Here is a 110,840-nt window from a genome sequence, read left to right as displayed (position 1 = left end):
TCTCCAACCTCGACCTCAACGCCGGCGAAGGGTGGCCCAGCGTGGACGCATATGGCGACACGTTTAGATCCGGTCCTGAAGAAGGCGGAGCCGACTTCACCTCCGCTCCTCCGCCCGTTCGGGTGCCGGCCCCGAACACCGGAGCTACACCTGTGTTCCGCGCGGGTCGCGGCGGGACAACGACAGTTCGAGGGCCCGGACGACGTCGTGTCGGGTCCGTGGAGCCAGAGCGCCCTGTTCCTATGGGTCCTCCAAGCGCCCCGCGTTCCCGAGGTGGAAGACAACGTCGCTTCCGGCAGTCGCCTCCGTCCGACACGTTCGACGACAGCGACGACAACCCAAACCCTAGGATCCCAGTAAGTGTCCTTTATCCCTTTCTAAGCTTCTTTACATTCCTTTGATGCATGTCTACTACACACTATCGCTGCACTTAGCTCTGCTGCAATGTCTTACATGTACTATGTGTTCTTCCTGTGCGAATGTTTTTTACACATGTCCATTTCAGCACGAAACTAGCAGGGCCAACTGGACTTCTGAAAACACACACACTTTCTGTGATATTTATTGCATGCAATTAGATTTAGGCCAGTGTGTTAGGGGTAGCATGAGCAAATGGGGATGGAAGGATGTTGCTGAACGGTACTATGCAGCAACGGGATTAGTTCATGACAATGACCAATTCAGTAGTAGGGTTAGGCAGTTGAGGGCCATGTGGCATTTCATTAACGACCTGCGAACCAAATTCACGGGTCTCGGACGCAGAAACGATGGCTCCATTCTTGCACCAGATTCATGGTGGAAGGACAAGTGTGGGGTAAGTGCCTCTGCTCTTCCATTTACCTACAATCCATGCAGTACCTACAATTGCAACACTTATGCTGATTCGTACAATGCAGAAACATCCTGAGTGGAAGAAGCTCAAGGATGGGTGGCCTACGTACCTCCCACAGCTGGACCGCATGTTCAGTGGCGTAGCAGTCGACGGAACAACATCGTACGCTACAGGACAACGTGGCCGCACAGAGGTTGTCCTCAGCGACGACGATGACGACGAGGAAGAGGAGCAGTTCACCCCTGTCAGCCTGAGTAGCAAGAGGAGCAACAGCTCACGCAGCACAGCCACTAGCCCCAACAAGAAGTCCAAGAAGCAAAGCGCTGTACGGGCTATGCAGCGAGACATTAGCAAGGTGAGCACTATCATGGAGTCTAAACATGAAACTATGAAGGGACTGTTGGCTTCACTTGACAAGGATGAGCAACACCAAAAGGAGAAGATCAAGCTAGTGCAGCAGCTCGCACGAGAAGCTGGCGCATCGGAGGCCAACCCAAGACTGTGGCTTGGTGTCATGAGGATCGTCCTAGTGCCGAACCTCATGGAGCTCTTCATCAACTCCACCCCAGAAGGCAGATTGGCCGTCATCGAGCACTATGCCTCGGTCGGCAACTAGTCCTCCTCATGCATGCATATATGTCGTGCAGCATTAGAGTAGTCATGTGTTGTGTTTTTATTAATGTCTGTTGTGTAGCATTTGTAGTGAGTCCGAGGGATGCAGTATGGTATTGTATCAGGTTTGTTGAACCTTTATTTGATGAATGATATTTGAATCTTATTTTCACTTGGCCTGCCGATTGGTGATTAACAGTTTGAAAGACTTTTTTCGGGTGCGATGCATGAATTCATTTGTATGCCTGAATTTCAACTCATTTGTTTGTTGTTGTTGTTCACATGAACAGACACCAGGAAGGCACGAGGATGTCGGAGAGAATGGCAATTCCCTTGGTAGTCAGGAGTCTCGACGTGCTAAGTTGTTGAAATTTCTGATGTTAGACGACGATGACGATGAAGTTACTGTTCTCATGACCGGTACGTACATGTATGCCACACATTTAGAGAAGTACTGCAATAGGGGTCCTTATAGGGTTCCACCTTTGAGTGGGTTGGAATGGGTACAAAGGAAGCTTGCGAACGCTAATTCTTGCTACGACATGTTTAGGATGACCCCAGATATGTTCTTTAGGCTACATTCCTTACTGACAGATAGATATGGCCTGAAATCGAACCCAAAAACTACCTCTATTGAAGCCCTAGGAATGTTCCTGTGGATGGTAGGTGCACCCCAGTCTGTTAGGCAAGCTGAGGATAGATTTGAGAGATCACTAGCCACTGTTCACAACCTTTTCCATAGAGTGTTGAAGTGTGTCCTTAAGCTTGGTGATGACATCATTGCCCCCCGGGACCCACTATTTAGAACAATGCATGATAGGCTGCAGAACCGTAGGTTTTTTCCATTCTTCAACGGATGTATATGGGCGATAGATGGCACTCACGTTCCTATGGTTGTGCCATCGGACAAGTTCATTCAGCACCTGTGTAGGAAGGGCAAAACAACACAGAATGTGCTGGCTGCATGTGACTTTGACATGGTCTTCACATTTGTCCTGGCTGGGTGGCCAGGATCAGTGCATGACATGCGAGTCTTCGATGATGCTTTGACAACGTACAAGGATGTGTTTCCTCATCCCCCTACAGGTATACAACTAGTACACAGTTCAATTTTTTTGTCTAATTGAAACCATCGACGCTTACAGGAACTTGGTGGTGCTCTAGGGAAATACTATCTGGTGGACTCGGGCTATCCAAACCGACCCGGATACCTTGCACCATACAGGGGAAGCAAGTACCATCTGCAAGACTTTCAAAACGGCGCAGAACCTCGAGGTAGAAAAGAGGTATTCAACTATGCCCACTCGTCTCTAAGAAATGTGATTGAAAGGGCCTTTGGCGTAATGAAGATGAAGTGGCGTATGTTGTTGAGTGTTCCTAGCTATCCACCGGAAACCCAAACACACATTATAGTTGCTTGTTGTGCTCTGTATAATTTCATGAGATTGAGTGGTGCATTTGATAGTGACTTCGATCACCTTGACCGTCATCCAAACTTTGTTCATCCGGAAGCATATATGGATCAGCCGGAGTGTGTCCCTGCACCGACCTCTGCATCATGTGAGCAGATGAATGCATTTCGTGACTCCATCGCAAATGGTTTGTTCAATAGGTCTTGATTTGTATGATTTCTATTTCAAAGTGTTGGACATGTAATTTCTTTGTACTGGATGCTGGCATGTATCAGTTTTTGCCGGTTGTATCTTTACATTTGTTATAGACATTTGTACAATGTATTTGTATTGGGCATGTAATTTTGACAGTTTTGACATGTAATTTTAATTGGACATTTGTAAGTTCATAAATTTGTAATAAGATGCTGCATGTTGTGCATTTTCAGATGCACAGCTGTTGGTACTGCATGTTACTGCAACATTAATGTAGTGTACTATTCATTGTCAGTTTTGTGGATGAACAGTAACCGAAATTTTGGTTGAACAGTATAAAAACTTTTCAGCTGAAAAATTTTTGGAACTAAACAAGGCCTTCATTTCATTTCATTCCGCGAGCATGCATTGCGTGGACCACCACGCCACGCCATGCCTGCGAGCGCCAGCGGCAGGAGTGCGCGGGGTGCCGGGCGCGCCGCGACGGCCGTCGGCGAGGTTGGTCGCGGTCGGCTGTCTCATTTAGTGGCACGGCAGGAGGGATCGGCACAGCGAGGACCCCCACGCGAGGTCACGAGGAGCGACAGCTCAAAAATTGGGTGGGCTGGGCTCACCTTCGGCCTTGGGGCTGGGAAAAGACTACCAAGCCCATTGGGCTACATGTATGAGGCTGAGTAAAAAAAAAAAACAAAGGACCCTTTAAGGCTTTTTACCTTCCTAAATTATTATAGCAGCAAAACCATTTAAATTATCTCTCCTTGCCCTGATTTGAAATGATTTTCAAGGTGATGTCAAGTCGAAAGTGCTCCATGTGACGACAGTCACGAACTCACTACCACCGTGGCAACAATCGGCGCCGGGACTATACATGGCTATCTATGTCCTACTCCTTCCTACATCTTGCGTTGCGATCATATCACCACGCCGTACTAAGACAACCATGCACGTAGGAACTGAAGTACCCGAGAAGACTAACTTGGATCTTGAGTCTGAGTTTGTTGGTGGTTCTGAACATCAGCTCGGTTTAAGAGATATGGAAACCGAGAAAGGTGCAATGGCTGTTTTATTTACTACAATAATTATCAAACATGTTCGTACGTTACAACAGGAGTAAAAAGCTATCACATATTTATGAAAAATGACAACCGGGTATCTTTTTGTTGCTTTACCCTGCCTATAGTATTTCAAAGCTATATTTATTTTATGATGACTATTATATGCATAATATAGATTAGTGTTGATAATAATATAACAATGTCCTATTAAGCCTATATCAAATTTAAATACAGTCTTGATACCTTTCCCTCATTGCAAACACACGAAAAAATTACTCGTGAATATATGTTAAATATTGAGTTACGTGACTTCCTTTATGGACTCCTGAAAATTTGTAGCTTTAATCTTTAACTAAAGTCGGTTAGTAGATAGTTAGTTGTCGACATGTCAAGAACTGATATGAGAGATCTCTCTTGATTTTGCACATTATAGACCTCGTCAATTTTTGCACATGGCAGCCCTCATCTGGATTACACTGAAACATAAATATAGTTTGGAGACACATTTTATTTAGACTGAAGTGAACAATGAACTGTTCAAGATTTTAATTCACAGTTTAATTAGTTATACCTCGACTAAATGATATTATAATAAAATAAGTTTTGTTTCTAATTAAAACTGAATGAGCAACTTGGTGATGAAAGTCGTAAGAAAAAGGACAATTGTTAATGTCTAGGTCCATATAACTTGGTGGTGAAACATGAGTATCTATTTTGATATTTGATATACATGAGAACAAAGTTGAAACCTAGAACGACAAAAGAAACTGAACAGGCCTAAAAAACCATAAAATGATACGATCAAAAACAAAAACAGGATGGAGAGCATCGAGGATGAAAAACCACAAACGGACATGCACACCCTCGCAGGGCCGAATCAAAGTCGGACTAAACAAAAAGATTATTTAGGTTACTCAAAGGATTGGACAAATCTATTTGTAGGATTAGTAGCTATATCTAGGTTACCTTTCATAGGGTGTATATAAAATGTAAGGTCATAGACAAATATAGAATTTTCACATTCATAGAGTTAGTTAGGGGAGGTGGATAAACAAAAAAAATCACATTCATAGAGTTAGCTAGGGGAGGTGGATGAACAAAAAAAAAGGCAAAAAATTACTTCTTTATTATTAGATACAGATACAGATACAAATACAGATACTGATAGTCTGATACAGATATAGATATAGATATAGATATAGATATAGATATAGATATAGATATAGATATAGATATAGATATAGATATAGATATAGATATAGATATAGATATAGATATAGATATAGATAGATCCTATGTTTGTAGTCCATACATGCTTTCGGCATTTTAGAAATATAGGCAATAGCTATGGCCTTTCATCACGGATTCACGGGGCCAACACATAAAGACTAATCGGTCCATATACATTGCATTTGTCCCTAATATCGTCATAACCTTTGTGCCATGAGAAGTGATTAAAGCAGGGTGGCAGCTCGTGCCAAATGTGAGGATGGCTAGTTATTTACTTGTGGATCATAGTTTATATTGTGTTTTATCAAAATATAAATGTGTAATTACTGTTATAAACAAAAATAAAACAAAAGTCGTTAATATATATAACACGGATACGCCGTATAAGTGAATGTGGAGTATGGTTTATGTAAATATATGTTGCCAGAACCAAGCTTATTCCCTAGACACACTAGAGTCCAAACATTTGTAGTGGTTCCAAATTCCAAATGGGTGCATGCTTTGAAGTTTAGCTCGCAAGGCATCGCTGGCTAGCCGCCGAGCACCACCGGCTATTATATATATAGGCACATACAAAGTCCAAACCTCATTCTAGAGTATTCACATATATGCTCGTTAGTCTCTTACATAAATAAATAAAATACTCGCCAAGATCTTGCATATCTTTATAAATTAATGGAAATCTGAACAATCTTTTAAGCTTAGGCCTTGTTTAGTTCTAAAAAAATTTACAAAATTTTTCAGATTCCTCGTCACATCAAATCTTTAGACGCATGCATGGAGTATTAAATATAGACGAAAATAAAAACTAATTGCACAGTTTGGTCGGAATTGACGAGACGAACCTTTTAAGCCTAGTTAATTCATGATTCGACAATATTTGTCAAATACAAACGAAAGTGCTACTAATCCTATTTTGCAAAAAATTTTGGAACTAAACAAGGCCTTATTGCATAATACGTATGCCCGTATAAAAAAAGTAAAAAAACTTCTGTGGTGATATTTGTTACGGTTCTATCGCAACATCATATTTGTTAGAAAAATTTGTCTTGGTGATATGTATTGACGATTGCAAATAAATGATCTTTTCTCACACATATAGTTTGTCTGTGCAAAAATCTCGATCAAATTTAACACCTGCATTTTTTCTCACACACATAGGGCTACACCAAGTTCTCTAAAACCTTAACCATAGTCTTAAGTTTATCAGGTGAGAAAGTGACATTGCTATTTTGTCTAACTAGATATCAGTCGGTGATAGACAATAGTTGGATTTAAGATATACGTGAGATGTTTGGATTGCACTATTTTTCACCTTCTTTTGCAGAAGGATGTTGAAATTTTGTAGATTTTGACCATCACACTTCGAGGTATACCATGTCAAACTTTTGTTTGTAGTCGGAATGTAGGTAGATAGATGATTTTTAAGCTATATATTGAGTATGAGATTCTAGGCCACTTAGAGTATAATGGATTATTTTCCTTTTTGAGGTCTATGTATACCATTTTGTTACAAATGCCAAGTTTTTTTCTTAAATCTTTATTGTATATAAAAATTAATATTACACTTATAAACTTATGATTAAATAAATAATTAGCGGTTATAAAGGGGAAGAATGCGTTCCTTGGTTACAAAGGAAACAAAAATGGAAACATATTTACGTGACACGTTGTGGATGCGTCGAGCAGGCTAGCCCACATGCTTACGCCCGACGATACCTTTGTCCTCGTCGGTGAGGAAGAAGATGGCTAGGGTTTGGTTGCCAGCGATAGGATTTTTGGTGTTAGGGTATCTTCACCAGCGGGCTTAGAAGGAAGTTTTGAGGGTCAATGGCCGCGACACGGAGCCTGCCGAGATGGTAAGAGACGATGGTTTGGTGTGGCTGGCGACAAAGCTGGTTGGTCTGTCGTCGTAGAATTATGATGAGGGCGAGGTCAAGGGGTGAGGTCGCGAGGGTGGGGGCAAAGATGGCGTTGGCGAGGAGGAAGAAGATAAAAGGGAACGTCGCAAAGATGGCGACCCGTGCCGTATTATCTACCTCCAAACAAAAATGCTTAAAGCACAAATCATTAACCATACATCTAAATCATTTTATGTATTTATGAGCTCCTTATACAAGTGATTTTAACATTTAAGTGTTGTACCGTATATTTATCGTGTATAATAAAAAGAAACACCCACATCAAGCGTACAAATTATCGTGTGAAGTACGCATGGTGTGAATGTGAACTGCGAAGCTGGAGTCAGACTTCCCACTCTCCTTCCTCAAATGGACGCAGCAGGGCTTTAAGCCCCCAAAGCCTCGACGCCGAGCACAGCTCCGCCGCCACCGCCCCCCTTCTCATCCGCGGTCTTCTCCGCCTGCTGCTTCTCTATCGATCTAGCGAGGCCGGATCCACCACCATCTAGACGACGGCTGGTTCCTTCTCGCGTTGGTTAGTAACCCTTGCTCGGATGAGTTCCTTCGTTCTAAGGCAGGATTTGGTAGTGTTCTGAATCAAACACAAATCGATGTTTTCTCCATTTCGATCCAGGTAGCCGTCGATTTTTGTGCTGCGTGGTATTACCCTGCTAACGCAATCCAATCCATCCGGCCTTGGTTTGATAGGGTTCGTCTTCGCCAGCGCGCAAGATCGGTACCTGTGAACATATGAGCTGTTCCCGGTGCTAATTCAGGCGAGGGCGGTGTTGGGGTTTCGATAATTTTGGGGGTTCACCTGAACCCTCATGACCCAGGTGAAGCCCGCCCCTGGGGGAAGGATGCTGACCGTGCTGCGGGTGCACCTCCCGTCGGAGATCCCGATCGTCGGCTGTGAGATCACGCCGTACGTGCTCCTGCGGCGCCCCGACGGCGGCGTCTTCACTGACGACGTGTCTGAGGCGGCGCCCGTGGATGGGTACTTCATGCGCTACAAGTGGTGAGCTGCCCACCTCGAACCTCTTTTATCTCGTCTGTTGAAGTGTTCGTTTTGTTTTGCTTGTGTGATACTGAATATTACTGTAATACAGTCTGCTCATAGGATGCTACAGGCTAAGATACATCACTAGTTTGAATACTCAGTTGGGCTCTTGCTAGACAAATATGATATCTGCCAAATTATGAGTTGGAAATTTTTGCATAGTTTTTGATTGGCATAGTAAATTTTCTGATCCAGCATAATCTACACGAACAGGATAGTCATTTGGAGTAGTGCATACTGACTGGTAGATATATGAATAGGTGGATTCTTAAGGCTCACTTTCTAGGTGCAGTTTGGTTGGTTCCTTTTTCGACGTGAATCCATCACAGTGCGATTAGGTCATGTTAGTTTTTGTTTTCCTGGAGTGGAATGGTAACGCATGCCATGGGAGTAGATCCGGGCCTTCAGCAAACTGATCATGCCCGATTATTGGTGGTAGCTGGCGCTCCTGTCCAGCAACTGTTTTCCGTTACCAGCGCTGACCAAACAGAGAGCGTAGTAGCTGATTCCATTTACGTTGCCGCTAGGAAGCCACTTCACGCTGACGTTGCTAGTGCTGGAACCAAACAAAACAACACACTAGTTCCTATGCTTTCCTTATTTATAGGGATGCTTGATGCCTTGAATATTGTCTAGAAATGGATGTACCTGCTGAACATGTTACGAAACAACTGGTATAGGATGTGAATGTCACTTTTGCAGTGCTGAGTCTTCATACTACAAGCAACTTAAAATAATCTTTCATTTGTGATGCTAATTCTTTCTTTTCTCCCCTGCCCCCCCTAATCTACTATAACACAGTTTTGAACTTTTTATTCAAGAATACCCATGAAATCCTGAATATTGATTTTCCTTTCTTGAAGGTACCGCATACAAAGTGATCGCAGAGCTGCTATCTGCAGTGTACACCCAACGGAACAAGCAACGCTTCAGTGCATAGGGTGTCTGAAGTCAAAAATACCTGTTGCTAAGAGCTACCATTGTTCTGCTAAGTGCTTCTCTGATGCTTGGCAACACCACAGGGTTTTGCATGAGCGTGCTATAAGTGCTTTAAATGAAAACGGAACTGAAGATGATGAGTTATTTGGCAGATTTGGTAGTGGCAGTTCGAGCTCAGGAATTATTAGTGCTGCGTTGTCTGGTTCAACATCAAATCTTTCGCAGAGCTCAGGTGTTAATAATGGACCTACACCTGTGTATCCAACAGGCACTGAAAAGAGTTCCGGTGAAACTTGGTTTGAAGTGGGATGCTCACGAACATATACAGCAACTGCTGATGATATCGGGCATGTACTAAGATTTGAATGTATAGTCGTGGATGTGGAAACACAGGGGACTGTGAGAGCTCCTACTTCGGTCATGACATCCCGTGTGATCCCAGCACCGACCCCGACTCCGCGTCGCTTGATCCCTGTGAATGCAGCTGATGCAATGGGCCACTTTGATTTAGATAGCCGGACTTCTTCTTTTGGGACATTTACTGTGCTGTCCTACAATATTCTTGCTGATACATATGCAACAAGTGATACATACAGCTATTGTCCAACTTGGGCACTTACATGGGCTTATAGAAGGCAGAATTTGCTGCGTGAAATTATTGGTTACCATGCTGATATTATCTGCCTTCAGGAGGTATGAGTGCTATTGTTTTTCATGTTTGAAGTTTAAGGCTCTGATCTACTTCTTTAATTGTTAATAAATTGCACTTATTATGTTCAGCATGATGATTAAGAAACTACTGTTGATGTTGTTTTCTTCCTGTCAATCTGTGATATCTTGACATTGCTCCAATGCTTCATAATACCATCCTTTACTCTTCCTTCTATTAATTCTGAGTAACTATATTGTAGTTATAGCAATAATGTCAGCGTGCTTTGTTCATTGACCCCGTGGTAGGATAGTTTGCCAGCATCTTTTTGTTGAATGAGAAGTTCTATCACAACATTTCTGTCTGCCCTCTGGATTGTCTTTAAATTGTTTGATTTTTGTTACTTTTTTTTTGGGAACTTTGATTTTTATTACTTGATTGTGCTGCATCCTCCTTTAAACTCATGAAGCATACAAGTTTATAACATAAGTGGCACATGAAATTATTCCCTTTGTCATATGATCCATGTTTCAGTGAGGAAAGATTTTTTTTGGGTAGCATAAAAGAAAAACCAAGAGCGGAAAGAGTTTTTTTTTGAGTAAGCATAAAAGGGAAAACAAGAGCGGATTTTTTTGTGGGTGGTGTGTGTGTGTGTGTGTAGGGGGGGGGGGGGTGTTAAGAATTAGCATAAAAGAAAAAACATGCCATTTCTATGTTTCTAAAGGTGATCTATATGTTACTATTTGCAGGTACAAAGTAATCACTTTGAAGAATTTTTTTCACCGGAGCTTGATAAACATGGGTATCAAGCTCTTTATAAGAAAAGGACAACAGAGGTGTGCCTGGTTATATACTGCTTATTGTAAAACCTTGGTATGGTGTAGTGCTTAATTTCGAAATATTGCTGTAACAGGTGTACACTGGAAGTCCTCAAGCAATTGATGGTTGCGCTACTTTCTTCCGACGGGACAGATTTTCTCATGTCAAAAAATACGAGGTGGGTGCCTTTATTATTCCTGTAGTGTTTGAGTTGACTTGAGACTATCAGCATCTAATACTTTCTGGACTTTGTTCTATGCAGGTCGAGTTTAATAAGGCCGCACAGTCTTTAACTGATGCAATTATTCCTGCTGCTCAAAAAAAGTTGGCTCTAACTCGTTTGGTTAAGGTACAAGCAATTTGGAAACTACAAACATACCATACGTGCTACATGGTCGGTTATTACCTTACATATAATACTACGATTTTGCTAATCTTTATCTGCCATGCAGGATAATATTGCGCTAATTGCGGTTTTAGAAGCTAAATTTGGTAACCATGGGACTGAAAATCCTAGTAAAAGACAACTTCTTTGTGTGGTAAGTGCTTCCTTACTATCTCATGTTAGCTGTTAGCATCAATAATATAATCTATTTACTGCTTTTTGAGATAATCAAAATCATTTCCATGAGTCTGGTGAGAATAGCTATGCTGAAAACCATGTGGCTAGAAGAAGATATCATGTCACGCAACCTTTTCAGGTCCTGTTAATGAGCACTAGAACACCAATATGTCATCTCATGGTTAGAAAAATAAAATAGAACACCGAATTAGTCAACACTCTTTTTATTTAACGTAGTTTTGGTTCTCTTGTTATGTCAGCGATTTATTTGCTTGTTATCTATGTTCATAATAACCCATGGAAATGCTGATTATTACTAGATACAACTTGTTATTTTGATAATCTTTTAGTTTTGAGTTCTTTAGGTTTTGTTGTTATTTTTGTGTTGTGAGTAGTTGATTGTATCTTTACCAGCGAGAATGCTTTCTTTTTCTCATCAAAGGAGAACCATGCTCTCTCGTGTCCAGTTGTGAAGCTAGGGAGGGACTGGAGGGGGCCCGCCCCCCTAGCTTTGCTGTTTTAGAATGAAGATAAATGTCATGGTGTAGCTAGAACCATACACTGATCAAGCCAGACTGAACTGCTCTGCTAGACATTAGAATAATGGTAACAATTAGGGGAATAAATAAGATATAGGAAGACAGGTAAACTGGTCATCTGGTCGTCTAAGCTTTTTAGTCTGGAAGGTGGTCAACCGTGTTTTTACTTGGCAAAAGTGACAAGAAAACCAAGGTCCTCACTAAACAGTGAGAAAAAGGGAAATGCAAGACTTTCAGTTATAGACCTAGTGTTCAGTTTGGGTGGAGAGCAGAGCACTTTTGACTAGATCATGTCCACTATTCCTCTAATTCTTATTCGTTGGGTTTTATACATATCAATTGATCCTATTTTATTGTGTAGGTCTCTTGTACCACCTTTGTTTCTATCTACTACTTGTATCTGACATAAAGTTTCTATCTACTTGTTTTTGACATAAATACGATTTTTGGTCTAAGTATGTGCTATTGAAATTCAATATTTTTATTACGATAAAGAAGTAGTAACTTTGATGGTGGTCTATTCGTATCCATTTTTACACGATAGCTAAATACTTTTATGGATAATAGTGGTCAAAGTTTCTAAAGTTTGTCTATGCCTGCTGTAGGAGGTATCCATTTTAGACTGGAGATAGTAATAATATATTTTGATATTTTATGCCTTGTGGATCTCATTTGTTCTTGATTTTTTGCAGGCTAATACACATATAAATATCCACCATGACCTTAAAGATGTGAAGCTATGGCAGGTTCAAATCACCCCCCTCCCCCCCTATATAATTTCATAACATTTTATAATTTTTTAACTGATGAATCTCATGGCTTTAAACTCTTGCAGATTCATACCCTCCTAAAAGGGTTGGAGAAAATAGCTGTCAGTGCAGACATTCCAATGTTGGTTTGTGGAGATTTTAATTCAACTCCTGGAAGGTTTGTTAGATATTAGCAGCCCTTCTTTTTTGTTTCTGTTAGAGACTTAGAGTTATTGTCTTTCAGTTTGAATAATTCTACTGAATGGTAAACAATCATGTGGTTCATGTAGTACGTCACATTGGCTTCTTGCAAGGGGCAAAGTTGATCATTTGCATCCAGATTTGGCAATAGATCCTCTTGGAATTTTGCGCCCACTAAGCAAGCTGACACACCAGCTTCCTCTGGTATGTTTCATCTATCATGGATCTTACCTATGGCTTTCCTTTTTTATTCTTGTGGTGGCTCTGAATAAAGGATTTGCTCCTTCATATAGGTCAGTGCATACTCGTCATTCGTGAGTATGGCTGGTGTTGGCTATGATTTGGATCACCAGCGAAGGAGGATGGACCCCGCAACAAATGAGCCATTGTTCACAAATTGCACAAGGGATTTTACTGGTACCATAGATTACATATTTTACACAGGTTAGTGCTTAAATTCTTGAACTGGTTCAATCGCTTGCTCTCTCTTTCTCTCTCCTTTTCTTTTATTATCTCTGTTGACCTGGAATAAGTACATATTGTTAACGTTGTCTTTTACAATGTGCTCTATTATTTCAGCGGATTCATTGACTGTGGAGTCATTATTGGAACTGTTGGATGAGGATAGCTTGAGGAAAGACACGGCTCTTCCTTCTCCTGAATGGTCGTCAGATCATATAGCACTCCTAGCAGAATTCCGGTGCAAGCCTAGAGTTAGACGATAATACTTTAGGTATGGGCAGAATAATACTAATACTCATGCAGTACTCCCTTTGATTTTATTTTTTTTAATTTTTTTGTGTGTCAAACGTCTTTGTAGATAATAGGAAGGTATATGTATATCTCCTATATTCTTAAGTGGCATGCTTGATTTTGGAACTCACTGAATGCATGAGCTGCTAAATATTGTGCTAGTATATGTGGCCATGCCTTGACCCTGCATGATATTCTTGTCATCTGTGTTTTCTTATACCTTTTCTGTAATTCTAGTCTTGATGTGCTGATGTTGCCCATTTCACCATCTCTATCTCATATCATATTCTTCCATTCATGTTCACCAGGAGGAGCTGTAGGGGAGGGATTCTCGACAATCACATGAGAATGTACCCTTGCGGAAGCCAGGAACTAAAAGCCAAAGAGGCTTGTGATGTTCCTCACCCTTTTACATTTCCGCCCTGATGTTTCTTTAGTGGCACTAGTTGGAATGGGACTTCCTATAGAAGATATATCAATGCAAAGAGAAATAATTTAATAGATCTGTATGTCATTTTTAGTTTTCCAGCCTCACATTCTCGCCCCCTCACCTTCAATGTGGGTTTGTTGTCCACATTTTTGTTTCCTGATTTACTCTAGTAGTTCTTACAAACTGGAAATGATCCCTTCCATTGTGTATGTCTCTTGAGCGGGGATCAGCTTTGGCATAGTCTTTAGTTGAAAAGTGATGTTGGGTTATCATGAAGGATATGGAACAAATATCTGGTGAGGCTGTCGCAAAGAAATTGAGCTTCACATTGGGGATGCTATGTTGAATGAACACTGTGAAATTTGATGTCTCTTCTGCAATGGTTTGACTTGGTTTATGAAGCACCCATCTCTCAATCTATCATTACATTTCGATTCTTGAATTTGTTATACTATGTATCTTGTTTCACAAGGCAAGGACATGTTGAAACTGGCCAAGTCTGTTGGCTGATAAGTCTCGGTGTCCCCTCAAGCGAACGAGTCGGAGTCCCCAGTTCATTTGTAAAACCCCCGAGATCTTGTTGGACAATGCTTGTGTTAAAAACGCATGGAAAGACAAGCAATGCAAGTGGCGGCAGTACTCTTTGATGGATGTCACCTGCTGCGCTGGCAGCATCTTGACGACACACCCTGCCTACAGTAATCCACTATGCTGCCTACAATTCATTGCTGCTGCTATCCCTGGTACGTAAAAGTTAAAGCCGCATTAGATGGCTTGCCTCTCTACGTAGGTTGGTCCTGTCCATGTATCGTCGTATCTGAATTCTGAACTACTGTAACAGCTATGAGAAACATGACCACTTCTGATAGGGATCCCATGGTAATCTCACTCTATATTCCCTTTTACTGCTTCCTTCCTGTGAAGGATTGGTGGAAGAGAGGACTGCTTTGTTTGGTTCTTGTTTTTGCCATGCCAATTTGCTCATCAGGAGTCCTGTGAGATGCCAATGGACCTTTGAACGGGCAGGTTCGCGATGGCACATGGAGTTTCAGGCTTTCCACCAGAGCTGCTCGAGTGCTGCCGCCGCCTGCGACAGTCCCCACGGCGAGGCGAGCATGAAATGAATGCCGCCGAGGCCCGATTCGTTTGGTCATAAGCTATGGCTGGCCCCGGATTTTTCGTGGGGGGAAAATCTATACCATCCCCATTCTTAACGGGTGAATTCGAATCTGGAATCGGGACCGGTTGACATCTCTAGGGAGAATTGGCAACGGATACGAGTGGAGTCTCGTGGCGTCGGCGGGCAACGCCATCATCACATGGTTTCGAGTTTTCGACACGGCTCCTCTTCACGTCACGTGTGGAACGTCGTGGCCGGCACTCGCACAACAACACTGTTGTTTGGGTTGGGGGTCCATGAATGAATCCCACTTGAGCAGTGACCACACTCCAGGTCCGGACAGACAGCTGGGCCTCCCCGGCCGCTGACGCTCAGGCGGGCCACGAAACAGTGTGCCACTGCAAACCCGCCTGTCCATGCCACACCATCACGACACGAGCAGTAGCGCGGCCGGGCACGCCACGCCACGTCACGTCACGTCGCGCTCGCCTCCCCCTCTCCTCTGCTCCTCTTGTACGTACGTCGGATGCTATAATAACTGCCCCTCACCAAACCACCCAGCCAGCGCGCGGCCCAGCTCACACACACTTGAACCGCAGCCCGCAGGCAAAGGAAAGGGAAGGAGTAGAGCTAGCAAGACACACACACACACACGGTCGTCGTCGTCGATGGCGCGGTGGTCGGCGGCGGTGCTGGTGCTGGTGCTGGCGGCGGGCATCATGGGCATGGCGTCGGTGGCGGTCGGCGACATGAACGCGGACAAGACGGAGTGCGCGGACCAGCTGGTGGGGCTGGCGCCGTGCCTGCAGTACGTGCAGGGGCAGGCCCGCGCGCCGCCGCCCGACTGCTGCGGCGGCCTGCGGCAGGTGCTCGGGAAGAGCCCCAAGTGCCTGTGCGTGCTCGTCAAGGACAAGGACGACCCCAACCTGGGCATCAAGATCAACGCCACCCTCGCGCTCGCGCTCCCCAACGCCTGCGGCGCCACCCGCGCCAACGTCTCCCACTGCGCTCGTACGCTCTCTTCATCCTTCACCCACTGCTGCTAGGGCGGTTTTAGCTTGCCGGCCCATGCATGGAACTGCACCAACTGCATTTTTCAGTTTTCGTTGTATTTTTCAGTTTTCGTTGTGGAAATGAATGACATAATAATGTCAGTAGCAGAAACGCAACTTTGACCGGCCTTTTTCTCCCAACGAACTTGGGTGGTAAATAAATTCTAAAATGTAGTATGTGTATGTTTTTGCTGCAGAGCTGCTGCATATTCCTCCGGGCTCCAAAGACGCCGCCGTCTTCAGCCCCGGCGGCGACAAGGGCTCCACCGCCGCACCAGGTCAGCTTGTGCCTATCCTCTCCATTTCCACTATATATGCGTTCATGTTCATTCATTTGACATTTTCTTTTCGACAAAGTAAAAAGAAACAGATCATTTTGAGCATGTTTATATTTATAAAACACTTCGGTAAGTGACCACTATAAATGATACTCCTATATAGAAAATGTAGTGATTTTGTCAGGCGAATTAAGAAGACAACTCTGTCCAATTTACACCCCCACCAAAATTTTTGGTGATGGAAGACACTACGCTACACTCGATATTGAGAGATCTGAGACCATTCTCTGGTTCGTCTTTGCAGCCAAGGACAACTCGACGGCGACGACCGACTCCCGCGCGCTGCAGGCGACCAACGGAGGCGGCGTCTCCTCCTCGGCGGCGACCGCCGGTGCTGCACTGACGGCGGTGCTGCTCGCCGGCTACCTTCTCCTGCTCGTGCCTGAGCTGTCGCCTAGCTCATTCTAGACCTCTGTCAAGTTGTGCCACCAAAAAAAATTACCAGAAGAATGTGATGTGTTGTTGTTCTAGTACGTGACGTGACAGACAATTTACTGCTGCTGTTGGAGTTGTTGTAGTAGTGTAGTTGTGCTGTGTTTCCTGTTCTGTTATGTGTACGAGATGTTACTGCATGTGTTAAGCTAGGCTAAGGCGATGGGGTTAGGGTATTGCTAATGTAGTACACTGTACCAGACTACCAGTACTTTACCTGTCATCTGGTTGCCAATCCTTCTTGTTCTTGGCATTGTTTTCTGTGAACATTTGACGCATTTGATCTGTCAAGTAATAACTTTTTCACTCCTGGTTTGTCAAATCAGCTCAAGGCTGATCTGTGAGTAATGGTGGATATCGAATTGTTTCGATAGGTCAAAACACACATGCGACCGGCACTGGCATTGCATTGCGTTTGCACGCACACGAGCAGTCGCCGTGGGCTGTAACGGGCCGGGCTTTGGTGCCCAGAAACTGCCATAATGGCCCTGAAACTCAGCTCGGCCCACCCTGAATCCAGCACACGAGTTTGGCTTTCGATGAGGCCCACCGTGACGCGGTCTAGCCCAATGCCAGCCAGCGCGTTCCGTTCCGGTCCACGGCGGCGGCCTCAGCTCAATAACAAGCCAGCGCAGGCCTAGGGTTTCCTTCCTCCTCCAGTGCTCTCCTCGCGCCGCCGCCGCCCCAGTTTCCTTCGTGTGCCCGTGCGCTCGTCGGCCTCCGTCCGCGACTCCGCTCGAGAAGCGAGAGGTGAGCCTCTTCTATCTCCCCTCCATGCTCCATCCATCCTTGCGATATGCCGTAGCTGCAGGTTTAGTGACGCGTCGCGTGTTTATTTATTTGTTATTTGAGTACCAATTTCCTGTTTGGGGGACTTGATTGTTGCATAGGTGTTCTGAATCCTCTGGTGTTAAGGTGTTTTCTCTTGTGCCATGGCTATACTACGTGATGGATGAGTAGCAGTAGCTCTGATTTTGTTCATTTTAAATGTTGGATGCTGTACTGTGTGACCAGGAATCTGTTGCGGGTGTGGCCGTGTGGGTTCTTGCTTATTGATGGATCTGCAGAGACTTTGTGATCGAACTTTGAAGGGTCTCCTAGGTCTAGATGTGCTTCGTGAATGAAGCTGATCTGTAGGTTTGTCTAGTTAAGCATTGAGCATCGTGAAGGACACATATTTCTTAGCGCAGTACCCTCAATAATCATGGATTTTTCAGTATTTGTTGTCGAAATAAACATGATAAAACCTGATTTCTGCAATGGGCCGAAGCCTATTGAATGAAAGGTGGTATTGATAATTTGGAATCTTGCCACAACAGGCAAGCATTCTTGGAGAACCTACCAGATGCAAGGTGATGGCAATAATTTGGACTATGTCATACTGAGAATCTGTGAACTTCTTCTCTTTCATACTGCAAAGGCAATCTGCTGGATACCAACAGAGCGTGTTCTGTCCCTAGTTTGTTTTTTTTTGTTTGTGTAATCTTGTTAATTTGTTTGCCAGTTTCTACTATAAAACTGTGATTTTTGAGCAAACCATGTTGTGGTTTATCTTTACCTAACTGCAATTTGAATGAACTCTGTGACCAAAGGATCTGATTTACCTTGGTAACTGACAAATGCTTTCTACAAGTGCAGCATGGACACCCAGGTGAAGCTTGCTGTTGTGGTGAAGGTGATGGGCAGGACCGGCTCCAGAGGTCAGGTGACCCAGGTCAGAGTGAAGTTCTTGGATGACCAGAACCGGCTCATCATGAGGAACGTCAAGGGCCCAGTTCGCGAGGGTGACATCCTCACCCTGCTCGAGTCTGAGAGGGAGGCCAGGAGGCTGCGCTGAGGTGGTTGTGTGTCCTGGTGGTTCTTGTATGAAGTTGGATCTCGGCGAATTTGAGCTATGTTTATTGAACTTGGTGTGAGAACACCTGCCTTATGATTAGTGAGCCTGGTGATAATGTTGCAATTTGGTTTTATGATCCAGGTTGAAAGTGCACTTGTGCTGAGACATGGATATTCTTTGCTGTATTAGCTCAATCGATGCATGGATTGAATACTAGCTGAATCCCAGGGTTTATGCTTGGTAGTATGGTCGTCTATGTGGTTTTGTCATAGTCTGATAGTCATGGTGGTGGCTATCTTAATCTCGATATTTGCTTGATGATGGTCGTAGTGCTTCACCAAAGGATCTTGTTCTGGTGATCACTTAGATGGTTGTTAGGTCATTTTATCTGTATGTTTTTTCAGAACCTGTTGATTGAATCAGATATTTCTATGGAGACCGAGGATGACTCTGCAAACAAGATATAGAAAAGTTGTCTGAGGTATAATGATATAGAAAACGATTAACTCTAATTAATGATTTAGAGAGTAAATTTTGCAAAATTTCTATGGACGGCGAGATGGCTCTCTAGAGCGTATTCAAGATATAACTCCCATGTTGGAAACAACGTAGATAAGTTTCATTGTCATGAATCCCATTTCAACTCATTAAACTTTTAGCAAATTTCACTTAATGTTATATCACACTTATTTAATGCTCATAAAACTCATCCAAGAATCATTAAAATAAATGTTCAAAGATAATAATATTTGACTTAGGATAAAACTAACATACTAATATGTAAAAAAACAAGAGTACAATTTGACCATTTTGACATCGCAATCAGTGCAACTGCAAGTTTCATGAGAATTTTAATCTCATTAAATAACATCTAAGTCATCTAATTGTATATCTATAAAACTGTAAGAGCAAAGTCAATAATAGAGCCCATAGTATTTCTCTACTGGTTCCAATTATTGGGCCAATTATTGTACTTGTCTAACTTGTTGCTTGCACGAGAGTTAAGCTCTACTGTCTTTTCTCCTCCATATCAATACTAGTTTCGCTAGTGGTTCCAAAATAAGAGAAATAGTAGAGATATTGACACTATTATTGTTATCGAACGGGAACTGAGAGTTCTATTTGGCCATTTGCTTAAAAATATAATTCTCTTCATCTCAAATTAGTTTAACTTTTCAGAGAGTCATAACATCTCAAGATATATACATCAAGTATATATCCTAATATTTTTAATGTTTTTATATGTATTAAGTATTCATAATGAGAAATCATAATATTATAAAAGAATAGGTGAAATGATAGTTTTTTGTACCATGCAATTGACATAGGGTGTTACAAATGTTTCACTGTGTGTGTAGGGGGGGTTAGCCCCCCTCGGCTCCACTTACCATGATATAAGGGTATGTTTTTAGACTTGTATCGTGATAAAAAGGTTACGATCTTCACCCTTTATTCAGTGGATCCTTTGTTAAAAGTACTTGGGCCTTGTTTAGTTTCTTTTTTTTTATTCCCTGTCACATCAAATCTTTGAACACATGCATGAAACATTAAATATAGATTAAAAATAAACTAATTGCATAATTTATTTGTAATTTACGAGATGAATCTTTCAAGCCTAGTTAGTCCATAGTTAGATAATAGTTACCAAATATAAACGAAACTGCCAGTAGTCAAACTAAAAAAACTTCACGAACTAAACAAGGCCCTGCTGAATAACCCTATACTCGTCTTCGTCGTGAAACCTGCAAGCCAATGCTACTAAAAAGGTGTTTGAAGCATGTAATAATTGCACTTTAATAAAAAAAATTGACTCTTTCGTAGACAAAGAAAGTAATGTCCAAGACCCCGCCTAGTAGCCACTTGCTAGCCTAGTTCATCCATAAGACCATAATGAGCAAAGCATGGAGAGTGGGTATGCCTGCTAAGTTGGGTTAAAAACAAATGGAAATTATCACGATAGATCCGTTCGTTTTTCTATATTTGACCTATCTATTTTCGTATTTTTTAAAAATTTCAAAAACAGGACCGGAGCCGAATCAAAAGTGACGGGAACGGGAACGGAAATAAGAGAGGCTTCATCCCACGTGTTTTCTCATGATCCTGTGTTTGGCTTGAAAATATCCTGTATTTACTCCGTATTTCTCAAATCCATGATGATATTACATTTCCAAAATATAAATGCGTTGAAAATTAGGTTATAACACACGTCAGTGTAGTGGTGCATGCATTTGAACACAGCACACTTGCAATTCACTTGAACTTCCACAAGGGCACGATCGAAAATGAGAATTTTATATGTGTCGTGGGTGTTGCTGCAAGCTGATTATAGAATGTAATTTGCTCAACAAATGTTCGTGATCCATGCATGAAAGAGTGAAAGCTTCAGTGATATATTAGCCTCTTGGAGTCTTGGGTGCACTGAAAACACTTTTACAGTACTAATCGATATGTATGTTTTTTTAGGCAATGATCGATATATATGTAAAAGTGTTTTCAGTAAATACAGGATATTTTCAACACCCACGGCAATAATCGATATATATGTAAAAGTGTTTTCACGCCATACTTTAAACTCCTGAAAATCATTTTTTTTCACAATTACTCTATACATATATGCCTATGTAGTATTTAAAATAATGAGCTTTTTTCTTTGTGTTTAACCACTCGTCCATGTGTTTTATTTGAAACCTTTGTCCTTGCTTTTCAGCAAGAGAAAAAACTTCGCCCCTATGCTTGTTAACGTGCCAGAGCTCTAGGCCGCACCGTGTTGCAGCCGCGGCGCAGGCTACGTTACACGCATACTTGCAGGAAGCCGCGTATCGCGTATCCGATACGTATCGGATACGGTACGTGTCCGATACGCCATGGATACGTATCCTAGAAGTATCTGATTTTTTTATTATTTTTACAAAAATTGGATACGTGGGCTGATACGTATCAGCCTTGTGGATACGGCCCAGCCCAAAAACACATGGCACATATGCCTGTCTCCGACGCCCTAACCTGGAACTCGCGCTGTCCCGCACTCCCGCATGCTGTGCCTCGCGCCGCATCCCCATACGGCGACGACGCATCCCTTGCTCGCTGCCCGCCAGCGCCGGCCACCGGCGACGAGCCTCCGCCTCCGCTCGCCGGCCGCCGGCAACAAGTTTCCTCCCCTGCGACGTGGATCCAGGGAACTCTTGTGAGTTCATCCTCTTCTCTGTTCTCTTCTCGATCTCTTCTTCTTCAGTTCGTAGCCTAGTCTTCCTCTCCCCATTCTAGATCTGCAGTGCAGTTAGTGAGTTCTTGTTGCTTGATTGCAGTAGATGGCATCTCCAAATATGAGCAGTGCTAGTGCAAGTGGTAGTCCCAGCGTAGGATCTGTCCCTTGATGAACCTGAACTGCAAGCAGTGTCTTTTGGTCTGGATGAGCCACCGGTTGATATTGTGGATGACAATGAAACAAATGAGGAATAGAAACCTGCTGCAGCATGAATCGCAAGCCTGAATGCCTTATTATTATTTTCTAAGTTTGAGACTACTATATCTGAGAGTTGATGAGACTTTAGACCTGTACTTTAAGTAGTTTATTGTGACATTTTATTGTTATTAGTTTTAAATTCAGAACTGCATTATTATTATTATTATTATTTTATTTTTTAAAATAGTAAACGTATCCACGTATCGGGTTTTTTAGGAAATTGCCGTATCCGCGTATCCGTATCGTTCGGATACTGATACACGTATCCGTATCCGTGCAACTTAGGGCGCAGGTGTCCCGGCTCCACCGTGACCGTACAGCGGCGACACGAGGCCTCCGGGCGTCGACGGCACGAGCGGTGCGCACGGGCTCTGCCGGGGAGTCGTGCCGAGCCTGGGCGGGCCGGCGCCACCCCGCGGAGACAGGCTGACCTGCTCCAGCGACCGGAACTGCAGCTCCGGCGGGTAGTCCCTGACGCACCCGATCCTGGGCCCGGCGCCGGTGGTCCAGCGGAACGAGAGCTGGTTCCCGAGCTGGTACGAGTGCAGGCTCATCTTGGAGTTGATGCGGTGCAGGATCTTCTCCTGCGGCACCACCACCAGCTCCTCGCCGTCGCCGCCGTCGCCGCCCAGGAACAGGTTCTCCTTGCAGAAGTCCAGGCAGTCCCCGAAGGCGCCCGCGCCCTGCTCCCCGCTGCCCTTGCCCAGCCGGCTCTTGCTCACTGCCAGACGTGGAGGCCGCTTGCGCTGCAGCCGGCTGCCCGACGACGACCTCTTCATGGCCGGCGTGCCTGATGTCGCCGTGCTGGTTGTTGTTGTTTTATCATGGCTCGTGGATGATGGCGTGCCTGGAGTGGCCTTTGCAGTGGCCTTGTCTTTGTCAGCGCCAGCGCCAGGGGGGCGAGGCTTGGAGGAGTCTTCTTTTTGGAAAAATTTGGAGGAGTCTTCTTCACTTGCGGGATTGCTGCTCTCCGTGTGCTTCAGCTGGGAAAGGCTACCCCTTTGCCTGAACCACTCGTCCTCCTCACCTTCTGATGGGCTCAACTGTAGAAAAACAACCGCCAAAAGATGTTCTTGTGTCAGAAAAAAAATGGACAATGTAAGTAGGTTTTTGTTCCTGGGCTAAGATGGTATAGCACTCTGATTTGCTTCTTCACCTTGACATTTGTAAGATCCACGTTCCTATTCTTCAGGTAGTTCATGAACTCGCGAAAGTTGGCCTCCGTGGGGCGGTAGTGCCCACTATGTGGCCAGACAGCCTGAAAGATACTAAACTGAATCAGACAGGTGACCGGGGCGCTGTAAAAGTAACACACTATTACGAGGCTGGTAGACAAGTGTTGATCTATATATGCACCCTTAGAATCCCATTCTCGACAATCAGTCTGCCAGCAGCAGATGTGGCTCCACCGGCGAGGAAGCTGGAATGCTGAAATGTGCCCTTGCTCTTCTGCAACAATGTGATTATTTTTCATCTGTCAGAGGCCAGCTCTACTCTCTGCTTAAGGTTTGAAGGTGGTGTACTGGTGTGGTTTGACATACCGTACCGATGTATAGAACTCTCGTTGTGCTCAGCACAAAGATCCATTTTGCATCCCTGGGGCCTTCGGATGTGTCGACGATTTTGTTGCTCAGCTTGTACATCATCTTTCCATCCTCAACCACGACCTCATAGGACTCCCTTTCTTTCTGCACAAAGTAGCAAATCATCTACGGTTTCAGATACGAAGCCTTTTCTGCTCTGAGATTTTATATCCATTGCTGTGAGGGTTGGAGCACTAACCGGGCCAAGATACCTGATGCATTGCTGCAGCAGCTTCCATCTTGGACAGTGGTCATCAATATTAACCTCCTTTCCTTCACCTATATCCAACCTATTAAAACGTGATTTCAGAGAACTTTGTACTACTTTTCTCAGCTGGTTTGGAGATAGCTTTAAAAGTTTCACGAGAACTATACCAGTAAAAGAAAGGCTGTTTGCTCTCACAGTGTAGCCAATATTGGTAGTAGTAGTGGAGGTTGTGGCCATACCGATGTCGAGGGTCAATCTGCCCATGAAACATGAATGTTTTGTGATGTTCTTTCGTCAGTTAGTGTTTGAAAGAAATTGTTTTCATGCGTACTGCTTCAAGCCAGTGTTGCAGTGCTAGCTTCTGAGCCTTTTCATCCTTGGAAAGACCTTTTCCTACCTAAGCAAAAACAGAAAAACACCAGATACGAATTCAGTATTCAATCGTACTACAACAAAGATATGACAATAGTCCTTTGGAAATCAGACTACACCGTTTCAGCAGTTGAGCATACAGCTTCATAGTAGCAATGGGCTGTTGGCACATTAACGGTTAGGAATAAAAAAAACTACCAGACCAAACTTAACAATAACAGAGAATAAAATTATTTGGACTTGTTCAGTTTATCAAGTTCACAATATTATCAAAATAATTAATGAAAAAAAAGATCACAATATTGTGAAGAACCAGTATAGTTGGACCATAATACTAAAGCACACAACTACGCTATAAATTCTAAGTTCCAAGCTCAAAATAATGGTTAAGTAGCATAATCTGTAAACACATGAGTTCACCTTGGCAGCTCTCATTCTGGCACGAGACCACCTCGAGAGGGCCGACTCAGGCTTCTGTACATCAAAAAATGACACTGAATTGCGCTTGAGCAATGCAAAATCAAGTAGTTTCCACCTGGATTTAGCATACAATTCACGAAATTCAGTGACGTTTCCCCAGTGTCAGAATCACACTATATTACGTATGAAAATGCCTGGTTAACACAAGGAATTTTACAAACCAGCGTTGTTCAACAAGAACAGCACAATCAGCAAGCTGCCGCCTTGTTCTGAAGCTCTTGTACACCTTCTGCACTCTTATTGCTGCAGCCTGGTGCACTGGGCTGACCATCCCAATTACCGGAGAATTTGGTGGTAGGTTCTCCGTGGACCTATATCTTGGCAGGATGATAGGCTTGTAGTTGTAACTCTTCTTTGCAGGTTTAGGACTCACCATCGACAGTGTAGTTTCAACTTGAAATGGATCACCCTCCCTTTTTTCAAAGCTTAAAGAGCCTCTTACAATGAGTCTCTTGGAAGTCAGTGCGTCAAGCAATGCTGGTGGCGATTCAAGGGTCTCAAGTGTACTGAGATTATCAAAGCTTAGAGACCGCACAAAGAGCCTGTCCATACCATCATCGTCATCCTCAGGCAGGTAGTCATCTGGTGGGTATGAGATTGACAGCCCCATTTTCCTGATTAAACTGTATTATGTGACGGTTTTCTTTGTTCACCCCTTTACCTAGCGTTTTCTCTGATATGCCTTGCTGCTTTTCTTCCTCATCCGAATCTTTTCACAAGTTCTTTATGATTGCATTGACAACCTTTGCCAAGAAGGAAAATCAAATCAAAGGATATAAAATGTAGGACCTTTAAATTGGAAAGCACATTAGAAACAGATTCATGAATTTCCTTAGCTATTCACAATTTTACCGAGGCATGTCAATTATAATTGAAAAGCCCCGTGTAATATCTCTTGTAAGATGCCAAGGAGAGGGTAAAGAAAGTTCGTTAAAAGGAAGAAAAAAAAGGGGGAAAGAAAGTAGAGGGGAGGAAAGAAGAGACCAAGAAATCTGTGCATAAGTGTTCCCGGGAAAAGAAAAGACCAAGAAGTGGAAATCGAACAACAGTGAGCTTTATCTCTACCTTCAAGTTTCTTGCGCCATCCATCCAATACGACCTCTTGACAACAGGTCTGCGAGGCAGAAAGATGAAAAGAACAGCAAATTTTGCAGGGCAAACGGGAGTAGATTTAGGAACCAAGCATAAGTGGTGAATGGCTAATGACCACGCAACAGAGGCAAGTGGGGAAAACACGGCGATGGTGTCTTCGCCCCAAAAATAACAAATCAAGGTTTGAGGTGCCTGAATGTTCTCAGGGGAAAAAAAAGGGAAGATGGCATACTATTTAGTGTTGTTAAAATTAGACAGCAGTTAAGAAACACGACGTGTGTATAACTAGAAGCGCAGAACTGATATTGCCTAATGACTATCACCACAGGAAGAACAATAATAGTAGCATTTGTTGCTAACTTGCAATTGCTAAGCGTTTCCCTTGGCACTTGATGGCCAGCATAAGAATAGTTCCAACACCGTGACCCCGATGATCGGCACACACGCCGAGGTGAAACGAGCTACCACACTAACCCAGCAAAATTATATTAGCAAGCAGTTTACCTCATGGGCATTCCACCGAACACCCCACATGCGGTGGCATAACTTGGCATCCATGCTTCCGAATTTACGATGGCTCAAAGGTGACTGCGCTGCGTACGTAGATCGAGTCACATAATCACATTCTTGAACTTTAGACGAGACTTCATCTTCTTGAGTCATCTTCTCCGCCTCCTGCACTTCGCAAAGCATAGCTATGATCCTGATCCATGATGCTCCCTCCTTATTTCTATTTTCCCCTCGCAGCTGCGCTGAAAAAAAAAAAACCCAGATATAGCACACAAGCTGCATCCGCCGTCCGCCCCGTGAACATCTAATCTTGTCCACCACTGCGCCCGTGCATGAACCACGCCATCACGGCAGCTAGCATCTAGCTACCTCGCACACCACGCATGGCGCTGCCGGTGGTTAACTCAAGTTTGCATATATGTACCGTTTCCGGGGTCCAGTGGCCTGTCCGGGAAGGACGCCTTGTTACACTGCACTACAATTCACCCATGAGTTATTTTTCACCTCAATCCTTAACAATTCATTTTCCATGGTCTCTTCGAAAAAAAATCATTTTCCATGGTCTATTTCACAGCCAAACCATAACCATGATTTGATTTTTCATCCTCAAAAATCAAAACCAGACATCTTACTTTCTGAATTCTAAAAATGTTCAAATTACCTCTTGGTACTGAATTGAAGTGATCTTGAAGGCATGGGTATTTTTTTAGATAATATAAAAATCTAGTAAAATTAGACTTGATCCTAAGGGTTCCCACTGGTCCTGCTCAGGGGCTTGGGCCGGCCTATGATCTGTTTGAGGTCACAATACAATGTGACGTATACTCCAAGCTAAGAAAGATCGACCTAGTCAAATTCTAGGAAAGATAGCTTCTATAATAGAACTAGAACTCTTCTATGGTGTCCGGCTAAGACTAAATCAATGTGTCTACTCTCTGAGGGGCAGAAGACTCCAAGAGATAGAATTGGCTCCAAGGAAAACACATAAGCTGAAGTAGAAGTTCGATCATTAGGATCACCGGCTCAAACGGCATCTGCAAATGCGTGAAGAGTGCAAGGAGAATTATTACAGAGCAAGAGACCTTAGTCAAGAGTGCCAACTAGATACCGGAGGAGGCATTTTACAGCACTCCAATGAAGTGTTGATGGGCAGAGCACCCCCTGTAATCATCATACACAACAATCCAACACAACGTTTAATCTTATCAGCCGAATCTGCCTACTATTCAACAGTATCACAACAAATCAGCGAATAGTACTTTATGTCATGAATTTTCAGCCAAGTGACCAAGGAACATCTAACTAGATTAGCATAAATCGTATCTTTGTGTTCACCGCCAAGTTTTGCATACACCGAAACCCATCAAATAGTGTTCCAGGTAACCCCATGACGTCTTACCGGTCATTAAACACCGACAATACTTGATAAGATTTTTAAAACATGAAAAATATCTTTAAAGCTTCTAAAAAGTACGAGAAAATCCTAACAAACCTGGCTAAAAAATTTAGAGCATGTAAAAAACTCTAGGAGCTTAAAAGTAGATTCAGATAGAAACAGAGAAAATATAAAAAATTCTTGAAAACTCCCAAACTAAATTGACGTGTAAACGCTTTTTAGAAACTTTGTATTGTGAAAATTTGAGATATAAATAGTATGAATGCATTCATGGTATGCATTCGTGCTAGTTGTGTCTTATGTTTTTGTTGTGAAATGTTTTCAAAATGCATTGGACGACGTGAATAATTACATTTTGGAATTTTCTATTTTTTAATATTTCCCTTTTTTCTATATACAAAACTATTTTTTAAGCTTCTCTAGAGACGATCTAAATATTCAATTTGGATTTTATATGTAATGTAAGTCTAGCATTTTTGTCAGAGTCCCTATAAGCTTCGACATGTTTTCATGTTTTATAAACCAAGCAATTTGAAAGATTTTGAGAGTCTAAAAGATGTGACGTCTGGTTTGGAAACTCAAATAGGAAAGTTAGACCACATTGATATTCCAGAGAGCTAAAACATTGACAGCGAGGTGCCTATGTGGTGATTTCGCGAATTTGTTGGCTCAATTCTTTAAAAGTGTTTATATGGTTGGATTTACGTACATATATTTATAGGGGTAAGTGTATATTGTGGACGAAAAAGAAGTTTGCAAGCTCATGTTTGCTCTTAGTTCTCAACCTGTCTATCATCACAAGTTTTTTCTTCTTCCTTTTCTTTTGGGTCTTACTGGGCTTGGCGGCCTATCTAAAATGGGACAAATATGGATGTTCTCCGTGTGACCACATAGATCACACAAAACGGGCCAGATACTGGCTCTCTCCTCTCCCGTTTGACCGTTTCCGCTAATCCGTAGTGAACTCCATCTATCCCTTTCCTGCGCGCCACACGGAAATAGAAAAAACAAATAAAACGTGATTTGTCCCATCCATTTCCCCCCATCTCTGTCAGCTTTGTGCCTGTGTTTCTTCTGGAGGAATAGGTCGGCAAATGTGACAGCGGTTTTTCGCCCCCTCCAAATCAGATAGCTTAAAACGGTGACGACAAGAAAAGTACACCACGACAACCTAAACCAACATATTGTCAATAAGAGTTACCATCACACACTCAAAGTTACTAAAGATCATTCTTGTCATAAAACATAGCCAAGATCACCAGAACGTGTCAAATAATGTTTTTTGCCTCTAAAAAATACAGCAACATCAAATGAGTTCATATCCGGTTGGCTCATGCAATGTTGACACTCACGCGTTACAGGATTGTTTGCTTCGCGATCTGAACTTCCACGCAGCTCGATCTAACCTCGAACATCTAAAATCAGACGCCTAGGATCGCTGTATAACCAACCATGAAGCTGTATAACCAAACGGACATCCTCCGTGGTCTTCTCCAGCTTCTGCCAAACAGCGCTCAAAGTTGCAATGCATGAAAGGGACATGTTCTCCTCCGTGTCAGTTCGTGATGGACTTGCATTGAACTGCAACGAATCGTGGTCCGATCGATCGATGTCGCCGCCTGCTAGGAACATTGGAACAGGCACACCATGGCCTTGTTTAGTTCCAAAATATTTTGCAAAATCGACACTGTAGCTTTTTCGTTTGTATTTGACAAATATTATCCAATCATGGACTAACTAAGCTCAAAAGATTCGTCTCGTCAATTTCGACCAAACTGTGTAATTAGTTTTTATTTTTATCTATATTTAATACTTCATGCATGTGTCTAAAGATTAGATGTGACGGAAAATCTGAAAAATTTTGCAAATTTTTTTGAGAACTAAACAAGGCCCATGCCTGTTGTAATTTCGTTATGTCACTTCAGTGGTTGATCAGGCCAGGCAGCAGCAGCAGCTACCGGCGCCATCATTCTGACAGTAACACGGAAACTGATATTCTGCGTCCACTACGAACTTGCTTGCTTGGTGCACAATGCAAGTAGCTGAATACATCGTTGTCAGCCATCCTTGTAGTTGTCGTATAGGAGTAGTAAGTCTGAAGCAGGTTAATTGACTACTCATTTCATGAGACCCTACATTAGATTAGGATCTAATCAAATACTTAGTAGTTCATTTTGGGTAGCTGAATCTGACCGCCGAGACAGAAGTTTCTGTTTTTTTTCTTCAAACCAACAGACACGGGAAAGCTTAGTTTTTGCTATGAACATTTGACCTGCTATCAGACCCAGACCTGATGGTCACTGCTCTGCTTACTGCTTGGGCAATGCTCGGCACCTGAGCCCAGCAATAAAGCACGCAACCATTATCTCAGGCCTCTCACCCCTGTGCTGTGCAGCAGAGCAGCACGTAGTACGTCCCACTGAATTCGTACACTTGTCATTGCTGGAATTCAGGGAAATCATCGGGTATTCAGGAAGAGGCAGCGGGATTTAAAGCGAGATATGACTCGTCAGCGAGGTAGGGAGGGACCGAGACCGAGAGACCCCCACGCCGCACAGGATCATTCAATACCCTGCTGAATATGACAGGCAGGTTTTCATCAGTTCTTGTCTCTGCTCCTGACAGTGACAGGGACAGGTAGATTATTGCTAAACACAAGTTATTTGGACAGATTATTATTCAGAGTTAAGGAGCAGATCATCATCAGTAACAAGAAACGCGGCAGGGAAACCCTTCAAGTGTACTCAGCCTGATCCCGTGTTGTTTTCCGTGCGCATTCACATACTGGAGTACCAAAAACAAAAAAGGCACAAGGAACTGAGTAAAAAAACAACAAAAGATGAATCGCCTTAGAAGCTTGGATCGTAGCCTCGCCGCATTGATGAAGAAGCCAAGGTATGCCGGGCAAGCCAAAGAAATCTCTCGTCTGCCGGTTTGGTGCCGCGTCGCCCTCGCTCCGTCGTTGCAGCGGCCGCCCCCATCCATCCATCCATCAACAAATGCGTCTCTCTCAGCAGCCGAGTCCGATCCGATCCCCACCGCGCGCGCGTGCATTTGCATTTGCATTTGCTTGCACGGGTTGCCGAGTCGCCGTCGCGTCCCGCCGTCGTGCAGCCGAAAGCGCCTCGCCATCGATGCTAGCTTGCGGCCGCCGGCTAACGGCAACTGCAACTCCACCCACGTACCCACTGTACTGACATGAGGCATGCAATGCAATGCAAGCAGCTCGGCCATGGGCCATGCCCCATCCACCAGGTCCAGGAGCGCGAGCGTCCGAGCGAGACGAGACGAGACGAGAGAGCACCCCCGGCCGGCCACATCAACGGAATCGAATCCCCCCTGTCCCCAGAACGGAAATAAAGCCTCCAGCACACGTCGGCCTCAGATCAGATCAAACGTGCGCGCTACTCGACCTCGACCTCGACCTCGACCGCGATAGCGAACGAGACGGCAAAACTGTTGCTCAGTACACAGTAGCAGCCTAGCTATGGCTGTTTGGCTACGCGTGCCAGCAATGGCAGCCGTAAGCAAGCATGCGCAGCCTAACGGCACGCTCTGCTTGGAACGGAGTGGAACAACTTCCACGGCACAGGGAACGGTTCGGTTCCGGTAAGAAATTCGTCACGCGGCTCAAAGCAGCAGCAGTGATTCGTCAATGGAGCTTAACGATGCTGGGTTAGCTGGGCGACCAGCTAGGCGTTGGAGGGGGACGACAGGAGTCTTGACTTGGCTGGGAAGCACGCCCAGCCCAGGCCAGGAGCGAGGCGGCCGCTGAGGTCAGCTCAGCTGCAACGCACGCCGCCGGCCACCAACAACGCCGCCACCACCACCACCACCAGTCCACCAGCGCGACGGCGTGAGCGCGCGAGATTTTGACCGCTCCCCAACCTCCCCAGCCCACCCCGTTTCCTTCCTTCCTTGGTGCCTCCCTTCTCTTCCCTTGGACGCTCACGCTCCTCCCCCTGCCTTTCGCGGCACTCCACACGCGCGCCGGGGCCGAACGCTCCCACTGACGCGCGGACCACCACCGGTGCCGTGGCCCCACGGGTCAGTCAAGCCCACCGTTAGGCGACTCGTACGCCCTCGCTGAGGTCTGGCGTCTGCGTGCGCGTCCGTGTCCGTGTCCGTGTCCGTCCGTCCCTCACCTCCTCCGGCCCTCCGCTTATAACGAGAACAAGCAACAGCTGGAGCAAACAAACACGCGCGGCAAGCCTGACGCGGAAGCAGGGGAAGGAGAGAGAGCGAGCGAGATGAGATCGAGGGTGGCGCTGGAGCCGCTGGCGGAGGAGCCCGGCGGCGGTGAGGAGGAAGCGGCGCGGCGGCGAACGGGACTCCACGCGGCGCTGCACCGGTGGGCGCGACTCCTCTCCGGGGGCGCGGCAGGTGACGACGCCCGACCGGCCGCCGACCTGCGGGTGCTCCTCTCCGTGCTCGCCTGCCCGCTCTCCCCCGTGCCCGTCCTCCCGCGCCTTCCCCGCCACGTACGTGCGCCGCCTAAGCCTAAAACCTTCCTCCTCCCTCCCGCACCTCTAGCTAGCTACTGCGTGTACGCCGGCGTTTGCTTTGCTTAGAATGATGGCCCTGATGGGTGCGTGTGTTTGTGGCTGGCTGGCCGTACGAGCAGGTGGCGTCGTCGGCGCAGTACATCATCGAGCAGTTCAGGGCCACCACGGGGTGCGGGAAGCTCGAGGACGGCGCCGTCAAGAGCATGTACGCGTCCGGCCGGGTGCGCCTCTCCATGCTGCAGGATCCCAGCGGCGGGGGGTCAGGCGTCATCGGCAGCGGCGGCGGGCGCGGCCACGAGGGGAGCTTCGTGTTGTGGCAGCTCGCGCCCAGCATGTGGCTCGTCGAGATGTCCGTGGCCGGGCAGAGCGTCGCAGCGGGCAGCGACGGCCGCGTCGCCTGGCGCCGCACGCCCTGGCTCGGCGCCCACGCCGCGCGCGGCGGCTCCCGCCCGCTCCGACGCGCGCTCCAGGTTGGCACGCCCGCGCTCCCACCACTCACTAGTCTCTTTGTTTGTTTTTGCATCGTGATGCCATGTTCCTTTTTTTCCGCCCTTCCGTTCGCCTTTTTTCTCGTCGCTTTGCCGATCACCATGGCATGCCTCGCATGCACACCGTTACTGCTGCTGTGCTAGTTAGCCTGGCCCACGCCTGTCCATGACACGCGGGCCCCACTGGCGCCATTGCTAGCTTTCCCTCTGCTTTCGCATGCCAATCCATCGAATAGCCTCCTGCTTTTGCGCACGCCCTTTCGCTTTGCAGTCCATGAGAGGAAAAAGAAGAGCAGAGGATCCCTTAAACAACTCGATGCGAATGCGATGAAGAATCTTTGTTAAGAAAAGAGCACTTGGATGTACATGGCCTCTGCACAAACAGTTGTTATCTTGGGATCTGCAGCATGCCACACTGTTGATGTCATGATTGCCTCATGGCTCAATGCTAGAGCTCACATTTGAGCTCTGTAGGAGAGTCCCAAGTCCTAACTGGCTTTGTTTGACCTGGGGAGATGGCATTAGCAGCAGTAGGTGGTGTGCGATTAGCCTGCTTTTAATTCTGCATCTGTCACATGGTGCTAGAATAAGAATATCTCTGTCTGTGGGCTGCTCTTTTTTATAAAGAGCTTCATCAGCCTAGTGTGAGATATCTGAATGTTTGTTGGTTTCATCACTCTGGGCCTCATCAGTTCATCATTACGCTTATCCCGATCAACTTGGCAAGTGGAACCCTTGTACTAGTATATACGTTCATCCTGAGCCTACACTATCACTATCAGTATAATATGCTATTGTGATTGTGGGAGTTGACAACAAATACTTTTATGTTTTGGCTGGACAACTTGGCAAGGAGAATATACATGTCCTCTGCCTACGAAACTGCATGACTATGCCTGTCTTATTTTGGGAATATCATGAACCAGTGTTCCTATCCTCTGAAAGGAAATAAATCCCAGGTTTTGTGTTTATTTGGTTGGATCGATTAACACTCTGTAAGGCTGTCAGTAGGTGTCTTTCAGCAAAGCTATAGTAGCAGTAGGAAACTTGGGGGCCGAGGTCATGCTCTGATCCTCAAGATCTTCATGCTTACCGGGTCAGACGATTTTTTTTTTAAAAAAATCTGCTGAGCAGGTTATATCTGAGTGGCCTACACCCTAGTTTATTATTCGAGTTGGTTTTTTAGGGTATACCAGTAGGCCAATTTGATAATGAGTACAGCTCAAATGAGCATATGACTTTTGGTGGACTACTTTGAGGAAGCACAGGCATATAATACAATTTGTTCATTTACTTCTTGATGAGGAGTACCATTATAAGTTTCACTAGGACCTTCAGAATTAGATAACAAATGTCCTAGCTACTTCAAAATGTAGTACTCATGCTGGAGGATTGTACGGATGCAGCACATATGTTGAGGCTCTTAGCTGTTTGTACCATCACAGAGAATTTTAAACAAGGGTGCTTTGTTTAGCAGTACCGCATCATTATATCAGCAGTGTCCTCTGTCCCATGCCAATAAATTATGGTGTACTGACATGTTCTTACCAAAACACTGATGCTGGGAATGCACTGCCAGTTCCCACTTGCTAGCTGTTGCATGTTCCACTGTCCTCTACTCCTCTAAGAGACTATGAGAATAGCTGAATGTTCTGAAATTTGCCTCTAGTAGAATAGAACTATCTGATATAAAAATTGAGAGCGAAAGCATATGCACTTGGCCTCACTTTAGATTACCATTTTCTTGGAGAATCTGATCTGCTCATCTGAATTTCGCTAGCATTGGTGGTCCTAAAAGCACCAAACACATGCGCGCCAACAAGTCAAGGAGGTTTTTATCTGCTCGACTTCGCTGACATATGCATTTTTCATCTGTGGTCTTGTTGCATCCATGATCCATGTGCGAGCACACACATGTACTACTATCCTATTACAAGTTGTCAGTGAGCTTGCAAAAAAATTGTGATCATTTACATGTTCACTGACAGTAGAGTGAAATTGGTGATTTGTGCATGCAGGGCCTGGACCCTGTGACGATCGCGTCCATCTTCTCGACGGCCGAGCACGCCGGCGAGAAGGAGGTGGACGGCGAGGACTGCTTCGTGCTGCGCCTGGACGTGGGTCCCTCGGTGCTGTCGAGCTGGAGCGACGGCACCGCGGAGGTGATCCGGCACGGGCTGACGGGCTTCTTCAGCCAGCGCAGCGGCCTCCTGGCGCGGCTGGAGGACTCGCAGCTGACCCGGATCCAGTCCCCCGGCGCGGCCGCCATGTACTGGGAGACCACCATCGCGTCGACCGTGTCGGACTACCGCGCCGTCGACGGCGGCGTGGCCGTCGCGCACGCCGGCACCTCCACGGCGCACCTCGCCCGGTTCGGCGTCGGCGTCCGCGCCGCGCGCGTGGTGACGCGGATGGAGGAGTCGTGGACCATCGACGACGTGGCGTTCAACGTGCCGGGGCTCGGCCCGGACGCCTTCATACCGCCGGAGGAGGTCAGGAGGAGCCGGTCCTACGGCGCCGCCATCGCCGGTGGCAAGTGAGCGACCTCCATCATGTCAGGGCTCCGGCCTGCGGCGTTTGTGTAACATAGTCTGCATAGAGAGAGAGAGCTTTGTTTTAGTAGCTTATTCGTCTTTGTCTGTCTTCCGTTTGTAACTTCGTGAGTGAGCTTGGCATCGATGATCGTGCATGTACATATATGTATTCTGATTTACCCAGAAATAATAATGACAAAAATTTCCAAAGCCTCTTTGAAGGCAAGTTGGTTTGGGTGGTTCGCGGATGGCTGGCGCTTGACGCTGTCTTAGCATTGGCGTCGGTTTCTGCACGAACCAACACAAAGGTGCGTCATGCTTCCCTCCGGCCTCCGCTGTAACCCCTGTCCGGTTGCCCTTGTCCTGTGCCGCTGTCCCCTTGCGCCTAGCATCAGCACTTGCGTATGTTTCCAGCGCGATCACGTCACCAAAAGTTACGCATGCAGGTCGCCCTCCCGGGGCCTGTTCCGGGATGCTGCTTGTCTTCTTCGCGGCATCGGCACGGCAAGGCAACCGAGCTGACCGAGTGACCCGTTGCTCGGTCTTCCCCTGCCGTTTTATTTCGTCGCGGTAATTGGCTTGGCAATGGCAGCTGAGGTAGGTAGTGTCACTCTGATGAATCTCTGATCGAGTCTATAGTCTCATGGTGCGAAAGCCTTGAAGTCTTGAGGTCACATGGGAGTCTTCAGCGATCTGCTCTGTGCATTGCATCGTCGCAAGGACCACTACTGCATGCACAGCACTCCTCGAAATGCTCAAGCGTACCGGCGACCAGAGGCGCCGAATGGTCGCCGCCCAGTACACGCTCACTCTGACGCTAGCTATCTACCCATTCGATCATCATTAGCCGCGATCTGATCGTGCCAACAGGCAAGACCCGCATGGCTGCGTGACTTGAGCAGGGGACAGTCAGCATACGCACGCGTACGGTGCTCATACGGTCGGCACATGGCGGCCCTTCCAGTTGCATGATGTTCTAGTACTCTGATAGGTTCTAGTACTCAGCTCTGCCTCGCTCGACCTACTAGGACCAAGGAGAGGAGACCACGACGGGCGTACCATGCCACTCGTGTGAGGTCCTGCACTCACCGGATCCATTGTGTGCTTGTGGGTCGATCAAATCACATGTCCAAAATGTCCACGGCTTGCAAGTTGTTGCGACAGTTGTTACCTACTGGGGCTGCCTGCGTACCTCTGTCTCCTTTTGTGTTGTGCCAAAAGAGCGATCGAGCGTCGGCAAGAGATGTTGGAGGTGAAACTGTATCATCTTCAGTGGTATGGTCCCGGCCGGCCGGTCGAAAAATCTGATGAGCCAGATGCATGCATATATGTTGCATGCAATGGCAATGTTGTCGTCTGATCTGATCCAAGGACCAGTGCCGCGATCGCTAGGCGCGGGGCGTACGTGCCCATGTGCGATCTTTGTTAGTTCTGGTTCTGATCGATCCAGGAGCTAGGATGCGATGTGTGATGCGTATGATTCAGGAGAGCGTTGGTCAGTCAGTAGTCCCCGCTCTAGGGTATGCATTCACTAGTAGTGACACTATCAAATCAGAGGTGACCCCGCAATGATTTGGCTCACTAAACTAGCTAGTTGTAGTAGACAGTATAGCGACTGTATGTAATATTCGTCTCCAACGGAATCAGCAGTGTTCTGCCTTGTCCTCGATCAGTCCATGCATGGATATTCCCATTTGTAGCATAGTGCAGCTAGCTCGTGTTAGCTAACTAAAAAACATTGCAGTTTTGTATGTACTAAAGTTTATTGCAAGTGCAATGGATTCTCTCTCTCTCTCTCTCTCTCTCTCTCTCTCTGTTTGGATAAATATATTAGCCAAGTTTAGGAAAATTAAAGACTCATCACCGTGCTCATGTGCAAATGTAAGTACTATAAGTTACCTTACCTACAAGGCTACAACTAATTAAAATCACCCCTCAAAAAAATCACTTCTCTTTGCTATCTTGCTTGAGAAGTTCTTTTTTCTAACCCATTACCCATATACAACAATACTGTCATTCTAGTTTGTTTGTTTTTAAAGTCAAATAAGTTTGGCTAAGTTCAGAAAGATATGTTTTTTAGAAAAAGAGATATATATAATTCACGACAAGCTCCGGTCCAGGGCGTTCAACTGTTGTTTTCTTTCAATTTCAGAACCGGAAGTGTCCTCTCTGCATGTCTGCATTTCTGCTGGCAAACTGTTCCATATAGTAGACGTCATCATACGAACACAGAATCAAAATGGTTTGGTTAGACATGCATGATATCACACATATCTTGATTCCAGATTTAAAGTAAACCACCTCAAGGAACCAAACCGAACCTAACCTTTTGTCGTCATTTAATTAATTAGACACAGAGCATGAGCAGGAATAATGGAGATTCAGGAAAAGTGGACAAGGGTTCAGAATTCAGAGAGCTGGTGGCTTCTCTCTGAACCCTCGAGTGTCCGTCCTGTGAACGAGGATAAACTAGGACGCCCATAGCAATCCATACAATGAGCGCATGTCGTACGGCCTCGCAAGTTTCCAAAGTGTCAGATCGAGACGTCTGAACCAGTAGTAACAATATACTAGTATATATATTAGTGTCACGAAAGGATTAGGTCTTTCCAACAGATAGAGAAAAGTGTGGGACCTGATGTGCTCGTCGATAAAACAATTTGGACTTGGACCTGCTGCTTGAGGGGTGAGGGGAGCTCAACCGAAAGCGCGATGCTGCTTAGATCACCCTGAGTTGGTCTTGCTCAAATTGCTGCATGCGCCTGTACTGGTTTGGTGATTTGGTAACTAAATCGGAGAAGAAAATTGGATTCGAAAATGGACATGGTTTTTCTTTGACATGGGATCATTGACATGTTTGGGACACAGTTTTAAAGAAAAAGTTCGCAAAAATGCAGTACATTTTTCGGCGTTTCCTAGTTTCATTCAAGGGGTGCTCCACGTAGAGCTCGAATTGCTCCTTGTAGAGCATGCAGATGCAACAGGCGGGCCTCTCCTGGAGCGCTTACTTCGGCCCATAATGGGTGAGGGGCCGGCCCAAAGCTTTTGACTTTCCGCGCCCACACCTATATGGTTATAGACAGACCCAAAGCTTTTAAAAAAGAAAAAAAAATCTATGTTACCTCCTCGACTTTCACGAATATCTATTTTTTTCTCCCTAAACTCCAAAATTAGACAAAACATCTCTTTCAACTTTTAAAACCATTAATCTTACCCCCCCGGAGCCTGTTATAAGTACTTTTAAAGACGGTTTTTGTCTTTATTTATTTATTTATTTATTTTGGCTAAATCTATAAAAAATCATAGTAAGACAAAAAAACTAGAGTTTGCGAAGCACCTCTTTAGGTTCTCTCACAACTCCACCCTTTTTCCTCAAAGTTGAGTGTGTGGAGTTGAAAACATTTGACTAAAAAACGTGGATCCGAGAAGAATATTGAGCAGACCAGTGCTAAACACCCCTTAATATATACATTAGTCTCGCCATAAAAAGATTCTAGTGCAAATGTTAAGTAGATTCCTCAATATTGCCATAGTTATTTTTAGACGATTCATTAGTATTGCCTCATTGCATACTTTGTTTTAGCAGTTCATCAAATAATGCCTCATTAGCATTACTTCATTTCAGGAACTTTATTAAAACTGCCTTAGAAACAGGGTAGACCGTCTGATCCACTTTAAAGACAATTCTTAATTTCTTACCTTTTCCATTTCAAATTATAAGACGTTTTAGTTTTTTACATATATGATTTCCACTATGCACTTAGATATATACTATATCTAGATACATAACAAAAACAATGTATCTAAACATCTTATAGTTTGAAATGGAGGGAATACTTCCTTTCTTGAGTGGTTTTGTATATATATGGGGTGGGGTGCGTGCACACATTTACCTACACCACTACATGAAAAAAAACTAGCTTCAAAGTCTAGATTCCTCATGCCATCAAGGATGGCAATGGTGGCCATTGTGTCACTCAGTTTGCGCTCTTGCCGCTTCAACATCAGTCAATGCCAATGTGTGGCAGACTGATGAGGTTGCTTTTGTCAGTGCTAATAAACCAGCAAGTGCCAATGGCAACATGGAGAGACAACTGAAACTAGAATTTATCGAACATCGTCCAATATTTGCATCGTTCAATAGGGCATCAGAGCAGGAGGACGGTCGAAAAAGAACTGTGCCCAGCGGATCAAACCCCTTACACAACTACCCTTCTCCTCCATATGAAGATTACAGAAGCAGAACATCCCGTGACCCGTCCAATCCCGATAGATACTAGTAGTCCATATTGAGCGAGCAAAAGTAGTGTCTACTCATGCATTACTTATGGCAATGAGTAACATTTACCTGCATGTATCGGCCGGGTGTTTGATATAAATATGAAATAATACATCTGCGTCTCAATGCATATATTTTTACCATTTTATGTTTGCAAGGTACTTTAATGACAGGAGGGATTCGACAAAATACCCACGTCAGCAGATCGAGTCAATAATGCCATATGTTCAACAGTTCAAGAACTGTTGCCAGGTATTGGCCACGCAATGCATTGTTTTAGCTATTATTGGACCACATAATATATTAAGGTTAGAGTACATTTCTCCACTTAAGTTGCGCATTAGTCCGATTTTCTACCTTGAATTATGAAAACAGGTAATGAACACACACTCTAATTATTAAAACCAGATAAATTTGTTCGATCCCCTGTCTGGTTTCATAGGCGGTTTACTATTTTATAAAATTAACAAAAAAGTCGGGTTTGATCTCTAAAAATCGATAATTCATTTATTTTAAATCAGAAAAAATTAAAACCAGTTCTTGTTTTCTTCTAAAAATCTTATCTATTTCTTGGTGTCATTTACATAGTTATTTTGATCTTATTTGTTTTAAATAAATAATGAACATGACTACCAACAATACAATAAAACAACAGGAACACAAATAAACAGGTTCCAAAAATAACTATATATATATATATTATTAGCTTATGATATTTTTAGAAGAAATTGTACTTGTATGATAATTTTCTGATTTAATTTAAACTACTTATGTTTTTTAGAGATAATTAAAACAATACTTTCATTATTTATAGAAAACAGAAAACCACCTATGCAATAAGCTAGAGCACCAAATTTGTTTGGTTTCAAGTTTAAGGATAAAAACTGGACTCGCTTGCAACTTGAAGGTAACAGAGCACTAGTAATATGTTCGTGGGAAAAGGAAGCACTTCTCTCTCCGATCGTGTATGCTTGTATTATATATTAGGAGGAATTCTTGCGCATTGTCGTGGCCTCATGGGTATAAAGAAGAAATCTATATGTATGGTGTTGGTAATGTAGAAATATAACATAATATAATATAATGCATGTATAGATCTATTAGCATAATCATAGAAATTGTATCCATAATGGATGATGTGACTCACTGACGTGGATATCATAATTCTTGTGCTAGTGAACTTTAATTGCAAACGATAGTGGACTGTTGAGGTGGACACCTTGCTTATTAAGAGAAATTGATATTGAGAAATGACTGCTGAGGTGGACGTTTTGTATGTCAAGAAAAATATATAATGTAGTTTTACTTTATAAGAGTTATAGATTGCATAACATGATTGTATAGAGAGGATGAGTGGATTCTTAATGGAATTTCAATGATTATAGAAGCAATCAAGATCATGATACTCAATAGCTTGTCTTCAGATAAATTGTGTTCTTCTACTATCTATTTCTCTTCTGTATTCTGTATAAGCCGGTTTAGTTTTCCTATCACATCGCGTGTAACCCATGTCACCGAACCAAGATGCAAAATAAAGTGACTGCATGCATGCTTCATCTAGTTTGGCCTTTTATTACCTATTTTCCTCTCAAGCCTTCCAATGGATCCTCAAACTTTATTGTTTTTGTTAATACTAAAGCTTCCTTCGTCTAAAAAACCTGAAACAAAACAAGACCATTAAAGCATAAGAATCAAGAGGTGATTCATTATAATACATAAAGTTAATAATATAATATTAGATATAATTGTTTGTTTGGCAGAAAAGTTGTAGCTGAAAGTAGAAAGAATATACAATCTTGCAGTGCAGCAGGAAAGTACCCGTTGGCTACCGTGGAAGTGGAAGCAGCTGTCCTCCATGTCCAGTTCCAGTGTCCTGAAGCGTCCTGCACTCCTGGTGCAGCGTTGCGCGGCCATGGAAGATGATGCCGGCCCAGCTTGTGCTTGTGCATGCGCTCCAGTTGGGAGCTGGGACTTTCGCGCGGCCACAGTCAACAATAATGCCGTTGGCGTCGGTGTCGTAATCCTCCGGCGATGCTCCCTCGATCAGCCGCCCCCCCCCCCCCCCCCCCCCCCCCTCGGCTTCCTCGATCGACAGCACCGCCTTCGGTGTCCACGTACTTCGACGACGTCGCGCGCGAGCTTCTTCCGGATCGACATATAGCTCGCCGGCGTCGAGACCTTCACCCGGTGCTCACGAGCCTGCGTGGACCGCCGTGGATCGGCATGAGAGGCGAGGATGCGGCGGCGGGCGAGCAGCGGCGAGATGCCGGTGGTCCGGTGGGCGTCGTCGGGATCGAGACCTCGGGGGCCAGCGGCCGCGTGATCATCCAATCCACGCCATGGCCGCTTCACAAAAAAGCACCACTCCCAAGGCGGGGCCCACGTAGGATCCGGACACGCGTCGTCTCCGATCCTGGGCCCTGGACGTGGAGTATATATTCCATTATTATTTTTTCCTGGGCTCATGGCAATCGCTGCATCCATCCACCCACGTGAAGCGAACGTGTACCCCGAGGTTTGGTTGGCTGGTTCGCCGGACGCGGGCCCTCCCTGTCAGCCGCGTAGCGTGGAGGTAAGCGACAGCGGGTAAGCAACGGCGGGCGGTGACTAATGCATTGGGGTGTTTTCCGTGACGTCACATCAAGACCCACAGCTGACGTAGGATGTAGGCCCCACCTCTTCCGAGTGATGCCTGCCGCCCCATCTCCCTCCCGGCCATTACTCCGCCACGCTGCGCCGCCAGCGCCCAGCCGCCCACCTCCGCCGCCCAGCTAAAAATCCCCGGGCCGTACGTCCCTGAGCACCCGTTTGTTCAGACATGGCCGGAGCCAGCCAGACGTCGTCGTGGTAGCCGTAGCCCACGCCCCCGCTCGCCGCCCGCTTCCTCCCGTTCCTCCCACTCCTCCGGGATCGCCGATTCTCGAGCTGAGCTGTGCGATGGATCAGGAGCGCAGCCCCAGGGGCAATGCTCGGCGGAGCGGGAGCGGCGGCGCGTCGTCTTCGAAGCACAAGAGCGCCGGCGGCGGCAGGAAGCCGATCAAGGTGCTTTACATCGACAACCCCATGCGCGTCAAGACCAGCGCCGCGGGTTTCCGCGCCCTCGTGCAGGAGCTCACCGGCCGCCACGCCGACCCCTCCAAGTACAGCCCCGACGACCTTGACTCCGGCGGCGTCGCCCAGGGGCTGAGCCCCAGGGGCGCGGACGCGTCGTCGGAAACCATCGTCGCAAGCCCAAGCCCCAGGCCTGGCAATAATAAGGCGGCGGCGGCGGACGGCGGGGACTACTACGATGGCGAGGACGACGACGAGGACGGCTTCAGGTCGCAGCTGCTGCTGGAGAACAACTATACGGTGTTCTCGCCGCCGACGCTGCTCTACGACCATCACCTGCACACCAAGGTCTGATATCCCCATCGATCGATCTCCCGTGCCGCTCTGTCGTACTCGTACATGATTCTATCTTTGTTAACCGCTCCATACCAAGTTGCAAGCAAAACTGTATAGCACATTAGCACTACAACAGGTCAGGCCCACCGCATCAACGGGAAAGAAGACCATTTTGTTACTATTAGTAGCTGATTAGCTCACGATACCAATGTATAGGTGATTTATTTTAGAATAATTGTCCTAGTCTTAAGCCAACACGCGTACGTTGTGAAGCACTAGTAGTTAAATTTATTATTATTAGGAAAAAATGTACACTTTTCCGTGATCCTGGAACTAGCATATCCAGTTCTTGATGAGCTACAGTACACTCACGTAGTCGCTTTAGTTTGTACAGGCACACCTTTTAAGTTTATAATTCTATCAATTTTGTCCTTTCATTACTATTTGCTACACACGAGCTGATGCTTGCTGCTCTTGTTCCCTGATGACTATAATCTCATGTCTTTGACGTTGCTTCATGCAATTGCCTTTTGTTCATTTGATCCTTTCCATTTTTAATTAATGTTACTCCCTACGTTCCAAATTATAAGTCGTTTTTCCTTTTTTTATATATGTAGCTTTTGCTGTGTATCTAGACATATATATTTTGTAAAAATTATGTGCTTAAAAAAATGCTAAAGCGACTTATAATTTGAAACAGAAAAGTACTCAATTTTATTTTTGTTAATTCATATTAGGCCATTCATATTAGGGCTGGTTTATCATTCCTCCTTTTTATGATTCACGCTTTCATTTATTTGACATTATTGGTTCACGGACTAGTTTAGTGAGGGGCACATGTAAACCAACCTACTATTGTTATTATTATTTATATGAAGAGTATTGTATTTGGGAAATCAAGCAATAGATTGAAATCTTCATTGTCCTATTTCTTCTCCTATCTTGGTCTACATACGCTTAACCATGTGCTTCACACAATTACGATCTATGTCATCCTTCTCCCTATACTAACCATGGGCCAAACTAGGGAGGTCCATCATTATGCTCTGACAATACCCTAGGCCCAGCCCAACAATCAAATAAAAAATCTTTTGTCATATGTCATGTGGCATCCGTTGAGCTCCCTTTGCGAATCATGATGCTCGCAGCGCACCCTATCTGTCCAAGTGCGGAAGCACCATGGATTGACAAGGATAGTCGCCAGCAAGCCAAAAAGATTCTTGGGAGTGAGCGGCGTATATTCCTTCTCTTGCCCCCAGTCCTCTTTCTCCACAAATCCCAAATCCAAAACCTCCATATCTCCAATTTGATGTTGCAGGCTGTTTTAGAGGGCATCAACGCCTCTATTTCTCTTCTTCTTGTTACGACATTGACTTGTCTCTTGCCCAGTTGTTGTGGAGCATAAAGGGCACGACAACAACTGAGCATTGCAGTTTGCACTCAAGCAAAAAAGTAGGTAGTAGGAATTAGGTATTTTTTTTGTTAATTTGTTGAATATGACACAACTTACCCTCAAGTAACCTCTGCACATGAATCAACATGCAACTAGGTACAAGCACAAGTTGGATGAATAACCTCAAGTTCTGCCCAAAGTAAAGCAAAATGAGAAGAATCCAAAGGTTTTGTGAAAATATCTGCCAACTAATATTAAATATCTATATGATGAAGTGCAACATTCCCTTTATCCCATGATCTTGAGGAAAGTGAAATCTTATATTAATATGCTTATTTTTTAATTTTGCACCAGGTACTTGGAAATACATATAGCACTAGTGTTATTTATAGAAAAGTGGAACACTATTCAAATTTATCGTGTAACCATACTCTTTTAACTGTAGATTATCCAAAGAATTTGAGACCAACAACTAGCAACAACTACATATTCAGATTCAATAGTAGATTGTGCAATATAAGATTGTTTTCTAAATGACCATGTAATAAGTGAACTACCCAAAAAGTGACACGAGCCAGAAGTATTTTTTTCTATCAGTTCTAGAATCTCCAAAATCAGCATCAGAAGAAGACCTTAAAGCTAATACACGTGGAGTAGAAATCCATATGCCAAAATTTTGAGGAACATGTAGATACCTAAACATCTTTTTTGACAGCTTGCAGATGTGAAGCGTAAGGAAGCTTGAAAACGAGCACATAGACACAGAGATTATTGAATGTCTAGCAGTAAGATAAAGTGATCCAATCATGCTCCTATACTCTTTTTGAGAAATGGGCTCACCATCTTCATCAAGATCAAGTGTCGAAGCAGCTCCCATAGGTGTCATAATAGGCTTGCAGTTTTCCATCCCAAAATGATGTAAAAAAATCACCTGTATACTTAATTACTTTGATGCACAACAGTACCCTGATTTGTTTGTTTATTTGCAGTCTCAAAAACTAAGACAACTCTGCTATCATACTCATGTCAAATTCTTTACTGGTCATTTCTTAAAACTTAGTCACCAAAGCATGAGATGCACACCCAAAAATGATATCAGCAACATAAATCTGAACTAATAATTGAGCATTGCCTTGTTTAAGTATAAAGAGAGTTTTATCAACATTTCCCATAAGACCCCCTTTTCTATTAAAAATATTTTCAATCTACTATATCATGCTCTAGGAGCCTATTTTAAACCATACAAATTTTTAACAATTTAAAAACATGATTAGAAAACTATGGATTTTCAAAAATAGGTGGTTTCTTAAATTAAACCTCCTCATCTATGTAGCCATTGAGAAAAAACAATTTAGGTGCTACAAAGGCTAACAAATTCTAATGGCTTCCAATTTGGTAGCCATCAATGGCTACATAGATGAGGAGGTTTAATTTAAGCAACCACCTATTTTTGAAAATGCATAGTATTCTAATCATGTTTTTAAACTGTTAAAAATTTGTATGGTTTGAAACAGGCTCCTAGAGCATGATATAGTAGATTGAAAATATTTTTAAACCTCCTCGTCTTCCAAATTAAACCTTTAGGTGCTGCAAAAGCTAACAAATTCAAATGGATTACAATCTAGCAATGGGTTAACGGTTTCATCAAAATAATGTTCTATTTGTGTAAGAACTTGAGCAACCAACGTAGCTTTCTTTCTAACCACAACACCAATACTCACTTTGTTTGTTTTTTAAACTAATTTATTTCCAATTATAGAGAGGTGAAAACAAGTTCCCAAAATTTTATTATATTCAAAGTTCTCTAGTTTTTCATGCATGTCATTGATCCAAGATTCGTTGCTTAATGCATGGGATACATCTTTGGGCTTAAAAGAAGGAACAAAAGGAGAATGAGCATGTCAGTCAAAATCAATGAACCTAGACCTTTGAAAGGTCATAATATGGCTAGAGGGGGGAGGTGAATTATTTAAAAAATCTACAAAGTACTAGATCAAAGGATTAGTATAACAAAAGGTGTAAAACAATTTTGCTCTAGCTCTAGGTTTCATAGGCATTTAATTCTAAGACTCATAGAGAACTGGTAATCGTGCCAAGAGAGTTTTATCTAGACGAAACCCATTTCTTCTCTCTCTTCTTAAATACACCGCCATGTCATAAAAAAATCTTATGTGACAATCTATTTAATGCAAATGAAACTCACATGAAATTCTCATTGAGACTAGCCTAAGAGCAAGTTTAATAATACAGCCCACTTGCTGGTTGTATGATTCCTTGCAGCCTTCTTCCAGCCCACCCATATAATAGTTAGCTATTCATTATTAATACATGGTTCACTTATCTCTCTCACAAAGTTTTGTGCTTCCTGTGCCTAAGCTGACTGTAAGACTGTAAGCTTACAGCCTGCTTCTCTTCTCTCTCCTTCCTTCTCTCCTCCACCTCAACATTTAGCCAGCTTACAGCCCACTATAATACTTGCTCTAATAGAGCACCACACTTTTCTGCATGCACACATGCAAAGGAAATGGAGAGTCACTAAGCTTCATGATGCCACACACTCTCCAATAAAGAATCATGGGTCCCACAACAATAAATAGGCACTAATACTTCATTTTCTTGGTCCAGTATGTGCACATATAGCTGTAACTTCCTATCCTTGTTTCAGCTGCTTGCAATTCCTTTTAATTTGGACAACAATAGTTCACTTTTTATGATTTTTTAGCATTTTTCAAGCCTTTTCAGGTTTCTAACTTCATAAAAAATATTCCAAAATAAATTGGACATTTTAAGTTAGCTTTTCACAAATATTTTTAGGGGCTTTCTCATGCTCCTCCTCATGTTACTAAAACGCTAGGTATATGTAAATGAGACTCATACTTAGTGGCACTAGATAATCATTGTAATTGAAGATTTTTTCTCTTTATAGTACGATTATCTAGGCTAAACCCATTCACACCCACTTGGTGTCTTGAGTGGCAAAAACAAAATGGTCCTATTAAATATACCTTTGCTTTGAGCCCATTTTATTTTTCTATTCTTCTTTTCTAAGTTGGAGCACTTGATATTATCTTACGGTCACCTTTATCACCATGACCATCACCTAGCTCCATCATTTAGTGTGTACGAATGTATCTTTGTATTTCACTCATAATAAAGGTTAGTACACTTAGGTTTTATCATTATCCAAAATCAAACTAGGGCTTTTAATCTTGTTACTCTTTCATTTAAATCTCTAAACATTTTTTCGGTGGATGTTTCCTATGAATGTGTTGAGGAGCATAAATTTTTGAAGCACCTTCTTGTTCATTTTCAATGTGTAGATGAAGTAGTAGCTTGTTTACTTCAAAAAAAGAAGTAGTAGCTTGAGGATGCCCAACTATACCATAGTAGTAGATCTAGTAGAAATTATAGGAGGAGAAATAGGAGGATCATAACCTTATCTTCATCAACAAATATGCTCTCCCCTAGATATTTTTCTTTCAAACGACATGGGAGAGCTTTGTGTCATTTCATTAAGAAGAAGAAGAAAAAGCAGGCTACATGGGAAGGTCAGGAGACCATAGCCAAAAAACCCAATAACAACTAATGGGATACACATGACCCAGTCCATAACACACATACACACACCTAAACAAGAATAAGGTACATCCCATGACTCAGCACGGAAAACCCTGAGGAGACCAACTTGGGGAGGCTTCGAGCACCAACTGAATACCATAGTGAACACTCTTGTTTCACATTTTGGAGAACCATCTAGATATATGGGGAGCCACCCTCAAAACACAGAAATTTCTTTGATTCCAAAGTTCCTAGGCCACCAGAATTATAAGGCTATTTAGGCCCTTCTTAGGATCTTTAGGCAAGCCTTTTATGGACTTCCACCACCCGCTAGAGAAACGAGTATCAAACGAGTGAGGAGACACGAAAACCAACTAGTATCATGTGTCTTCTGAAGAATGATTTCACAAACTTTCCTAGAGAAGACACATGCCATCATAATATGTTGGATAGTCTCCCTGACCTGATCACAAAGAGGGCACGTAGCGAGATGAGGCAAGCCGTGCTTTCTAAGACGGTCGGTCATCCAACATCTGTTGAGAGCATGCCAAATGAAGAACTTGCATTTTAGAGGAGCCCGGCTCTTCTAGATTTGATTCCAAGGAGCTAACTCGATGATAGTACCAATGAATAAGGACTCATAGATAGATTTGTTGTTGTAGCTACCACTCTTAGAGAGGCGTGAAAAGTGCTGATCAGAAATAGCAGGATCCAAGACCATATCATCCACCAAATCCCAAATGGTCAAATATTCAAGACCACAGGGCAGTTAAGGTGCCTTTGATATCAAATATCGATCTTCTATTGTTCAATGCCTCCTTATTGTTCTCTTCTTGGAAATTCTCTTAGGAACCAACTTGATCAAGTTAGGAGCCGATTTCAGGGTAGATTTTCCTTGAAATCATCGGCCAGCCCAAAATTTAGTGCCCCTAGATATATGTAGTTGTACCTACATGACTTAGACTAGTGTATGGACTGGCCTTGTACCTGCATCACTTAGACTAGTGCATGGACTAGCCTCATCAAAAGTAATTCCATAGGTTTTTTAGTTTTTTAGTTGCCAACACACATGATGACCATGAGAATGAGCAAGGTATCCAAGAAAAACACCATCAGTTGATCTAGCTTCGAATTTATCTAAGTTTGCATACTTTAACACAAAACATTTGCACCCAAAAGCTCTAAATAAGATATGCTAGCACTATACCACAACCAATTTACAACAACTATGTCCAAGCCGAACCTTGAAATGATCTGGCAAGGACCTAGAGGGGGATGAATAGGCTTGATTAACAAAATTAAATTAAAAGCAAGCGATTAGTAGAATGCGAAGGTTCCATACAAACCTATGGAGACTTGATGAAATCTGAGAGCTAGTAATTTAGATCGAATCGAAGCACAACAAATTTGAGAGCTAGTAATTTAGACTGAATCAAATAAAATCCTCCTTGGGAGGTGTAGAAACTTGTTTAAACTAAGGGTTGCACCTAGAGTTTGAAGGATGAGTAGATCGAGTGCAAACCCTAGAATATGACCTCAAAAACAAGTGAGACCAACACAAGGACTATACAAGAAACAAGACATGAGATTTATCCCGTGGTTCAACTTGCCACCAAAGTTTGCTAACAATCACGTTGTTGAGAATATCACAAAGGCTTTGGGTCTCTTCCAACCCTATTCTCTTCTCAAGTCAAACATCAAGGTTGAACTTGAGGGTCCCACCGAGATCTTCTAGGCAATACAAACTTCCTGGAGCACTTCACAAAACTTGGATGCTTCAACAGACGACCACTAGTCGTCTAGGAGACCTTGCTACAAGAGTAACAAACACCTACAAGCAGCTAGGAGTAGAAAAGTGTTCTCAACTTTGAGATCTTCACAAGCTCCCTTCCAATCTCACCAAGTCTCACAAGGTTTTCATTAAGAACCAAGCTAGAGAGGTTGGGAGCATTTAATGGAGGTAGGAAGGCTTGTCTGCTTCTAGGTTGAAGATGAATGAGGAAGACAACCACCGGGGAGGAGAGGAATAAGTATTTATCACCCTCATTCTCAAAACGTCTGACTGGCCAAGTATGGAGGTTCCGCACCAGAGCCGCGGAGTTCCACACAAACATGCGAAGGTTTTGCGCACGCTAGAAACAAATGGGAAGTAATATGCACTAGCTATTTGGGTTCACTAGGTTTTTGGTTGATCTTTGCATATGGAAATTGAGCACTTTATTCATCCTAGCTTACCAGTGGTGTCCACCTCATAGTATGGCTTTTCTATACTCAATTTTGAAAATAAAACCCTTTTGAATTGGGGTGTCTCCTTTCCTTGCCATGCGCCCATGATCCTTTGTAAGCTGTCACTGACTCATAAATATCATTATATTCTTAATTACATGGTCATGATACCAAAACCCACTTAGTGGTTGGATGAAGTTTTACCATGTTTTTAAATCTTAGAAACACTCTTTAGAATATATAAGGAATGAGATATAGTCACAACCCAAAATTTTCTTGGAGCTTCATATTTTTCTAGCATTGTCCAAGCCATCTGAACCAAAGTTTTGTTTTTCCTCTGAACTACACTATTTTGTTGTGGAACACAGGTTGATGAAATTGATGATCAATTTCTTTTTCAGCACAAAAGATATCAAAAGAAGAATTTCTAAATCCAGTTCCATTTTTCATTTTCATTTCTAATAGCTCTAATAGATAAATACATAATATAAGAGCAAGACTTTATAAATGATTAAAAACCTAATCTTTAGATTCCATAAAGTAAATCCAATAATAACTAGAGGAATCATCAATAATCATTAGTGCATACCCACTTTACAACCAAAAGACTCAGTTGTCGATGGTCCAAGTGTAGGAGTTGCCTCGATGCATTTGTCATGACCATAGTAAGCAGTAGACCTAGGCATTCGGCTAAACTGGTGAATTTGGTTCGTAACTTGGGTTTTAATTATTTCAACTATGGCGTTGTCTTCAATAAAGTTATTCCTAGAAATCAAATAACCTACTAACTGCAGTGTCAACTAAATTATGTTGATTATCGATTAAACGTAATAACAGACATACTCATTATGTCATTGAAGCACTTGGACAGGGAAGTGTATCACACAATGACAAATATAATAATGAGTACATAAATCACAATTCTGGAGTTCACCATCTTAGAGATTCAACCATCATAGTAGACATTGACATAGGACATTCTTAGACTTTTTGACTCATAGTCACAACTCACAAGTTCCAAAGGACATAGTCTCATACAAAGATACAAATTCCAAACTAAGTAAAGGAACATGGCAACAAAGCAATGTTGGGTTTTTGATCATCTAGCAAGTAGTAGACCACTAACATAGGTACTTTAACAAACAACACATGTAGCCAACTAGAGTCCATGCCAAACCTATGCTCTTCTCTCCTAGATTAGATTATAAATAATATTCACAAAGTACATATACATATACGTATGTGTGTGTGTTGTTACAAATATGCCTAAAAACCTACCAAGTTGCTATGCAGAACGACATTACCATCCTTACTCATAGTCATAAACTTAGTCTTAATGGATTTATGTGAAATAGTTAGTAAATGGGCCATGACACTTAAGAGGGGGGAGGTGAATTAGGCAACTTTAAAACCAATCGGCCATCTAACACCTTCATGTCAAAACCTATGCAAGATTATATCTAGATGTGCACATCAGCTTTGGTAACTGTTGAGAGTTTTGCACCCTTCGTTTCAATCCTATAAACTAACCTAGCAAGTTCACTAAGAAAGGTAAGCACACAACCTAGGAAAGCAAATAAATATGGAAACATAAATGAGTTAGAGTCCTAGAGATGTGCAAACTCCTGCAATGACGATATTTGTTAGGTACCAAGAAGTTCATGCTTCCCTCTAGTCCTCGTTGGAGCCCCTCGCATGGATGTCATCGCAAAGACTTGGTTGGGTAACTCCATGGATAGTCCAAGGGCCTTCCCCATGCACAATTGGGTCTCCATTTGGCCTTCTACTAGATTGCTCCCAGATCACTATTCTTCATCTCCATCAAGGAAATGAGCTGCAACTGGCCATCTCTAGAAAAAAGATGAAGATCTGATTGCTATTGCTTCGTTGCTAGTGACTGCTTGGCAATGCAGACATTGGGTATGATGCGTTTTGACGTGTCGATAGATGCAACAAAGGTTCAAGGTGGGGGATTGCATGGTGGATCCAACCACCAGTAGTTGTGAACTCAAGTGGTGGGCCAAACGGTGGCGACACGACCTCTTCTTCCTCACTATTCTTCACGACACAACACCATCGTTCCATCCATATCGCAGGATGGCCCTCCTTGAAAGGGATCTTTGGATGGCTACAAGAGGTGAATAGCCTTATTAAAATTTTCTTTCAAAATACAATACTAGGCAAACTTATTTTAACAAAAGGAGGCCGTAATAAGCACTACCTCTAGCTATGTTTCACAACATAGGGTGATCAAAACCTACACAGTTCTAGTTTCAAGATCAAATAAGCTATGTCACTAGAAATGTAAACGCTTGGTTTGCTTCCTAAGATGACAAGCCTGATACTTTTGCTCTATAAATTTGAACAAAAGAAGTAATGCAAGAGTAGAATGGACAATCAATACCACAATGGAGACACAAAGATCTATCTTCGTGGTTTGATGACTTGCCAGTCACCTCAGTCCATGTTGACACAAGCCTATGGATCGCCACTCCTCAACAAAGCTCAACAACTCCTCAAGTTTGGCTCCCATGTAAGCGCTTCTCTATGTGCCAGCTCGATATACAAGGTTCTTCTTCAATCCCTGATTCCACTAAAGTTGCTCTTTGCCAACTCCGGTGAGGTTGAGCACAAGAACCTCTCACATTCACCTTTGGACCACTTCACAATCTTCAATGGTATCACTATTGTTCCAAGCCGTCTAGGTGGCGGCACCCACCAAGAGTAACAAGAAAACCACAACAAACACAATTCTCTATTGCCACTAGATGCTATCTCTCAAATCAAATGCAATAGATCACTCCAATCTCACTAGGAATGCAGTCTCTAGCAAGTTTACATCGGTGGAGATGTTTCTTTAGCTCTAATGGGTGTGCAAGTCAGCAAGCGAGTCCATGAGTTCTAAAAGAATTGCCCACACCCTCTAGTTATAAGCCGACTCAAGAAACTAGCCATTATGCCCTTATTGAGCAGTCTGTGACACCACCAGAGAGCTTTGGTGGTAGCACCAGAGCTTACCACCAGAGTCCTCAATGGTCACTGACACACATGTTAGAGGTAGTCGTTGAGGAGCTTTAAGCTCTAGTTCTCCGGTGACCACGAGACAAATCCGGTGGACTCTCCAGCCTCACAAACACGAAAACAATTTTTTTGGAACAAAGCCCCGGTGAGCACTCCAGTGACCGGTAGGCACCACTGGAGGGTTCCGGTGCACCTAGAATGTTTCTACAGAAAGTTTTTAGGCCACCTTTATTCTCCAATGCTAGGACTCTTGTGCCCCCTTTTGAAACATCCCGGACGCTCATCCTATTTTAACCTAAAATCTGATGCTAGGACTCTTGTTCCCAGGGCATTGCACTAACCTCCTGTGGTCGAGCTCTAGTGACCACCAGAGCGCTCCCATGGGCGATCAAACCATTCTGAAAACTAGCACCGTGGGTCACCAAAGACTGGTGGGTGCAAAACATGTTCGTCGAGCTCATTTTTCAAACCCAATTTGAATGGCTAACTCCAATAGCTATTTTCAGAACAGTTTTCAAACCCAATTTGAATGGCTAACTCCAATAGGTTTTTCACTGGACGACCATCACCTTTAGCACTGGTTAGCATTTTCAAAACAGTTTCCAAAGGTTTTCACTTGCAACTCACCGCGCTACTTGTTCTAATACACATCCATTGCTAGATCTCACCTAGTGACACTAGATAACCATATTAGCTAAAGATTTTCGTCCATGTACAGATCTTCATTTTAAAAGAAACTAGCGCCATTAAGCATTTGAGAGAGAGCTTTTTCAACTCGGTACAAATGGGACACTCAAATGGAAAAGAAACAGTAGGATCAAAGGACCACAGAACAGTATACTTGAATAGGTGGGCACAATGATTGAAGCTATGTGGCCAATTATTCAGTATCACTTTTTTTTTTTAGAATTCCGGGGAGTTACCCCTGGTCCATCTGCATGCATACAGGACCATAAAACTCAGCATGCATACATGACCGATCTGAGGAATCAAAAAAACTTTGCATGCATACAGCAACCTTTGACCTGAAAAACTCTGCAGCAAACCGGCCCACCCAAATGATACTCTTTCAAATTCAGGCACACCACACCGATGATACTCGACTGCTCGTCCAGATTTTCTACAGGACACACAAGGGAAAAAAAAGCTTCTTTTGCCTAGCCTTCTTTCATGATCAGTGTTATCAGTCCATTCATCACTATGTATTTATAACAGTGTTTGCTAGCCTGACATCCATGCCCTATGTAATATTTCCACATCAAGCTAAGAATTTGTAACAGTGTGATCAGCCTGTGTCATCACTATATATGTATTTATAACAGTGTTAGTGTCATCACTTAGACAGCTTGGATAATAAAAGACCAAGCTAAGAACTATGCAATATTTCCACATTATGGATTATATTATCTCTGCAAAACGAATCGTGCTGTAATCAATAGCTAATACTGATAGCATCCTCTGTTCACTATACTCTTGCTGTACTCTGTATCAGTAATACTTGCTTTTCCCTGCATGGATCTTATTTTGGCAAGCATCATTAGTCATTTTCATTTGATGTTTCTTATAATTCTATATCAAGCACTACAGGAGTGTTATTTTGCCATATCCTTCCTCTTGATGATTACTAAACATATCTAATGCAGGCTACTTCTGAATCAGAGGCTGGCTTCACAAGGGAGCTTGACAATGTTTGGTCCAAATGAAGCTGAACAAGTTAATACAACTATAGCTACCAATGATTTCAGTGAGGAGCACGACACAAGTACTATTGAGTGTTTTTTTCTGAAAGAACTCAGATATGTATCGTGCTATTGTTCATCTTCTTTTGCGATGCACTATCTCTGAAGTAACAGTAAAACTAAATCGATGAGGTCATGCTAGGCTTTTTTTGTCTAGCGCCGGACAGTAAACTCTTTTTCTGTTCCTAACAAAATTACATTATTCTTTTTCTCTAGGACAATACTGCTACAAGAGACTACAACCATGAATGCGAAGATGATTACGACAATGGTGGTGAAGGCTATGACCATGAAGCTGACAATGATTATGGCAATTATGATGATGAAGACTATGGCTCTAATTAAAGGGCATGGTGACTTCTGACTTGATTATGACTTTTCGTGATGGGGGAAGGATATACACTTAACACTTCCATCTGTCCATTGCATTAAGCAATTTATTATCTTATGCCTAAGATGTTCTAGACAACCACTCTAACTCGCATATTGGTCCTACTTAGAAGCATGTTACCTGCTACTTTGTTCACGCTGATTATTGCTTCCTTCTGTACATGTTGAATTTGGAAGGAAAACCATGTAAAACGGTGCTGGTTGTGAAATAGTACTAGAATGGTCGATGTCCGCGCAATATATGTCTACTGTTTCTCTTAGTGACATATTTTGAGTGTCTGTTACAATTATAACAATCAGAAACTCGATCAATTGCACAGATTAATTGGAGTTTACAAGATAAATCTTTTAAGTCTAATTAATCTATGATTAGACACTAAATGCTACAGTAACACATATGTTAATCACATATTAATTATACTTAATAAATTCGTCTCACGGTTTTCTGATATATTTTCCGAACAACCAAAATTTATTTTTCTATTAGTATCCGAACACCCCCGCATAATACCCTCATGTCACATTCAATGTAACACCCAAAACCTTTTCGGACTCAAACTAATTAAACAAGGCTTTAACCCTTTTACTTAAAAACTCGTTCAAGAAACCGTTTATACATTTTTCTATATGTGCAAATTAAGATTGGCATTGTTTTTAGGGACCGTAGACCGTAGAGTCGTACGTAGACAGGAGGCAGTAAAGTGGATCAGGTGCGCATGCCTGCCTGCTACTAGTAAGTAGTAGCAAGGCCACATTCCCCGGCCCGAGACCGGCCGGGTCGCCAACAGAACTGATGGAGCTCGTGTCGTGTGTACGCAACCGCTATCCATCCAAGAAGCGCATGCACGCGCTTTGCATGTCTTGCCAACGGCGCGCACCATCGGCCCGGGCTCCCTTTTCGTTTCGTGCGTTCCATCTCCGTCCGTCTTCCCTCAGGCAACGCACGCAAAGATCCACTGAGCTGGCGCCGCATTGCCCTCCCGGCCCCTTATATATATATATTCTATTAGTATAATATAAATTGCTTCTCCCCACGGCGGCAGAAAGATGGCCTGCCAGGACTTGTTTTCTCGCCGCGCCCCCACCCCACGAGCTTACTTATTAAAACCTGCGTCTGCGTGCTCCCCCACTCCGTTCCTTGGCATCCCAAGAAACAAAAACTCGCAGATTGCCGGTCACTGGCCTGTTGCATTGGCTTGTTGGCCTCATCGTCTCCCAGTCGTGTCCCAGGTGAAAGCTTGTACAATTTGTTAATTAGCAGGCAGGAAGTAGCAGCTTCATCATCTTAACACCCACCCACCTACAACCCTGCTGCAACGGCAACGGCAACGGCAACGGCGGGGGACGCGCGCGCGAGCTTGCGTTTGTTTACCCTTTCGCGCCACCTAGCCTGCACCTGCATTTTCTTTGGCGGCCGCGCGCGCGCGGGCCATGGGGAGTTCATGCGTGAACCTCTCCCGCGCCGTCCTCCCGGGCTTCGGCGCCGCCGCCGCCGCCAAGGGAGGAAGCCGACGACGTGGCCTCCTTCTTCCGTTGCTGTCGTCGTCGGCGGCGGCGGGGCGGCAGCGGCACGGCAGCAGTGCCGCGGTCGTGGCGTGCTGTACTTCGTCGTCGTCGTCGTCCTCCACTACTGCAGCCGCCGGCTCATCGTCGTCAAGGCCGCCGCTGCCGCCGCCGCCGCCGTCGTCCTTCCCGGCGCACGACGGGCTCGGTGGCGGCGATCAGCCAGCAGGAGCCGCCGCCGGCGGGATTGGTGTTGCCGAGTTTCTCGGCGCCAAGAACTTCCTCATCACCGGCGGAACTGGTTTCCTGGCGAAAGGTGATACGTGCTTCGTTTTGTAATTTTTTTTCCCCTCTATGCGTGCTTTGGATAAAACCCCATATCTTGTCCCGGCTTCATATATATTTTTTTTCTCTCTCGCTCTCTCTGCTGACAGTTCTTATCGAGAAGATCTTGAGGACAAATCCTAACGTCGGCAAGATATATGTGCTCATCAAGGCCAAGGACGGCGAAGCTGCATTGAGGAGACTGCAAAATGAGGTGTGCATGGCGTCCATCCATTAATTTGGTAGCTACTAGTCTACTACCCCATTTGTTGTTGATCATCCAAACGTGCGTGTCTCTGCAGGTCGTAGACACGGAGCTGTTCAAATGCCTGCAGGAGATCCACGGGGAAGGCTACGACAGCTTCATCGCAAAAAAGCTGGTCCCCGTCGTCGGCGACGTCAGGGAAGCCAACGTCGGCATTTCCCCCGACCTCGCCGACGAGATCGCCGACCAGGTGGACGTCATCATCAACTCGGCGGCCAACACCACGTTCGACGAGCGGTTCGTGATGATCGATGCTGTGTCAAAACTTCCTCGATCGTTGTTCAGTGATGCCCCATCGCCATGACCGTCTCCACTTTTGGTTGGTCGCATGCAGGTACGATGTCGCCATGGACATCAACACCGTGGGGCCGTTCCGGATCATGAGCTTCGCGCAGCGGTTCCGGCGGCTCAAGCTCTTCTTGCAAGTGTCTACAGGTAGGTCTTGAAATTAACTGGAGCTAGCTTGTGTTTTCCACTCCCCAAATCAAGCTCTCAGCACACTTTGCTTGTGTGTTTGGCGAGCAGCCTATGTGAACGGGCAGAGGCAGGGCCTGGTGCTGGAGAAGCCGTTTCGCATGGGAGACACCATAGCCAAGGAGCTGGGGTCCTCATCATCAGGATCTTCTGAACAAGGGCATAATATCCCAGTGCTGGACATCGAGGCAGAGATCAAGCTGGCCTTTTACTCCAGAAGACACCTCGATAATAATTCTCCCTCGTTTGCTCAAGAGATGAAAGATTTGGGCCTAGAGAGGTAAATAACTAAATGAGGCATCTACTGTTTATTTACTAGTATGATACAACTGCAGCAAACGAGGTAGAATGAAGTATAGCTTAATAAGACGGCCGGCGATGTTTAATTTGGGTTGTGATTGCAAATTGCATTGCTAGGGCAAAACTCCATGGGTGGCAAGACACCTATGTGTTCACCAAGGCCATGGGAGAGATGGTCATCAACTCCATGCGAGGAGAGATACCGGTGGTCACCATCAGGCCCAGCGTCATCGAGAGCACCTGGAGGGACCCATTCCCTGGCTGGATGGAAGGCAACAGGTACCAGTATATATACATGCATGTGTAATATCTTCAGTGACCAAACCTTCAGATATGTATGTTTATTCAAGGTCATGATAGTGATCTCTCTTGCCATGGACAAAATTGTCGGTGAACACAGGATGATGGATCCTGTGATCCTCTACTACGGGAAAGGCCAGCTGAGCGGGTTCCTCGCCGATCCAGATGGTGTTCTTGATGTGGTAATAATAAGCTGCTATACTAGCTGTTGATGAGACGTAGAACTCCATTAGATTAACCGTTGAACAGCTAACTAATGTCCATCTGCTGCTAAGCTAGGTACCGGCGGACATGGTGGTGAACGCGACGCTGGCGTCGATGGCGAAGCACGGCGGCGCGGCGGGGCCCGGGATGCACGTGTACCACGTGTCGTCGTCGACGGTGAACCCGCTGGTGTTCGGCGACCTGAGCCGGTTCCTGTTCCACCACTTCACGCGGTGCCCCTACAGCGACGCGGCGGGGCAGCCCATCCTGGTGCCGCCCATGCGCCTGTTCGACACCATGGAGCAGTTCGCCAGCTACGTGGAGACGGACGCGCTGCTGCGGAGCGTCCGGGCGTCGTCGTCCTCGTCGCCGGCGGTGGCGCAGCGTGCCCGCGACCTGTGCGCCAGGTCCGTGGAGCAGACCGTCCACCTGGGCAGCATCTACCAGCCCTACACCTTCTACGGCGGCCGCTTCGACAACGGCAACACGGAGGCGCTGTTCGCGGCCATGTCGCCGGCGGAGAGGGCGCGGTTCCACTTCGACGTCCGGAGCGTCGACTGGAGGGACTACATCACCAACGTCCACATCCCGGGCCTCCGCAAGCACGTCATGAAGGGCAGGGGCGTCGCCGCCAACCAGCTGCTCGCCAGCACCTCCGTGTGACCGTCGGCCGGCCGGCCGGCCGGCAAAGGGATGCGCGACGGCGGGCTATCTGCCAGGCCCAGACTGTTGCTGTTGCTATATGACATGCCACTGCCACAACACGGCCGATGACCGACGACGCCCAATCTTGCCTCTCCATTTCCACAGTACGTAGCAGCAATCTAAGGTTGACTTGGGTACGCCATGCTTGCATCGCATTACTGATAGATATACGAGATTGTTCATGTCTCCTCCGTCTTGAGCTGTTGATTCTTGTACTCTCGTGTAGTCAAAACAAAAAATGAAGGCTGTGATTATCAGTGACCGAAATTCATCAAGGTTGCACTCATGCACATATCACTCACACAAAACACTAGCAATCTGAACATGGTGCTGTCTGCTAGTGCCATTCTTAACACTGTAAGCCATTCTTTACCAAAATTTAATTTACTGATGAGAAGGTGTTTAACAGTGGCTTGCCATTGATGAATGATGATACAAATTAGTACACGCCTATTGGTACAAGCTTACGCTACACAAGTACAAATGGAAGTTGAGTCTTTTTTGCCAATTCCACGCCTCTGTAAAAAGTGCATAAAAGGGAGGGCGGCAAGAGTTGTAAGTGGATGGCCGCCCTTATATATCACCTGAAAGCTGAAACTCGGGCATGGCTTGGCACAATTGCTTTCTCAGCTCAGGATTGCAGCATCTCTTGCACTGACCAATGGCAATGGGGCCCTCAAGTTTTGCATAGTGCTTTTGTATTCCCCTGTTATTTCTGTGTGGCCCTTGATCCAGCAGATGTTGACATAGATTATCACGGCACAAGCTGGGAAATGGCAACATCGACAGCTCAAAGGAAATAATCCGGTGTTCTTCGCGTCACGTCTGGTTCACCTCTCCTAGGGGCTGGTTCAAACTGTAATAACAGGAAAACAAAATTGGTAAGTCGTCCGCAGCAGTTTAGACACACATCATAAGATGATAAGAAGTCTATTTGGGGAGAAAAAAACATATGGATGCTTTGCAGGAAAAAAAACATCTACATGCCACAGTAGATAATACATTCATATCAGGGTGATGCCACAAAAATGAGCCAAATAAAACAGAAAAGTAGCAGAATGATGTGGTAAAATTACCTGGATGAATGTGTGACTGTTGCAGTCATCGACTTCCAAAATGGATGCCATATTGCCACATCGATAGCAATAGTTTGGAGCACTGAATATGGTGACAACCTTTTGTTCCTGTAAATACATGCATCATGCATGATCAGAAATATTACTTCACTCAAAACTCAGCTCATTAAGCATCTAGAGGTAAAATCAGCTTACATGAGCCCAGTTATATCCCTCCATAACTAATTGATGAGCCCGAGCTACAAGTTTGAGATTGTTCGTGTGATTGAACTGCTCCGATATGTCCTGGAGAACCAAAAGAATAAATGAATAACTTCAAATTAAAAAAGGTATAAAAGAGGTAACATGAAAACAGATGTGTAGTACCTGGCCAAAAGTGTAGCCAGCACCACGAGGGGATATGCCCCAACCACATCGATCATCTGGATCTGACCATAAAAGATCGCACATAGGCCCCTCATGAGGAACCTCTTGGACTCGATCTAAGCTGCGCACACTATCAAGATTTTCAATTGATGGAGATAAACCACCATGAAGGCAGAAAATCTCAGATTCCACCTTCAAGAACATAAATACTGAATCAGTAGAGTCCATGGATGGACAGACAATGCCATGATGTTGAGAAAACACAAGGGATATAGCTACTTTATGGTATAGTACTAGGGTGGTAGAGACAGAACAACAGAATTCTTTGAATGCATGATCAGTATTTATCATCGTTTCAAATATTTGAACAATTAGTTCATACAATTTGATAAGTAAAGATTTACAGAGAGGGAAACATATTCGCGATGGAGACAAACCACAACATCGCCATTCACCAGCCTCTGTTCCATAGAACAGTCAACCACAACACAACCAAGAGTAAACAACACAAAGTACAAAAACCAAGAATAAACAACAGAAAGTATAAAAACCAAACTGAGAAAGTGAGAAGCAACATAGCACAGCATAGTTGCCACCATATCACAACCATTTGATTCTACAACTGCTGGAACCTGGAATTGACAAACAAATGAAGACAAATGATGTTCAACAGGGTGTTCCAAATAACTGGAACATCTGAATACAGAACACAGACTCTATGGTTCTCAGTTTCTAACATGCTCTAACGGGTTAAAAGAAGTTGGTCATAAGTCATAACCCATAAATATACTGCCGCCAGAAGAATCTGAAATTAGTGAAGCTACTAAGCTATTTGTGGTTCTAGTGTTTTAAGATTCGCATGCTGCATATTGAGACGATGGTGCATAGAAGAGACGCTCCAGATACAGCTGAAAAAAAGGTGATTCCAGTCTTAAGAGTACATACCAGAGCTGTCAGAGGAAAATAATCAAAAAGATCCGTAAATGTCTTCCATACATTTGCATTGCCATACCTGATTTAAAATGAAGAAGTTAGCAACATAAATGACAAGAAGCTAGGATTATATTCTGGACTTGTAGGAAAAACCCCAAGCTAGGATTATATTGTGGACTTGTAGGAAAAACCATTCTTACAATCAACTTACATGAACAAATGAGTTTATATAAGATAACAAACAATATGATCATTCAACTTTCATACCAGCTCCTAAGCATAGTGATGGTGCGCCATCAGCCGAAAGCTATACACAATGAAAAAGAAGAATCTAGCAGTCCAAAGAAGTCTATTAATGCAGTAATAGAAAATACACAAAATGCCTAAGAGATTTTGCATATGTGAGAAAAATTTGGATGACTATACTAAACTAAATCTGAAGCTAATATACAACTCTGATTAAGAAAAAAGATTAAACATGGATCTCCTCACAAAGGTAAATATACAGTATGTGCTATGTAGGACATGCTACGCCTGGAAATGTTAAGCACCTATACAAACTCACTTTCGTAGGCATTCATCGTAAAATCCATACACCTGTGTGATCTGCAACCATAAAATAAGAGTTTCAGTTTGAACCAGAAAACACAGAAAAAAAAATGATCATTAATGGGGATGGCATCTAAATTATAAGCAAAGAAAATTCTGAACAGGAAACCGATATGGGGATGGCATCTAAACTGTAACAAAGCAAATTCTGAACAGGAAAATAATATTCACGTATCAACAACTAGAGTAATTTTCTCTGATCTCCATTAAATCGTGGTAACAGTAGCTAAAAGGTAACATGTCATAGGCATCAAGAAAGTAGTATTTGATTGTACCTGCCGACTCTCGTGGTTTCCACGAAGGATCGTAATTCGATGTGGGTACCTCACTTTTAGTGCTACTAGCAGCTGGAGAAGGAACATAAAGTAAATATATAATGCTTACTCATAATATGAACTGCAATCAAGACCATAAGAAATACATTAAAGCATAATTCATAAATCAGATTTCCTATTTTCAGCACACCTACATGTGCAACAAGACAATTCTGCAAAGCAACAAAGAAAACTAGCTTGACAAAGAAAATAAGTAGTGGTTAATTTCTTACAGTGACAGTCTCAACAGAATAGTAGCCACGATCTACATAATCCCCCATAAATAAGTAATTGGTGTCTGGACACTGGAAACATGAGAGAATAAAACTGACAGGGATTAGAGGATGGTGGTGGCTTCAATCTTGGGTAGAATTCATTTTCAGGAAAAAAAAAGAAGAAGCAAAGTTGAGTACACATAGCTGGTACCTTCCCGCCAATTCGGAAAAGCTCTACAAGATCATGGAATTGCCCATGTATATCACCACATATTGTCACTGGACTCTTGACAGGCTGCAAGCAAAAGTTACAGAAGCTTAGAAGCAAATACCGGTAACCTTGCCAAAATACAGAACACATTAAAACGCAAATACATCTAGGAGACCTTCACATCATGCCATTATATGCATGCATAACAAGGTAGCTATTCGAGTAAATTTCTGTTTCTAAGCCAATGATTGAGCAGAATGAAATGGAATAAAATGGGAGGAAAGCCTTAACTTACTGTGTTTGTCCAATTGTTACTGTTACATTCTACAAGGAACAAGATCAAAACAAAAGCACTGAAACTGTTACTGTCAATCAAAACTAGAGCAATGAGACTGAAAGATTTGAAGTTCAACTCCTTAACCATAACATCATGAATTCATGATACGTAGGACCACAATAAGGGCCAACCAAAATGGAGCATCACAATAAACAATGTTGCTCATACGGTGCAGCGGCAAACATTGCATTATACAACATAGTTCAAGAGCCTTCAGAACAAGCAATATAGGTACCCTCCTACACCTATAGTGAAACTGTGAAAGATACCCAGAACAACAGTGAGAGGTAAACTGCCAGCATACGGTACCTGAACGTTGCTTTCCTCCATCAATATCTCCTTGGCCTTCTCGCACAGTGCCTTAACCTGAAACATGTAGGACCCGTTATTGCCTATTCCAAGAATGTTAGAATATCAACCTGCAGTCCTGCATATCTATGCACCAAGTATTTCTGCTTTTGGTCAAGCGGACTCATAGCACGCAACCATATATCAGCCCAAATAAGTACATGTACCATCACACCCTAAATATGCACCTTTTATGGTTACTATTGATTGGTCTGATTAATTTGTAAGATTACAACAGATACATCTTTCCATTTTTGTGCTACTTTTCTGCGAAAATAAAAGGAGATCTATTAACACGAACCAAATCTGAATCGCAGCATCGGATTGATTCGAAGCTGCACTCTCTAGCCACAAGCTACACACCAGATCATCCCTCTATGCCACCGAACCACCAGACACCAAAAGAGGTTCAAACATCCCCAAAATCACCGGAATACCGGATCACACTTACAACCCAAACAGTGCGCCAAAGGGAAGGCGAGAAACCCTAGGCGCGCCCTTGCAACAGATCAAAGGAAATCTGCATTCGCCAGATCACGCCACGAAATAGGAAACCAGCGAACCGTAAACCCGAATGGAAAGGGGGCATAGCCGCATAGCTGGGCTGGATCTCACCTCCTGCTCGGCGAGCGGGCGACACTGCATCAGCTGCTCGATCTGCGCGTCCAGGCCGCCGCAGCCGCCGTTGTCTACGTTCATGGGCTCCATACCGCGGTGGCCGTCTTCTATACGAGGAACCAGCTCGAGCTCGAGCTCGTCGCCGGCGGCGAGGCGAGGAGGGAGGGAGGGAGAGCGCGCGCGCGCGCGGGGAGTGAGACTGACAGAGTGGGGAAGGAAATCGGGGAGAGGGGCAGAGCCGAGAGAGAGACGGGAGAGATTGGTCGGGAAGGCCGCCTGCCAGGTGGGCCTCCCTGCTCCACACATGGGCCCGCTCGCTCCACGCCGCGTGCGCTGTGGCAAGTGGCTGGGAAACGACTACGCGTCCGTGGCTGACAGGTTGGTCGGCGTGTGGGTCCGTGCTGTCAGTGGTTCAGAACATTGTGGGCGTCAGGCAACGTGGAGCGAGAACCGAAAGAGGAAGCGCTCACTCACGGCCCACAGGGACCCATCTGTCAGGCCGTTTTGGCGTGTAGAGTTAGGATGCCTGGCTCGATGGTCCCAGCTTGTAAGGGGCCCATCTTCCAGTCGCATCCAGTACCAGGAGGACTCAGGTAACGGGCCCACGAGTCGGAGGTGAAGTTCATCTGCCGACCAAATTGAGCTTGCGATGGCGAACCAATCCCTAGTCGCCTGATCTGGGGAGAATGCATCTGAGACTGTGATTTTCCAGTCAAAGCTACTGCTCGTTTGAAGGGGAGCCTCCTGTCCGTCCTGTGCTCCTCTTCGCTCGTGTTTGGGTTTTGGTTCAAGAGGGGGAGGCCTTTGTGGAGAGTGGAGACCGGAGAGGAGGGCCAAGATCAAGGGTGTTCCTCGTCCACTCTACTCGATCCGGCAATGCGTGCAGCCGCCGGAGGTGCCCCGCAGCGGCGTGCGGGGGGTATCCGCGTCCGCGCCCCACTGGTGAGCTCAGCTCCACTCCCACCTTTCTTGGCCTCGAGTAGCAACCGCGGCTCCTAGCTGCGAGAGAGGTAGGTTAGCTCAGAGATGGTGGTTCCTGTGCCAAAGGCGCCACCTTTGGCTTGAGGCGGAGGCCTTTCTTCTCGAATGAATCTGGCGTTTTCGTGCGTAAGGCTTGGAGGATTGCAGGCTTTGGGGATGGTTGGAACTTGGATGTCTCGATCTGGGTCCTTAAGGCTTGGTTTTGGAGTCTAGATCCAGTTATCCGTGGAGTGTTTGGTAATATTTTCTGGCTTAGCACTAGAAGTCTTCTAGGGGTTAGTTTGCTAGCTGTTTTTGCCTTGAGTAATGTTAGCTGCGGTGTGGATATGCCACTTGTTATTCAGGAACAATGTTACAGGGAATGAGTATCACCAGAAATCTACTGCATTTTATTATTGGCCCCACTTGCCACGAAGTCATCCTCAGTTTAGTAACAATGGACTGAGCTTAGAAAAATTTTAGCTACAAGCTAAGATAGTCTCATTGCCCTGCATATACTCTAGACTGCTCATGAGCCACAGACAGAAGGCATACTATCAAAGAATAAGTCAATCATATGGAATGAGTAATGAATGATAGCAAGAGACATTTCATATAATCATATGCGACTGAAATTATAGAGCTAATCATTACAGCATTATATTTTGCATACGCACCTTATTTAGCAACGTTACCTTAACTGGTAACACTAATATAGCAATGCTAGTACATAATTAGCATGCATAAGCATAACTGTTGATGGAAACATAAGGGGCATCAAAATGGATATTATTAGGTGTCTGGAATTCCAGTAGCCTTGATATTGGTAAAAATTGTTGGGGTACTTAGTTGCACTGTTGTTCCTCTTAACCTTTTTACATATGTTTTGAAAGCTCTAGAGTAAAGCACCCCAAACGTTCATGCATTAAATGACAATAGATAGTATAGATGAAAAAATGATCGTCAGCGGCTTGGACAAATTGATTTTTTACTTAATACCATCAGAACTAAAACATGGAATTATGGAAAGTGAATCATGGCACATTGGATGCAGGAGGATAAGTCCTATATCTCCTGTATCTATTTTTGGTTTCTGCAAGCAAGAGAGGGGGGAGATCTCCGTTTTTTAGGCAAAGTTGTGATTCATTGCAGTTTTACTCAATCTTGAGATTGAATTAGCTCACAGATCAAAGGCATTTACCAACAGAACTCATGTCCTTCGATCACTAGTGAGATTTGCTTGCATGTCTACTTCTCTATCCTCAAGTGCTGCTCTTATTTTCCCTCAGTGCGATGTTTTTAGGCCTGTAGTCAGGGTTATTGTTTCAGGAGGCCGTACCATTGATTCAGTGTTATCATGTTCCTCTCAATCTAGCATTTCGCTTTTTAGCAATTGAGTTTCTGTGATTTGAGTTTGGATCTTGGTCCTCAAGGTTTGTTTCTGGAGTTTGGGTTCAAACTTGTTGTAGAGGTGATTAGATCACCCCTCTTTCATAGAGATGTTTCTAGAAGGTGCTACTTTTGTAATTTGCAGCTAATTTATACTGGAATTCGATATCAGTATGTGAGCACCATTTAGCAGTTAGCACAGCGCCATCTGTTTTCACATGAAAATGTTATGTGCCTAGGAATATTTGATGCATCTGTTAATGAGGATGGAGTGGAGGTACTTAGCAAATTTTACTAATATAATTTTATCAAATGGGATTGTAAGCAAAACAAACCCTAGTGTAATTTCAGATCTGCTGTACTTGTAAAGTTTTTAATTGTAGAACCACTTTTTTTTCTTTATGAGGAGTTCAGTGGAGTAAGGATATACCCAGATTTTGAACTACTAAATCAACTTACAGTTATCAAATAGTTTGTCCCAATTTGTATGCTGAATGATCTGTTCCCTTGATTTTGTATTTTGAAACTCCCAAGATAGATAGTTTCAAACATAGTTAGTCTTCCAGCACTAATTGTCTGAATCTCATCTGCATAACATTTTACTAGTAGGTGGACAAAAAAATCATTAATTTCATACCCCAGCTAAAAGTGTGGTTGCTTCGTTTTAATCTCCTTCTTTTCATGTTCAGGTCAATATAAGTGTTCTAACTTGATTGGTCAATGTTTCTGCAGGTAGAGTCTGTCTCCTGCTACTGCAGGGTAGATGGGGGTCTTAAAACAGTTGTAAGTGCTAGGAAGTTTGTCCCTGGTGCAAAGCTGTGCATGCAACCTGATATCATACCAACCAAGCGCAAGTCAAGGAGCTCACGCAAGGAGAGGTCTCAAACTCAGTCACCACTGCTGCCTGGGCTTCCTGATGAACTGGCTATTTCCTGTCTCATGCGGGCTGCTCGGGTCGAGCACCCAAATATGCGGTTAGTCTGTAAACGATGGAACCGTCTTTTGTCTGGAAATTATTATTACTCCTTGCGTAAGAAATTTGGCATGGCAGAAGAATGGATTTACGTCTTCAAAAGGGACCGTGATCAGAAGCTATCTTGGTATGCCTTTGATCCTGTGAACCAGCTCTGGAAGTCATTGCCTCCAGTTCCACCAGAGTATTCTGAAGCTGTTGGATTTGGTAGTGCTGTTCTCAACGGATGCTATCTGTACTTATTTGGCGGCAAAGACCCAGTACATGGGTCTATGAGGCGTGTTGTATTTTACAATGCTCGGATAAACAAATGGCTTCGAGCTCCAGATATGCTGCAAAAACGGCACTTCTTTGGTTCTTGTGTCATAAACAACTGTCTTTATGTTGCTGGTGGGGAGTGTGTAGGGATACAGAGATCTCTAAGGTCTGCCGAGGTATATGATCCAAACAGGAATAGATGGTCTAGCATTGCTGAAATGAGCACAGGAATGGTGCCCTCCATTGGAGTAGTACATGATGGCAAGTGGTTCCTAAAAGGTCTCAATTCTCATCGCCAGGTCGTGAGCGAGGTCTATCTTCCAGCTTCTAAAATGTGGTCAACCACCGGTAATGAAATGGTCACGGGCTTGCGGAATCCAAGCATTTCCCTCAACGGGCGACTTTATTCTGCTGATTGTCGTGATGGCTGTAAGCTTCGAGTTTATAATAGAGAGCTGGGATCGTGGACAAGGTTCATTGACACCAGACACCATATGGGAAGCTCACGGTCTCTTGAAGCCGCAGCCTTTGTCTCCCTTAATGGAAAGCTATGCATCATCCGTAACAATATGAGTATCACCATTATTGATATGTCAGACCCAACAAGAGTAACTGAGGTTGACAGTGCGCGCATGTGGGAGGCTTTTGCTCGAAAGGGGCAGCACAGGTCTTTCATGGCAAACCTATGGTCAGCCATCACAGGTCGTAATCTGAAGACAGACATTATGCATTGTCAGGTGCTCCAAGTTTGAGTTTGTCCATATATGAAGTGGAAACATACTTAGATTTGTAAACAACCTCAGAGCCTGACTTAGAAGCTGGAATGGATACATGAGTTGTAAGAGACCAGCTTTGAACTCAGTAAATATCCACTGATTTCGTCCTTTGGAACTTTCTAATTTTGGCGCCTATTTGTCAGTAAGGCTCCGAGAGATTGGTTCTGGGGACTGGAGGAAGAATATGCCATGGCTCATGAGGCATTAAGGGTTGAGTGGCAGGCTGGCAGCTCGGACCCCATAAGTCAGAAGCACATGAAGCACTGACAAAGGATGGTCTAAGCCTAGAGCGGCAGCGGCAGGACTATGACTAAAGCCTGAGAGCTGTTACTTCAGTTTGGTAGAGTGCAGGTCTCCAAAAACTTCCATAGATTGATGCTTGTTTCAGAATGGTAAGCTGATGCTTCAAGAATTTGCACAGCTGATACAGTTGATGTAGGCCAAACAAGTTACTGTCATGCTGTCATTCATTTTCAGGAAAGGAAGGATAACAATCCTCTTAACTGTACATATCCTGATCTTGGTTTATCTGCCATGGGAAGTAATCTTATGCTTATGCCTTGAAATCTTCCCTGCCTGGTTATTGTTTGCTGAGAAGCTGTAGAATCTGATCAGTGCTATTTCTGAAAGAAATTTCTAGACACCATCTGCTTTTGTATCGTGAATAATGTGATCTTGTAAGAACTCCTGAAGGTTGTCCTTTGAACCATGAACATAGCGACTCTATGAATGCCATTGCCATTGAATAACATTTATTTATCAGTGGTTTGATATACTTTCTTAATTTCCTTCCCTATAGGCATAGTAATGCACTGATGCTACATGCCCAGTCTTCAGCTGGTTTGGTCGATTTGCTTGAAAATTTGTTCGTATGCATAGTAACAATGATGGTCAAACATTTCAACGTAAGATGCCTTTGTCCAGTTGTTGTCAGCATTGATCTGAAAATTATTTGTCAAATTTAGGACACATGGTTAACACAGGGTTGAGATGTTTATCGATTGCTTAGCTATCGTTTTCAGAGGCAGGAATCGATAATGATGATGTTGAACTAGCGATTCTTTTAATACTGATTTGAGGCCTTGTTTAGTTCTCTAAAAATTTTGCAAAATTTTTTAGATTCTCCATCACATCAAATCTTTAGACATATGCATGGAGTATTAAATATAGATGAAAAAAAATTAATTGCACAGTTTGATCGAAATTGACGAGACGAATCTTTTGAGCCTAGCTAGTCTATAATTGGACAATATTTGTCAAATACAAACGAAAGTACTACTATTCTTATTTTGCAAAAAATTTTGGAAGTAAACAAGGCCTGAGTATATGATCTTTTAGTTGGTATGTATGCGAGTCAAAGCCAGGGAAAGAACACATAAGTCCATGGGCTGCTAAACCCCTGCCCTCATCGTCAAAGGCATACCATGGGCTGCTAATGGGTGTTATTAAGTGAAATATATAATGAGCTAGTAACGAAGAATAGCAGCCCTATCTTGTAAACCCTTTTGGATGCATCTCCATTCTGTGGGGAAGAGGGAATTTGGATGGTTGCCCCAGCCAACTTGGTCCATGTTGCTGACACTCGATATAGTTCTATAGCTTACCTTTGTCTGATTTTATTTTTTCCTGATAAAATATCGTGATTTTGTGATTGGATCAACAATGGTCTTTGCATGATTGCTGCAAAGATATGGCCGCATCATGTAGCACAAAACCATATGGCCGATTCCCCCTATGGTTAGCCGTGTACTTGTGAGGACAAGATTAGGAATATGTTAACATGGAAGCTACGATGTGAAGAACGGCCTAGAATAGAACCAAATCACCAATGCACCTCCGCTGCTAGTCTGAGTAGCTGCTAGTGTGATTGCCTTTTGGCGAGAGCTGACAAATTGCGCTTTGCAGGGGGTAAGTAACACCTAATACGCTCCGAATTCAGGGCCGGCGGCTTTCGTTCCTGCTTTCGTGGAACGACCAAATCTGCCGTGACTTGATATTCTGCCGAATCTGTGACTTCGGCCTTAGCATCTCCAACAGTTTGCTAAATCCACTTGCTATCCTTGAAAATTTAGTAAAAGAAGAAAATTAGCTCTCCAACAGTTTGGTAAACTACTTGCTATAATTTAGCAAGTTGCTATTTTCTGCCTCCGCGCGCGCATTTATCCGCGCGTGTATCCCTCGCGCATCCGGCCGCGCAAACGTTGTGCAGTTGCTGCCGCTGTTGTTCTGCTGCTCTGGCCGCTGCTGTTTTGCTGCTCTGCCGCTCCTGCGTTGCCATGATGCCATGACTTGCATGCGTTGATGCAGTGCTTCATGTGCTTGGCCTGTTGATGCGACTCTTGACGGTGCTTCACATCATGCCGGTTGTAGCACCTGCGCTTTCCATCATGGTCATGTATCCACCATGCATCATGCATATATGCTTCATCATGCATCATGACCCATCATGATATGAGCAGGAGCAATATTTTATCATGCATCATGTACCGTACTCTGAATCATAAAATATAAATCCAATGGACAGATCATATACAGATGGATCCGGTAAAATATGAGCCTACATTTTAAATTTTACCAAGTTAAAATAGCAAACTATTGGAGATAGTCTACTTTTTCACTTGGTATATGTTTTAGCAGGTTGCCAAATTATAAGATTTACCAAGTAGATTTTAGCAAACTATTGGAGATGCTCTAGATACACCAAAAATCCAAAACTTTACAAGATTCTCCGTCACATCGAATCTTACGACACATATATGGAATATTAAATATAGATAAAAAACATAACTGATTGCACAGTTTAACTGTAAATCACGAGACGAATCTTTTAAGCCTAGTTGCTCCATGATTGAATAATGTTTGTCAAATAATAAAAATAAAAGTGCTATAATATTAAAATCCAAAAAGTTTTTATCTAAACAATGCCTTCCTCCTACGGATTGTCGTTCCTTGATTCACATTATTTTCTTGACCCAGCAATAGAGAGGCGAGGAGGGCACCAAAAATTGCTAATTTCCCGGCATCCGTTCGACAATAATGTTTGCTAATTTCCGGGCTTTTTTCCGCTGGAACTAGAAAAGCTTGCCTGATTTGCAAACAGAAAATAATTTTAAAAAAAAAAGTGGATCCCGGTAACCCTAACCCTGCCTCCGGCCATCGCCGGAGTTCCGCCGCCTCGTCTGCAGCGCTATCACCGCCTAGCTAGGTCGTGGCGTCGGATGCTTCGCCGTACACTTGAACGCTGTGAGAGTCTTGCAAGTTGCAACTCGCGCGACGGGGCAGCAGACGCCAGACGAGTCCGATACCCCGACGCCAAACGAGGAAGGGAAGGTGGTGGCGTCTGAACGTGCGGATCCGGGAAAAGGACATGGGATGATGTCCTGTGGCGAGGGCGGCGTCGACCACGACCAGCACTGCCTGCCCACTGGGCTACGCTACGCCTACGCTCGTCCAGTTGGCAGCGGGACGCCTATAAATTCCACCGCCGGCCGGATCCCATTCGTCCTGTCCTGCCCCGTGCCGTCGCCGACCAGCGATCACCACTCCTCCGATCCTCTGCTCTCCGCTCGCCAGGGTACGTGCAGGCACACACGCGACCGCGGTCTCTTAGACTCTTTTTACTATCCAGCATTGCATTGGATGCACTCTTGCTTCCCGTTTCGTGTGCCTGAATCTCGGTGCGGTTTGCGTGTTCCTCGGCCTCCGCCGCCGCCGCCGCCGCGCGTTGCTTGCTTTTTTGCAGAGTTTTCAGGCCCAAACTGTTCCAATCCATTTGATTGGCATTTTGTTTTATATTACAAGCAGCATAAACATTTTGGCCGTTTCTTTTGTTGATTGTTATTCCTGATGCAGTTTCGGACTTCCAGTTGCCTCTGGAATTCAGAGCTGCAGCTGATCGAAGGCATTCGTTGTAGTACTACCGAGCCGGACCCAGCCAGCACTCTCCATCCATGGCTGATGCAGCAAAGGATGCTGCAGTAGCGGCGGAGGCACAGCCTCTGGGACGGTGGCCGGTCCTGTCCTACGGCGTCGGCCACATGCTGAACGACATCACGTCGGCCTGCTGGTTCACGTACCTGCTCCTCTTCTTGCAGCAGATCGGCCTTGCTCCCAGGTACCCCCCCCCCCCCCCCCCCCCACTGCACAATCTCTGCCGTTTTCCAATAACACGATCACGCACTTGCGCTAGTGGCCTCACCAATGGCTTGCTTTGCTTGCAGGGATGCCGCTGTTGTGATGCTCTCGGGTCAGGTCGCAGATGGGCTGATGACGATCCTCGCAGGCGAGATGGTCTGTATAAAACTGGACCGAAACTCGCAGACAGATTGTGTATGATTACTGACTGTGAACGATGTGTCTGTCACATGATCAGATTGACAGATTTGGCCGGTTCAAGCTATGGCACATTGGAGGATCGGTCCTCGTCGGCTTCTCCTTCTCTTCGGTCTTTGGTGGCTGTCTGCTGTGCACCATTCTGGGGACAGATTCGTACCTCGTGAGGACCGTGGGCTACAGCTTCTTCGCAGCGGTGTTCAACATTGGTTGGGCGGCCACACAGGTCTCCCACATGTAAGCACAGCTCCTTGAAACTGGACTGAACCTTTCTCCCGAGTCCTGAGTCCTGATATACTTACAAGATTTGAGCTCTGGCTGATGCAATTTTCTTAACGTCCAGGTCGATGGTGAACTGCATGACACTGAATCCGACAAGCCGTGTAGCCTTAGCAAGCTGCAGAAATGCGTTCACTATGGTGAGTAGTGAGTACCAGCAATCAGCATTTCATCTTATTGACACTTGTAGCTGCCAGTTGTTCTTACCACAATTCTGCTATACAACTTCTTTTTTGCGAATAGAACTATAAATTGTATGGGAGGGAACATGAATCTTCTTACTGTCGTACCTTTTCTTGTTAAAACTGGTGTGCTAGAACTCTACAAGTGTGTGGGCCCATTTATCAATGTCCATTTGATCAATCTACTCTGTCTTGTTCCCCTTTAAACAAATTTCCACATGGGGAATATACTCACAAGAATGGCGAAATACAGGTTGCAAATCTCGGTTTGTATGGGATTGCTTTAGCTGTCTTTGGTGCTATAAAGGCAAAAGAATGCTCAGACATTGTTATCCAGGTGACAGAAGCAAAAAAAAGTTGCATTTTGTAGACCAAAGAAATATAAGCAATGTTTACTAATTTGCCCTTCATTTCTTTCACCAACAGTATCGATGGATTGCATACCTGTCCATCTTCATAGGATGCTGCTTCCTGGTCGTCTTTCATGTTGGAACCAAGGAACCTACGTACGTTGACATGTTATTATTACCCAGAATGGAATAGTGCATATATATGCTTTATAAATTATGCTTGTTCTGATTGTGTGCTTTTGCAGCTTGAAGTCTGAACCTAACTGTAAGAAGAAGGCTCGGATTTCCTGGGGCTACTGGTTCAAAAAGACCTTGTACTACCAAGTTGCTCTCCTGTATATGCTTGCAAGACTGATCACAAACGTATCTCAGGTTGGCATATGGAGCCATGTGCAATCAGAAAGTTTTTGTTTCTTAATTAGCTTGAAAATGCACATGGCATGCTCTATAATCAGCTTTGTCCTTAGCAGATTTCTCAGACAAGGTTCTATGTTCCATGCATTTTAATCTGTCTGGGCATTAGTTCCTAAGATATCCCTTTTTTTATTTTCCATCCAATCCTAATTTGAAAATAGAGCCCTTTAAAAAAGGGTAAAATCCTTAATCTTGCAGTGTCATGGTATAATAAAATCGAGCAATCAATTTACATTGTTGAAATAAACCATGTTTAGCACAGTATCCAGTGTCATTAGAATTTTTCCAAAGGGAGCCCTTTTTTTCCCTGCTCCATAGGTACAAGTCAGAACTTAGAATTAGCTGTGCCATGTTAATATGTTATCGTCTCTGGCATTTGATCTTTTATATTTGCTCATGTTCTCCTTTGCAGTCGCTCATCGCTTTCTACGTCACCAGAGATTTGAGAATGAATGAATACTCGAAAGCAATAGTGAGTTCTTTCATCTGCTTGTATTTTCTTCCTTTTTTTAAAGAATCTTTTGGGTGAGACGCCGGCGGCAGGGCAGATATGAGAATTACTACTTTTGCTCTCCTTTTTTCCTCACCCCTTTGATCTGTCATCTGTGTCTGCAGATACCAGCCATCATATTCTGCTGCAGCTTCTTCGTGTCCATCGTTCTGCAGGTCCAAATCCAACACTTGCACAAGCAAGAACTGTTACAAACGTGTTGTACTGCATTGCAAAATTCAGTCTTTCCGATCCTTGCTCACCCATCTCTGGAACTGCCTGCAACACAGGAGATCAAGTGGAACAGCCGGCGGCTCAAGTCCCTCCTCACCGTCGGCGCCACGCTCTGGGTCATCTCCGGCGTCGCCGTCTTCGTCCTCCCGAGCGAGATGCACAACCTCATGTACCCTCTCGCCATGGTCATCGGCGCCGCCAACGCGCTCGTCATGGTAAAACACAGGCGCCCACCACGCCACGCTGCTCGCCCCCAAGTCTTCTGCCAGTTCCGCGTGCTCTGGCTTAACATAACATTACATGAGCAGGTCACGACGGTTGGGCTGGAGAGCGCGCTGGTAGGGGAGGACCTGAACGGCTGCGCCTTCGTCTACGGCTCCCTCAGCTTCCTGGACAAGATCTCCTGCGGAATCGCCCTGTTTGTGCTGGAATCGTACGAAGGTAAGTGACGTCGAGATCGGCAGAAATGCTCGAAATTGTGTTTTTTTTTTCTGTGCTGGGAAGGCCAGCAACTGATCGGCCGGGCGCAACATTCTTGTCTTCCGCTGCAGACACGATGAGCTGCGGCGAGAAGAGGGGCCTGAACACGGTGAGCAGGTACGGGACGGGGCTGATCCCCTCCTGCTTCGCCGTGATCTCCCTGGTGGTCGCATCCACTCTGAGGCTGCAGGACGCCAGTCCGACAGCCGCTGCACTGGAAGCCCCACTGCTCGTCTGACCGACTGAAGAAACCGGTGGCGATGCTGATATCGATCGGGTTGAAGAAAGAAGGAAATGTGCATCCTCTTCAATTAGGTTTGAAGAGGAATATGTCCTCGCTTACTTTCAATTAGATTTGAAAGGAGGCCCTTTTGTAATAAAATTTGTCATGCCGTCGTGTGAAATAACAAGAAGTTGTACGTAACTCAAATTTTGTGGGAAGCTTTTGTACACGTCAACAGATTATTATACTACAGAGCAGGAACAGCATCATGGTCGTGGCTGAAACAGAAGACTAAAGAGAGTGTACAGATCTGTGTGAAAAAAAGTAGAGCTTTAAACACGCTGGAAACATCCTCGACACTGAATGCAAACATCATCCAACGCCGGCGCCGGCGAGGTCTCTCTCTCACAGCTCATCCTCCGACCGGTACTTGTCTGCGTCCGCCCTCCGGTGCTTCCCCTTGCCGGCGTCGGCGTCGGCGCTGGGGCCAGCGACCCTCTCCTTCACCTCCTCCAGCCTCTCCTTGGCCGTGTCCGCCGTCTCCCTCGCCTTCTCCTTCACCCTCTCGTACCCTTCGCTGGCCTTCTCCTTGGCCGTCTCCACCGTCTCCCACGCCGCGTCCTTGGCCGACGCCGCCTTCTCCGTAGCCTTCCCCTTGGCGGCCTCCTTAGACTCCTGCGCCTTCTTGGCGGCCGCCTCCGCCTTCTCCGCCGCCGCGTCCTTGGCCGCGCCAGCCTTGTTGGCCGCGGCGTCCTTGGCCGCCGCGGCCTTCTCCTTCGCGGCGGCCGTCGTCTCCCACGCGGCCTCCTTGGCCTTCGCGGCCTTCTCCGCCGCCGCGTCCGTGGTCTGCCGCAGCGTCTCCTGCGCCTTGCCGGCCGCGTCCTTGGCGCTCTCGTACCCCTGCCCGGCTTTCTCTCGGGCCTTCTCCTCGACCTTCTCCTTGCCCTGCTTCGACCGCTCGTGCGCCTCGGCGCCGCGCTCGCTCGCCGCCTCGGCGGCCTCCTTGGTCTTCTGCTTGGCGTACTCCGCCTTACTGGACGCCTCGCCGGCCGCGCCCTTCACCGTCTCCTTGGCCTTGTCCTTGGCCTGGCCAGCCTTGCTCGACGCGCCGGCCGCGGCATCGGCGGCCGCCTCCTTGGCGTCCCCCGCCTTCTTCCCTACCTCTGTAGCATGGACGTGGCCGGCGTCAGCACGATCATAGGCACACGGACGAGAGAAAGAATGGTGGGAGGCGTGGATTTCTTACCGGAGGCGGTGTTCTGGGCGGACTCGCGCGCGGACTTGACGGTGTGGCCGGCCTTGCGCGCGGCCTCCTCCTCGTCGACGACGTCGGCGTGGTGCTTGAGCCCCAGCCCCTCGGAGATCTTCTCCTTGGCCCAGCCCGTCCACGACTCCTCCTCCTTGTCGCTCTCCTCCGCGACGTCGTGGACGTTCGTCTTGGCCGCCACGCCCACCGCGGCCGCCGAGGCCACCGCCAGGAGCAGTAGCAGCAGCAGAAGCGCCGAGGGGACGTCGCGGCTCCTCGACCGCGAGACTACCGCCATTGTTAATCCTTCTCGAGCTTAAGCTTGGCAGCCACGAAGACTAGTAGGTGTATGTATGTGTGTGTGTGCTTTTTTTTGTCAGGGATGCACGCTGATCGATCGTCGCTGGGTTTTGAGGGAGAGGACGCCGGAGGGTTTTATGGACGCCAGGGATTTGGACGCGTGTAGGGGTGGGTTCGAGCGAGGCGGGTGGCGAGACGACGGGTGTCCGGCTGAGGTGGCGCGTTGCCGCACACGTCATCTCAGTCGGTCGCCGTGATCGCTTTGGCCTTGTGGGGGGTCACAGGCTTCTGGTCGCTTCGCTTCTCGGTGCTTTCGAAATGTGGCAGAAACGAGTCACTCGGGTCGCCAATGTGGCGGCACAGGGGACGATTGGCCGAGAGCCGGAGCCAAGGCGACGCATATCGTGCCGTGCCATGTTATAATTCATCGGGCCATTATAGGCCGTCGTACCCAGCGAGTCGTGCCTTTACGAATTTCGTACATGGTTTACAGCCCAAGGCACAGTCTGTAGGGGGGTTTTCGTGTCATGCCGATCCGTTAAACACGTTGTATCGTGCCAGCCACGGCCCATCGCATCAATATCAGCTCATTTTTATCAACATTTTCACCAAATCTTAAAGCATTTCATCATTTTTATCAATAATTCGTCATTTTCACTAGTATAATAATTAGCGATATATATATATATATATCACAATTAAATTAATAGTTAATTTTCACTGAGACGCTATCAGACTGACTGTTCGAACGGGCACCAGGGTGACACGGCCTAGTCTCTCGAGCCGTGCCGGCCCATGTTGTGCTCGGATCGGGCCAAATCACTGGGCCATAGATCGTGCCACCGGGCTGCGGGTTGTACCATGTATAGTCGTGCTACGGCTAGAAAAAAAGATTACTCATCACTATATCTCAAAATACTAAATAAGTAAGTTTAGGGATACAAGTAAACTTGTCTAGAAAACTATAAATAAGATTAATTTTCGCTATTCCGGTAGTTAATATAGGTCTTGTTTACTTCCATCCAAAAACCCAAAAAAATTCAAAATTTTCCGTTACATCGAATCTTTAGACGAATGCATGGAGTATTAAATATAGACGAAAATAAAAAACTAATTACACAGTTTGGTCGAAATTGACAACACGAATTTTTAAGTCTAGTTAGTCCATGATTGGACAATAATTACCACAAATAAACGAAAATGCTACAGTGTCGCAAAATATTTCTCATCGGGAACTAAACAAGGCCATAGAGTGTGTTTGTAGAGCTCTCCTAGCCATTGCAAGAGCAGCTTCACCCTGTTGCGAGTCAAACAGGACCAGATGTCGCCCCCTCTATCCGGCTTCAGTGGCAATGAAAGCATATGTTTTCGCTCTCTTATTTATTGAATTCACATTAAAAAGTGTATAAACACATATCTTAATACAGTTGTATTGAAATATATATTTACATATTTTTTAATACGAATCCAATAAATAAGAAAGTGAGAATATATATGCCTTTAGAGATAAATAATAGGTATTTCTGTTTTTTTTTCTAATATAAAGAAAAGCTCGCTGCCCGGCCTCTGTATCCTCTTTCGGCCCAACGTCACTCAGCCTTTGCACACCCAAGACGGGTCCAAAGTGGAACGTGGTAGGCCGGGCCGGGCCGTGGTCGCCGCCACCCGCCACATGACAAAGAGTCGGACCGAAGCCGCCCGCGTCTGAATTGAGTTCCGAAACGTGCCGAACCCAACAACCGCAGTGGGAAAGAAAAGAAAGATCTCTGGAAGACTGTAGCGTGGCTGCCGTGTCCAACTGTCCACGTTTCACTCCTCGCACTTGTCCGCCTCGTCGCCTCGCTTTTTTTTGTGGAACGTAGAATGGCAGCTTCCTCGCCGCCCCTCCCGCCGCCGCCGCCGGCAGCGTCCTCCACCACGCTGGCCGGAAACCTCACGGCCTCCTCGCTCCTGTCCATCCCGCGCCCGCGCCCGCGCCTCGCCGCGGCGCACCGCCGGGCGGTCGTGGCCGCGTCCGTGTCGCCACGGCCCCGGCCCCCGCAGCCGTCGCCGGAGGGGGACGGCGACGAGAAGGAGGTGGAGAGGGCGATGGGGATGGACGGCGGCATACCCGGGACCTCGGACGAGTTCCTGCGCCGCGTCTCCTCCCGCGCTTACGGCATGCGGCGCCACCTCATGGAGTCCCTCGACTCCCTCGCCTACGACGGTATCGCTTCTTGGATCTTATTAAGCCTCTCCACGATCGATCAAGTTCTCGTTGCGTTGACTTAGTTTGGTTTAACGCTTGCGGGTTTAGTGATTTAGCATAGCTTATTATAAGGGTTCTTGTCGGTTTGGCCGAAATGTTCAGGGTTTAGTTGTGCGCGCAGCGTGTTTGATGAAACGCGCGGTACGAATTGCCCGATGATACGATGTTTGTGTGCACGGGAGGATCGCGTGCTGCAATCAACTCGAGACCAGCATCTACTCTGTGAGGCTTGTGGGTTGGTTCACGCGTCTTGTGTTTCTTGAGACGTGCAGTTTCAGGTGGGCAAGATATGGCTTCATCTGTAGGCTATGATTAGCTCTTGCAGCCATAGCAGTTTCCTCGGCGTCAATATATATCATGTGTCATGTGCTACTTGACCAATTGGACAAGTCTGTTGTGGGCCATTACTAATTGATATGCATAAGCTTCTTGTAGTAATTGGAGACTGTATATCTGTATCCAATGGTCAAATAGCTGTGGATATTTTATTAGCCGAGTTCTTATGCACATACTTTGAAATGTTATCAGTTGTCATTAAAAAAACTCTATGGTAAACATACTACATGATAATTTGGCACATGGCAATTTTAATTTTAGTAACTCTGTTCACTTTCATGATAATTCAGTATTGGAGACAAACCCATGGAGAGAAGATTCCAAACCAGTCTATGTGCTGGCCAGAAGCGATAACCACCTATGGACAATGAAAACTCGCAGGAGCCGCAAGTGAGAATTTATTGATGCTGTTACATTTAGCTTGTCACGAGCCTGCAATTTACTGAACCGTATGAACTGCTGGTGTTACCTATTATTGTCTTCTCAGCGAAGTTGAAAGGGAACTTGGAAAGCTTTTCTCAAAGGGAGGGGGTTCTGGAGTTGGAACTAAATCAAAGTACTCTGGCTCCAAGTTTAACATGGTTGTTGAAGATATCAGAGAGGGAGTACTGGTGAGTACTTCGCTGGCTTAAGATGAAATTTTGAGGGCATGTTCTTGATAGGCAACTGTTCTTCTATTTCCTCTGGCTGTCTAACACATTTAACTTATTTAATCCATTGTATTCACACTCTTTTAGATTATGCACAAATTGAGCAAAATATAGGTTATGCTGCTAGTTTCTTGATCAAACATGAAAAAAAATCAGGAGATTGGACTTATTGACCACTGCAGTAGAATTACTAATAAGGTGTTGGCCATATGTGCCTAAAGAAAAGCATGGATATACATCATGTTATAAGCCGAATCAATACTCACCTTTGTACCATAGTAAAAGAAGACACCATTGCACCTTCCCAAAAAAAAACTAGATGATATTTGGTGCAGTTACTTGCTTTATATTCTTCTGAATCGTTCCATCCTTTGCTGCAGATATTTGAGGATGAGGACGATGCTGTAAAATACTGCGACCTTCTGCAGGGCGGCGGTCAAGGATGCGAGGGAATTGCAGAGATAGAAGCATCATCAGTAAGTAAAGTATTTGGTGGACCGTAACAGTTTCTGGTTACCAACTGATCATAATGTACAACTTGTCACGACTGTGCACGTTTGTAGGTTTTCAACATGTGCCGTAACATGAAAGCCCTTGCTGTTCTTTTCCGCCGCGGAAGGACTCCTCCATTGCCTCAGAGCCTGGAGCGTGACTTAAGGGCGAGAAAGCGGTCACCACTGGAAGACTAGAGCTGTCTGTTTACACTGTATAGAATCGTTAATTGTATTCATCTAGCTGTTGGAAGCATGGGCCCTAGGCCTTGTATACAACATAGTAGTACATAGTAGTCCCTAGCTGAAATGGAACCAGACGAGTCTGACAGCAAACACAGACGAAATTGCTCGATACCAGAAGTTTCTTTGAAATTGGATTGGATGGATACTCTTGTAATTATGAGCAACATTGTTACAGTGAATAAAATGTGATACATCAAGTTATTTATTATCATTATTTGGTGTCATCCAACTGGTGAATGAATAGTGCAAGAGGTTGACAGCACTGGGAGTCGAAAGAATTCCTAGTTATGGCTACTGTTGATGATACATTGATACAGGGATGTGATTGTGAAATGTGTCTCAAAATTAATTCAGGGTGATGTGCGCCTCTCGGTTAGCTTCTCCCTGCTGTACTTCTTGAAATCTGCTGCCAGGCCTGTGTCCATGTCCTGCTTCATCTGCTCCGCCATCTTCCTCAACACCTGCGCATTGTTCATCACAAACAAAATGCCTGCCAATCAATCCGGTGATGGTTCTCTACTTCTCTGCAAGAGCAGGCTGCAGGTGAGGAGATGAATCTAAGTTCTGACCGTCTCGCCGACGCCTCTGATGATGCTCTCCGGGACCAAGGCGAGCACCGGCGGGAGGTCGAAGCCGACGGTCATCTCGACGTGGCCCTTGAGGCTCTTCCTCCCCTCCCGCTGCCGCTGCGGGTACATCAGGCCTCGCACGGTCAGGGCCAGGTGCGACGGCATGGCGTTGCTGTCCAGACCATTCAGCTTGTAGTCCGTCTGCTCGCAGCAACAGCAGCAGAGCACGTCAGGGTACATTACATTCAGACAGACGTGAAATGATCAGCTGAGTTCTTGATCGGGGAAGGGAGGAACTGGTGTCAGTTACCACTTCCATGAGGAGGAGGCTGGTGGCGTGGACGGGGACGTTGGGCGGGTACTCCTTCCCGCCGGACTTGCTGACGAAGCGCATCACGATCACCGGCGACGCCGACAGGAAGAGGAACTGGATGGGCAAGAGCTGCACGCTCCATTCTTCCTGTAAAGAAAAGACGGCAGCCAGTGGCACTCCGTTAGCATTGCGTGTACGTGTCATTCACTCGTTGATAGGTCGCCCAAGCAGTGCTTCCTTGTCCCGTTTCGTAACGTTGAAGCCATTGGTTGGCCGACCAGCAAGGGAAACTGTAACCGATCTCGCCGGAAATTCAGGTTTTTCAGAGCCAGTGAAAGGCACTGAAACCTGAAAACTTTCAGCATTTTCAAACACGTTCTGACTTCTGAGAAACACCAGTACTATACAGAACTTTCAGACATGAAATTGGTGGAGAAACGATGAGGCAACTCACGTCGTTGATCTTTCTTCTTTTGCGCTGATCCGGGAACACAGCTCCGACGATCCTGGGACTGTTCTGCAGGTACTCATCGATGGACGCCTGCAGAGACAGAGACAGAGACAGAAACCCCCATGGAATGAATCAGATGATCTGAGATGTGCAGTCGCGCTCGTGCAGAGCAAAAAACCCCCAAGCCGGCCAATCCTTGAGCACTTGCAAACCTACCCCTTGCGTTTCGCTCATCGGGATATCGGTGCTGAACTTGTAGGAGAAGGTGAAGAGGTCCCTGGGGTTGTTGACCTTCTCCCTCGATCCGCCATACGAGGAAGGCGTCTTGAGAGCGCATGTAGTGGTAAGCGACGACGGAGAACTCAGGGCAAGGCCCTTTCTTGATCTTCTTGAATCTGAGCTTGGTCTCTGATCCGCCGCTGATCTGAGTGGTGTGCTCCCTCCTGATCCAGCACCCCTATACACTGTTGCATGCCCCTGTCATGTCAGTCATGCATGCACGCACGCACGCACGCTCTAAAAAGGCTACCACTAGCAAATTTCTCAAACAAAAATGAAGCAGCACAAAAGTAATACTACAAGGAACTAGTGCAAGAAAATGCATGCTCCGTGAATGGAAAGGAGCAGAGTTAGAGGCACCTGGATGGACTGCAGGACGGTATGAGGGGAGGTGTAGTATTGACATGTCTAACCTGCAATGGCAATTCCTGGAGTCTGGCGTTCGTTCCCCGGGCCAATAAGTAAGTAGTTGGCTGCCGTGCAGGGTTGATCATTCTTTTTTTCGAACACGCAAGGTTTGTGTACGCAAGAAAAGGCTCCTCCCTCCGTTTCCCTGTCCAACCGAGCCGCGTCTCTTCTTCCAAGTCGCACCAGGGCCCAGGGGGTGTGTAGTACCGGCCATGTCTGTCAGACCTAATAGAAGTGGGAAGCATGGAAAAATTACGCCTTGTTTAGTTCACCTCGAAATCCAAAAAGTTTTCAAGATTCTCCGTCACATCGAATCTTGTGGCACATGTATGAAGCATTAAATATAGACAAAAACAAAAACTAATTACACAGTTTGTCTGTAAATCGCGAGACGAATCTTTTGATCCTAGTTAGTTTATGATTAGACAATATTTCTCAAATAAAAACGAAAATGCTACAGTAGCGAAATTCGAAATTTTTTCGGAACTAAAGAAGACCTTGACAGGAAAAATTAGTCACTGCGCGAGTGCTGGATGATGGACACACGTCACTGAAGAGATGGGGGATATTTTGTTGCGTGCACTGATTCGCTTGCCACATGCAGGTGCAGAGGTTCATCGGCACACTTCTTGTCTCGCCATGTGCACGATTTTGACCCATTTCTTGGAGGGGAGATGATCAGATGATGCTAATAATAGTAATAGTGTATGAAGGTAGTTGAAGCTTCCAAGGTTGTATTGTGCTTATTAGTCACCACAAAAAAAAATGGTTGGATTTTGTTTGCTTCTTTTTCATTCAAATAACACAATTTCGAGATGTTTCGCCTCACAAATCGTGCGTGCACGGAAACCCCAGACCTGATTACCTAGCAGGCTAGCAATGCGAAGGGCACAACAACGCTGCGCGGCTGGGCCTGCTTGGAGTGCAAGTCTTTTTTTTCTGTGACATTGAACTGATTTCTGTAAAATCATGCATGGTTTTTGTGAAATTCCTACGTTCTAATTAGGCCCAGTTTTTTTTATTACAGACACAAGGAGCACACGCCACACTCACAAGATTCGAGTCGCCACCAATTTATGTACCTAATTGTCAACTCGTATACACTTGAAAAGAAGGCTCCAAAGAAATCTTCTACGGTTTCAAGAGTCAAGGATATGGAGCGCTGGGTAACTTGCATGGCCGGATTGTGCTCTAAAATTATCATGTATAAATATTTTTGTCTTTATCCAAATCATATGAAAGATACGCTTCGCGAGCATCTCCAACAGTTATGCAATTAGACTTTGCATTTTTCAAATTTGCTAAAAATTTTAAAAATTACTCTCCAACAGTTTTGCATTTGACTTATGCATTTTGGCAAACTTGGCATTTGACGGACCAAACTTGGCATTTTTGCATAGACACAATAGCTTGGCAATTTTGATATCCCGAGAATCTTGGACTCCTTGTCGTGCCCGTACTCCCCACGTCGCGGTAGTTTCCCGCGAAACGACTCCTCCCCGCGCCGAATCTTTTCTTTTCCCCGCGTGCCGCCTCCTTTCTTCGCGCGGGGACGAAGGGGATCCATCGCCGCCTCCTTTTCTTGCAGCGACGCGAGGCTACCTCGAGCAGATGTCGCTGGCCTGGATCAAGCAGCGACCTCTTTTGGCGACCTCTAAGCCCTCTGTTGATGCAAAACTGGTCTGCAAACACAAAGGGCTAATACCCGATCCAAACGTTAAGGCGTGCCAGCCGATTTGACCTTGCTATCGGCAAAGGTGATAACTCGAATACTTTAGTCCTGACAACAGCGATGCGCCCGGATGTCACGGCTAAGAGGTATTCACGCGGAACTTGAGAACACGCCTAGCTTAAGTCGACGAATTCCTAAGAACTCGTAACAAAAGGAAAAAGTATGACGAAGTCGTCGAAAAGTAAATACTGGGATATGAGTAAAAACGTGTGTTTGATTGATTGATAGATTGATTATTACAAGGTCCTAGGGTCTATTTTATACCCTGCTCGAAGAGCTACAACCAGACACGATTAGAATTCGAATTCCAAATCACACGGAATCCGTATACAAAACGATGCAAATAATTAAGGAAATAATAAAACTATCCTTCGTGACAAACCGAAACTCCTCCATATGACAACTGGCAGCTTCTGGACTCCTCCTTAGCATCATCGGCAATCCCCTTGCCATAGTCATCGGCAGACCTTTTTATCCGGCCATCGGCACCATATTACTGCCTGTGGACTTAGTCACATTCAACCTCTCCCTCATCGGCAACCATCCTCATCGGCAACCCGCATCGTACTGCCACCCTATCCTGCCATCCTAGACACGTGCCCAAAAACGGTGTCAACACATGCCCCCCAGTTTCGGAGTATAAGACTATTAATGCTCCGAAATTCTCTGTAGTAATGATGCCTTCTCCGCAATTAATGCTCCTAATCTGGTAACCGACAACCTCAATCTGGACAACTCTGATCCTAATCCTCCGCAGATTCCTCGAAATCCCCAACTTCCCAAACGGGCATTCTTCTCAGTCGTACATCGGTAACAATACCGTTACAAAGATCTGCCGATGCTCTGACCAGGATATTCGCAAAAACGGTTACTTCCCCCCTATCCGCCCATCGGCAAGATGACCGTTATAGAATATTGCCGATGGACCGACCAGGAGATCTCGCACAGTAAAATATCTTCAGATAATGACCGCTTCCCATCAAATCACCTGCACAATCCCTGGATTATCGTGCGAACAGTTACCATATCCACCTGAGTACCCTCGGGCTTCTCGGATGCGGCAAAGAGATAAGTCGAATTTGCCCTTGCCCATCTTGTCCTATAAATAGTTCCTTCTTGGGTACTCCTCCCCCATCACACCATTCTACTATCCAACTTTACTTTTCCAGCGGCGGCGCCATTTACAACCTCCAAGACCTCCGACAAGCACTCCTCTTCATCAACTCCGGTGCCCTCCAACGTCCTCTTCACGACAAGATGGCCATTGGCTTCGTCGTCCCTGAGGTCAGATTTCCATCTTATCTTCTGTGTATACTCCTATTCATTCGCGATTCATCTTACTGAATATTCTCCTTTTCCTTTTTTCTTTGTATTTTTATTCCCCCAAAATCACTAGGAGTTGTCCAATAAAATTGTCATCCCCACCGATCAACCACACCTTCAATGTCTCGGTCCTCTAGGGGATTCAGATCCAACCAATCTTATCAACGCAGAAACCAATAGAATCCCCTTTAGAGCTGAAAACTTTTCTATAGATCTGTGGAAAGACACTTTCCGCTCTTGGCCCAGCCCTACCGTAGGGTGGAAAGACTGGTTCTTGAGGGTCAGCAATTCTTATGAAGTCCAATGGGGTGACAGGAAGCTAGCCCAATGCATTAGGCTATCCATTGCCGATATGCACAGGAATGAGTCATTGCTGATAGCTGCGTCCTACTTTTGGTCAGACACTCTCAATGCTTTTGTTTTTGGCCACGGCCCTGCTTCTCCTACCCTTGCCGACGTAGCCATGCTCACTGGTCTAGATATATCTTCTGCCGATAGCACCCACTTTTTTGATACTGCCCCCAGTGCCAAAGTGGAGACTCGCGCTATCGGCGGTTGGTCAGGGTACATTCAGAAGTACCGCGGGAGAGGGCCTGTCACCATAAAGGAGCAAACCACCTTTCTGAGCATGTGGCTGGACAAGTTTGTATTCTGTGGTCGATCGGCAGGACCGACTTCTGTCTATCTATCGGCAGCAGAAAGATTGGCTAACGGTGGCCAATTTCCTCTCGGCCGATATTTGCTCAGCGCTGTTTACCACCTTCTTCATCAGGTAGCCCAGAAACTCCTGCTTGGCCAATCCATCGGCAACTTGGGAGGCCCCTGGTGGTTTATCAACATGTGGCTCAATCTGCACCTGCATAAGCGCCTTGATTTCAACTTGTTCTCTCAGCACTTCCCAAGAGATATAGCCGAAAATCATGTGTTGGGTGAAGAGGAATCGGCAACGCGTGCCCCCTTGAACTTTGGCGAAGCCGTTATAGTCCTACCCGGTTCAGGGAATAATCCGGATCAGATCGGCCGATTCTTCGAGATTCTGTACGAGGGTCTGGCCAGAGATGAACGACCATGGCTGGCTTATGACGACCCAGATAGCACGCTCCCTCTGACCTTCAATCCATTTGATGAAGCTCTCGACAGGGATAATGAGGCGATGATGGCAATTGTGACTCCCAGAGCCATTCCAGTGAATTTCTTTGGTAGCACGAAAACTTCTCCCCAGACTTACGAATTTTACAATCCATCGGCATTAGCTCGCCAGTTAGCTTTCGGCCAGTTGCCGATTGCACTTCCTTATGCCGATGTGATAAAGCCCAGAGAAACCATCAACAACCTTCTTGAGTGGACTCGAGTAGCCCAACTACCACCAAACGCCGATGTAGACGTAGATCTGTCAGAATGGGTTCCGGCTGCTTTTATCACTCAGGCATACAAGTTATGGTGGGCAGAATGGAAAGAGCATCTGTTCTGCAGATCGGCACTTTCATACCGCGGCATGATTGACCCCGAATACGAAGTTCCCGATGACACTGTAAGTAACTCAAACCAACGTTTCATTTTCTCACTATTACTTCCATCGGCAGCTTACCCTTGTATTCCTTTTGCAGGCTGATAATATTCCTCCATCGGTTAGCAGGAGTGGCAAGCCGATCGACTTGTTTCCATCAGGCCCGATTTCCTCAATCGGCCACAATGCTCCCACTCTGGCTTCCATCGTGCATCGGGGCGTACGCCTCAGGAAAGTTACGACTAGGAGAACCCAGACATCACCAACGGTAGCTGCCCCCACTCTAGCGCGGGTTTTCAAGGCAATTTATCAAATCTTTATCTTTTACGCTGACTATCTTTATATCGGCTTTATTTATACTTATAAACCCTTGTTCGTTATTGCAGCAAACCAGTGCATCGGCAAAGGTCACACGTCAAGGTGCCGATGCCACCCAGTCCAGCCAGCCAAAGAGGAAGGGCACCCAAGGTGCTAAGGCTGGAACAAAGCGCCAAAAAGTGGCAACTCCCCCTTCCCCTTCTTCTCCAGAAGTCCAGACACAGCAAGCACCATCTCCCCAACCAATGCAGGAAGCACCACAGATGGAAGAACCCCAGCAGGAAGAACCCCAAACAGAAGGTACATCAGCTGACGTGGGTGATCAAACAACTGGTCTGGCAGGTCCAGTTATATCATCGGCGGTTTCCTCAATTCAGACAACTGTTGTTCCTCCTCCGGATAACATATTTCAACAATACTTCCGCCGATAAACTTATTCTCATTTAGTCTCATAACCCTTCCTGTCTTCTTTCAGTTGATATCGTTCCATCGGCAACATTTGCCGATCAACCTGTAGCTCCATCGGTATCTTTGAGTCAAAGGCAAGAAATTGCCTTGAAACAAGTAAGTCATCCAATTTTTCCACCAGTATCGTCTGCCGAAGCTTTGACCATAAAAATGACTTATTTCATTCTCATTTTCAGGAACAAGATTCTCCTGATAGCTTATTCTCCTTCGCCATTGATATCTTCGAAGAAGAAGGTGAGGAAGCAAGCTCCTCTCGGGCAATTGGGACTGTATCGGCAGAAACCAGGGCTAAGCTGAAGGAGCTATCGGCCATACTTCATCAAGACACAGCTTAACTGGTCAACGATTCTGACCCAGCCAAGGCCCTGTTCAAAACCCTTAGAGGCCAAATTCCTGCCGATGCTGAAGAAACCCTCTTCCATGCTGCACACCTAGAAAGCCGCCAGCTACAGTACCAGAGAGCCACTCGACGCCTTGCCGATAGAGCCGCCCAAATCCAGCTTTCTGAGGAGATGATGAAAGAAAAACTCTTAGCCGATGAGAAACATAAGAACATCGGCACCTTAAAGTCCTCAGGTGATGCACTGAAGCAGAAAGTATCTGATCTATCGGCAAAAAGAGAAGCTTTACTGGCCGAACTCAAGCAAGTAGAAGATGCTCTGTCCCAAGCCCAGCAAGAAGAAAGTCAACTGCCGGAGACCATCAAGCACCTTGAACAAGAACGAAACGTCCACGGTCGCAAAGCGCTGCAGTTTGTCGACGAAAGCTAGTCGGCAGTCTACCTTGGGGTATACCCACGGTAGTAGTTTATCGGTAGACGGTGCGCAAACTACGAACTCGATGGTGACGCAAGACACGGACAAGCTTTTTATCCAGGTTCGGCCGCCGAGTTGGCGTAATACCTACGTCCTGCGTCTGGTTGTATTGATTTGTGCTGAGAGAATATGATGTGATCTGATGTGTCCTAGGGGGTCCCCTGCCCCTCCTTATATAGTCTGGAGGGCAGGGTTACAGATCTGGAAACTAATCCTAGTCGGTTACAATTGCCATGGATAATTCGATATCAATTCCTATTCTAACCGACTAGAATCTTGCTTGATCTCCACGTCTTGTTTCCTTGCGCGAAACTCCGAGCTGTCGGATCAAGCCTTGAACTCGTCTCGTAGTGGGCCAAGCTTCCTGACTGAAGTCTAGCCGTAAGGGTATAGGGGTTTATACCCCCACAGCTAGTCCCCGAGCACCATGTATTGTGATGCAACACGCCGTCTTGAGCTTCTTCGATCAGCGAGGCTTGGTGTCTTCAATAAGTGGGAAAACCGCCCAAACAGTTGTAATGGTTCTTTGACCAACTCGAAAGACGGTTGATCAACATTGACATCGAAGAAACAGGTTGTTCGAAGAATGCATGGTGCTCTTAAAAAAAAGTTTCTTTCCTGGTGAAGTGTGCCCACTTTGCCTTTTGGAAAGGTAGAAGCATCCAAAAAGCAAGCAAATTCACCGCTAGGTGAAGTGTGCCCACTTAGTCCCCGAGCCTGGTAGTAGGTGACGTAGGCACGTGGTGCCAGGGTCAAAAGAAAATTCCCCAGAGTAGTTTTGAGACTGAGATGCATCGCTAGATGCATCGTACCGATGTAGTCCCCGAGCTTGCTGGAAGGCGAATTATGAGCCTTGTAGCAAGGTCTAAAGTGAATTTACCAGTCCCCGAGCATGTCATGCTCGTCTGTAATTGAAAAGACCAATCGACCAGTCCCCGAGCATGTCATGCTCGTCTGTAATTGAAAAGACCAATCGACCAGTCCCCGAGCACTTAGTTTACTTCTTGGAATTATATGTTGCTATACTGTGCGACCAGTCCCCGAGTATCGAGTGCTCAGTGATCGGTGCGTGCTTTAAAGCCTTGGGCTGATAGACTGAGCGACCAGTCCCCGAGCGTTGAGTGCTCGATGGTCGGTGCAGTCCTTGAAGTTCTGAGTTGATAGACTGGGCGACCAGTCCCCGAGCGTCGAGTGCTCGGTGGTCGGTGCAGTCCTTGAAGTTCCTAGCTGATAGACTGGGCGACCAGTCCCCGAGCGTCGAGTGCTCGGTGGTCGGTGCAGTCCTTGAAGTTCCGAGCTGATAGACTGGGCGACCAGTCCCCGAGCGTCGAGTGCTCGGTGGTCGGTGCAGTCCCCGGATTGTTAGCTCGCTGGCGTATGTGTCTTCTTACTTTTGAAAAGATCTTTCCAGGTAAAATTGACGTGACGAGGTCTCCTGACGATATGTCAGACGGATGCATGAAAAGTTGCACCTGGCAACTGTACAACCGCTCTTTGCATGGTTTGACAAAAGGAAACCATCAATTGGTACGAAAACTCCGCCGCATTAATTGTCTATAATCATTTTAAACCGAAACGCCGCGTCCGCCGCATGGCCTGCCCACTTCCCGAGAATACAGGAAGTGGGAGAGGTGGAGTCGTGGGCTTATAAGGGCCTAATAGGTCCGCCTGTACCGCTTCGCCTGCCATTGCCTTCAAACCTTCCGCTCTCTTCTTCTCCAATCTACTGCATCTTCCTAACTCCAGCCCACATTCGCACCTCTAATGGCGAAGAGCGACGCCAGGAAGAGGGCCGAACTGATGGCCAAGGAGTGGAAGAAGTCCCGCAGCACCACAAAATCTCTTGGTGACCTCGTCGATATGGGGCTTCTGCACGGCGCAGAGCTTGGCGGCTGGAGGGCACCGGAGGGGGAGAGCTACCCCGACCCTCGCGCCGGTGAGATCGTCATTTTTGAAGATTTCGTTAAGAGAGGCTTTGGTGTTCCTGTTCATCCTTTTCTTCAAGGTCTTCTTTTGTACTATGAGATCGGGATTTGCAATCTGCACCCGAACTCAATTCTCCTTATTTCCACCTTCATCCACCTGTGCGAGGCCTATGTTGGCATAGAGCCGCACTTCGATCTTTTCCGGTATCTTTTCTGCTTGAGGAAGAAGGGAGCAGTTGGAGGCTCCAAGGTTGCAGGTGGAGTATACCTCAACCTTCGTGATGGGATGAAGAATCGCTACCTGCACTGCCCATGGAACACTTCCTTGACCGAATGGTACAGGAAGTGGTTCTACATCAGGGAGGAACCGGGCAGCTCCACGTTCTGCGACGTGGGATACATTCCCGAGAAGAGGACGAGCTGGACCGACCGCCCGGAGTTCGACGGTCCAGTGGCGGATCTCATGAAGCTGATCGACTGGTCGCGCCTAGACGGGCTTGGCGTGGTCGGCAACTTCATTTGCCGCCGGGTGATGCCCTGCCAGAAGAGGGTACACTCGGCGTACGAGTATGCCGGAAGCGCAGATCCGACCAGGATGCGGTCGGAGATCTTGGAGAAAACGGAGGTACAACAGCTGTTGAACGAGCTGTTTAACTTCGCGGATGGGGGCTTCATCCGTGGCGGTGATCGGGTGCAAGCCTTCAAGTTAGGACGACCAGCACCAAAGGTATGTAGCAGATTCTGTTTGATCATTCGTATATCGTCTGCAGTTGACTCATCTCTGTTGCTTTTGCAGGTCGGCGATGTCGACCGGTGTACAGTGTATGTATCACTGGCACCGGGGATGGAAGATCCTGTGGGAGAGGTCCCGCCAGAGGAGGACGCTGCTCGGTGTACTCATTACACCAGCAGTGAGGAAGACCGAGCCCGCCCCGTCCCGACCTCCGAGGAGAGGGTAGCGGGGAAAAGGCCATTGCCGGCAGATCCCTTGCCGACACCGAAGCTGCCGGCAGATCTACCGGCGGAGAGCAGCCAAGCGCCGAAGCGTCGTCGGCTCGTGCGGATCGTCGACGACGATGACGACGAGGAGGCTGCGCCGTCGTTGGTCCGACGGCCTCGGAGCCGCCCAGACACTGCGCCGGTCGCCACTGATCGAGTGGCCAGCGGCGCCGCTGCCCCGCAAGGTGTCGAGACGGGGGCACAGGTGCCGACCGGACGGGCGAGGAGGAGGTTCACCGCGACCCACCGTCGGTCAGACCTGTAAGTGTTCGACTTACGTATTTTGGACTCCTCTTTTTTTTTCTTTTTTAACTTTTGTTCCTGTAGTGCGGCATCGGATGTCGACCCTGGTCAAACTGCCAGCCAGGGAACGGGCGAGCCTGCCCGCGGTTCCGGGGATGCGGCCCCCCAGACCACAGAGCAGCCAACAGCTGCAGTCGCGCCTGGGAGCACCGAGGGGCTCCCGAGCGTGGCGCCGACTACAACAAGCAGCCCGACCAGGGCTGGAGAGGCTCCCCCAACTGACTCCTCGGAGAAGGGAAGATCTCCGACCGCTCCTCCTGCCGGGGGGAGTGAAGTCCCCCCGCCGCCCCGAGCAGGAGCCTCTTCGGCTGCGGGCTCCCCAGGTCTGGTCCAAGGGCCAGTAATGCCTGGGACCACCACCGGGGGTGACGCAGCACAGGAGGAGGAAACCCGGGCGGCCTCCGACGACGAGGTGGAGGAGATCGAGGGTCGTCCCCGTGATGGCCGCCAACATGTGTATGTGTGGCGCCAACGCGGGGATCACTTTATCGGTCATGAGGAGGTCGCCGAGACCGAAGAGGCCGCCAGGGTGGAGCGCGCGGCCAAGCGCCTTGTCGACGAAGTCAAGGTAAGCGGCTTTTTGTACTGCTGCGCATTCTTTTGCCTTGTCTTGCTTGATCGTTATATTCTTGCTTTGTAGGACGTAATGAAAACGGCGAAGTACCGGAAACGGTGCTTTGACCAGATAGAAAGCGTCATGGCCGAGAACAAGGCCCTTGCCGCGGAGGTAGACCGGTTGCGGGCGGAGGTCGGGGAGAAGGTGGTCGAGATGAGCGCCGAAAAGGAGCGTCGTCTCGACCTCGCTCGTCGTCTGGCCGACCAGTACCGGTTGCAGGAAGGTTAGTCACGCGCTCCGAGCAGTTTCGCATACTTGTATAGTTTGCTTTGCTGACCAGTTTAGGATTCACGCAGATTTGGAGGAGGAGGTGGCGAGCCTCCAACAAGAGAAGGAGCAGCTCAGCCAACAGCTCGCCGGTGCTCAGGAGTCCGGGCGGCGAGCGGAAGAGGAATTGGGTCGAAAAGACCGGGAGTTAGCTGGTAATGGGTGCCGCCTTGTTGGTTGCTGCCTGCCCCTTTGCTAGTCTGGTATGCCGAAAGTAACGTTTCATTTCGTTTGCAGTGCTCAAGGTGAACACCAAAAAGCACCTGGATGACCTGATCAAGGACCGGGACTCCTGGAAGGCCAACTGTTGCAGGATCTGGAAAGGAGTGTCCCCGGTCCTAGATCTGCTCAGCCCCGAGCTCCCGGAGAGCCAGCCCCGCGCGCCGCAGTTGACCCCGGTCGAGAAGGCGCAACGGGCGTGGGACTGGCTCCAGCAGTTTGTGAAGGACGCCGGGGAGTTTGCCGGCGCGCACGTCCTCAGCATGGTGCGCGCCCACTACCCCCTGGTCGACTTGAGCAGGCTGGAGAAGGGGTACCCGAAGGAAGTCGGCCCGCAGGAAGCGGACGAACTTCGGGGTAATCTGCTGGACTTGTCGTCGACTGTGATCGGCGACATCAATCTGTGCGGAACGGCCACTCCTCCAGACCAGCCGAGTTCAGATAGGTCGGCCAGGGAGTTGTCGGGCGCGTCCGTTGCGGGAGATGGGCGGTCGACGCCTGCGGTCTCGACCAGCCAGGCGCCGGTGGCCCCGACCCCTTCGTCCGGGCAGCAGGGCCAGGCGGGTGATCAGCCCGAGCAGCTAGGCCAATAAAGTAGTCTGTAGGAATAGACTAGTGTCTGCCCGTCAGGGTATTTATTGTAAACTTTGTATGTAAAGTTTGTAATAAAGTTTGCTTTTTGTCATGACTGTTGTTTTGAGCGCTGTAAGAATATCTGAGTGACGTGTCACCGTATTTGTCTTGGTTGTCGCTAAGAGCATCCGTTGCAGGAGTTTTGCCGAGTGCTGTGTGTGACAAGGTATAGGCCAAAAATAGAGAATTTCATTATAAAAAATTATAAGATACTTACAAAAGAAAGTCATTAAAACTTTATGGATAGAAACGTCGCAGTTTGTCGATGTGCCAAGAGTTAGGCACTCGTGTTCCGTCTGGGTATGCCAATCTGTAGGACGTAGGTCGTGTGACCTCGGTCACCACGAAGGGTCCTTCCCAGGGAGTGGATAGCTTGTGCATTCCCTCCTGGCTTGTCTTCCATCGAAGCACCAGGTCGCCGACCACGAAAGAGCGGTCCTTGACATTCCTGTTGTAGTATCGCCTGACTGCTGCGAGATATTTTGCTGTTCGGAGACACGAAACTAAACGCTTTTCCTCCATGCAATTGATTTCGAGTTCCCTGGCGTTGTCGGCGGTCGCCTGGTCGAAGTGCTCGATTCTAGGAGATCCGAAGTGTATGTCAGACGGCAAGACCGCCTCTGCACCGTACACCATGAAGTAAGGAGATACCCCCGTGTTTCGACTGGTCTGAGTTCGGAGGCCCCAGACCACTGCCGGCAATTCTTTCATCCATCGGCCGGGTGCTCTGTCGTTTTCGGTGTACAACCTTTTCTTTAGGGCGTCAACGATCATTCCGTTAGCGCGTTCAACTTGACCGTTGGCACGTGGATGTGCCACTGACACATATTTTATGACTATGCCTCTGTCATCGCAGAAATCCCAAAAAGTGGTGCCAGTAAACTGGGTGCCTAGGTCGGTGATTATGCTGTTCGGGATGCCGAATCTGTGTATGATTTGATTGAGGAACTCCACAGCCTTCTCGGAGGTTGCCTTGACCAGGGGCATGTATTCAATCCACTTGGAGAACTTGTCGATTAACACGAAGACAAACTTGAAATTGCCCGGGGCTGGTTTAAATGGTCCGATCATGTCAAGCCCCCAGCAAGCGAAGGGCCAAGACGACGGGATGGTTTGAATTTCATGGGCAGGTACGTGGGTCCTCTTAGCGAAAAACTGACATCCTTCGCAATGCCGAACCAGTTTTTCTGCGTCGCCTACCGCGGTTGGCCAATAAAAACCTGCTCGGAAAGCCTTTCCGACCAGCGCTCTAGATGCGGCGTGGTTGCCGCAGGATCCGGCGTGTATGTCCTCCAAGAGCTTGATACCATCATCTTGGGGTATGCACTTGAGCAGTACTTCGGAGCTTGCGTTTTTCCGCATGAGTTTTCCGTCGACCAGGATGTAGTTCTTTGATCGTCGGATGAGGCGCTCGTTCTCTGTTTTGTCCTGAAAACCTGTCCCGTCTGATATGTATTTGATGAACGGGGTACGCCAGTCACGCCCACCGGTTGTCGGAGTGGCGTCATCTATGAGCATTGCCTCGGTGGGTTGCTTGTCGACCAGGGGGGAGCTTACGCTCGGCTCATGGATGTCCTGGACGAAAATACCTCGCGGGATTTGGGCCCGAGATGAGCCTAACTTTGACAACGCATCTGCTGCTTGGTTCTTATCCCGGACCACGTGGATGTACTCTATGCCATAGAAGTTAGTTTCCCATTTGCGAATTTCTTTGCAGTAGAGATCCATCTTCTCGTGGGTTGCGTCCCACTCCTTGTTGAGCTGGTTGATGACCAAAGCGGAGTCGCCGTAGACATAGAGGCGCTTGACCCCCAGTTCAACGGCTAGTCGTATGCCATGTAAGCATGCTTCGTATTCGGCGACGTTGTTTGACGCCGGAAAAAGGATCCGAAGGACGTACCGGAGTTTGTCCTTGTTGGGTGATACGAACAATATCCCAGCGCCTGCACCGTTGATGTTCAAGGACCCATCAAAGAACATTGACCAGTGGTCTGAAACATCTGGAACGGAAGGCTCGTTGAGATCCGTCCATTCGGCAATGAAATCGACCAGGGCTTGAGACTTGACAGTGGTGCGACTCTGGAACTCTAGGGAAAATGGACATAATTCCATTGCCCATTTCACGATTCTGCCATTGGCGTCTTTATTGCGCAGGATGTCCCCGAGAGGGAAGCTGGTTGTCACCAGGACTCGATGGCCGTCGAAGTAGTGCTTCAGCTTTCTTGACGTTATCAGGATGGCGTATATAAGCTTCTGTATTTGTGGGTACCTGGCCTTGGATTCGTTTAAAACTTCGCTTATGAAGTAAACGGGTCTCTGGACCTTGAAAACGTGACCTGGTTCATCTCGCTCGACCACTATTGCCGTGGAAACGACCCTGTCGGTTGCAGCAATGTAAAGGAGTAGGTCTTCATTGGGCTGAGGCGCTGTGAGGACAGGCGGTGAAGTGAGGAAGGTCTTAAGCTGAGTGAACGCAGCGTCGGCTTCCTCTGTCCAAGAGAATTTTTCTGACGCTTTCAGTAGTTTGAAGAAAGGGAGGCCTTTTTCTCCCAGCCTTGAGATGAAACGACTGAGGGCGGCCATGCATCCGGTTAGCTTCTGAATATCCTTGACGTTCTTCGGTGGTCGCATGTCGAGTACGGCTTTGACTTTTGAAGGGTTTGGTCGTATGCCGTCGCGACTGACGACGTTGCCGAGCAGTAGACCGGAAGGAACGCCGAAAATGCATTTCTTGGGGTTGAGCTTCCACTTGTACCTATTGAGTGCTTTGAAGGTTCGGTCTAAGTTGTCGATTAGGGTGCTCGCGTCCCTTGTTTTTACGACCACGTCGTCCACATAGGCCTCGACGAGGTCATCGCGAATCTCGTCGTGGAGGCATTGCTGGATGGCCCTTTGATAAGTGGCCCCGGCGTTTTTAAGTCCGAAAGACATGGTAGTGTAACAGTATGCGCCGAAGGGTGTGATGAAGGATGTTTTGATCTGATCTTCTTCCTTTAACGAGATCTGGTGATAACCAGAGTAGCAATCTAGAAAGGAGAGGAGTTCGCATCCGGCCGTTGAGTCGACCACCTCGTCGATGCGAGGAAGACCAAAAGGATCTTTAGGACAGTGTTTGTTGAGATCGGTGTAATCAACGCACATTCTCCATTTATTATTCTTTTTGCGTACAAGAACCGGATTGGCGAGCCAATCGGGATGATACACCTCTTTTATGAATCCGGCTGCTAGAAGCCGTGTTATTTCTGTCCTAATAGCCTCCTTTTTGTCACGAGCGAACCGTCGCAGTTTTTGCTTGATTGGTCTTGCGGTCTTCGAGACATTTAAGGAGTGCTCGATCAGGTTTCGTGGGACACCGGGCATGTCAGCGGGTTTCCATGCGAAAACGCTCACGTTGTCCCTTAGAAACCTGACGAGCGCGTCTTCCTATTTTGGATCCAGGTTAGCCCCGATGAGGGCTGTCTTCTCGGGGTTGCCTTCGACCAGCTGCACTTCTTTGTACTCCTTGGATTTCGAATTCTTTCTGGCTGTCTCCTGCTCAGGTAATCGGAGCTGGTCGGGAGGCAGCTGTGCGGCTTGGTTTGCTGTTTCCGCCATGCGGATTGAGAGGTCAATTGCCTCGGTGATCTTGAAGCTTTCTTCTTCGCAGGTGTACGCAGTGTAGACGTTGCCTCTGATGGTTAGGACACCCTTCTCCGTGGGCATCTTAAGGACTAGGTATGAGTAGTGCGGGACTGCCATGAACTTTGTCAGCGATGGGCGGCCCAGTATGGCGTGGTAGGTCCCGTCGAAATCCGCGACTACGAAGTTGATGAACTCCGTTCGGAAGTGATCGGGTGTGCCGAATTGGACAGGCAACGTTATCTGTCCGAGGGGCACCGAACTTTGACCTGGCAAAACCCCCCAGAATTGGGCGTCGTAGGGTTTTAGTTGTGCGGGTGATATCTTGAGGGCGGGCAGGCTGTTGCGGAAGAGGATGTCGATGGAGCTTCCCCCGTCCACGAGCACGCGCTCGAATCTGATGCTATTGATGCAGGGATCAAGAATCAGTGGGAAACGACCCGGCTCTGGGATAGCGGCCCACTGGTCCTTCCTGCTGAACGAGATCTCCCTGTGGGACCACGCGGGAAATTTCGGATCTGCGATCGGCCCGTCCGTGCTGTCTATGTTGAGGCAGGCTCTCTTTAACAGCTTTCTTTCTCGCTTGGACTCGGTGGAGACCTTTCCCCCGAAAATGGAGTGGACCACGTCGGTGGGGCTGACGTATTGGTGTCGGGGGTCCCTGTCTTGGTCCTCATCCTCATCTTCGTGGTCGTGCCCGTCGCGTTTGTTATTTTTCTTGGCGGAGTCCTCTTGGGCGGCCCGTCGTGTATAGATACTTTTGAGGACGCGGCACTCTTCCATGGTATGGTTAGACTTTGGGTGTAGCTGGCACGGTCCCTTCAACGTTTTGTTGTAGTCGTCTTGGTAGTCCCGTCGTCCGTTGGGACGTTTGACCGTATTTACCTCGTGGTCGTATTCGCGAGGGCGCTTTCCTCTAAAGTCGTCGCGGCTGTCGCGCCGCCGATCCCAACCCTCTCGGTGATCGCGATTGTCGGAGCGGCGGTGATTTCTGTTGTCGTAGCGACCACGACCGTCATCTCGCCGAGAAGGCTGGTCGGGACCTCTCGCGTCGTCTCGGACTAGTTTTTCTGCGTCGTCGGCATCGGCGTAATTTTTAGCCGTGGCGAGGAGCTCTGCTACCGTTGTTGGACGTTTACGCAACAGCTTGTTCCTCAGCGCTTCGTGGAATCGCAGGCCCTTGATGAAGGCTGAGATGGCCTCGTCATGAGAAATCTTCGGGATTTTGAGGCGCATATCCGAGAATCGTCGGATGTAATCGCGCAGAGGTTCGTTCCTCCTGTCCCTTATCCTTTCGAGGTCATACTTGTTTCCAGGCTGCTCGCATGTGGCGATGAAGTTGTCGATGAAAGCCTGGCGCAGCTCTTCCCAAGAATCGAAGGAGTCCTCAGGCAAGCCGAGAAGCCACTGATGACCAGCCTGGTCGAGGACTACGGGGAAGTAGTTGGCCATGACGTGCTCATCCCCTGCCGCTGATCGGACGGCGATTTCATAGAGGGTGATCCAGTTCTCTGGATTTTCCTTGCCGTCGTATTTTTTAAGTTTTTCGAGCTTGAAATTGCGGGGCCACACGACCTGGCGGAGGTGTGAGGAGAACTGTCTTAGGCCCGGAGGACCGTGCGTTGCATCGTACTCGATGCGGCGCAGGTTTTCGTGGACTGCCCTCTCTGCGGCGCGCCTGTTGATGCGGTCCCGGGCATCTTTGGGAGGGATGTTGTGGCGGAGATCCCTGTGTTGATTTTCTTCTTGGCCGCGTGCGCGGTTCTGCTGGCGGCGGCCATCGGTGTCCCGACCACCATCGTCGCGCCGTGAGTCCCCTCGACGGTTGTCGGGGGAGCGGCTGCGGTGACGCCTACTGGGTGAGGCCCGGCTACGATTAGTCTGGTCGGAGGCGGCTCCCGTATAAGAGACGTCCTGGACTCTCTTGAGCAGAGTGGCTGTCTGTCCCATTGCGGCGATCAGGTGTGCTCGGATGCTGGTCCGGACTCCCTGGCATTCGGGGGTATCAGGAAGCCGATCTAGGTTAGCCATGGCAACAGCCACGTTGGCGCTTGGCGTTTTGTAGACTGGCTGGTCCCCGACCATGTCAAAGGCATCGTTGAGATTATTTGGTGGCATTTGTTGTTGCTCGTCCGCACGTCGTCGGGCGCGCTCGGCGTTGCGCTGTTCGCGGAGTTGCCTCTGGTCATCTGTTTCTCCGTCGACGTCGGGTTCGTCGGCGCTGACATTGAACACAATATCCCCTCGGCGGGGGGGGGGGGAATATCGGGAATCGGTCGAAACCCGGAGGGTGTGAAGGAAAATCCAGGTCGTAGTCCTCATCTTCGGTGTTTATAACCTCGGTGGGGACGGAGCCGGTGCTTGAGTTGGTGCTGGAAACCTGGTCGTCCCGTATTTCTCGGATGGTCACCATGTTGACGTGGTGACGATTGTTCCTTGTCGGCAACCAGCCCGCCTTGCTGAAAGCGGACTGGATGTGCTGTGAGTAAACAGAGGCCGAGTTGTTCAGGCCGCAAGGATAGCCTTCCTTCTTGAGCTCGACGGATCGTCCTGAGGGGGTTGAGGTTATCGTCAGAGACGTTCCCAGCCGTTCGTGTGTGGTGACACGAGTTGGCCGGCGAGATTTGAAAAAATCCGCTGGAGCAGCTTGGTCGGGCCGACGCAGAACTCCGTCTACTAGTTGGGAAACTTCGAGCAGCTTGGAGTCAGCGCGATCAAGCGCTTGGAGAAGGTCCGAGCAGTCGATCTCCTTTCCCTTGTAGAGTGGGAACGGTGGTCGGGCGCTCGGTGCCGTCGTGCGCGTGGTCGGAGACGGCGTGATCTCAGATTGGATCTGGGTCTCTTTCGGAACCGTAGTCGCGAAGCCGCCGCTGCACGTCGTCCACGTGATCTGGCCGACGGTGAACGTGAGGCCTTCGGGCACGGTCGCGGAAGCTGGGATCGTGACCATCTTGTTCGCCGGAAAAGTTGCACGCACACCCCCTACCTGGCGCGCCACTGTCGACGAAAGCTAGTCGGCAGTCTACCTTGGGGTATACCCACGGTAGTAGTTTATCGGTAGACGGTGCGCAAACTACGAACTCGATGGTGACGCAAGACACGGACAAGCTTTTTATCCAGGTTCGGCCGCCGAGTTGGCGTAATACCTACGTCCTGCGTCTGGTTGTATTGATTTGTGCTGAGAGAATATGATGTGATCTGATGTGTCCTAGGGGGTCCCCTGCCCCTCCTTATATAGTCTGGAGGGCAGGGTTACAGATCTGGAAACTAATCCTAGTCGGTTACAATTGCCATGGATAATTCGATATCAATTCCTATTCTAACCGACTAGAATCTTGCTTGATCTCCACGTCTTGTTTCCTTGCGCGAAACTCCGAGCTGTCAGATCAAGCCTTGAACTCGTCTCGTAGTGGGCCAAGCTTCCTTACTGAAGTCTAGCCGTAAGGGTATAGGGGTTTATACCCCCACACAGTTGAAGAGGAGGCTGAAGCCGATAGAAGGTTCTGCCGATGATGATATCAAAGAGATAGAGACAGCCAATCAGATCCGGCTGCGCGCCGTATCGGCAATCCAAGCGCTGCTGAACATCTGAAGCTTTCATCGGCAACACACCTTTGTTTTTCCGCTTTTAGCTTTTAGTCTAGCCGATAAGACTGTTATCGGCATCTTTTGAAACATTAAGTCTGCCCCAAAAATTTAAATCCAGCCGATAGGAGTGTTATCGGCACTTAAACTTTTATGCATCGACCCATATGCTGGGGTAGTACTTCTTTAAATATTTGCCATTTAATGCTCTGGGAAATTCAACTCCTTCGAGAGTTTCTAGATTATAGGCATTACCGGGAGCCGAGTGTCTTATCCGATAAGGACCTTCCCAATTAGGAGACCACTTCCCAAACTTCGAACTTTTAGTCCCGACTGGCAAAATCAACTTCCATACCAAATCCCCATCGGCAAACTCCTTAGCCTTTACTTTCTTATCATACCATCTAGCAACTCTCTTCTTATTTTCTTCTATATTCATTAAAGCCTTTAACCGATGCCCTGCTAAATCATCTAACTCATCGGTCATCAAAGTGGCATAATCATCGGCAGCCAATTGATCTTGAAAAGATAATCGCCTAGATCCAGCCTTAATCTCCCAAGGCAACACTGCATCATGTCCATACACCAATTGATAGGGTGACACCTTGGTTGATCCATGACAAGCCATCCGATAAGACCATAGTGCTTCATTTAACAATGTATGCCACCGCCTAGGATTTTCTTCAATCTTTCGTTTAATAAGCTTGATAATTCCTTTGTTAGATGCTTCGGCCTGCCCATTGGCTTGAGCATAGTAAGGAGAAGAATTCAACACTTTAATTCCCATACCGATTGCGAATTCATCGAACTCCCCCGACGTGAACATGGTGCCCTGATCGGTAGTAATCGTCTGGGGAATCCCAAATCGGTAAATAATATGCTCCTTCACAAAATCAATCATATTGGCCGATGTGACTTTCTTCAAAGGAATAGCTTCGACCCACTTGGTGAAATAGTCAGTGGCAACTAGAATGAACTTATGCCCTTTGCTAGATGGTGGATAGATCTGGCCGATCAGATCGATGGCCCATCCCCGGAACGGCCAAGGCTTTATTATAGGATTCATAGCCGATGCAGGTGCTCTCTGGATATTACCAAACTTTTGACAACCTTGACATCCCTTAAAATATTTAAAACAATCTTCAAGTATGGTTGGCCAAAAATATCCATTCCTCCGAATCATCCACTTCATCTTAAAAGCTGACTGATGCGCTCCACACACTCCTTCATGGATTTCCCCCATCAGACTTCTAGCTTCATCATCACCCAAGCATCGGAGAAGAATTCCGTCGATAGTTCGATAATACAATTCATTTTCAAGGAGCACATACTTGGTTGCTTGAAATCGAATCCGTCTTTCAACTTTTTTGGATGGATCTTTTAGATAATCAATGATTTCTTTCCTCCAATCATCGGCACCGACTGCCGATGTCACATTAATCATTGGCTGATACCCCGAGGCATGCTGAGCTAACCGATTAGCGTCTTTATTATGCAATCGGGGAACATGCTCCAATCGGAAGTCCTTGAATTCCTTCAACAATTGCATACTTCTCTCGAAATAAGTTATGAGAACTTCACTTTGGCATTCATAGCTTCTGGCCAATTGATTTATAACCAACATAGAATCCCCGAATATTTCAACAGCATCAACACGAACTTCTCTTAACAACTCCAATCCCTTGATCAGAGCTTGATACTCAGCCTGATTATTTGTTGATGTAGCAACAATCGGCAAGGAAAACTCATACTTCTTCCCCTTAGGAGAAACTAATACAATGCCGATTCCTGCCCCCCGGTCACAGGTAGATCCATCAAAGAAGAGCGTCCAGGGTGCAATTTCCAAGGTTTCCACTAGACCGCAATGCTGAGTTACAAAATCGGCCATAATCTGCCCTTTGACTGCCTTAGCCGATTCGTAACGCAAATCGAACTCCGACAGCGCTAAAATCCATTTACCGATCCTACCACTCATAATCGGCATAGATAGCATGTATCGGACCACGTCATCTTTGCAAACAACAGTGCATTCGGCCGATAACAGGTAATGTCTCAGCTTGATACATGAAAAATATAAGCATAAGCATAGTTTCTCAATGGCCGAATACCTGGTTTCAGCATCAATCAACCTCCTACTCAAATAATAAATTACCCTTTCTTTCCCTTCAAATTCTTGAACTAAAGCTGAACCGATAACCGATCCATCGGTAGATAAATACAATTTGAAGGGCTTCCCTTGTTGAGGTGGAACTAAAACTGGAGGATTTACTAGATATTTCTTGATTTCATCCAGAGCCAACTGCTGTTCTTCTCCCCAAACAAACTCTTGATCGGCTTTCAATTTAAGAAGAGGACTGAAAGCACGAATTTTCCCAGATAAATTCGATATAAATCTTCTGATAAAATTTACCTTGCCGATCAAGGATTGGAGCTCGGTTTTATTGGTAGTGGCCACTATTTTATTGATGGCATCAATAGATCTTCGACTAATTTCAATACCCCTCTGGTGTACCATGAAACCAAGAAACTGCCCTGCCGATACACCAAATGCACACTTGTTGGGATTCATCTTCAATCCATGCTTCCTTGTGCACTCTAACACTTTTTGTAAATCGGCAAGATGCTTTGAGAAATCTCCGGACTTGACCACCACATCATCAATATAAATCTCCACGAGCTTGCCGATGAACTCATGAAATATAAAATTCATAGCCCTTTGATAAGTAGCACCAGCATTCTTCAACCCAAAAGTCATGACTATCCATTCAAATAGCCCAACATGACCAGGACACCTGAATGCGGTTTTTGGAATATCCTCCTCCGCCATGAATATTTGATTGTAACCTGCATTACCATCCATGAAGCTGATGACCTTATGACCAGCCGCAGCATCAACCAGTAGATCGGCGACAGGCATTGGGTATCCATCCATCGGCGTAGCTTTGTTGAGATTCCTGAAATCAATGCACACCCGAAGCTTCCCGTTCTTCTTGTAAACCGGAACAACATTGGAAATCCACTCGGCATACCGACACTGCCGAATAAACTTAGCTTCAATAAGTTTGGTGATTTCGGCCTTAATATCAGGTAGAACGTTAGGATTACATCGGCGGGCTGGTTGCTGATGCGGCCGAAATCCAGACTTGATGGGTAACCGATGTTCAACAATTGATCGGTCTAAACCAGGCATCTCGGTATAATCCCAGGCAAAGCAATCTTTATATTCCTTTAACAAACTAGTCAATTGTTGCTTACTCTCAGGATCTAATTTAGCACTAATAAAAGTAGGCCTAGGCTTATCACCACTACCTATATCTACTTCTACCAAATCATCGGCCGATGTGAATCCCTGGCCTAATTTTCCATCATCGGCGAATCTATTCATTAAAAACCGTCGTCAGAACCGACTGCTTGGATCGGTGGAATCTCATAATCGGCAACTTTGAGAAAATCTTTCTCCCAAACTTCTCCTGAAATGCACCTGGTCCTTTCGTAAGTGTCCGTTTCTGCCGATGCGATAACATAAGAAGAATCTCCTGGGACGATCTCAATCTTGTCACCTACCCACTGAACCAGGCATTGATGCATTGTAGATGGGATACAAAAATTGGCATGAATCCAATCTCTTCCCAATAATAAGTTGTAAGCACCTTTTCCGCTGATCACGAAAAAGGTTGTCGGCAAGGTTTTGCTGCCGATGGTCAACTCTGCACATATCGCCCCCTTGACTGGAGACACGTTTCCTTCAAAGTCTTTGAGCATCATATCGGTCTTGGTCAAATCTTGATCCCCTTTCCCAAGCTTCCGATATACTGCATACGGCATAATATTAATAGCAGCTCCACCATCAACTAAGATCTTGGTCATTGGCTGCCCATCAACCCTTCCTTTGAGGAACAAAGCTTTAAGATGCTGCCTCTCGTCATCGGCAGGTTTCTCAAAGATAGCCGTCATCGGATCCAGAGCCAACTGAGCTATCTGATCCGAAAATTCCAACTCATCGTCACTGGCTGGTGCAAGAAACTCCATCGGCAACATGAAGACCATGTTGACGCCTGCCGATGGACCTTCCCTCTTAGTGTCTGACGGCTGCCGACTTCCAGAGTTTTCTCCCTTGTTTAGCTCCTCTTGCCTTTCTCGTTGCAATCTCCTTTTCTGTGTCTTGGTTAATCCTCGAGGGCACCATGGAGGAAGTGGCCTTTGCCTTGTCATCGGGCGTCGGTTCTCCCTTGACTCCATGCGATGCGTGTTAGCATCCCTGCAAAATATGAATTCATCGGGAACCCGCGCATCAGCCATTCCCTCGAGCTCCTCTTGGTTCCTGGGAAAATACTGGACACGGTTACCAAGTCTGTTGTGCCCACTGAATCTGCCCCCCAGCCGGTCATGAACTGACACCCTTCCTCTGATCGGCCCATTAAATCGCCGTTCATCATCATGACAATGCCGATCGATCCTATCGTACCGATCATAACCGTTGCACTCAGGGCAGTCTCTGACAGTAGGAAGCTTGATATTTTCCTCCCAACAATGGATGAAGAATGGACAATTCCAATGATCCCTATGCCGATTCCACTCCTGTCGGCGTCTTTCTTCTTCCCGTCGATAATCTTCCTGCTGGCGCCGATACCGATCTTCCCGTTGTTGCCATTTTTCTCGAGGCCTTCTATGAGTTATGACGATACCAGATCGAGGAAGCCTTCCTGAGCTAGTTCCTTCCTGGACCAAGCCCTTACTTCTTGCATCGGCAGTAGTAACTTGATGCTGAGGATCTACCGATGCACTCTTCTCAGCTGTCTCCGACGTTAAGACCTTAGCCTTCCCCTTAGCATCCAACATGTTCGTCGGGAAAGGATGTTGGTCTATCTTCATCGGCTTCTGGGCTTTGGAACTGTCAAACTTGATTCTCCCTGACTCTATAGCCGATTGCAGCTGCTGCCTGAATACTTTGCACTCGTTGGTGTCATGTGAAGTTGCATTATGCCACTTGCAATATCTCATCCTCTTCAACTCTTCTGCCGATGGGATCACATGGTTAGGTGACAGTTTGATTTGACCTTCCTGAAGTAGAAAGTCAAATATCCTATCGGCCTTGGCGGTGTCAAAGGCAAACTTCTCTGATTCCTTCTGCCCAAAAGGACAAGACATTGGCTTCTTGTTTTTTACCCACTCTGCCAAACCGATTACTGGTTCCTCATCGGAATCTGAGCTTGTTGCTTCATCAACAAATGACACTTTCTTATTCCATGCCCTCTTAGGCTCGAAAGGCTTGATGTCTTGATCAGATATCCTCTGCACCAGATGACTTAGACTTTCGAACTCCTGAGAGGCATACTTATCCCTGATATGTGGCAACAAACCCTGGAAAGCCAAATCGGCTAGCTGCCGATCATCCAGAACCAGGCTATAGCATTTATTCTTGACCTCTCGTATCCTCTGCACAAATCCCTCAACCGACTCATCATTACGTTGCCTCAACTTGACCAAGTCGGTGATCTTCTTCTCATGAACCCCCGAGAAGAAGTATTTGTGGAATTGCTTCTCTAGATCGGCCCAAGTAATTACTGAGTTGGGAGGTAATGATATGAACCAAGTAAAGGCCGATCCAGACAATGATGATGAAAATAGACGAACCCTCAATTCGTCCCTGTTACTAGCCTCTCCACATTGAATAATGAACCTGTTGACATGCTCCATGGTTGATGTGTCGTCCTGTCCGGAAAACTTTGTAAAATCCGGTACCTTGTACCGATGTGGAAGCGGGATCAAATCATATGCTGGAGGATACGGTGTCCGATAAGAATAAGTGTTGACTTTGGGTTTTATCCCAAATTGTTCCCTCATTACTTCAGCAATTTTATCGGTCCAATACGCATCGGCATCTTGCCGATGAGGCGGCTGCGGATCTGGCACTTGGTGGCGAACCTCCATGTGTCGGTTCGGGACGTGATCTGTATGGAACATTGTATTGGTCACCTGTCTTCCGATCTGCGGACCACCAAACTGCTGTCCACCGATTGGCTGTCCTCCGAGTTGCTGTTCAAAATTCATTGGCTGGTTGGGAATCCCCTGACCTTGGAACCCGGGATAGACCTGCCCTTGCTGGAACCCTATAGTCTGATAACCCTGCTGGGGCGATTGTGGAAAGGCTTGCTGTCCAAGCCATCCATTATTAGCGTTCATCGGCATAGGTGCTGCCGATGATTGGTAATTGGGTACCGTCGTTGAATTGACATACCCCGACTGGGCCATAGACCTCTGTTGCATCAGCATTGACTCTGCCGATGCGTTGGGCATCTGGAACATTGAATCTTGAGGATTTCCAGTGTGAGGCCTTGCAGTAGTAGTTGTGGTATACCGAGGACTCTGGTTCACCGGCGCATTGGGAGGTGCCGATGTCATAGGAGTTTTGCCCCTCATGTCAGTTATTTGTGATGTTCCCGGCGTCAACTCTGGAGGCATACCATAACCCCACCAGTTGGGAGGAAGAGTCAACCCTGACATTGCCGATACCAACATATCTGTTGTCAGTTTATGCTGCCCAACTGAAATTTGTGGGTTGGTTGTCATCGGCATAGATAGTGCACCAGTAGTCCCTGATGTACTTGGAGGGACGGCAGATTGTGCACTTGCAGTCGTCAAGGCAGCCGATGGAGCCGTGACCTCTGGTGCCGTTGGCTGATGATGGGAGGGGCCCACATAATCTGGTGGAATTTGTCCTTCCTTGAAAGTTCTTGCCACGGCATTGAAAACCGTGTTAGACAATACACCAGCTTGGTTAATCAACGCTCGATTGATGGCATTGTCAACCATATCTTGAAGCTTGCCAGGATTGGCGTCAAAGGTAACCTGCCGTGGTGCCGGCAGTGCATCTTTCTGGACCACTTCGCCGCTCCTGTTCATGCTGAAAGACCTCAGGCATTGCTGCTTGAACTCTTCCATGGCTTGGGCAATAGCTTGCTTCTGCTCATCCTTGAGGTTGGCCTCCGTCACGGGGATGACGTTCTCTTGATCGAGGTCAGAGATCGACATGTTGATCTTGATCTTGAATCGGTCCCACCGAGCGTGCCAAAAGATGTGTTGATGCAAAACTGGTCTGCAAACACAAAGGGCTAATACCCGATCCAAACGTTAAGGCGTGCCAGCCGATTTGACCTTGCTATCGGCAAAGGTGATAACTCGAATACTTTAGTCCTGACAACAGCGATGCGCCCGGATGTCACGGCTAAGAGGTATTCACGCGGAACTTGAGAACACGCCGAGCTTAAGTCGACGAATTCCTAAAAACTCGTAACAAAAGGAAAAAGTATGACGAAGTCGTCGAAAAGTAAATACTGGGATATGAGTAAAAACGTGTGTTTGATTGATTGATAGATTGATTATTACAAGGTCCTAGGGTCTATTTTATACCCTGCTCGAAGAGCTACAACCAGACACGATTAGAATTCGAATTCCAAATCACACGGAATCCGTATACAAAACGATGCAAATAATTAAGGAAATAATAAAACAATCCTTCGTGACAAACCGAAACTCCTCCATATGACAACTGGCAGCTTCTGGACTCCTCCTTAGCATCATCGGCAATCCCCTTGCCATAGTCATCGGCAGACCTTTTTATCCGGCCATCGGCACCATATTACTGCCTGTGGACTTAGTCACATTCAACCTCTCCCTCATCGGCAACCATCCTCATCGGCAACCCGCATCGTACTGCCACCCTATCCTGCCATCCTAGACACGTGCCCAAAAACGGTGTCAACACCCTCCTTGCGGAAGCCTTGGGACCTAGATGCCGCGGTGCTACCTGGGACTGTTGCGCGCCTCGATCGGATCTCGACGACCTAGAACAAGCAGCGACGTGGACTTGCGGGATGAACACGGCCGCGCGACGCGCGAGAGAGTTGGCGGCGACGGGCGAAGGAATTGCGTGCGACGGGCGAAGGCTTGCGCGCAAAAAAGAAAGCGCCCGCGCGACGCGTGAGAGAATTTCCCGCAAAGATGAAAGATTCCCGGACAAAAATAGTTGGGTCCACTATTTTGGGAAATGTCAAGTCAAAAATGCTAAACACTTGGAGATGAACTTATTTTTTCTTTGGCAAAACGTTTAGGGACTTGGCAAACTCCAACGGCAAATTTCAATTGCATAACTGTTGGAGACAAAGATAAATAGCCCGTCCACTGTTGGATATATATAAATATATATATCACCCTCTGAGTTTGAAATTTATATAAACTGTTTGAGTAGGCATTAGCTTATTTCTTAATTTCCTAAAATATCGTCGCACTAACCGGCTACGCAGAACGTACCGCTGCTAGGGGTTAGGACTTGAGTCGAGCAACTCCAATAATTTGCTAAAAGTACTTAGCATTCTAGAATTTTTGACGAAACTATAAAAAACAGCCTCCAACAAAATTGGTAAAACTACTTGGTAATTTTGTGAGCTTGGCAAAATTCTCCCTTCACTTGGCAAATATGTCAAGTCCTCCATCGTTTGGCATCATGTGTATCCTAATTTGCCAACTTGTTGGAGGCTAAATTTTGTGATTTTGGCAAAAATTCTAGGATGCCAAGTTCTTTTGCCAAGCCCAAATAGCAACCTGTTGGAGAAGGTCTCTTTTTTTTACTTGGCATTTAGTTTTGAGACTTGGCAAAACAATAGATCTGCCAAATGAGTTTTAGCAAACTATTGGAGATTAGGAGGCCTTGCTCTATGGACTTCGGCCTTGTTTAATAAAATTCAAAGTGTAAAATTTGGGGGCACATCGGCTATTAGATGGAAATGTCGGACGAGAGTATTTGGATGGTAATAATAATATAAATTATAAAAGTTCTTAGTACTTTATGAGACGAATTTATTAAGCCTAATTAATCCATTATTAGCACATATTTACTATAGTTTTACTATAGCACCACATGTTTGACTAATTAAGCTTAAAATGTTCGCCTCGCAGAATAGTCACAATTTGTATAATTAGTTATTTTTTTAGTCTATATTTAATACTCCATGCATGTGTCTAAACATCCGACGAAATAGAGACTAAATTTTAGGGAGAGAAACTAAATAAGGCCACGGTAAGAGACAACAACTAGCTCCTACATGCCATGTCATTGTCACTTTATTATATGAACCTCAAATGTAAATGTTTTTTATTCTATATCTTCTCTCCTCCTTTTTCATTCTTGAAGAA

General features: G+C 46.1%; 13 protein-coding genes and 1 pseudogene across 24 annotated transcripts; 9 read left to right on the top strand and 5 right to left on the bottom strand.

Moving 5' to 3' along the window:
• LOC110429948 (carbon catabolite repressor protein 4 homolog 1-like) lies at positions 7,539-14,342 on the top strand. Of its 3 annotated transcripts, none has more exons than XM_021446726.1 (13): positions 7,539-7,772; positions 7,872-8,255; positions 9,161-9,929; positions 10,635-10,721; positions 10,799-10,882; positions 10,967-11,053; positions 11,157-11,243; positions 12,498-12,551; positions 12,641-12,732; positions 12,845-12,959; positions 13,049-13,199; positions 13,335-13,488; positions 13,817-14,342. In XM_021446726.1, exons 2-12 carry the CDS (start codon positions 8,065-8,067, stop codon positions 13,478-13,480), a joined length of 1,863 nt encoding a protein of 620 aa, XP_021302401.1. In that variant the 5' UTR covers positions 7,539-7,772; positions 7,872-8,064; the 3' UTR covers positions 13,481-13,488; positions 13,817-14,342. The 3 variants fall into 3 exon arrangements, with proteins under 3 accessions (XP_021302401.1, XP_021302402.1, XP_021302405.1); XM_021446727.1 differs by having other exon boundaries at positions 7,946-8,255; positions 13,817-14,318; XM_021446730.1 differs by having other exon boundaries at positions 7,876-8,255; positions 13,817-14,318.
• Positions 15,609-17,186, top strand: LOC8059836 (protein YLS3). Its single transcript, XM_002468404.2, has 3 exons — positions 15,609-16,069; positions 16,308-16,388; positions 16,693-17,186. Exons 1-3 carry the CDS (start codon positions 15,727-15,729, stop codon positions 16,854-16,856), a joined length of 588 nt encoding a protein of 195 aa, XP_002468449.1. The 5' UTR covers positions 15,609-15,726; the 3' UTR covers positions 16,857-17,186.
• Positions 17,470-19,083, top strand: LOC8082135 (40S ribosomal protein S28). Its single transcript, XM_002468403.2, has 2 exons — positions 17,470-17,630; positions 18,519-19,083. The coding sequence occupies exon 2, from the start codon at positions 18,520-18,522 to the stop codon at positions 18,715-18,717; it is 198 nt and encodes a 65-aa protein (XP_002468448.1). The 5' UTR covers positions 17,470-17,630; position 18,519; the 3' UTR covers positions 18,718-19,083.
• On the bottom strand, positions 21,591-26,982 carry LOC8059835 (IQ domain-containing protein IQM1). 3 transcript variants are annotated; one of them, XM_021458492.1, is made up of 10 exons: positions 26,420-26,982; positions 25,889-25,937; positions 24,985-25,566; positions 24,764-24,878; positions 24,303-24,368; positions 24,139-24,227; positions 23,963-24,053; positions 23,727-23,868; positions 23,337-23,629; positions 21,591-23,223 (listed from the first exon to the last, which is right to left on the bottom strand). In XM_021458492.1, exons 3-10 carry the CDS (start codon positions 25,431-25,433, stop codon positions 22,462-22,464), a joined length of 2,007 nt encoding a protein of 668 aa, XP_021314167.1. In that variant the 5' UTR covers positions 25,434-25,566; positions 25,889-25,937; positions 26,420-26,982; the 3' UTR covers positions 21,591-22,461. The 3 variants fall into 3 exon arrangements, with proteins under 3 accessions (XP_021314167.1, XP_021314174.1, XP_021314170.1); XM_021458499.1 differs by having other exon boundaries at positions 23,337-23,438; positions 23,537-23,629; positions 23,722-23,868; positions 25,889-26,976; XM_021458495.1 differs by lacking the exon at positions 25,889-25,937.
• LOC8059834 lies at positions 31,940-35,558 on the top strand. The gene is made up of 3 exons (XM_002468402.2): positions 31,940-32,302; positions 32,446-32,796; positions 34,833-35,558. Exons 1-3 carry the CDS (start codon positions 32,072-32,074, stop codon positions 35,352-35,354), a joined length of 1,104 nt encoding a protein of 367 aa, XP_002468447.1. The 5' UTR covers positions 31,940-32,071; the 3' UTR covers positions 35,355-35,558.
• Positions 42,312-55,601, top strand: LOC8059833. Of its 6 annotated transcripts, none has more exons than XM_021452016.1 (3): positions 42,312-43,026; positions 54,856-54,925; positions 55,168-55,601. In XM_021452016.1, the coding sequence occupies exons 1-2, from the start codon at positions 42,565-42,567 to the stop codon at positions 54,913-54,915; spliced, it is 522 nt and encodes a 173-aa protein (XP_021307691.1). In that variant the 5' UTR covers positions 42,312-42,564; the 3' UTR covers positions 54,916-54,925; positions 55,168-55,601. The 6 variants fall into 6 exon arrangements, 4 of the variants coding, with proteins under 4 accessions (XP_021307691.1, XP_021307648.1, XP_021307583.1 ...); XM_021451973.1 differs by having other exon boundaries at positions 54,856-54,956; XR_002449482.1 differs by having other exon boundaries at positions 42,313-43,026; positions 54,856-54,974.
• On the top strand, positions 56,487-59,933 carry LOC8082134 (fatty acyl-CoA reductase 2). The gene is made up of 8 exons (XM_021447414.1): positions 56,487-57,160; positions 57,279-57,382; positions 57,471-57,670; positions 57,768-57,868; positions 57,959-58,187; positions 58,325-58,486; positions 58,608-58,689; positions 58,787-59,933. Exons 1-8 carry the CDS (start codon positions 56,773-56,775, stop codon positions 59,372-59,374), a joined length of 1,854 nt encoding a protein of 617 aa, XP_021303089.1. The 5' UTR covers positions 56,487-56,772; the 3' UTR covers positions 59,375-59,933.
• LOC8059832 (serine/threonine-protein phosphatase PP2A-4 catalytic subunit) lies at positions 59,782-64,768 on the bottom strand. Of its 2 annotated transcripts, XM_002465756.2 has the most exons (11): positions 64,441-64,768; positions 63,787-63,843; positions 63,141-63,224; positions 62,948-63,019; positions 62,676-62,747; positions 62,357-62,397; positions 61,804-61,870; positions 60,859-61,050; positions 60,688-60,777; positions 60,493-60,600; positions 59,782-60,272 (listed from the first exon to the last, which is right to left on the bottom strand). In XM_002465756.2, the coding sequence occupies exons 1-11, from the start codon at positions 64,747-64,749 to the stop codon at positions 60,207-60,209; spliced, it is 1,158 nt and encodes a 385-aa protein (XP_002465801.2). In that variant the 5' UTR covers positions 64,750-64,768; the 3' UTR covers positions 59,782-60,206. The 2 variants fall into 2 exon arrangements, with proteins under 2 accessions (XP_002465801.2, XP_021303102.1); XM_021447427.1 differs by lacking the exons at positions 59,782-60,272; positions 60,493-60,600; positions 60,688-60,777; positions 60,859-61,050 and adding an exon at positions 61,216-61,490.
• On the bottom strand, positions 59,785-60,199 carry LOC110430210 (annotated as a pseudogene).
• Positions 65,010-69,583, top strand: LOC8059831 (F-box/kelch-repeat protein At1g55270). The gene is made up of 2 exons (XM_002468399.2): positions 65,010-65,385; positions 67,525-69,583. Exons 1-2 carry the CDS (start codon positions 65,320-65,322, stop codon positions 68,773-68,775), a joined length of 1,317 nt encoding a protein of 438 aa, XP_002468444.1. The 5' UTR covers positions 65,010-65,319; the 3' UTR covers positions 68,776-69,583.
• On the top strand, positions 71,943-76,067 carry LOC8082133 (major facilitator superfamily domain-containing protein 12). The gene is made up of 13 exons (XM_002468398.2): positions 71,943-72,373; positions 72,652-72,913; positions 73,020-73,089; positions 73,172-73,368; positions 73,475-73,550; positions 73,846-73,929; positions 74,019-74,098; positions 74,188-74,314; positions 74,769-74,828; positions 74,972-75,022; positions 75,137-75,295; positions 75,389-75,521; positions 75,632-76,067. The coding sequence occupies exons 2-13, from the start codon at positions 72,750-72,752 to the stop codon at positions 75,796-75,798; spliced, it is 1,368 nt and encodes a 455-aa protein (XP_002468443.1). The 5' UTR covers positions 71,943-72,373; positions 72,652-72,749; the 3' UTR covers positions 75,799-76,067.
• On the bottom strand, positions 75,960-77,448 carry LOC8059830 (ABA-inducible protein PHV A1). Its single transcript, XM_002465755.2, has 2 exons — positions 77,030-77,448; positions 75,960-76,946 (listed from the first exon to the last, which is right to left on the bottom strand). Exons 1-2 carry the CDS (start codon positions 77,325-77,327, stop codon positions 76,189-76,191), a joined length of 1,056 nt encoding a protein of 351 aa, XP_002465800.2. The 5' UTR covers positions 77,328-77,448; the 3' UTR covers positions 75,960-76,188.
• LOC8082132 lies at positions 79,070-81,511 on the top strand. Its single transcript, XM_002468397.2, has 5 exons — positions 79,070-79,535; positions 80,204-80,303; positions 80,401-80,524; positions 80,944-81,039; positions 81,127-81,511. The coding sequence occupies exons 1-5, from the start codon at positions 79,193-79,195 to the stop codon at positions 81,250-81,252; spliced, it is 789 nt and encodes a 262-aa protein (XP_002468442.1). The 5' UTR covers positions 79,070-79,192; the 3' UTR covers positions 81,253-81,511.
• Positions 81,430-83,445, bottom strand: LOC8059829. Of its 2 annotated transcripts, none has more exons than XM_002465754.2 (6): positions 83,273-83,445; positions 82,850-83,097; positions 82,637-82,723; positions 82,180-82,329; positions 81,870-82,070; positions 81,430-81,761 (listed from the first exon to the last, which is right to left on the bottom strand). In XM_002465754.2, exons 1-6 carry the CDS (start codon positions 83,316-83,318, stop codon positions 81,651-81,653), a joined length of 843 nt encoding a protein of 280 aa, XP_002465799.1. In that variant the 5' UTR covers positions 83,319-83,445; the 3' UTR covers positions 81,430-81,650. The 2 variants fall into 2 exon arrangements, with proteins under 2 accessions (XP_002465799.1, XP_021307060.1); XM_021451385.1 differs by having other exon boundaries at positions 81,653-81,790; positions 83,273-83,431.

This window comes from Sorghum bicolor, chromosome 1, assembly GCF_000003195.3.
Source record: "Sorghum bicolor cultivar BTx623 chromosome 1, Sorghum_bicolor_NCBIv3, whole genome shotgun sequence".
NCBI lineage: Eukaryota > Viridiplantae > Streptophyta > Magnoliopsida > Poales > Poaceae > Sorghum > Sorghum bicolor.
Note: the sequence above shows the minus strand (reverse complement) of the source record. Positions and strands in the feature narration are given on the sequence as shown.

Coding starts and splice junctions, on each gene's coding strand:
- LOC8082132 (XM_002468397.2), top strand. CDS start 79,193: ATGGCAGCTTCCTCGCCGCCCCTCCCGCCGCCGCCGCCGGCAGCGTCC. Junction 80,525..80,943: donor ATATCAGAGAGGGAGTACTG/GTGAGTACTTCG, acceptor CCTTTGCTGCAG/ATATTTGAGGATGAGGACGA. Junction 81,040..81,126: donor CAGAGATAGAAGCATCATCA/GTAAGTAAAGTA, acceptor GCACGTTTGTAG/GTTTTCAACATGTGCCGTAA.
- LOC8082135 (XM_002468403.2), top strand. CDS start 18,520: ATGGACACCCAGGTGAAGCTTGCTGTTGTGGTGAAGGTGATGGGCAGG.
- LOC8059832 (XM_002465756.2), bottom strand. CDS start 64,749: ATGTGTGGAGCAGGGAGGCCCACCTGGCAGGCGGCCTTCCCGACCAAT. Junction 63,020..63,140: donor TTTTCCGAATTGGCGGGAAG/GTACCAGCTATG, acceptor TCATGTTTCCAG/TGTCCAGACACCAATTACTT. Junction 60,601..60,687: donor AGGGATATAACTGGGCTCAT/GTAAGCTGATTT, acceptor ATGTATTTACAG/GAACAAAAGGTTGTCACCAT.
- LOC110429948 (XM_021446726.1), top strand. CDS start 8,065: ATGACCCAGGTGAAGCCCGCCCCTGGGGGAAGGATGCTGACCGTGCTG. Junction 9,930..10,634: donor ATATTATCTGCCTTCAGGAG/GTATGAGTGCTA, acceptor TACTATTTGCAG/GTACAAAGTAATCACTTTGA. Junction 12,552..12,640: donor AAGATGTGAAGCTATGGCAG/GTTCAAATCACC, acceptor AAACTCTTGCAG/ATTCATACCCTCCTAAAAGG.
- LOC8059836 (XM_002468404.2), top strand. CDS start 15,727: ATGGCGCGGTGGTCGGCGGCGGTGCTGGTGCTGGTGCTGGCGGCGGGC. Junction 16,070..16,307: donor CAACGTCTCCCACTGCGCTC/GTACGCTCTCTT, acceptor TTTTTGCTGCAG/AGCTGCTGCATATTCCTCCG. Junction 16,389..16,692: donor GGGCTCCACCGCCGCACCAG/GTCAGCTTGTGC, acceptor TCGTCTTTGCAG/CCAAGGACAACTCGACGGCG.
- LOC8059831 (XM_002468399.2), top strand. CDS start 65,320: ATGCGTGCAGCCGCCGGAGGTGCCCCGCAGCGGCGTGCGGGGGGTATC. Junction 65,386..67,524: donor TCCGCGTCCGCGCCCCACTG/GTGAGCTCAGCT, acceptor ATGTTTCTGCAG/GTAGAGTCTGTCTCCTGCTA.
- LOC8059834 (XM_002468402.2), top strand. CDS start 32,072: ATGAGATCGAGGGTGGCGCTGGAGCCGCTGGCGGAGGAGCCCGGCGGC. Junction 32,303..32,445: donor TCCCGCGCCTTCCCCGCCAC/GTACGTGCGCCG, acceptor CCGTACGAGCAG/GTGGCGTCGTCGGCGCAGTA. Junction 32,797..34,832: donor CGCTCCGACGCGCGCTCCAG/GTTGGCACGCCC, acceptor TTGTGCATGCAG/GGCCTGGACCCTGTGACGAT.
- LOC8059829 (XM_002465754.2), bottom strand. CDS start 83,318: ATGTCAATACTACACCTCCCCTCATACCGTCCTGCAGTCCATCCAG. Junction 83,098..83,272: donor CCGTCCTGCAGTCCATCCAG/GTGCCTCTAACT, acceptor GGCATGCAACAG/TGTATAGGGGTGCTGGATCA. Junction 82,724..82,849: donor CGATGAGCGAAACGCAAGGG/GTAGGTTTGCAA, acceptor CTGTCTCTGCAG/GCGTCCATCGATGAGTACCT.
- LOC8059835 (XM_021458492.1), bottom strand. CDS start 25,433: ATGGGGCTGTCAATCTCATACCCACCAGATGACTACCTGCCTGAGGAT. Junction 24,369..24,763: donor CCAGAATGAGAGCTGCCAAG/GTGAACTCATGT, acceptor GTTTTTGCTTAG/GTAGGAAAAGGTCTTTCCAA. Junction 24,228..24,302: donor TGCAACACTGGCTTGAAGCA/GTACGCATGAAA, acceptor TTTCATGGGCAG/ATTGACCCTCGACATCGGTA.
- LOC8059830 (XM_002465755.2), bottom strand. CDS start 77,327: ATGGCGGTAGTCTCGCGGTCGAGGAGCCGCGACGTCCCCTCGGCGCTT. Junction 76,947..77,029: donor CGCCCAGAACACCGCCTCCG/GTAAGAAATCCA, acceptor TCCATGCTACAG/AGGTAGGGAAGAAGGCGGGG.
- LOC8082134 (XM_021447414.1), top strand. CDS start 56,773: ATGGGGAGTTCATGCGTGAACCTCTCCCGCGCCGTCCTCCCGGGCTTC. Junction 57,383..57,470: donor TGAGGAGACTGCAAAATGAG/GTGTGCATGGCG, acceptor GTGTCTCTGCAG/GTCGTAGACACGGAGCTGTT. Junction 57,671..57,767: donor AACACCACGTTCGACGAGCG/GTTCGTGATGAT, acceptor GGTCGCATGCAG/GTACGATGTCGCCATGGACA.
- LOC8059833 (XM_021452016.1), top strand. CDS start 42,565: ATGGATCAGGAGCGCAGCCCCAGGGGCAATGCTCGGCGGAGCGGGAGC. Junction 43,027..54,855: donor ACCATCACCTGCACACCAAG/GTCTGATATCCC, acceptor TATCTAATGCAG/GCTACTTCTGAATCAGAGGC.
- LOC8082133 (XM_002468398.2), top strand. CDS start 72,750: ATGGCTGATGCAGCAAAGGATGCTGCAGTAGCGGCGGAGGCACAGCCT. Junction 75,296..75,388: donor CCGCCAACGCGCTCGTCATG/GTAAAACACAGG, acceptor TTACATGAGCAG/GTCACGACGGTTGGGCTGGA. Junction 75,522..75,631: donor TGTGCTGGAATCGTACGAAG/GTAAGTGACGTC, acceptor CTTCCGCTGCAG/ACACGATGAGCTGCGGCGAG.